The 130626-nt window shown below is 32.3% G+C and overlaps 16 protein-coding genes, 1 long non-coding RNA gene and 1 other non-coding gene across 21 annotated transcripts; 8 read left to right on the forward strand and 10 right to left on the reverse strand.

Annotated features, from left to right (window-relative positions):
* Positions 1 to 624: 624 nt before the first annotated feature.
* On the reverse strand, positions 625 to 1476 carry LOC111242390. Its single transcript, XR_002669417.1, has 3 exons — positions 1397 to 1476; positions 1104 to 1251; positions 625 to 855 (listed from the first exon to the last, which is right to left on the reverse strand). It is a non-coding gene; the product is annotated as an uncharacterized LOC111242390 (long non-coding RNA).
* A 5617-nt stretch (positions 1477 to 7093) lies between these two features.
* On the reverse strand, positions 7094 to 16506 carry LOC106771172 (phospholipase D zeta 1). The gene is made up of 20 exons (XM_014657096.2): positions 16149 to 16506; positions 15205 to 15306; positions 14686 to 14801; positions 14398 to 14539; positions 13893 to 14060; positions 12726 to 12899; positions 12384 to 12626; positions 12201 to 12317; positions 11930 to 12069; positions 11688 to 11837; positions 11286 to 11442; positions 10751 to 11200; positions 10128 to 10238; positions 9565 to 9711; positions 9283 to 9480; positions 8985 to 9086; positions 8775 to 8906; positions 8213 to 8278; positions 7870 to 7931; positions 7094 to 7766 (listed from the first exon to the last, which is right to left on the reverse strand). The coding sequence occupies exons 1-20, from the start codon at positions 16335 to 16337 to the stop codon at positions 7517 to 7519; spliced, it is 3216 nt and encodes a 1071-aa protein (XP_014512582.1). The 5' UTR covers positions 16338 to 16506; the 3' UTR covers positions 7094 to 7516.
* Positions 16507 to 22553: 6047 nt separating this feature from the next.
* Positions 22554 to 26011, reverse strand: LOC106769691. The gene is made up of 8 exons (XM_014655414.2): positions 25710 to 26011; positions 25425 to 25491; positions 25306 to 25345; positions 25003 to 25135; positions 24836 to 24907; positions 23651 to 23731; positions 22918 to 22979; positions 22554 to 22828 (listed from the first exon to the last, which is right to left on the reverse strand). The coding sequence occupies exons 1-8, from the start codon at positions 25959 to 25961 to the stop codon at positions 22762 to 22764; spliced, it is 774 nt and encodes a 257-aa protein (XP_014510900.1). The 5' UTR covers positions 25962 to 26011; the 3' UTR covers positions 22554 to 22761.
* Positions 26012 to 30694: 4683 nt separating this feature from the next.
* Positions 30695 to 31934, forward strand: LOC106771518 (F-box protein PP2-B15). Its single transcript, XM_014657510.2, has 3 exons — positions 30695 to 31143; positions 31251 to 31369; positions 31470 to 31934. Exons 1-3 carry the CDS (start codon positions 30889 to 30891, stop codon positions 31909 to 31911), a joined length of 816 nt encoding a protein of 271 aa, XP_014512996.1. The 5' UTR covers positions 30695 to 30888; the 3' UTR covers positions 31912 to 31934.
* A 13091-nt stretch (positions 31935 to 45025) lies between these two features.
* On the forward strand, positions 45026 to 49017 carry LOC106769787 (glycine-rich domain-containing protein 2). 2 transcript variants are annotated; one of them, XR_002669222.1, is made up of 8 exons: positions 45026 to 45531; positions 45611 to 45728; positions 45815 to 46219; positions 46434 to 46712; positions 47144 to 47664; positions 47753 to 47877; positions 48092 to 48257; positions 48354 to 48491. XR_002669222.1 is itself a non-coding variant. In XM_014655539.2 (8 exons), exons 1-8 carry the CDS (start codon positions 45335 to 45337, stop codon positions 48888 to 48890), a joined length of 2343 nt encoding a protein of 780 aa, XP_014511025.1. In that variant the 5' UTR covers positions 45030 to 45334; the 3' UTR covers positions 48891 to 49017. The 2 variants fall into 2 exon arrangements, 1 of the variants encoding a protein (XP_014511025.1); XM_014655539.2 differs by having other exon boundaries at positions 45030 to 45531; positions 48097 to 48257; positions 48354 to 49017.
* Positions 49018 to 53152: 4135 nt separating this feature from the next.
* LOC106771610 (pectinesterase-like) lies at positions 53153 to 55397 on the forward strand. The gene is made up of 2 exons (XM_014657606.2): positions 53153 to 54078; positions 54397 to 55397. The coding sequence occupies exons 1-2, from the start codon at positions 53184 to 53186 to the stop codon at positions 55095 to 55097; spliced, it is 1596 nt and encodes a 531-aa protein (XP_014513092.2). The 5' UTR covers positions 53153 to 53183; the 3' UTR covers positions 55098 to 55397.
* Positions 55398 to 56030: 633 nt separating this feature from the next.
* Positions 56031 to 57873, forward strand: LOC106770529 (putative pectinesterase/pectinesterase inhibitor 28). The gene is made up of 2 exons (XM_014656333.1): positions 56031 to 57057; positions 57179 to 57873. The coding sequence occupies exons 1-2, from the start codon at positions 56031 to 56033 to the stop codon at positions 57871 to 57873; spliced, it is 1722 nt and encodes a 573-aa protein (XP_014511819.1).
* Positions 57874 to 59010: 1137 nt separating this feature from the next.
* On the forward strand, positions 59011 to 59694 carry LOC106770530. The gene has a single exon (XM_014656334.1). It carries the CDS (start codon positions 59011 to 59013, stop codon positions 59692 to 59694), a length of 684 nt encoding a protein of 227 aa, XP_014511820.1.
* A 4060-nt stretch (positions 59695 to 63754) lies between these two features.
* LOC106770531 lies at positions 63755 to 69215 on the forward strand. The gene is made up of 7 exons (XM_022784818.1): positions 63755 to 64261; positions 64525 to 64769; positions 64890 to 65138; positions 67421 to 67913; positions 68087 to 68168; positions 68263 to 68434; positions 68634 to 69215. Exons 1-7 carry the CDS (start codon positions 63788 to 63790, stop codon positions 68887 to 68889), a joined length of 1971 nt encoding a protein of 656 aa, XP_022640539.1. The 5' UTR covers positions 63755 to 63787; the 3' UTR covers positions 68890 to 69215.
* Positions 69216 to 69679: 464 nt separating this feature from the next.
* On the reverse strand, positions 69680 to 71949 carry LOC106770781 (60S ribosomal protein L18). The gene is made up of 5 exons (XM_014656580.2): positions 71828 to 71949; positions 71650 to 71739; positions 70882 to 71010; positions 70619 to 70801; positions 69680 to 70060 (listed from the first exon to the last, which is right to left on the reverse strand). The coding sequence occupies exons 1-5, from the start codon at positions 71828 to 71830 to the stop codon at positions 69902 to 69904; spliced, it is 564 nt and encodes a 187-aa protein (XP_014512066.1). The 5' UTR covers positions 71831 to 71949; the 3' UTR covers positions 69680 to 69901.
* A 3545-nt stretch (positions 71950 to 75494) lies between these two features.
* On the reverse strand, positions 75495 to 79513 carry LOC106772044. Of its 2 annotated transcripts, XM_014658186.2 has the most exons (5): positions 79318 to 79513; positions 77684 to 78033; positions 77019 to 77353; positions 76573 to 76711; positions 75495 to 75679 (listed from the first exon to the last, which is right to left on the reverse strand). In XM_014658186.2, the coding sequence occupies exons 1-4, from the start codon at positions 79412 to 79414 to the stop codon at positions 76582 to 76584; spliced, it is 912 nt and encodes a 303-aa protein (XP_014513672.1). In that variant the 5' UTR covers positions 79415 to 79513; the 3' UTR covers positions 75495 to 75679; positions 76573 to 76581. The 2 variants fall into 2 exon arrangements, with proteins under 2 accessions (XP_014513672.1, XP_014513670.1); XM_014658184.2 differs by lacking the exon at positions 75495 to 75679 and having other exon boundaries at positions 76469 to 76711; positions 79318 to 79512.
* Positions 79514 to 81924: 2411 nt separating this feature from the next.
* On the reverse strand, positions 81925 to 84197 carry LOC106772045 (dormancy-associated protein homolog 3). Of its 2 annotated transcripts, none has more exons than XM_022785166.1 (3): positions 84012 to 84197; positions 83622 to 83791; positions 81925 to 82436 (listed from the first exon to the last, which is right to left on the reverse strand). In XM_022785166.1, exons 1-3 carry the CDS (start codon positions 84124 to 84126, stop codon positions 82326 to 82328), a joined length of 396 nt encoding a protein of 131 aa, XP_022640887.1. In that variant the 5' UTR covers positions 84127 to 84197; the 3' UTR covers positions 81925 to 82325. The 2 variants fall into 2 exon arrangements, with proteins under 2 accessions (XP_022640887.1, XP_014513673.1); XM_014658187.2 differs by having other exon boundaries at positions 83627 to 83791; positions 84012 to 84185.
* Positions 84198 to 91925: 7728 nt separating this feature from the next.
* On the reverse strand, positions 91926 to 93070 carry LOC106771114 (60S ribosomal protein L22-2). The gene is made up of 3 exons (XM_014657020.2): positions 92913 to 93070; positions 92503 to 92757; positions 91926 to 92307 (listed from the first exon to the last, which is right to left on the reverse strand). The coding sequence occupies exons 2-3, from the start codon at positions 92730 to 92732 to the stop codon at positions 92163 to 92165; spliced, it is 375 nt and encodes a 124-aa protein (XP_014512506.1). The 5' UTR covers positions 92733 to 92757; positions 92913 to 93070; the 3' UTR covers positions 91926 to 92162.
* Positions 93071 to 97688: 4618 nt separating this feature from the next.
* Positions 97689 to 100568, reverse strand: LOC106769953. The gene is made up of 3 exons (XM_014655766.2): positions 100383 to 100568; positions 100138 to 100228; positions 97689 to 98141 (listed from the first exon to the last, which is right to left on the reverse strand). Exons 1-3 carry the CDS (start codon positions 100450 to 100452, stop codon positions 98066 to 98068), a joined length of 237 nt encoding a protein of 78 aa, XP_014511252.1. The 5' UTR covers positions 100453 to 100568; the 3' UTR covers positions 97689 to 98065.
* Positions 100569 to 104823: 4255 nt separating this feature from the next.
* LOC106772146 (E3 ubiquitin-protein ligase RFI2) lies at positions 104824 to 117926 on the reverse strand. The gene is made up of 6 exons (XM_014658340.2): positions 117519 to 117926; positions 109451 to 109620; positions 108788 to 108846; positions 106604 to 106629; positions 106124 to 106508; positions 104824 to 105818 (listed from the first exon to the last, which is right to left on the reverse strand). The coding sequence occupies exons 1-6, from the start codon at positions 117706 to 117708 to the stop codon at positions 105347 to 105349; spliced, it is 1302 nt and encodes a 433-aa protein (XP_014513826.1). The 5' UTR covers positions 117709 to 117926; the 3' UTR covers positions 104824 to 105346.
* Positions 117927 to 120240: 2314 nt separating this feature from the next.
* On the forward strand, positions 120241 to 122128 carry LOC106771147 (translationally-controlled tumor protein homolog). Its single transcript, XM_014657069.2, has 5 exons — positions 120241 to 120427; positions 120983 to 121056; positions 121298 to 121426; positions 121515 to 121672; positions 121765 to 122128. The coding sequence occupies exons 1-5, from the start codon at positions 120400 to 120402 to the stop codon at positions 121880 to 121882; spliced, it is 507 nt and encodes a 168-aa protein (XP_014512555.1). The 5' UTR covers positions 120241 to 120399; the 3' UTR covers positions 121883 to 122128.
* Positions 122129 to 124215: 2087 nt separating this feature from the next.
* Positions 124216 to 127628, reverse strand: LOC106772638 (26S proteasome regulatory subunit 6A homolog). The gene is made up of 10 exons (XM_014659170.2): positions 127388 to 127628; positions 127127 to 127243; positions 126870 to 126977; positions 126483 to 126674; positions 126193 to 126384; positions 125670 to 125788; positions 125453 to 125540; positions 125077 to 125196; positions 124856 to 124996; positions 124216 to 124530 (listed from the first exon to the last, which is right to left on the reverse strand). Exons 1-10 carry the CDS (start codon positions 127502 to 127504, stop codon positions 124453 to 124455), a joined length of 1272 nt encoding a protein of 423 aa, XP_014514656.1. The 5' UTR covers positions 127505 to 127628; the 3' UTR covers positions 124216 to 124452.
* An 822-nt stretch (positions 127629 to 128450) lies between these two features.
* TRNAE-UUC lies at positions 128451 to 128522 on the forward strand. Its single transcript has one exon. It is a non-coding gene; the product is annotated as a tRNA-Glu (tRNA).
* Positions 128523 to 130626: the final 2104 nt, after the last annotated feature.

Here is a 130626-nt window from a genome sequence, read left to right on the forward strand (position 1 = left end):
TGCTCAGACCATAAGGAGCAGCGGAGGCTATAGGAAAATTTTCCAGCCTTCCATGGCTTTCCATTCATCAAAGACTCAACATATTCTTTATCTTCTATAAACACTCCAATCTGGTTGATAAAAATTATTACAATTAGATAAGAAATAGCTGATTAAAGAGACAAAAAGAAGATATCAATTTCACCTCAGAGTCTCTTAAACCAAGCAAACTGCGGTCATTTATATTAGATGATCCAATAAAAGATACACGATCATCAATTATCATCAACTTACTGTGCACATACACCTGCATAGATATGGGAAATATGCATCAAAAAAGAAAAATATGTGCTGTTAAATCATTATTATAAAAGCTAAAAGTTGTGTACTACATCTAGGACATCCAAACTTTTAAAGAACTCTCGAGGGTCCAGAGCAAAATGCTTGATGAGTCCATTGTAAACTTTTGGCAAAATCAAAAGATGTCTCAATATATATTATACCTGACTTGTAGCCACAGGACCATTTTCATAGAGTCTACCATGAGATCGTAAACCATAGAAAGAAATATAATCATGACTCTTAGGACCAAGTATAGTTTCAAGACTGTATATTATCGAGTGCTTTTCTCTAGAAATCGTTCTATACTGCCAATGTGTAAGATAGGGCGGATACAATAATAAAAAGTAAATATTTAAGAAATAACATAATTTTGTATACCTTAGCATGGTTCCGACGTTGGACAAAATGACGAGCAATGTCACGACAGGGAGGTCCCAAAGAGCACAATGGACATCATGCAACGGCATACGGGGATATTTCTTGCGATTCAATTCATCTCTCATGGTGTCTTCCCATGAATTTGGCTCAGATTCCCTATCAACGTACAAAAATTACAGAAAATTATATAACAATAATACTAGAAACTTAATATAGCACCAACCAAATCTTTGATGCCATCACTCAACAGCAACAGCGAAGGCTTAAACATGTCTAAATGCATTACAACGGACCCTAGAATGTTAAGGAACTTGGACTGTTTCTTCGAGAAATTAACATGTTTAAACACTGCTTCAAAAAAATTCTCCACGTTTTTTGAATAACCAAAATTGGAAAAGAAATACCTAGGGTTGTAGTAGTCCTTTCCAGGCCATATTACAGAAGGGCAGTCACCCACTTTATGTTCAGGTGTGTCATACCGACCAAAGCATAAATCTAATCCTCCAATGTAGCAAATCTTGTAATCAATAATTACAAGTTTTTCATGGAGACCTATAAGAAACCAAAGAAACCAATATTAGTCATCGTATATACCCCAAAAAGGTCCACCTAAGATGATATTCAAACTTCCTTTATTAAATAATAGCACATAACATAAACACACGCGAGCAGAGAAATGATCTGGATAGCGCAATACCTTCACATTCTCATGAATTTTTGGCAGCCTTCTCTTACTGTACGAGCTGTTGATTTTCAAAGCTAAAGAAACCTCCTTGTAGAGAAACACGTAAATCTGCAGAATCATTTAATGGCATAAGCATAATTATATTTGTTATAATTCAATCTTGTAAAATATTCAACCTCCAGACTTTGACAAATGCAAACAAAATGGATTACATTGGCGAGAATTGTAAAGATATAGCTCTGGGCATAGCCACCAGCCCGTGATGAAGATCTGCAGCCATTTTTCATTCTCTTGTTATTAAAAATTGAATTAGGAAGCCAAAACAAGTTATATATATGAACAGATATAACCTGCAGAAAACAATTTCTAGATTACAGTTAATATTAAATGAAAAAGAAAAAAAGTTCTAAGTGAACAGATATAACCAAAAAGAGGCATTTCAACATCTGGGAAGGTATTATATATTTTAAATTTGTCCCTAATTTAAGATTGTGTTTAAACATGTAAAATTACAATCCATTAAAGTTAATGAATTTGATAGGTCACAGCACACCCCAAAGAATAAAAAATCTTGGACATTTAAATGTATAAGCATAATATAATGACAGAAAAATTCAATTTTTCTTTTGACCACACCCATCGCTTTCGTCCCCATTACAGAGACAGATTATTGGTTTGTTTCATAATATTTTTTTGAAAATAAATTTAAGCAGACTAAAACAAAGTATTGACATGTGTTCTATTATAAAAAAGAAATTTAAAAAAATGGGTTAATATACTAAGATCCCTACTAAAAAACTGTCTGTGAAAGGAGATCGACAAGTCAAAATCTTTTGTACATAAAAAGTGAGATGAAAACTAGAAAAAAGCAAATGAGCATGTGAGTCTGTGCCTGTTTGTACTGCAACTGAATGGTATAAGAAAGGAGTATTGAGCTAATGTCTCCGGTGTCTGGCTTCGGCAACTCATGGAAAATCCACACCGTTTCGCCGCATCGCCTAAAGGAGTGAGAGGTTGACAATGCTGGAATCAGCGGCTCAGACGACATGGGAAAATGTGGGAGACAGCAGCTACTTCCCAGGATGAGTTCAAAACACGGTACTTTGTTTAATGAAGCAAAGACAACGGCTATGTTGCGGGCTTTGTACTTTCTGTCAGAGGTTTGCCATTTTTTGAAAAGTAATTAATAGGTTTGTTTAAATTGTTGAATCCTCATATAGAAAAGAAAATTAGATAAATTTATTTTACAAAGTCATGCTTACATCTCACTCTCTTTTTGTGTCTTTCACATTCTGTGCTGAATATTGGATATTGTTGAAAAAAAATTTAAGGTTAAATATTATATAAAAATATGAAAGTTTCACGCTTTATAATTTAAAAGATTTATAATGTTATGAATGAAAATTTATGTTAATTTTTTAGCCATAAATCTACTATTTTAATGTTTTGAATAAATATTTATGCCAATTTCTAGGGTGAATTGTGTGTAAGTTTCAATATTATTTTTTTCCTGAAAAGACTCGTAAAATGATATATATGGTTTAAGAAAAAATGGTACAATTTTATATAAAAATTGCTCAAAATGAATATATTTTTACCAATCTTATATTTCTACTTTCTTTTCTTTTACTTTACAGAAGTATAATTAGGTATGTCTATTTTTTTTTAAGTTTTCTTACTCCAAAAGTCATCTTTTTGTTTGGGGTTATGTTGTCGAATTGAAGATGTGAAGGTAAATAGCTTATTCATATTTGTTAATTTAAATGTATATTCTTTATCGATTATAAACAATGTTGGTTGGTAATATTTTAAAGTGTAATATAGTTTCAATATGATATGTTGTTCTGGAATTATGCTATAATAATTTAATTTAATTAGAGATTACATTGAATATAGGTTACATAATTATATGGAGGAAAGAACAATTTTGTTTTTGTTTTGTAATTTATTTTTATTTATATAAATTCTATAAAAAATAAAGTGTTTTATTTAAAGTTACGTGTTAATTTATAAACAGAGATATGAAAATTTATTGTTTGACCCATATTATTTGTTTTTGCAAAAATACAATAGCATCTAATATCATAAAAAGACTATAAAGCTAACCCATTTTTTTTGAATTCTTTTTATAAATAAAAGACGGCATGAAAAAGAGAAGACAATAAACAATTGTACATATTGAATTTAATTTATTTTCTATTTATATATGTGCATTTATGTTCATATATTTATATTCTGTTTTTATATTTACATTTTTTTTATATTGTTTTAAACAGTTATATATATCAATTGTACTCTCTTTATTATGAAACAAGATACACAATTTTCATCCTTTCTTTTCTTCTAACAGTACATCATAGTCTTATGCTGCCAAAATCATCTTTCTTTGATAATGCATCGTCTAGTTTTAAGAATACTTCTTTATAACAAGTCATTCATTTCATGTTGGCACACTTGTCTTTTTGGTAATCTTTATTATGAAACAAGATACACAGTTTTCATCATTTTTTTTCTTCTAACAGTACATCATAGTCTTATGTTGTCAAAATCATCTTTCTTTGATAATGCACCGTCTCGCTTTAAGAATACTTCTTTATAACAAGTCATTCATTTCATGTTGGCACACTTGTCTTTTTGGTGATCTTTTAAGGTTTTTTGAATATTTTTTACTTCATTTTTTTATTTGTATAATTTAAATTTATTATTTTCTTTATTATTGAATTTTTATTATTAATAAGGATTTCTTTGTTAGGACCAATGAATGAATAAAAAAAACATCAGATTCATACTAGAACCACAATGAGTCAAAAGAACTTTTAATCGAAGTCCAAAAATTCTCTAAATAAGAATTGTTGGATCATCACTTCTTCAATGAATAGATATGAATATAATGAAAAAAATTCAAGAAAAGATTGTAAAGACCTAGAAAATGATATTTTAGAGTAGTTTATAAATAGTGAGACTCGATTATGTTAATATTAAATTATTTTAATATAAATAGTTTTGTTATAAAAGAGTTTCACTATTTTAAAACACACCATCTCTCTAGAAACCATTTTCTAGAGTCCTCTGAATTCTCTCTAGGATTTTTTTCTCCTATGTTCATCTATTTGAAGGTTAGAGACCATCTGAGTGATCATAGTGGCGAGATTTTCAAGTCTACCCAATCAGTTTCTCTAAAAGAGTAAGTTAGTTTCTACTCTTTTTTGTTAATTTGTTTCATTTTCTTTGCATGCGAGTCGTAATGCTTTTGCATGTGTCATCTGAGTCTTCTATAAGACTCTTTACGGATTAATGGTTTTAAAAATACACCTTGATCATGTTTCTGTGAGTTATAAGTGCAGATAGAATTCCTTGAGTTGGTGGAGACGTTTTAGCTCTTGTAGAGCAATTGGATTCTCTATAAGGTAAGAGAAGCTAACTATTGATTTTTTTATGTTGCTAATGATTTAATATATTGTGTTGCATGATTGGTTTGATTTGAAATAGATAAATTTGATATGTGAAGTTCTTATGCGAATTATATTGAATATGTATTGTCTGATATTGAAAGGATCCCATGTTGAATGCATTAGTTTTAGGTTACTTGAATTAGTGGGACTGATGTCATAATGAATGGTATGTGATGTTGAATTTTAATGTGATAGAATGATAGAGTTATAATTGATTTCGTTCTTAAAAAAATGGGGTTTTGATAGGTAAAATTCTAAAGGATTGTTTTGGGGAGAAACTGGATGTTTGTGGTCTATTCTTGAACCATTTAAAACTTGTGTAGTCATTTAGTTTACAGAATTGTTTGTGGTGTGTTTAATCTACTGTCATATATATAAATGGGTAAAAAGCTATGAAATTAGTTCAAAAGAGGATCTTGATAGGTGAAATTCTAAAAGGATTTAATGTAGAAGTAAGCATGGTGTTTGTAGCATGTCATTAAGTATTTTAAGACTTGTCTAGCCACAATGTGCATAAAAATATGAATAATAACTTGTAAAATCTTATATCTTGAGGTTTGAAGTGTGATTTTGATCTAGTGCATCTTAATTCTGACCAAATAAGTAAAATGATATTCAATTTTGGATATACACATGTTCTTGAATCATTTATAGTGTCAAGGATACCATTTTGATCATTTAGATGGGTCTTAGGTGCAACCAAATCAGAGATAACTGATTATCCTGAAACAAATTATTGGACACTTTGTTTATAAGTTCTTATATGTTTTCTTTGCTTCGAATTCTTTATTTGGGTGAGTTAGTTTATAAATTTATTATACTTAATTGATTTGAATAAATGGATATTTATGGTTTGTGAACTTCTTTATGTGTATGTTTATGGTTGATGAATATGATTATATGATATGGATGATTGCCATGATTTCATGGACCTCATGATGAGACTTCATGTTGGTATTTCAATGGTTATGGGTTAGCTCCTAGGGTGGAGTTTAGTAATGTGATGTATTGATGTAGAGACTCGGTCTTGGAAGTTATCCTGACACTCCAATAATCATTGATAAGTAAAGAAGGGGTTTTGTGGTAAGGAGTAGTAGGAGGTCCTAGCCTATGGTCTGATGTTCTTTGGTTATAGGTGGTAGATGGACTAACATTGTATAGTAGCTTGGGGTGGGCCAACTGTTCCATCACCACAAGTGAAACAACTTGTCATAGTCTAACATTAGTTCACATATCCAGATGGTCAAGTATAAAGATATAAATCTTATTATGTAATTATTATGTATGTTTTAAACTAAATTGTATAAATATTATTTTGGTACGTTAGCTTACTTTTTCTTCTTTGTGTTTGTTTGTTTTGTTTCTTCTCTTTACAATAATTACCTTAGTAGTGTTTTGTTTCATTATAATAATTTTATAAATTGTTCAAGGCTTTGATGTTAGAAAGTAAATGATTATGCTTAATTTGTATGGTACGAGTTTCCTAAATTATTTTCTCATTATTACATGAAGATTTTGTTTTTTTTTAAAAAAAAAAGTACGAAATATTACACTAAACTTAACATAAAATTACATTGCACACTTAGAGGAAAAAAATATTTATTATAAAAAAAATCTTCATGAAAATCATTTCATGCCTTAAAACTCTCCATATATATATAAAAGGAAAAAGACAATTTTTTAACATATTAAATAATTTATTAATAGTTAATCCTCTCACATTCTCAAAAAGGTTTTAATATATAAAAATTTTAACCTTAGAGAATTTAGTATTAATTTTCTTGGATCTATCTATATCAAGTTTTTTTTTAGTTTGAATCAGTTCAGCGTCTTCTTTTATACTAGAATCTTCTCTCTCATCATTAACATTAATTCAATTATAAATTATTTTTAATTCTTTGCAAAACCAGCTTTCTTAGATATAAAAGGATTAGAAAATGCTATTACTATGGTCTAATTGTTGTAAGCACCGCAAATTATTCACAATGAGTATAATATCCTCTAAGGCATACATAAATTATTCACTAGTCAAGGAATAATATTCACTTGCATACCACCATCTAGATTTTTAGCAAGAAAAGATTAATATACAACACAAATATTATCATGATTAACCACTATTAATTTAGACTATGTCTTACAACACGTTACACCATAAAAGAGGGAATGAGAGTGTTCTTCAATCATACTTATACTTCCCTACTATGTGGATTTCCATCTTAATTCTTGTGCTATGTTTTTTTTTTCTTTTCTTTTTTCTAACAACACAATTATTTTATTGATAATAATCCAAAATAAACAAGCACTTAATCAAATCAACAACCTCAACTTGCAATACTTATTAATAACCTTATGAAAAGAATCATCTTACATTAGAAAACTATCCCAGGCCAATTGAAGAAAAATATATATACAATTTCCTTCACAATGAACGAAGGCTGTATTGTATCCCTTAAAAAAAAAAGAATTAGTACTGCACAACATATGAAGGTTGCATGGCATATTGCCAGCAATCCTTCTGGTGATTGAAAACAACATTGTATCCTTTCTCTTTCAGTTTTCTTTTCCATTGGGTTCAATCTTTAGCTCTGATGAGTCTTTGGATGAAGGATTAACTTCCACATTTCCTTTTAAGCAGCACCCTAGAAGCAATTGGTAGTTCTCTCTTTGCATGGCATACTCAATGATAGACTTGAGGAGCAACATAAAACTCGCTCTCCATAACAGCTGGTCTTAGATCTTCCTCTCTCATGAACTCCAAAGGAAAGGAAACAAGGTGTCCCTTCACAGACTTCAACCTATCTATTGGGTCTATTGTTTTGATTTCTCCATTCTCATGACAGACCAACTTATCAGGGGCTATTCCCATATCTATGGTGTTATGACCAAGTTTTTCTTTCAACTGAACCATGCTTTGCCGAAGTGCAGCTCTGCATATTATTGTAAAGTTTATTACTTAATAAGAGAGGATAAAACAATAGCAAAAGGGGGATAATCACAGACCCTAGAAGAAACGGGGAAAAGTCCACATACCTTGAGTGTATTTCATCGTTGGGAATGCAAGCAAAGACCTCATGGTATATACCAGCATTTTCCTGTCACAAGTGTAGGAGTTTACATTACCATTGGAGAAGAAACTCAAATAACGTGTGTTCATCCAAAAACAAACTCAACTTGTGACTGTATCATGTTTGTTGAAGAATAATGTTTGTCAAGTTGAAAAATGAGCTCAGTTATTAAAATATAGGGGCTTAAAGGAAATCAATTTTTTAACATCTTGATTGGTTACGATAAATTTGATAAATAATTCTCGCGTTAAAGTCTTGAATCACTGTCGAAAAAAGGAAAAACAGAAACCAGTGAGACAAAATCTAACCTTTGCAGTTGCTGACCACAAGTCCTTGTAGGTTGTATCTACCACCGGATCACTGATTTTACTGATCTGTTACGAAAAGAGAATATTACGAGGGCCTCATCAAGTAATGTAAAAAGACAAACATATATATTGTCGTAACATACAAACAGGAAAATGATGGTTATATAGTTAGTATGGTTGCTCATGGAAATTATAGTTGAGAAAACTAGATAAACAGTAAGAAAAACAAGAAGTAAATAAAATGAGCTATTTGCTAATTCTTGGGTTTAATGGAGTCAACTCCAAGTGTGTAGCACATGGTTGTGTGAGCCAATGCAATGGCTTTTCCCTTAATGAAGCTGCTAATGCAACTTCATCATCTCATAGTTTTACACGAGTGTACGAGATGCAACATTTTAGTCATTGCACCGAGCATGTGTATAGTTCATCAAACCAGCAATAAAAAATAAATTAAAAAACATGGTGCCATATTGTTCCCGTTAATCAATGGCAGACAGTGCCTGGCAGAGCCTGTGTTGCTGAGATATAGCATAAAACCCCAAATTTTATCATTTTTACTNACCTCTCCGGTATGAAGACCAAGNTGCTCAGACCATAAGGAGCAGCGGAGGCTATAGGAAAATTTTCCAGCCTTCCATGGCTTTCCATTCATCAAAGACTCAACATATTCTTTATCTTCTATAAGCACTCCAATCTGGTTGATAAAAATTATTACAATTAGATAAGAAATAGCTGATTAAAGAGACAAAAAAAAAGCAGATATCCATTGCACCTCAGAGTCTCTTAAACCAAGCAAACTGCGGTCATTTATATTAGATGATCCAATAAAAGATACACGATCATCAATTATCATCAATTTACTGTGCACATACACCTGCATAGATATGGGAAATATGCATGAAAAAAGAAAAATATGTGCTATTAAATCATTATTATAAAAGCTAAAAGTTGTGTACTACATCTAGGACATCCAAACTTTTAAAGAACTCTCCAGGGCCCAAAGCAAAATGCTTGATGAGACCATTGTAAACTTTTGGCAAAATCAAAAGATGTCTCAATATATATTATACCTGACTTGTAGCCACAGGACCATTTTCATAGAGTCTACCATGAGATCGTAAACCATAGAAAGAAATATAATCATGACTCTTAGGACCAAGTATGGTTTCAAGACTGTATAGTATCGAGTGCTTTTCTCTAGAAATCGTTCTATACTGCCAATGTGTTAAGGCTCTCACAGTAGCAGCACCACCGTCATCTAGACCACCCTGTTAATAGTTCACAACGGAAAACTATTAAAGACTACACCAAAGGAGGATTTCTTTTATAAAAAAATGGCAAGTAAAATTTACCTGGAAGCCAGGTAAGAGGGGAATCACTACTATAACTCTAAAATCTTTCTGTTCTTTGTGGGCTTGCAAGATACGCCTATATAAAGCTTCCAAAATACGGTTCTGTATTGTGTCATCCCCTGATAGACCTGATATGAAAAATTGGTTCTGAATGGAAACAAAATGAGAAAGACAAAAAGGGGGAAATGGGTACACTGTAAGAAACCACTATGATATACGTACACTGTAAGAAACCAATCAAAGCAGAACTTAATACTTATCACAGACCTAATATTGCTATAAGGTATTTTTTTTATGAAGGATTTGCATTCTTGAAGTGCAGTTGGTTAAAATAATCCCCAAATACTACTTTTTTCAATGACTTGGAGATGAAGAATTTGTTTATATCATGACTTTGGATCTTGATCTTATTTGAAAATTATCAACCAACCCAATATAAAAACTGGAAAATTAATACCTGAAAGGCTAATGTATTTAACCCATAATAACCCCAAAAGGCCAAATATCTTAAGATACTCAAAGGAAAAATGTATGAAAATAGGAGTTCCTCAAAATCAACTTACCTCAATGTAGATAAAATGTTTTGCTTTTTCAATAAGGGAACAATATGCCGTGTGAATGCTTTCTTCCGGCTGACTTGTTCCAGCAGACCACTGGCTGACACTTCTGATTACCTGTGAATTTCATATCCATCATCCAAGATTGTGTCAGATAAATCATCATGTAAGATTATACTGACATAAATTGATAGTTCCCAAACTAGGAACCAATATCTAATGGTAGATTCTGTTAATATGACCAATTTTCGGTACAAGTAAATATAATCATATTGCAAATCCAAACAGAAACACCGTCTGAATTCTTCCCAGAATTATTGTAGGAGAAAATTTTTGCAAAGTTTATCTTATACACCCTAGTATTAATCGTACGATTTTCTTATAAAATTTTTATACTTGCAATTGCATGTGGCATATCGTCCACAAAATAATTATGCTTCACACCGATGTAAACTTTTTTCCCTTTTAAAGAGAATTTACCGCCTGTGATAGTTATGATCATATATTGGTATAATTTGCTACTAATAACTACTAGATTCGTACTTTAACAGTCCTAGTAGATTGTTCTAATAATGAGAAACAAATTGTTCTAAGAAAGAGAAACTAATTATTCAAGCATCATTACTAACCTGGCAATGACAGGTGATGCATGGACCAACTTGTCCATACTCCAAAGTAGTGTCATCATTGGTGCCTTCTGGTGCTTCCCACCAATCATCTAGAACATCGACAAAAGATTGTGCTCCCAAGTGTAAAGGAACAACTCCATCTTCAAAACCTTTCGTCTGTGTGTCTGAAACTGGAGTTTCGTCCTCCATCCATGGAGAAATTTCACTAAAATTTGTATAATCTCCATTTGAAGTAACAATTCCATCAGCTTCTTGCGGTAAAAGTAGTGGTATATCTTGCAATGGAGACTCTGAAGAAAATGAATCTTGCTGGACAGTTTCTTTCCTTTTGTCTTCATCTTTCTTTTCTTCAATGTCCATCTCTCTGCTTCTTCCCATGTAATGAGGAAGGACCATGTGATGGTGAGGCATGAGTAGAGGAATTTCATGTTCATTTGGAGCTTTGGTTCTCTGTGATAAGATTCGCCATGTAAGATAAGGCGGATACAATGATAAAAATAAAACATTTAAGAAGAAATAACATAATTTTGTATACCTTAGCATGGTTCCAACGTTGGACAAAATGACGAGCAATGTCACGACAGGGAGGTCCCCAAAGAGCACAATGGACATCATGCCACGGCATACGGGGATATTTCTTGCGATTCAATTCATCTTTCATGGTGTCTTCCCATGAATTTGGCTCAGATTCCCTATCAACGTACAAAAATTACAGAAAATTATATAACAATAATACTAGAAACTTAGTATAGCACCAACCAAATCTTTGATGCCATCACTCAACAGCAACAGCGAAGGCTCAAACATGTCTAAATGCATTACAACGGACCCTAGAGTGTTAAGTAACTTGGAATTTTTCTTCTAGTAACATATTTAAACACTGCTTCACAAAAATTCTCCACGTTTTTTTGAATAATCAAAATTGGAAAAGAAAAACCTTGGGTTGTAGTAGTCCTTTCCGGGCCATATTACAGAAGGGCAGTCACCCACTTTATGTTCAGGTGTGTCATACCGACCAAAGCATAAATCTAATCCTCCAATATAGCAAATCTTGTAATCAATAATTACAAGTTTTTCATGGTGAGACCTATAAGAAACCAATATTAGTCATCATATATACCCCAAAAAGGTCCACCTAAGATGATATTCAAACTTCCTTTATTAAATAACAGTACATACCATAAATACACACGAGCAGCGAAATGATCTGGATAGCGCAATACCTTCACATTCTCATGAATTTTTAGCAGTCTTCTCATACTGTACGAGCTGTTGATTTTCAAAGCTAAAGAAACCTCCTTGTAGAGAAGCACGTAAATCTGCAGAATCATTTAATGGCATAAGCATAATTCTATTTGTTATAATTCAATCTTGTAAAGAATTCAACCTCCAGACTTTGACAAATGCAAACAAAATGGATTACATTGGGGAGAATTGAATGTATGTGTACCTGAACCCCTTGCTTAGCCTTTTCTTCTAGTAAGGAATCTAACCGAGAGGTAGAAAAACTATCAAAAGGTCGCCTCAGATATAGCTCTGGGCATAGCCACCAGCCCGTGATGAAGATCTGCAGCCATTTTTCATTCTCATTAAAAATTGAATTAGGAAGCCAAAACAAGTTATATATATGTACCTCTGACTTTGCATCTTGAATTGAAGTGGCAATAGCTTCAAATGCAGCATGTCCATCAACAAACCATTGGGCTTGACTCCCATCTTCAGTCAAGCCTCTAATGGGAGCAAAGGAACCAAAGCGATGAGGACAACACCAACCTTCAAGTGGTCTCAGACTAGCTTCATTTATTGCAGCAACCCAAGCTTTTACTTTAGGACTACTGGTAGTTCTCAACAATATGCTCCTATTTCCACTAGTAACCTATTAATAATTCCAAACAATTTCTAATAAAATTTTGGGAGCAAAAGCATTTCTAATCTTGAAGATCAAAAAGACTCCCTAAGAGACAATTTTTACTACCTTGAATGAATAACGCAAAGGATTGCGTCCTTTTATAGGATCAGCCAAATATGCTTTGGTCCCTCCAGCTCCATCAGAGGAAGGGAGGATATCAAAAATAATTATATCGAGTAGTTTGTTGCTGAAGGGATCATCCAAGAGGGCCAAAAACCCAGGTTTCAAAACAGCCCATACCTGCAGACAACAATTTCTAGATTACAATTAAGATTAAATGAAAAAGAAAAAAAGTTGTAAGAGGCATAATATAACCATAAAGAGGCATTTCAACATATGGAAGGTATTATATATTTTAAATTTGTCCCTAATTTAAGATTGTGTTTAAACATGTAAAATTACAATCCATTTATGTTAATGAATTTGATAGGTCACAGCACACCCCAAAGAATAAAAAATCTTGGACATTTAAATGTATAAGCATAATATAATGACAGAAAAATTCAATTTTTCTTTTGACCACACCCATCACATTGAAATGTATAAGCATAATATAATTACACAGACAGATTATTGATGCAGAAAAATCCAGGAGTACACTTGTGGAAGGATACATATATGATAAACCTAAAATACTCCTCTAAGGTTGACTAAAAAATCAGATACTATCCGAATAAGAAATACTCAATAGCCTAAATGAATCAAACAGCTTCAAACATGTGCACTAAAGATCTACAGTCCTAATGACATAGAATCCACAAACAAAAAGATGAAAACCCCAACTACCAGGATGAAAACCTCTAGCAAAAATCAAACAAAATCCTAAAAGCGGAAACTACCAACCCAATTTACACCATTTATGTTTCTGGTATGGAAAATGATATGCCTGACTAGCATTGGAGCATTCAGCCATAAAACTTAATAAAGCAAAAGATGTGAACACAGATATTCATAGAGGTTGGAATTAACTATATTTCACAGAAAAATGTAATGTTATATCCAAAGAAGATTGAAAACAAGAAGACAAGTCCTCAAGAGATGAAGGCTTGAAAAATTTATATCAAAAGATCACTAAAATGTTTTGTAGTTAGTGCTAAAACATAAGAGGAAGTACTAAATCCAAATGTTAGATTATTTCAGTCCACAACTGTACCTACATCTTACTTCCCGATAGTATGCAACCATAAAAACTAAACTAGCTATTATCACCAAAAATAAACTTCACAACCAAACCTTCTTCCAGCTGTTATTACAGCAACGAAACCAATTGCAAGGGAAACATGATACGTCCAACTCCTGTGAAATATTTGACAAATGCTTCACCATTACATATCCCTCTTTCAGTTTTGGACCATACTCCTGTATAAAGGATAGCTTGGAGACTTCCAAAAACCTGCAGACCTATAATCCAAAACCATATGTTACAAAAGATAATTTTAGCTTTGGAGAAATCATATTAGGTAGATGGTAAAAGTTCCCTAATTATACATAGAAGTGTAGAAGAAACTGAAGGAAAAACAGATTTATAGTTCATGAATTCTCTCAGAGTAGGCACAGGTCTTGAACTAGACAAGAGGAGATAACAAAAAACAGTTTCATCATGTAAACCAATTTATACATAAACATACATAAAACCTAATGCCATCAATTAACAACATCGCCTAGATTTATCAGATGGTCTGCTAAGCATTATCTAAACAAATCCAACAAATGTCAACTTCGAAGCTTCATTTGTTACCTCTTGAGAATTCACAATATCCAAGTTTTCTAAAAAATGGTTCAAATAACCCTGCATTGCGACTTTGGCTCTATTTGCAATTGACTGCTGCCCTCCTAGTGATGGACGAATTATTGGTAGAGCAGCAACGGATGGAACATATCTTTACAAAAGACCAAATTAATGAGTACGAGAGCGCATTGAAAATAGTAGAGAAACACACTTTTATGATCACAATAAAAATTCTCTTTTGAATTACTTAAACCTTTACCTTTAGGGTATTGGTTAACATTTAGCAAATTAAAATACCTGTTTTTAACACTGTCTTCATGAAGTAAAGGCACAGCTCCATCATCAGGTTCTTCATCTTCATGTTCTATTACCGTTTGATCTGCTATTCCCAAGTTTTGGAGCCATTCTTTCAACTTCACGAGTTGTATTAAGATAGAAATTAGGCTGAATCATACATATCAAATATAATGAAGGAAACACCTCAAGTTCAAGTTCAAGTTCAAGTTCATTAGTATAATTAGAATCACAACATCTAAAATATTGTCTTCTTTGATGTTTGATATAGCTCCGTCCAACAATGACAAAGCTACTCAAGACTAAGGAGAACAATATTTCAAATGCAATGACTTTAATTATATCACTAAGTAGCCTTGAGGGAGGAGAAAAAACTAAACTATTGGCAATATGTATTCTTACTTAATAGCAAATGAATAACATATAAGAATCAGGTATTAGAACGTAAATGTGAATGTGTTGGATTAAGGAGGTGCTAAAGATTAAATGAAAGAAACAACCCTGTAAAATTAAAGAGCAAACCTGTTCTTGCCTGTCATGGAAATCTTCAATAATTGCACGTTTTCGCAGACAGAACTGTAAATAAAGAAGTTGTGATGCCTTCTTCACTAGACGCCAGTTAAACTGCAAAATACAAATGTAACAGTTACCCAGACATTATAGTTTGGATGTTGAATTGGAATTTGGAACTACACTTCACATCATAATTCAATACATAAAAAGCTTATAGTCTACGTCCCAAAGAGATATAAATGATTTAGGTGTAAAGTGTAAATAACTGGCATTCATATTATTTATGAATAAGTGAAATTCGTAGAACGTATACATGTAAAGACACGCTGATTGACAGCTATACGTGTTATAAATCCAGACCGAGTCACAGATGGTAAACATAAATAAATAATATTTTACCACTGAAGGAATTGTGCAAAATACTTAAAAGAATGAATAACACTGTATAAAATATTTTACAATGTCTTTCAACCACAAATCACCATATATACATTAAATTTACTAACATCTGTAATAACCTCCTTAAAAGTTGCCTAGAAAACTCATTTGAATAAGAAAAATAATGAACAAATAATAATTTGCTATTACAGTTCTCTTCAGCATTCTTAACATCTTCCAATTGTAGCACAGTACAAATAGAGTAATTAAAACGGATGCATCCATCCAACTGGATTCAGCAAGTGGCAATAGAAACAGAAACCACCCAATTGAAGATCATTTGGCAAAACAAAACAAAACCAGAGATGTTCATTCGTCTGTCCCACTCAAATTCGCCAAATAACATTGGACAGATGAAAAAATATTTATATTCATGAGATCACAAGTGCCATGATGGCCAATAACTTGGACCACAAGCTTAAAAATTGTGAAAAGAAATCGACAAGTCAAAATCTTTTGTACATAAAAAGTGAGATGAAAACTAGAAAAAATCAAATGAGTATGTGGGTCTGTGCCTGTTTGTACTGCAACTGAATGGTATAAGAAAGGAGTATTGAGCTAATGTCTCCGGTGTCTGGCCTCGACACGGAAACGACGGTGGCCTTGGGCAACTCATCGAAAATCCACACCGTTTCGCCGCATCGCCTGAAAGAATGAGAAGTTGTCAATGCTTCCGACGGTGGAATCAGCGGCTCAGACGACATGGGAAAATGTTGGAGACAGCAGCTACTTCCCAGGTTGAGTTCAAAACACCGTACTTTGTTTAATGAAGCAAAGACAACAGTGTTGCGGGCTTTATACTTTATGTCAGAGGTTTGCCATTTCTTCACTTTCCGTATGGGTAACTAAGGAATATTTCTTCCTATATTAAATTTTGCAAAGTAATAGATAGGTTTGTTTAAATGGTTAAATCTTCAGATAGAAAAGAAAATTAAATAAATTTATTTTACAAAGTTGAATTAATTTACAGAGAAATATTTTTCATCTTTTCCACAGTAAGTATTTATAACACCCTTGAATCTGATGGAGTAAGAAAAGCAACGGAGTAAGCAACAAAATTTGGGAATTTTTTGCTTACTATAAAACATAAAGTTTAAAAATGAAAGGCCAAAACTTTGTATGTTTGAAAGAGTTATTATGATTTAACGTTTTGTCCAATAATGGAGAAGTGAAGAAAATCGGTATATCCTTGTGTTTGTAAGGGAATATCCAAGTTTTGATGCTTGTGAGTGAGTATATGCCAAAATGACAAATGATTGGTATTGTTTAATGATAACAAATGGAAGCTAATATTAGGAATCAACAGCATCTAACTCATTATATATTCCACGATAAAGGAGCCAAGTCAAAATCCAAAAATAGGATTCAAGCTTATTTATAAATTGCGGCGCCCAGTTATTTATAGCACGAAAATAGATTTGGAAATCATATGATATTTTGGTTTGTGTTATCCACTCTAGTAGCTTTGCAACAATCTAGCCACAAAATTAAAATGCAGAAGAAAATATATAAAGAAAAAGTTTTTTTAATAATTTTTTTGATAATTTTTTACAATGATTTATATGTGATTGATCCATTTTAGATATATCTAAAAGTCTGGTAAAAGAATTTATGGTCCAAATAATAATGGGGTTGTTTGGTATGATGGAAAAAGAAAGTAGGTGACGAAGTTGAATAGAAAAAAACAATAGAAGGCAGGGTGGTTAAGATAATGGATTGGACAAAATATTGATATTAGGTGGATCTATCATATTATGAGTCAAAGTCATGATTACATCATCTCACTCTCTTTTTGTGTCTTTCACATTCGGTACTGAATATTGGATATTGTTGAAAATACTTTAAGTTAAATGTTATTTAAAAATATGAAAGTTTCAAGCTTTATGATTTAAAAGATTTATAAATTTATTATTTTAATGTTATGAATAAAAATTTGTTAATTTTTGAGCCATAAATCTACTATTTTAATGTTTTGAATAAAAATTAATGCCAATTTCTAGTGTGAATTGTGTGTAAGTTTCCTCAATATTAAATTTTTCTTGGAAAGACTCGTAAAATGATATATATGGTTTAAGAAACAAATGGTGCAATTTTATATAAAAATTGCTAAAATGGATATATTTTTACCAAATTGCAATAGGTCGTGCTTAAAAATAAGTATTCAAAATAAAGAAGTTGTGTTATGATGCATAACTTTTTTTTTTCTTACTTTTGTTTGAGTTTCTTTTTTCTATAATCTTATATTTCAGTTGACAACTTTCTACTTTCTACTTTCTTTTCTTTTACTTTACAGAAGTATAATTAGGTGCCGATTTCTATTTTTTTTCCAGTTTTCTTACTCCAAAAGTCATCTTTTTGTTTGGGGTTTTGTTCTCGAATTGACATGAAGATGTGAAGGTAAATAGCTTATTCGTATTTGTTAATTTAAATGTATATTCTTTATCGATTATAAACAATGTTGGTAATATTTTAAAGTGTAATATAGTTTAATTATGATATGCATTGATTTTTCTGGAATTACACTATAATAATTTAATTTAATTAGTGATTACATTGAATATAGGTTACACAATTATATGAATGTGATGTACGAATAATTTTCTTTTTCTTTTTATGTAGTCTATTTTTATTTATGTAAATTTTATAGAGAATAAATGTTTTATTTAAAGTTATGTGTTAATTCATAAATATGTTAAGAGATATGAAAATTTATTGTCTGACCAATTTATACATGAACATTATTTTCTTTGCAAAAATACTAGCATTTAACATCATAGGCTATAAAACTAACGGATCTTTATTGAATTTTTTTGTAAATAGAAAACAGCAAGAAAAAGAGAAGGCAAGAAACAATTGCACTTATAATGTATCGTTTAGCTTTAAAAATACTTCTTTATAATAAGTTATTCATTTCATGTTAATACGTGATCTTTTAAGGTTTATTGAATATCTTTTACTTATTTTTTTATTTGTATAATGTAAATATATTGTTTTCTTTATTATTGAATTTTTATTATTCATAAAGATTTCCTTGTTATGAGGAATGAATAAAAAAAATTCACATTCATACTAGAATTATGATGAGTCAAAACAATTTTTATTCGAAGTCCAAAAGTTCTACAAATAAGAATTGTTGGATCATTATTTTAAAACACACGGTCTCTTTAGAAACCATATTTTAGAATTATTTGACTTCTCTCTAAGAGTTCTTCTCTTACGTTCATCTATTTGAAGGTTAGAGACCATCCCAGTGATTAACGACAAGATCTTCAAGTTTACCCAATCAGTTTCTTTAAAATAGTAAGTTATATTCTACTCTTTTTCGCTAATTTGTCTGGTTTTCTTTGCATGCGAGTCGTAATGTTTTTTACATGTGTCGTCTGAGTTTTCTGTAAAACTCTTATGGATTAATGGTTCTAACGATACACCTTAATCATGTTTCTGTGAGTTATAGGTGCAAATAGAGTTCTTTGAGTTGGTGGAATTGTTTTAACTCTTATAGAGTAGTTGGGTTCTCTATAAGGTAAGAGAATCTAACTACTTATTTTTTATGTTGCTAATGATTTAATATATTATGTTGCATGATTGATTTTGATCTGAAATAGATAAATTTGGTATGTGAAGTGCTTATGTGAATTCTATTGAATGTGTGTTGTCTGATATTAAAAGGATCTACACTAATTACATGTTGAATGCATTGGTTTTATGTTGCTTGAATTAGTGGGACTGATATCATAATGAGTGGTATGTGATGATGTTGAATTGTAATGTGATAGAATGATAGAGTTATACTTGGTTTCGTTCTAAAAAAATGGGAGTTTTGATAGGTAAAGTTCTAAAGGAGTTGTTTTTGGAAGAAATTGGATGTTTGTGATGTATTCTTGAACCATTTAAAATTTGTGTAGTCATTTAATTTACAAAAATATGGTTTGTGGTGTGTTTAATTTACAAGGATTAGTTCTTATTGTCATAATTTCCATTCTTGATTGTTGGAGATAAAACAGGAGCAGTATTTGGCAGCATTTCAGATCATCTAGCAAGAAAAAATAGCAGGTCATACCAAAAGTCATTTTATTTTATTGGTTATTTGATAGATTGACTGCTATTGTGCTACTTGTTGTTTTATTGATTTGACAAAAGATTTTATACAGGGAACAAACAATACATTTGTTTTCACAAATATCTCTGGCCACCCTGTCATATATCGCCCAACAGTTATCTACATTATATCCATTATTACCAGAGTCAATTCCATGATTTTCTTTTCTTTTATGCCATAATTTTGTCTGCTACATTAACTGATTAACTTGGCAATGAGATTTTATTTTACACATGATACTTTCATATTCATATGATATCTATGAATCATTAAAAAAATGATGAACTTTCTGGTATTAATAGTTGGTCTGGTAGAATATTGGAAAATTGAAGGAAGAAAATGTTATAACGGTTGTTGGTGGTAGAGTCAAAGGGAGAGAGAGTGGAAAAGATTAACCAGCGTAAAAAAATATATGATATACTATTGTTAGTCGTGTTGACTTTTTTTAACACGGTTAGTTTTGAAAGATTAAAATCAAAATTTCTTTAAAAAAGAAAAGTAAAAAATATATTTATTTTGAAAAAAAAACTAAAATAAAAACTCTTTAAAAATATAAGGACTAAAAATATATTTTAATCCTATTATTATTATAATGAAGACTAAAACCATCATTATAATCTTTACAAAACATATTATACGTCATATGGGTATTTGTGAGCTATGGAATCGGACTACTACTTTATTTAACTTTACTTTTTCAGTAATAAATTATGAAAAAAAAAACACCAAGTCGGTAGGCGTTTTTCTTTTTTTTATTTTTTTAGTTAGAGGAACACGAAACATGTATATTATTAGAAGGCAGCTTTTTGCTGTATTTTCATAAATTTCTTTCTGGACTCCATAAATATTTACATTTTAAATTATAAAATTCAAAATATCAATTTTATATTACAAAATATATAATTCAGATATTTTTTATTTTATATTCTATATGATATGTAATTCAAAATATATTTTTTATATTTTAAATAAACATAATCCACAATGCATTTGTATTGAATTATACAATTACGAATATATTTTTATTTTGTATTTTATAATATACAACCTAAATACAAAAAATTATAAGAATACAAGTAAAAATATATATACATGCAAGAAAGATTATATTAATTGTCACAGACACCTTTCTTTTGGTAATTTTTTGTACCTTTGTACACTTTAAAATTTCAATTTTATCTTTTTTTATTTAATTCTAAAATACATAATTTGAAAATATTTTAGAATATAGAAATCGAAATATAAAATTTGTATATATTTTCTCGTACCCATATTAGTATATATTTTGTCTTATGTCCTTTCCATTTAAGTTATTGAAGTACTTATAATATAGAAATCTTTCTTTTGCCATTTTATAAAATTCACACATCTTTAAAATGCATTTTTTTTTTCTCATCACAACTTTGAATATATTTTTCTTTTTCTTTTGATGTTTAAATAATGTATTATCAATTTTAGTGAATAAAATAAATTTTTTAAGTCTCATTGATTATTTTTACTAATTCTTAATAAAAATATTTAAAATCTTATATTTGATTATTTTTACAAATTCTTAATATTTTTATTCATTCTTATCCTTTTTCGTAAAAAGAAAAGTTTAACTTTGAATTTTAAGTGTTTAATCATGTAAATAATTCATTTATTAGGTAATATAAAAATTTATCTTCTTTTATTCTTTTTTATTCTTAATTTTTGTTCTATTTAAAAAAACTTATGTTTCGCTAAAATAAGTTTTATTATCATTTATTATAATTGTATAAAATTTTTCATTTACTATAATATAATAAATTAATGTTATTATCATTAATCTTGTTTGCATTATCTAACATTGAAAGTTAAAAAAAAATAAAGGATTTATGTCTAAATATGAATTATTATTATTATTAGTTTAATATTTTTTTCTACAATATTTTGTTCAATATAATATTTATTAGTGTATAAAAAAATAGTGAAGATTTGAAATATTTCAAAACTTAAATATTTGTTTTCTTTTTATAATTTTTTAAAATAAATTTTAATTTTATCAATTTTTTTCATTGATGTTTGCAAAATTTATACATGTTTTGGTTATGAAATTTGATTTATGTTAATTATGAAATATTTTATATAATTTTTTCACTTTAATGTAATTATTATTTTGTATTTTGATTTGAATTTTATACTAATATAATGTCTTTTTAAATATTTGACACTAAATATATGAGAATATAGTTTCTTTACATTGAATATTAGATATTTTTACGTGTTTTTCATTCTTTTATAAAAATAATTAATTAGTATTAAAATAATAAGAAAATAAAAATATATACAAAGGTACGGAAAGTATAGCAGTTATTTGACTGGAATAAATATAAGTCAAAAAATGTTATATCTATTGACTATGAATATGGAAACGGACATGTACATTTTACCTTTAAAGATAAGAACAAGATAATTAAACGTGTCAACGCGGTGGCCGATTCCTATTATGGTAAGAAAAACTATCCCATATGTCAAATCAAAGGAAACTTATATTTTTTTTTCTTTTTTTTTTTTACTCTTTAAATGGTTTTTTAAAAATAAAACTATGATAAAGTTATTAAATTCCAAAATGATAACATACAAAAGTAGAGCGTCTAACCCAAATAGTTACATCAATTTAATCAAACAGATTATACATATATCTATTGACCAAGTTTCAAAATTTGATGAAACTTCATCCTAAATTGAGATATACCGGATTTCCCGGGGCTACATTTCACTATCGCCGTAATAAGCTGACCAAAGTGTTATTTCGAAGACCAAATTGGTCAGAAATCAACCTTTTAGAAACCAAATAGTATATTAATCAACTAAAGATGATCTCATTATTTAAAATTTTTACTAATATTCATATAGGCCACAACATCAAGTGAAGAAGTAATTGAATAAAGGAATATGATAAATTCTTTTAACCGTTCCAGCAGCATAGTAACTCACAATATGTTTGTAATACATAGAGACACTTAGTAGCAGTTTCATCGTGAACAATGGACACACTGCAAAAAGTTTTAGTTGAACACCCAATTCCGACATTGACAGTGAACCTTGGAAAGAGCTGCCATATAATCATCAGACCTGTATTAAAGAATGAATATGCACCTTTCATGATCCGAATTTGCACTCTTTTCACTGGCTAAGAAATGTGTACTTATTCAAAACCAAACCTTTGCCCATAAGAAGACTGGCATGCAGCAACTATGTGAACTTTAGCAGCATCTATGTCATTCTACCCATGGAAAAATCATTACCACGAAATTCATAAAGCAAATTAAAACCAACTAAAAAGTACAAATCTTCTGACATAGAACAAGATGGCAGGTTAATACACAATATTCCAGTTTCGTCCACTTTGTTCAAACTTGTAACTGTCTCACCAATTCCAAAAACTAATAACAAAGTGTGTAAACTATAGTTATCCTATCTATTATGAGCTTCTTCGTTTGTGCTGCATTTTATTGTTGGAAATGTTTCGCCATGCAAGGTGCCCAGAAAGAGGAATAAAGCAATTGCAGGGATTCAATCCAAGAATTTTGCACCTTAAAATCTTTTAAACAATCAAATAACAGACAAGAAAATCAGCTTCTTATTAGCAAATTCATTCGTGCAGAGAAGATCTTGTTGAATTCTTGCTAAGTTGGTATCAACCTTATAAATTGGAAAGCGAAAGACTCTGCACAATTATCATTTTAACAACATATATCTGATTTTTCCTTTTTTAAAAATATATATATATATATATATATAGAAAAATCAATTCTGTCAAATCACCATCCCCATAAATATTCCACCTAACAGAGGCTATGTAAACCAACTCGAGTTCCATTGGGATAATGATGTAAATCATTGTACCAAATAATAATTTCTTAATATGTTTAAGATTGGAAGTTGCAAGAATACCTGAGATTCGTAATAAAGCCCAGCATATAATGAAGCATAAAAATACTCACTATCTCTTCCACCAGAGAATGCAGCTACAAGCTAGACAGTTAAATCAATTGCCCTCGTCAGATTGCATTTACTGAGGCATGAGGAATAATGGAGAGCCAATAACAAGACAAATAAAAATATTCTAGTGCCTTTGCAGGGAACTGAAAGTAGAGTTACTGCAAACCTGTTTTTAAGTTTACAATTCTGATTCTGATCAAATAACCAACGAGAAAAATGGTAAGATTACCTTAATCTAACTGTCAAACACACAAAATTTTACCACTAGACAAAAGAGATTATCGAATCGAAAACTCACATTAAAAAAAGTGAAACAAAATTAGGCTATTTGAACTTTTGGTCCTCTACTTCCAATTCTAAAAAAGTTCAAATTGACTTTCTATTTTCAATTGGAATAGCGTTATCTTCTTAGTTTTTGAATTGATTGTCAGTGTGCTGCTGATGTCGTTAACATATCCTTGATGATAAATATCAGCCTCAGAAAGTCCTCTATGCGCTAATAAGTGAATTTTTCATTACACACTATATTATAGTTAATAATAGGCAGAACTGATTACGAACAAAGCAATGCCTGCTTCACATAGGGCATGACAGCATATTGATTCATCTTCAAGGGGACAAGCTCAAGTTAAGCATTCATGCAAACATAAGAAATAGAGAGAAAATTACTAACTACCCTCAGATTTAACATAATTATACTTGATATCCTTCATCTTTTCAACATTACAACAATCTCCCTCTCTTCATATAACAACGATATATTCAGGGGTGATCTATGCTAACAGAAGGGAAATACGGTGCCATATTGTTGTATAAATGAAGCAGGATTGTATAGTTGGGTAAAATGTTAGGGAATGTTACACAATCTGTCCTATGAAATATATCAAAATTCGTGAAAATTAGACCAGATTAACAAGTTGCCAACGTAACCTTAGTTTAAGTATGAGAGGACTCTATTTGGGGCACCAAATTAAGAGACGAATGTGAATGAAAAGAAAAATAGCATGCTTTAGAAATGGTCACGGACCAACAACAACTCTCCTAAAACTAGCTCAAGCTATACGGGGCAGAATTAAGCATGGTTCTATATATAACAGAAATAACTACATACTTATTAAGAATGTAACAACAGCAAACCTTTTCAGGATCCCCACCATCTTTGAACAGGTTATATGCTTCCCGCATGACTGGCCTCGGGTCTATGCCAACCTAAATTCATTTAGAAAGATGATAATTATCTGCATGTTTAAACATTCCATTTCATGTTCACTTCCTAGTGGCTAGAAATAGAAGCAGCTACTTGCCTCAAGAAATCGCTTCCTTGCTTCATCCACTCCATATAGTTGAGCTTCACACAGAAAGCACCATATGGACTCTTCCGTGTCATTTGGATTTTGCGCAACATCAAATCGAAACTGCTCAGCTCCCTCTTCAAATCTACAATAAAAGGGTTCAATTCAGTCTCCATTGGATACACACAGAGCAGCACATTGTAGTTGTGCTTCCTCACGCCACACCTATTCTACTTTGTCAATAAAAAATTCAACAACGATTCTTTCCTAAATTTAGCTAGAGAAAGTGTTATTAGGCATAGTGTAAGTAAGTACCGATTAAGGTAGTAAAGTGACAAGCCCCTTTGCCAAAGATCTGGTAACAATCACAATGTCTCATAACCGAAATATCAAAGTGAATTCATGAATCGTTTTCCAGAAGTGTATAAACCTACACGCCTTTTGACGAGGATCCAACTGAATTGCCTTGTCGAACTCCACAAGAGACCCCGAAACATCACCCTAAACAATAAATTAACTACAAATGTTACATGTACAACAATTCATAATGAACAGAGATAGACACAAAAACTGTTACTGAATAAAATGTTATATGAGTAACAGCAACACATCATAACATAAAAATAAGCAGCAATGATACATGCTCAAAGTGGACAAAATGAAAAAAAAAAAAAAAAAAAAAACGCATCAGGATTTTTCAGTAGAATTGAAGAAGAAACCTGACGGAAAAGAGACATTCCGCGTCGAATTGCGAGAACGGCTTCACGGGCATTGTTATTAGCGCCGGTGAGAGCGTCCCAGATGCCGGAAACCGAGGGAAGGAAGATTCTTCGTGTGAGGTTTAAAGGATGAGTGAGAGAGAAGGGTTGTTTGGAAGACAATAGTATTGGGAATGAGGAAGAGTGGTGAAGAGAAGGAGACACCAATACGGAGGGTTTAAGGTTGTGGGAAATGGACATGAAGGCTGACATGGTTGTGCTTGGAAGCTAAGATCAGGTGTCAAATTTTCTGACCAGAAATGTTATCTCATCTAAATAAATAAATAAATAAATATATATATATATATATATATATATATATATATATATATATATATATATTGTAGAAATAAAACCATATTATTATATGTTAAAAGAATATAAATATAAGTATTAATATGTGAGATGAATTGTAGGAGACACAAAATATAAGGAATCCACTTTAAGAAAATATATCATTTAAGTAAAATTATGTGTGGATTGCTTTGTGGCATTTTTAGTGGTGAAGTATTCCCCTTGCTAAGTATTTTATTAGTGTCAACTATCATAAAATTAATCATGGTTTGTGTTGAATAAGGAACCAGTGAGAGGCTGCTAATGTGAATGTCATCGGCATTATTTGGAATTTTCTAAAACTTTATTATTTTAACTAGAAATTGTTAAAAAAAACTAAACTACAGTAAATTATCAATTAATTTTGACTAAAAAATTGAATTATTTATAATAAAAAATTAATTGTATAATTTTAATTCAATTTTGGAAAACTGAATTTTTAAAATTAAAGTTTAGTTAACTATTCATTAACTTAAAATTAATTTGTTTTATATTTTTTATTGCTTGATAGTTTCTAAAGTTATGATTCAGTTTAGTCATTATTGGTTTGGTTAAACTTTGATCGGGATCGTTTGGTCGACTTTTGGAGAGTTGACTTATCAAATTTGGTTGATTTTCAGTCAGGGTTGGCTTAATTGAATTTTGGTTGGCATTGACTCAACAAAATTCAATCAATTTTCAATCAGGACCATATCAACCATATGTGGTCATCTCGACTGAAATTCGATTGATTTTCAATTCAAACTGACTCCGTCGAATTTGGTCAATTTCGATTAGGATCAACTCAACTAAGTTTCAATTGTGACTACCCTGGCCAAATTCGATTGATTTTCAACCAGGGACAATTTGGCCAAATTTAGCTGATTATATATTAGGACCGACTCAACCGAATTTCAGTCGTGGTCATTGCAATCGAATTCAACTGATTTTTAACTGGGACAACTCGGCCAAATTTTGGCTGAGATCGACTTGATTGAGTTTTATCTCTCAGTTTAATTCAGACGATTCTTGATCAGGGCTAACTCGACCAAGTTTCGGCTATGTCCCCCAACTGAATTTGATCAATTTTTTGCCTCAACTCATTTCAATATTTTGTCCAACCTAGACCGTTTTTGATCTTTGATTTGATCCGATTCATCTCAACTTTTTTACTTTTTTGTTTATGGGAGAATATATGTTTTTAAGTGAGACAATTTTTCCCATCAATTTAGTTGAAAAAAAATTCAAAGTCTTTAAATTATAGTTAATTTTAGTTCAATTTATTAAAAAAAAATAATTTAATTCTTTTGAACTAATTTTCAATGAATTATTTTTTATTTAGTATAATTTTTAAAAATTAAGTATAATTAAATTAATTTTTTCCACTCGTAGTTTTAAACATTATTTTATAAACATTAAATCTTGTGTTTACTTTTGTAGACTATCATATAAACCTTAAAAAAGTTATTTTCCTATGTTGTTATATCATTCTTTTAAAATCGGCCCCTAATTGATCTATGGACAAAATCTCAATGTCATAATTAATGAGTCATATTACTCAATATCTTAACCAAACCAGTGCAGTTTTATCTCTTGTATGAAAATAAAATTAAAATAAAAAGTTTTCTTTGACGGATATTTTTGGTTAACTGACTATTATTAAATATTTTTCTTTCTTATGTATAAATGTTGCATACACTAACTATATATATATTTATAGACAATATTTTTTTGACAACATTTGAATATTGATTACGTGTCAATCTGTGATTGGTCAAAAATTATTCCACAATAATGTTTATGATTATTATTATTGATTGTGGAGTAATTTTTGACCAATCACAGATTGACACGTGATCAATATTCAAATGTTGTCAAAAAAATGTTGTCTAAATATCATAAATATCATTATCCGAAGGCTTAAATACCTATTTAGTACCCAAGTTGGGGGTTGAATTTCCGTTTGATACCCGGTTTTAAAAGTGATTTAATTAGGTCTCCAAGTTATTAATTTTGCTTTCAATAAGTCCCTTCCGTTAAGTAGCTTGTAACGGTCTTAACTTTACGCTTACCTGGCGGTATTTTTCTTCTCTCTCCTCAGTTATTTCTGAGAGTTCTTTCTTTCTCATATTTCTCTTCTCTCTCTTATCATTATAACATCATTATAAGTCCCTCTTTCTCACCTTTTTCTCTCTCTTCTATTTCTCTCACTGATGATTATAACTATCACTCACCATTTTCATCTCTGTTTCATTTCTCTCTCTTTCTTCTACTTCTTCTTTTATTCCTTTCTCACTTTTTTTTACTGCAAAATCAAATGACAAAAACAAAAGAATAATCTCGTAGTCACTGCAACTCACAAAACAAGAGAGAAAGAACGAAAAAAACACCCCTTTTTTTATCATAAGAAGTTGCACGGAGACACCATCATCCTCATGATTTCCGTTCCTCAAGAAGAACCAAGCTTAGATTCCCGTTGCGAACTTCCTCTCTACATGTTCCTCTTAAAAGATGGTTCGTTTTTTTCTTGAAATAAAAACCACTTTTTGGACCTCTAACCAATGTTGCTGCCGCAAAGTGGGCGGAAACAAAGGAGGTGTTGGTCGCCGGAGTGTACATATTGCAATTCTCACTATGCCTCCTAATGTTTGATTTGAGATTAACGCTTAGTAGTTTGTTATTGCAGAAATACAGACTTCATACAAGGAGAGTTTCAGCTGCTATAGCTGCAAATTCTAGTATCTCTGGTGCAGATCTTGGAGGCTTGTGGATGCACAAAGAATCAATGAAGGGTACAAGTTCTTGTTCTCCTCAAGGACCTCTCCAATTCAGTACACAATCTGGGGAAACGACATCCACAACAGAAGGTGACAACATGATAGATGATGATGTTAAAATCGGTACTGATTGTCCATGTCTGAAAACGGTACTGATTGTAGCAGAGTCAAAATAAGTTTATGATGTAACTCTCAGTTTTGTTCTGTATTTTGTGTATTGTAATAATAGTGGTGAAGGATTGTTCAGCTTTTAACTTGGAATACCTTGGTAACTTTATATTTTTGACTTATTTCTCTTATTGTTTTATTTTAAATTCCGCCAAATATTTCTTTTTCAAATAAATACGTAATTCCTTTTTTTCAAACAGACTAGTAAATAAAATGTTATAAAGACTAAATACAATAATAATTTTACAAAAAAAAATTGAACCTAAGCAGCGGAAATTTTACCAAGATTAAAAAAATAGGACTCTAATAAATTAAGACTATATTTCAAGAATTAAAGTTACATATAAAATTATAGAAAAAAATGAAAATCAGTGATTTTGTTCTCTTTTATTTCCCGTTATTTTTCTTCGGCTAAGCAGTGATTAAAGTTACATATAAAATTGATTTTGCAGTAAAAAAAAGTGAGAAAGGAACAAAAGAAGAAGAAGAAGAAAGAGAGAGAAGTGAAAAAGTGAAGAGATGAAAATGGTGAGTGATAGTTATAATCATCAGTGAGAGAAATAGAAGAGAGAGAAAAAGGTGAGAAAGAGGGACTTATAATGATAAGAGAGAGAAGAGAAATAGGAGAGAGAAAGAACTCTCAGAAATAACTGAGGAGAGAGAAGAAAAATACTGCCAACTAAGAGTAAAGTTAACACCGTTACAAGCTACTTAAACTTAACGGAAGGGACTTATTGAAAACAAAATTAATAATTTGAAGACCTAATTAAATCACTTTTAAAACCGGGTATCAAACGGAAATTCAACCCCCAATTTGGATACTAAATAGGTATTTAAGCCTTATCCGAAAGAAAAGGTCTCGTTTGATTTCACTTTTGTGTGAAATGAGCCATTTTGATTTCACTTTTGTGCGTAATGCATCAACTGGGAAGAAAGATGTCAACAAAGCTACTTTTACTAAAGTTATTATACATTAAAATTTACTTACTGTTAATAATTAATGGAGGCTTTAAGAGATTCTAAATTCGTTACGATTTTATTTTTAAAAAACGTTTAAGAAAGTATTTTATCTATTTTATGCTTTAATGATATAAGATTATTTAGTTTGATAGAACAAATATCTGAAAGTTGTGTCAGTTTGGGAAAATTAAAATAATGAGGAAAAATCGAGCAATGTTTCTTATGGTGACAATGATCCAAGAAGACACTAGCTAGTTGTTGGATTAGTTGAGGGTCATTCTCATCCTTCGTATTTGTCCGGCCGTCTGAGTTTTGCACACCGCAAATATAAAAAATAAAAAGTAGCGCGCCAAGGATCAGGTCATAACTATTTCAAGATTCAGAGTTTCTCCGCCGACAAAAAAAAATAATAATTCTTTTACATGTTTAAATTTTTTATATTCATTTGATATGTTTTTTTTTTAAATATTAAAATTTTTATTTTTATCATATTTCATTTGTATGTTATATATTAAATGAATATAAAAGTGTAATATATAAAAAAAAGTTAGTTTGTTAGTAGCTGCTTTCGTTTGGATCGTGCTCGCTTTCGTTATTTAATTTTAGTCCGTGATAGATTTTGACATACATTAAAAAACAAATTAAGAAATTATTTGTGGTGGTGTGGGGAAAGTTATGTGATAAGGTGGATGAGTATAAGTACCATGATTTGGAAAGCCTAGGATGTCTCCGAAAGTCGACAGCTGCACATTTACGAAAGGTCAAAGTGACACCTGCGAAACTGCTCGAGTTTAGAACAGGGAAAGCTCAGCGTCCCATGTTCACGAGAATCAGAACGCTGGCGGCTGTCAGATAAAAAAACAAAGACACGCTCTTTCGCTTTTATATATATTGAATATTTTTTCCTTTCTCCTAAATTCATCATGGATTCGTTGCCGGATGATTGTGTTTCAAAGATCTTGTCGTACACATCTCCACATGACGCATGTAGATTCTCAATGGTGTCTTCAACCCTCCGTTCAGCCGCTGACTCTGACCTCCTATGGCAAACCTTCTGTCCCTCTGATTATCGTCACATTCTCTCAAGGGCTCTTCATCCCCACACCCTTGATTCCTCTTCTTACAAACACCTCTTCTCTTCTCTCTGTCATCCACTTCTCCTAGATGGCGGCAACATGGTATATATATATATACTTATCTAATCAAATAAATTCCTTTCGTGCTTCTTTTCATTTCTACAAATTACTAACTCATATTTTCATGTTCCTCTGTCTACTACATGCAGAGTTTCAAATTAGAGAAGTCTTCAGGCAAAAAATCGTACATCCTATCCGCAAGACAATTGTCGATAACGTGGAGCAGTGACCCCTTGTACTGGTGCTGGAGAACGGTCCCTGAATCAAGGTAATTAATTAATTAATTAAACCCTTTTAAATTTGTAAGATATTGAGGAATTTGAAGACGAATGTTAATTAATTAGAATGGGCGATTAATGATTGTGCAGATTCAAAGAAGTGGCAGAGCTGAGAATGGTGAGCTGGTTAGAAATTCGGGGGGAAATATGGACGCGGATTCTAACAGCGAAGACGTGGTATGCGGTTTATCTGATAATGAAAATATCGCGGCGCGAGTACGGGCTTGATCGGGTGGCGTGTGAGGTGAGTGTTGCAGTGGGGGAGAAAGTGCAGAGTGGGAAGGTTTATCTGTGCGAGAAAGATGAGAAGAAGGACAAGAAGCGAAGGATGTTGAAGGTGGAAGAAGAGGAAGAGATAGGAGTTGCAGGAAAAAGAGAAGATGGGTGGATGGAAATCAAGGTGGGTGAGTTCTTCAGTGGTGAAAATGATGAACACGTTACGATGAGTTTGATGGAGTTAGGTTACCAGTTGAAGGGAGGACTTGTCGTGGAAGGCATCGAAGTTAGACCCAAACATCATCATCATTCTTAATTCTCCAATCCACATTTTCATTCTTTTCACTGTTTTTTACAGTAACCAAAACTAAACACATCCAATGTAACAACTTAATTTCTTTTATTTTCTAATTCATCTGTAAACTTTTGTAATCTTCCATAAATATCCGCGTTCCCTTCTTCAACTCCTTGTTTTACATTTCAAGGTGCTATTTTTTGAAGAAAAAGCTTTCTCCCAAAACTACCAAAACCTTAAACCGTGTGTTTTTCGAATACCAGTGTTCAAATAAACCTTGCCCGCGTTTACTGAAAAAAATATTGTGTGCTTTTCTGACCAATTATTATATTTCAGCTAGGTTTTGAATACCCCTATTGCTCTTCAAAACTCTTATAGCATTGATGATAATAAAGATTCGAACTTAATTCAAAACATGGTATATATGCTTATCAGAGTATTCATCAAACGCCACTGTAACATTTACACCGTTATAGCGTGAGCAACCGGAGGATTACTAAACTTTTTTAAAAAGGTATATGACTTTGAAGCAAATCTATAAAAATAAGGATCAAATAAATAATGTATTAAGTCGTTCTTTGAATCTTCAAAATTTCTATAAATATCATCATCATTAAATTACTTTAATAATAACAATACAACCTAATTTTTATAATATCTAATAACATAATAATAATGAAAACAATTATTTTAATTAATAAATAAATAAAAAAACCCGTGCGTTAATCACGTGTCCGTTTTCAAAGAAAAAGTTTTCCCAAGACTACGAAAACCTTTAAACGTGTGTTTTTTTTTTATCGATCATGATATTTTAATAATTATTTTTAATAACCTTTTTTTATGTCTTTATTTTATTGATTTATTTAAATTTATATATAAAAAATATTTGAAACAGAATAATCATAAATTATTATATATATATATATTATAAAAAATTATTAAAAAATATTATTAAAAAAACTTTTTCTTTTCGAATACCAGCGTCCAAATCAACCGTACCTGCGCTTACTGATAAAAAAAATACTGTTCTTTTCTGACCAATTATCATATTTCAGCTAGGTTTTGAATACCCGTACTACGTTTCAAATATATATATATATATAATTACTTTGTAAAATTTAGAATAACCATAAGCTAATTTTGTTTTAAAAAAATAAATAAATAATGAAATTTGTTAAACAATGTAACTAGAATTAATATATAAAAAATATATAACTAATTTTAAATAACCATTACTAAATCTAAGTTTTCAAATTTAAGTTTCAATTCGAACTTTTTTAAATTGCAAATTAAATGGTTTGTTACGCCAATTTAAAGTTTATAATGTCAACTTTGCTTCATTGATGTCTTAAAAGTTGGATGTTGAATTATTTCAAAACAATAAATAGCTTCAGCTTTCTTTAATTGCATATTCAAAAAATATGTGTTCCTTTATCGATGAACAGTTAATATCCAAAAGCAAACACGATGTGAACTATGTAAAGTATGTAAAGTAATTAAACATGATTATAGAACTTGTTCAAACAAACTTTCTTATAAGTAATTGTAAAAAGTAAAATAAAAAATTAAACTTATTCTAATGAGGTATAATTAATCTATATATTGATTAATTTGCAATGTAACATGTATATAAATTAATTATAGTTTTCTTTAGAAAAACTTTAATTCATTTCATTTTTTTAAGACACTTATTAAAAAATAGTCAGTTTTTTTTTTTTTTTATCATTTTTTAGATCTGTCTCATTCATGATGTCTTTTGAACTTATTGTAGCGTCAAATTGAATTAGGTACAATGTGAAAATCAACACAATACATTATAATTCTGTTGATTTTTTTTTTTTAATTATGCTGTGTAAGTGACGTCTCTTACAATGTTATAATTTAATTTAAATGTGCTGCTGGTCAAAGGTATTTATAACATATTGTCTAATGTGTATCTACGGTGAGTTAAATATTTTTTTATAATAATTACTTAGATATTATGTGATATAATTTGAAAAGGAAAACATCATTCTATTAAATACTTTTGTATAAAATTTTCAAAGTTTTATGATATAATTTTAAAAGCACATTAATAACTAGAATGATAATATAATATTACTGTAGTGCATCATCATTAAATTCATATTTTCGACCGACTAAAATGTAAAGACAACGTTAAAGTGAGGAAAACAAATTCTATAAAATCATAATAACATGTTTATTTTTCTCTAAATGAAATTCGATTTTTTTATGCCTCTGATAATTTTTCTTAAACTTATTTGTCAACAATACATTTTTTATTTTGTTTTTATTGCAAAAGTATTTTGAATAATGAAATAAATGCTTAAATAACACTTTTGAGAAAAAAATTAAAACGAAAACAAAATCGTTATCAACAAAAAAAGTAATTATTAAAATAGGAATAAAAACAAAAAAAAAGATATTATTGAAAAGCAAATTTATATACTTATTAAACAATATACCGTATAAAAAAGGTCACCAGTTCATTTACATCAAAATGGACCACTAGCAACTTGGGCCCAAAACGTGTAAAGCATTCTGTGAGAAATAAAAACAAATGTTTGAAAAATTAGTAGCATTTATTGAAATTTGTTTCTCAATTTATATCTTAGTTGCCATTTTAAAAATAATTTAAAAGCTTGCTTGTATTAATCATATCTTACATATTCCCACAAAGCAATTAGTTTATTATTTATGAAAATCTTTAAATAAAATGGTATAAGATTTTCTGTCATCTAATTATTAAAATTAGTTTCTTCTTAACATAAAAAACAGGTGACCTTTTGGGAAATAAAGAAAGTCATAAACTATTAATATTCTTAAATAATAATGTTACCACTCCCATCATAGTCTTTGTCACACGATGCCTTTACGCGCAAGGAACATCATTTTCATTTTAAATTTAGAAAAATATTTTTGGCAACGGCGTATTTCTTTTAAATAATCATATTAATCATCTAGACATTCTACAAACTGATTTTTATTTTTTTTTTCACTAAAATGGTCACACGGACACCAATTCATTTAGAAGCATTTTTCTATATATAATTAAGGATAATTTGATTCAAAACAAGACATCATTGCAAAATAATAAGTTCTCTAATCAATTCAAATTTTACACATATACGAGTTTTCCATTTTACCTCGAAACCACATTCAATGATTTTACTAAATTATCGCGTTTTTAGTAATATAGTTGAAAACATCATTTTATATGCGGATAAAATTCAAATAAAATGTGCAACTATATTATTCAAAAGCATGATTATAAGATTAAAATTGTTCAATATAGGTATTTTATCGGTTATTTTTCCTATTTCTTTATAAGTTGGATTGCAACTAATATCTCTCCTTGCATTGGCCTTTCTTTATAAAAAAATTACCTTTATAAATTTGAACTTTTTTTATATTATCAAATTTAGGTTTTTTTTTATTCAAAATTTTTAATTAACTCAATGTTAACTGAAATATTTTTAACTTAATTAAGATTAAAACTCTAATCGATATATATTATTTTAATGTTATTTTTATGATAGAAAATGTTTTTTTTTTATATATTATAGTTGATCGAAATTATTTTTCGATTGATTTATTTTATTGTCGTATGACAATTAATAATCTATGGAATTTTAATTTTCATAGCTGAAAAAACCTTTGTTATTTTATTGACAATTCTATGTAGCCATCAACAAACTAAAATGATGTTTATATTATTCAAGTGTCGTGTTAATAATGTAAAAGGTTCACAATCAATATTAAAAATTAGGTATAACTATTGTTATACCTATAAAATTGAGGTGAGGCCAAACGTTTTGCCTCAACTTCTTTTAGGTGCTTAAATGTAAGCATTTTACATTATTAACAAGTATTAAAAAATAAATTTATAAAATTAATTAAGAAGATAACATAGAAAACAACCAAAATTGAAATAAGTATTCAATGGAAAGAGTTTGGTAAGCCGAACCAAAAAATGTATTAATTAATTGATGATGAAACTAGTTAATTTATCAAATGAGATTAATTTACTTTTAATATAGACACACGACGCAATTAAGATGAGGCCAAACGTTTTGTCTTAACTTCTTTTAGGTGCTGATATTGAAGATTTTACATTATTAACACGACACTGAATAAGATAAAGTTTATTGGTGCCTACATAGATTTGTCAATAAAATAATGGCTTAATACCGCTTTTGGTCCCTAGTTTGAGAGGTTTTGTTCAATATGGTCCTACTTTTTTTTTAGTAACAATTGATCCCACTTTTTGAAAAACCTATTCAATTGACTCCTTTTTTGTTACGACGTCAATTTTCTAACGGTGCTGGTTACGACGTCAATAAGTTCTTTCATGCATTCACCTAACCAAATGTTATTTTAACAGTCCTGACATAATGTTATGTTAAAAATCATGTCATTATCGTATACAATAAGGAATATAATAAACAATTTAAACTTGAATATGAGACCACTATGAACAAAAAGGACTCAACTGAACAATTTTTTCAAAAAGTGGGATCAATTGTTATGAAAAAAAAGTAGGACCATATTGAACAAACCCTCCCAAACGAGGAACCAAAAGCAGTATTAATCCTAAAATAATAAAAGTTCTTTTATGAAAATTAAAGATTCCATAGATTATTAATTGTCATACGACAATAAAATAAACATTCGAAAAATAATTTCGATCAACTGTAATATATATAAAAAAAAACATTTTCTATCATTAAAATAATATATATCGATTAACGTTTTAATCTTAATCAAGTTGAAAATATTTCAGTGTTATTAAAAATTTTGAATAGAAAATAACCATAAATTTGATAATATAAAAAAGTTTAAATTTATAAAGGTAATTTTTTTTTTATAAAGAAAGGCCAATGCAAGGAGAGAGATATTAGTTGCAATCCAACTTATAAAGAAATAAGAAAGATAACCGGTAAATACTATAATGCTGGTCCTATGTACGTGTTTCAAAAGAAATTTATACCTAATTTCATGTTCCTACATTTAACAATTTTAATCTTATAATCATACTTTTTAATAATATATTTGCACATTTTATTTGCATTTTATCCATATATAAAATAATGTTTTCGAATCATACATATAGCTATATTACTAAAAACACAATAATTTAGTAAAATCATTATATGTGGTTTCGTGGTAAGAAGGAAAACTTTTATATATATATATATATATATAAGATTTAAATTGATCAGAGAACTTATTATTAGTCTAAGTTTGCACTAACATGTAAATATCTTTTTTCTAAAGGTCTAAAAGAGATAAAATTATAGAAAAGTGTATTTTACCACTAATTATACATCTATTTATAGAATTAAAAAAAATTAGACCTATTAATTTACTTTTTAATAGTTATTACTATTATATTTATCACTCATTAATAATAATTATCGTATTAATAATGTTTTAACTCTATTTAACTATTGTTCTATCTGATTGGTTGCAAAGTTTTTTTCCATATTTCAACAACTCCGTTTATTCGAAATAATCAAAAAGTAATCTTCGATCGATCAGTTCTCACCCTATAGTAGACCTTTCAAATAGGCCTCTCTTATGACTTTGGCAAGTGCACCAAATCGTTCAAGTAATAAAATTGGTAAGACTAGGTATCGTTTTTCCAAGAGACTCGTAATACTAGAAAATTGTGCGATTAACAACTCATCCAGACTCAAGAACAGCTCATCATTCAAGAATATGTGGATAAAGATAAATTCACAAATAATTACAAGGTTGGACTTTGGTCTTGAAGGCACTTAGAAATGGAAAAGACTAGAAATGGAATGAAATGTCAATGTTAAGATTAGATTTCACCAATTCACTCTTCTGTATAACCAATTTCATCTCCTTTCTATCAATTTACTAAAGTCAATCCACTAAAACACTCTAACCCTAATCCTTTGGATGAAAGAGCCAAGGTTTTCCCTATCAAACTCCAATCCCTTGAAAAATCTAACAAGCAAACCCACATTAAGAACTAGGATCTAAGAAAACATGCGAATCATATCCCATCCCTGGCTCAATGACCCACAAAGACTCTTGTTTCAGTTCAAGATTTCATCACCGAGGCTCTTCAATGTAATGAAGGATCTTCCTAACATCAAAATAGATCAAAAACAAGGGGTTAGAGTATTATTTACATAATGTAGCTCAAAATATAGATAAATACTAAAACTAGATAAAAGAGAGGATTTAAGCAAGTTTCAAGCTAGAAAAGAGTTGATTTTGCTACTAAAATGATGCTTAGATAATGGTAAAAATTAACATTATCAGCCCCTATAATAGGCCCTGGCCCTAGCCATGCGGGTTGGGGCCAAAAAAGCCCACAGAACCAAAAAAGCTCTTTATTAGAAAAGTTTCCAGGATTAAAAAGTCCTAAAGCCCTGTGGATCAGGATCAGTCCATGGGCTTTTTTTTTGCAGAAAAAACTAAATATCCAACAATAAATTACATTTTTACAAAGAAAAGGAACACTTAGAAGTTTCAGTCCTATAATAGTATGTCACTTTTGAAAAATCGTATAAAATTCTATATTTCATGTTTCTTTTCCACCGTTAATACTCTAATTAACATTTAAAAGTATATTAACAAAATCTGTCTGATGTCTTTGATGATAATTTTTTATTCAGCGAATGACAAAATCAAATATTTACAATAAATTATGAATAATTAGACTAAACGAATTTAACAACGATCACAGCCAAGTTTGAGTTCCAAATATTGAGATTAATTCCAAAATTCCTTAATACTTGACCAATGTACGTTAAAATTAATTTATTTTCTTGTTCTTTTATTTAAGTTTATAAGTTATTGAGATAATTTTTCATTAACTAATGCTAACAATTAATTTATTAATATAGTAATACTTAGTGCAACAGAGTGTACCAAGCCTACCCTACACCTACGTTAATTGCCACTTCAAACTCCTTAAACTAATTTGGCTTATGCTACTTAATTACGTTCCAACTTTTTGTTAACCAATACAACATTTATCGCATTAGAAATGTAAAATTGTTTGGATAGTTGTTTTTAAATAATTAGAATTATTTGACGCCTCAATTTTTATCTCTTATCCTTTTAGAATACCTATTATTACCGTGACCTAATTAATTAATTGAAAAGATTTTTACTGCATGTTTATTAAGACAACTTCTATGTGTTTTTACTTAAATTCTCATTTTTAGTAAAAATAAAAATATGTTTTTCCTTTTACTTCTGAACCTGTATTGAAAATACAAAATATAAAAATATCATTAAATAACTATACTTTGGTTCAATTTTGAATGATAAACTACAAAATTAAATCAATATTTAAACCATATCACATTAGATAAACTTTAAGAATATCATTGACATTGTTTCAACCCTAGAAAAAAGCTAACATGAATTGCTTTGAAAGAACTTTAATCCATGTAACGATATATGTACAGAAAGTAAGAAAAAAGAGAGAAGCCGCAGACGTTTATATAAATTAAGCCCGATAGCAAAAGAACGAAGGACCATCAACTTGATATATTTTTTTTATATACGAGAGAGAATATATATATATATATATATATATATATATATATATATATATATATATATATATATATATATATATATATATATATAAATTATATTATTTCTAAAATTTAATTTGAAGTTTTGGAGTAGGATTAAAATTTAATTAAAGTTTTAGAGTGATACTAAACTCACTTTAATCCTGATCCTAATCCACTTGAGGGAGTTTTAGGAGTTGGATTTTTTTCTGACTCCCTACTTGAGTGGCTTATTAAAATAGAGCTTTTTTTAATAATGGGTTGTGATTGACTCTGGGATTATGTGTGTTAAATTGACACCTATATCCTATAGTAATGGTTTTGAATCAAATTATAAATTGGTAACTTAAGATTTTATTAACTTTGTTTAGTCTTTAGTTTTTTCTTGGTGTTTGTATATTTGAGTTTAAAATTTTTTATATATTTTTTAGTGAGTTGAAATTTGATAACGAATTTAAAAAAAAAAATTAAAAATAAAATCATAATGAAATTCAGACAATATTTTAGATGAGAGGTAATTAATCCAATGTCATTCTAATGAATTGAAATTTTGATAAGAGTTGCGGATACAAGACCTTAGTATATTATTTGTAGTTGAAATAATAAACTGTATTTTTAGTTAATAAAGTTGAAATTGTAGATGGTTGTTGGAATAAATTAATATTAGAATAAAGTATAAAGTATTAAAATGTTGATATGTTCACTAATGCAGAAACGCTATTTAACGTCGGTTAATTTGAACTTTTAACGTCACTTTCACAACCGATGTCTATACGGATGACGTCTATGGGACGTCGCAATTCTTCCGGACCGACGTCTATATAGACGTCAGTTAACAATATCGACCGACGTCTATATAGACGTCTGCTTATACTCACACCGACGTCTAATTACTCTATATAGACGTCCACCTATGCTTAAACCGACGTCAACATGAATATATAGAAGTTGTAAATGACACTAACCGACGTCTATGTTCCTTATAGATGTCGGACCATGCACTAACCGACGTCTAACAACGACGTTGTGTTTTAGTGCAGTTTTGATCCAGACTTCCGGTAACATTGTGAAACACTCTCCTCTCGCTAGTTTCCCCACAAAAAAAGCTTGCGTCTTTTGAATCTTCTATGACATTCAACCCAAAACTGAACCTGGGTCCATGACTACTTCCCATTATTCAACCGCAAAGGAAAAAAATTACGGTGATACGAGAACTAGACAAGGACCCAAGTTCCATTTTGGGTCGGAAGCCATAGAAAACTCAAAAGATCGCCACTCTTCTTGTGAGGAAACAAGCAAAGGGAGAATGTTACACTATGTTACCCAAAGAAAGGATCAAAACTGCACTAAAACACAACACAAAGAAAACAAATTTTAATCAGTTGAAGGACAAGATAATCGATAAAAAACTAAAGAAAGTTTAAATGGTAAAGCATAAAAAAAAACCACGCACCTGGGATGCAAGAGAGAAAAAGGAGAGGACGAAGACAATGACGTTATGAGAAACCACAATGCAATGCCGCAAGAGATAAAAAGTAAAGGTGCGCAAGCGAGTAAAAGAAGAGGAGAAACAGAGAAAAAGGAGAAGAGATGAAGACACGATCAGAAACTGAATGGTGATAAGAGTTTGTGGTCTATTTAAAATGAAATGGGGCGTCGGTTGTTCCAGAAACCGATGTCTATGAACGTCGGTGTTTCAGGGGATTCGACGTCTATTCTACGTCAAAGAAGCTGAAAAGATTGATGTTTGATTTCCTATCAGGGTAGTTGACGTCGGTGCCCCTCCTAGCCGATGTCTAAAACCCTCGAATTTGGTGAAAATAATCAATTACAAGAACGTAGACGTCGCTTACGTTTAGAACCGACGTCTAAATTGAAGAATTTTTGTCTTCCCGCCTTCCAGACAGGCCTTAGACGTCACCATTTGACTATCTGACGTCTAAGAGCCTAGGAATTAGGTGAACAACATTAATTGTAGCTCAGTCGACGTCGGGTTTTCAGGGGATCCGACGTCTATGCGACGTCTAAAGCTGAACCGGTTGACGTTTGATTTCCCGTCAGTGACTTGAACGTCGGTGCCCTTTTCTAGCCGACGTCGAATTGACTGTCTTATCACATACCTCAGGCAATTGGATGTCAGTTTGCGGTAGGTGCGACGTCTATGATGTCATAGACGTCGCCTAACAGTGAAACTGACGTCTAGTTTTTCAAAATATTTACGATAATGCCACCGTTCAGTAATAGACGTCGGTTTTTCATGAAACCGATGTCTAATGGGTGACGTTAAACAACATTTTTGCACTAATGGTTACTTGGATGTTGAGGAAATTACCTTTGAAAGTGAACCAGATGATGGATCTTTGACTCATGTTAAGGTTGGAAGTATAATTCGATAATAAAGACAAAAAACTTGTAAAGCTCGTGAATAAGTTAGAATGCTGGTTTTACTTTGATTTTAGACTTACGGAGTTAGCATTCTGAGATATAGATAATCGTTTTGAACTTAAAGAAAAACTTATATTAATGCCATGGATTATAAAATAAGTATGGTGTTTGTTTATTGTAACCAATATTTTGAAATGTTTCGTTTGGTTTTTGGACATTTGAAAACTTGGTTTACAAGTCTTCATATTTTTTGTTTTTGTTTTTATTGAAGTAAAAATGACAGTAAAACTAAGTTTTCTCCATAGTTTACTTTTTTTTTTTTTAATACATATGTTTTTACTCAAACAGTAAATAAGGTGAAACCAATATTTTTTAGGAAACTTAAATAAAAATTATAAAGCTCATGCAAATATCTATTTTAATAAATATAGTAATTTTCTCATAGTATTATTATTAGTAATAATTTTATGAGTAAAAAATATTATCAATGAAAAATGGTGATAAGTTAAACAAAAATTTATGATAGAAAATTATGATAATGGATTTAAATTTTTGAGAATTTATTTCTACAATTTTAGAAAGTTTTAAAAATCAAATAGTAATAATAATAATAGCAATAATAAAAAAAAATGAAGACAACCAACTTTCGGTGATGAATATCATGAGTAGTTAACAAACAAGATTTCTTCCGTGATTGAAAAAATAGATTAAAATAATAATAGAAAAAAGACATTTATGGCCTATAATTAGCTAAGTTGAGAGAAATTATGCATATTGAAAGAGAGAATTCAAGTTACAAAGGGAAGTAGAAATGAATTTTTAGAGTAGAGAGTATTGAAGAATTCTAGGAGCAAACTTCCATCAAGAAAATAATTCGAGGATACAAGTAAGGGGAGTTAACCTTTTCAGATTTTTATATTAATGATATAATATTGTTGTATAACTATTCATGTCCTTGAATTTTTGCGTGAATATTGTAAATGAAAAATCTATGTGTTCTTATTTTGAATCTGTGAATAAGAATTTGTGAAAACTAGTTGAGGAACACTTTGGCTGAGAAAAGACCCAGTACTTAAGTTGTCCATTGAGACGTACCTCTCTTTCCTGAAAGTCTACTCAACGAATTTTCAACTTATTTCTTATCGAACAGATTATATATATAATATTGTTAAGTGATTAATAATTTGTGATTCTATTGAGTGAAATCTTGAGCAATGATATTATTGATTTGTATGTATGGTTGTATTATAGATTGGAAAGTTATTCTATGTTGAGTTACGAATATGGATTTGAATCAAATATGTATAGCATGATGAATGGGTTGATGAATATGATCATGACATGATATTGACTAAGAATCTCGTGGAAAGATTTAGTAGTGACATTGTATTAGTGTACACGATGATGTTGAGGGTCTTGTTGTTGGTGGTCATCCTGATACTCTAATAACTCTCCAATCTTAAGTAGAGAATGATGAGTTATGTGGTGAGAGGGGCAGGAGGTTCTAGTTTATGTGCTAGTTTTGGACATAGGTGTAATGGGCTAACCTTGTGGATGACATGTGTATTGTATTTGGCCATGATTGTTGTATGAGGGGTGGAGGCCATCACAAGTACACGACCACCCAAGACTTCCATGAATGTGCAATTTGGATAATAAAGTCCAGTAAAATCATTTGCATCTTACATGAATTTTATTGTGAATGAATTATGTGTAATAATAATGTTATCCCTACTCTTGAATAGTCTTTTGCATGGTAGCTCACCCTTGCTTGTTTGTGTTTGTGCTGAAAAAATTATGTTTGTGTGATGATAGTATAACATGTGTGTTATACGGGAGTAGATGATGGAATGACGTCTGAATCAAGTACAAGTGAAGAGGGAGGCAGAAGAATAGTAGATAAAAGTTCAAACAAAATTTTACGAGTGTTTTATGCGGATTTGAAAGAAATATGTATTTTCAGTATGATCTTCTTTATATTTCCTTTATATTTCATAATGGATGATTATATAAATGTCAAATTACTTATATTATCTATGAAATATTGAATGTGAGAAATTAGGATGTTACAAAAATCGTATTATTTAGTTGCTTAATGAAAGTAGTTAATCTTATTATTTGTCAATGATAATTACATTCGTCATACATAACTATTACAAAATAATAATTAGCCGTCTAAAAAAATTCTTTACTGAAGACAAATATAGTCAAAACATTAATTAATTTCGATTCATGATTACCTTCATTATTTTCACTCATTGTTGTTATCCTCAAAAGCTATCAAGAACCAACATACTCTTTATTCTATAAATCCTAAACTATAAACAAAATTTCTATCAATAATATATGACAACAACAAGAACGAACAATAATATCGTCAATCTAGATGTTTTTCTATTGAATTCAATTTAAAATGTAATTGCAATTTGAAATTTTAATACGAAAAAAAAGTCTTCGTAAGAAAAAAAAATCAAAATTAATTTAAAAAAAGTCATATAAATTGTGTCCATGCCAATTTTTTTTTTTTGTCAAAAATATAATTTCCGATCCGTGTAATAGCCTCAACGCAATTGCCACCAGCGATGACAACTGGGGAATGTAAGATGTGATGTGGCGTGAGAGAGTGGCTAGGTAAAACACTCAAAACATGCATTATACGAAGGACTACACTTTTCAAATTTCAAAACCAACAACGCATGTAAGATGTGATGGAACATAACATCTCGTAGTGGGTAGCTTTAATTGCGATCAAGGTAAAGTATTTGTGCTTAAACCATCTATTACAAGACCTTTCAACTGTACCAATATGCAAGTGACATGATATACCACTTTCTATAGCCACCTTCTCACATGTGCATCGCATTATTATTTTTTGATCTATCAATGGGACCACAAAACTACCGTCACCATAGCAGAACACAGAATTTTATCTCCCCTGTTTCGTTAAGTGGTTTTACAAACACTCATATGATTAGGAAAATCACAATATGTATGCTCTTACAAATCTCATTCTACATTCTATTTTGTAAATTTTCAATAATGATGACAAAGTTGATTTTGAATCCTCAAAGGACTTAAATATAATTTAAAAGAAAATCTACTTTTTTTTTTCTAAAAAAATTGTATTATTGTTTATTTTTTATTCCAAAATTAGAAAAATCATCATGTATTCTAATCTTTATTCCATAACCTTAACCTTGGGAGCAGAGAGTGAGTGAGGGAGAGGATGGTCACACGTGTTCAAACAGGGACACCTCAGAACTCACTCTCACGGTCATTCTTGTCTTCCTCAATCAACTCCATTTCTACTTGCTCTCATTCTCTTTGTTCCAAATTCCGACAGCAAACAAGTCAACAACAACAACATCGTCTTCATCCATTTCACCAGATATTATTTACTCGCATGAAAGACGCAACTATGTTTCCCTCTCCACGCAACTCAATCATGCCTCCCACTCACTAAAAAAACACTATCATACTCCTCCACCAAAACCATGTCGGACAATCTACACGGTTCCGAAATCTCGCCCAGCACCTCCTCCACAAGTCTCGGCGAGTTACCGGAAATCGCCGCGATACGGCTCGGGATCGATCTCGTGTCGGCGGCCAGGCGAAATATCGCCTTCTTGAGGAGCGTGGCCGATTCGGTATGGCTTCACCATACGTCCATTATGGTGGAGGCTATAAGAAGGTAAACTCTATGGAACAAAATCACCTCCCTTGTTTGTTTTGGTTTAGTTAACTCATCTGACGGTGGAGCGGTTTTGCAGGTACCATGATTTCTGGATGCCGTTGATTGCTGATCTCACGGTTCCGGACTCTGCTCCTCCCGTAATTCTTCCTGCGCTTGACATCCAATGGGTTTGGTTCTGTCACACTTTAAACCCCGTGAGTTCGTGTATCGTTTGTTTTCGTGAAAATTAAAGAAAAATAAAGTGAAGTAAATCAGTTTGTAATGTTGTTTACCGTTTTAGGTGAGTTACAGGGAGTACTGCGAGACGAGATTCTCGAAGCTGATAGGGAGGGCGGGAATTTTCGACGAAGAGAACAGAGAGTACGCGTTGATGCGGTGCATGGAGATTTGGAGCAGCAGATACCCGTGGGAGTCGTTTGAGAACGAGGCGAGTTCGGATTCGCAGGATTCGAGTGGCGAGGTTGTTGGGGGGAGTTTGAAGGAGGGTGTATTTAAGGAAGTTGAGAAGCAGAGGTTGTTGTTGTGCTCCATGTTCTTTGAGCCGTACAGGTCTGAGGTTGTGTACTTGATTGCCGCCAGACAGCGATACAGGGCTTTCTTGTTTATGCTGCAGAGGTTCGCGCATGAATTTTCTTCGCGTTTCGTTCCTGCTTCGGACATCCTCTTAATGTGGCTGACCCACCAGGTGTGTCTATTTGTTGCGTTTCGTTCTCCTCTTAAATGCTTTCACACTCAACATCTTAAGTCTTGATTTCTCACTCGCGGATGAAGTAACAACTAGAATGAAATTTATTTCTCTATTTGTTCTTTTGATGACTCTCTCCCTGAGTTAATATTCTCAATTCGTCTTTCTGACTTTTTGCTATGATCTTTCAATTGTTTTGCTTTTAACGGAGTAGAGCTACCCAACAGTGTATTTTGATGATTTGAAAGCATTAGCCGTGGAAAATGATCTGCGGAAGGTGGTAACTTTGTCTGAAACCCCGAAGGAAAAGGATTTTGAAGAAACGAAAAAATTGTGGGATAGGGCATTCAATCAACCTTGTGAGAAAGCAGGTGGGGAGCTGCCTTTCACATTGGAAGGGGTTACCTCAACTAAGTCCCCTGTCTATTGGGAAGAATCAAGCACAGATGTCAATACAAAATACAGATCCATGCTTCCAAGATTTTTGCTTGAGGTCAATTTCTTGCTCTCTTTGTCTGCTTCCATTGTCTTTTTTTCTAGTATGCTTGTCAGAATGCTGTGTACTGGGTTCCTCTTTTTCTTTCAAGTCTGTGGTAAATGACCTGAAGTAGTTTTTGTGCGGTTAATGTTAGGAAACATCATCATCAATTTCCGTGGTAGGAAAAGTGTAATCCTATAGCTGCGTTCTTTTGCTTGGGTTTGCCTAAACAGGAAATTTGCTTTACAGTACCACTCAGATGTTTTGGTTTGTAATATTTTCGTACATGTATGATGAACTTACCGAAGCTTCTATGCAATAGAGTATAGGTGATGGTGTTGCAACCATATATAACAAATATTTCAAACAATCCCTGAAACAGAATATCATGGACAAACGTGAAAGTATTGCACAAGAATGAAGTGCGGCTAATTTTTATCATGCAGGCCTGTGTGTTCGTGAGACTTAAGCAAAGAATAAGAACATTGCAGAAGGATATAAACCGTGATTTCCTACGCCTCCGAATAACAAGGTGTCATAGTGAACTAAAGCTAGACAAAGCCTTCTCCAATTTCACCGATGATTCATGGAAAAAAGCTTGGCACTTTTACTGTGAATTTGGAACTAAGGGAGTTATGCTTGAGTTTCGTCGTCATGGTGGTAAATGTCTGAGAGGAAGTAGTCTGCTGGACACGGTTTCATTCGGCTGGAATGATTTATTGAGAGCAGATTCTTTAACTTTGGAAAAGGAAATTAGTCAACAGGTGAATGTTGTTACATCAATGACTCCACCAGTTCAAGCACCGTACTTGTTGAAATGTGTACCTGATCGAGTCACAGACGATTCTGGGTCAATGATATCTGATGTGATTCTGAAAATGAATAGTTATCGTCCACAGGAAGGGCGATGGTTGTCTCGCACGGTTCTTGATCATGCAGGGAGAGTGTGTTTTGTTGTTAGAATTAGGTGAGGTTCTTCAATTCTTCCAGTAAGATATAGCTGGCATGGTTTATAGCATTTTTTACTAACTAAATGGCATATGTTTGAAGTACAGGGTAGCAGGAGGATTTTGGAGAAGAGGGAGCGAAACTCCTTCAGCTGTTAAATGGGAAGACAGGATTATAGAGATACGTGAGGGCTCTTGGTCTTATGTTGCTGGTCCCATTGGTAGAGCCCCTGGTATGTTTTATGACATGTTACATAAATTTAATGACGGTCAATGTGTTTGTGTTTGTCTTGTCTTATCTTCCTTGCAAAATTGATATTGGTCTGAATAATAAGAAAACCACAATTCTTATTATTCATTCATATTAGTCCGGATTCAAAAGTTGTCTGAAATATTGTCGTGTTTTGTTTCTATCTAGTAATATTTTCTAGTTTTGTTTCTGTCTAGTACAGAGAAGGTGGTGGCTACTGCAACGCCAAAGGAACCTACTGAACAATGTAAAGCTGCATGGAAGTTTTCAACAGGAGATGAGCTGACAATACAATGGGAGTCATCAGAATCAGTGTCAGGTCTCACCTTTTGTTTGCAAAATCAAACCTCTCCAGAGTCATCGGTAGAGTGTCAACTTTCCTAAATGTTGTCATGAAAAAAATGGAATTTTTTGCTTCCTAATTTGGCTAACTCCCAAGTTTGCAATAATTAAATGCAGGTGCAGTTATTGAGAGGGAGGCAAATGCAATATGAAGTAAAGAAAAGAAAGTCAAAGAGAAAAGGTGAAGACATGAGAATAGAGTTAGAGGAGAAAGAGATTGAGGAAGAGGAGGATTATTTTCTAACAGTAGTGCGATTGACAGAAGAAAAGCCAGATGGAAAAGCAACTGCACTTATAAATTGGAGGCTATTGGTTGTTGAAGTATCTCCCGAAGAAGATGCAGTGCTGATGCTTCTCCTTTGCATTTCAATACTGAGAAGTGTATCAGAAATGAAGAAACAAGACGTGGGAGGGTTGTTGGTGAGAAGAAGATTAAAGGAAGCAAGGTTTGGAAGTAGAGATTGGGGTTCTGTGATACTTCATCCATCTTCATGGTCCTCGTCCATTGATTCAACTTATCTTCAACCTTGGCATTGGCATGCTGGTGTTGTGATGAAATCTGATGCAGTAGATCAGCTAAAGAGGTATCCGACGTTAGGTCAGTCACCTGTGGAAGGTACTGACATGTTGTACAGACAAAGCATTTTAAGTTAACCCTGTCTTCAATTCAAATTTTAGCTTGCTTCAAGTTCACATTTTTATTGGAGGATAACAAAATTTATATAAATATTGTAAAACCAATTCATAAAATGATTTGTTTGTGGCTTGTGAGTACCTGCCTCCTTGCTAATCTATATTATTAAAAATCTTTCAATTTTTTAAATTATCATTGCCTAATAATACTGTTTGTACTAATTGACATAAATAAACCACTGAAGAGCTTAATTAAAACTTTTAATACACATATTAAATCGAATAAAGGCTTACATAAGTTTTTAATCTACGACAAATTTGGATTTGAATTTTTATTAAACTTTTCTGGTCACTAAATTTTTTTTATTAAACTAAATTAATTGAGAATGTCACGTGACTTACCCATATTATACTTAAAAGAAATACTGTTGAGGTTTACATTGTAGAATTTAGCAATTAAAAATTACAACAAGTAACGTTTCTGAAAATTATAATAATTATCTTAATTACATGTGTCAAAAAATGATTTATGACATAAAAAAATTTAAATACTGATATTATTGTTAGAAAATAAAAGAATTTACTGACTAATAAAAATTGTTACAAAAATTACTCTTATTTTATAATATTTTATATCATATTGACAATTAAAAATCACCATAAAAATATATCATATTTTATAAAGTCGTCAAAATTATATATATATATATATATATATATATATATATATATATATATATATATATATATATATTTCTAAAATCCAAAAAATATTTATTAATTATTTTTCATTAATTTTATAATCAATAATTTAATTATGTATTTATTTAAAAATATTTTAAATGATAATGCTAGTGTTACTAATTTTACCATATTAAAAAAATTAACAGTTTAATTTATTGTATAATAAGTAGTTATTCCATCAAATGTTATAACATATAGTGATTAATAAAAGTATATTTAGTGAAATATAATAAATCAAAATAACCATACATTATTACCGACAAAATTTTTCTAACAAAATAATACCAAATTATTTTACTATGTCTAAATATATTATAAAATAATATACATTCAGTTTATCAAACTTATAAATATTACAAGGTACATGTATAATTAGTCTACCAAAGTTTTAACATGTTTGTGAAATTCTATGAAAATTATAATTAAGTGAAGATTTGTCTATTCTTTTGTTCTGTAAAATTAAAATCATATCATATTAGTATAATTGAAAATAATACACAAATATAATATCATATTAGTATAGTTTTAGAGAAACTAAATCAAACCAACATTTTTGTTAAAATTTATTCTATTAAGAATATTATAATGTAATTAATTAAAATATTTTCAAGCTTCACATACCAAGTTGTTTAAAAACTTGTTTATATAAATATAATAATAATAATAATTACGATGTAATTTTTTTTTAATATATTTAAATTGCATTTCATTACATAAATATTATATTTTTAAATATTAAGTGCGTTGCACTACATTCAAAATAAATGAAAAATTGATGAACAAGTTCATTAAAAATGGTTTATTTTATCTAGATATCTTATGACAAATTTTGTTCTTATAAACAAGTTAATATAAATTTCATGCTAGACCTTTAAAACATACCATATCATTTAAATAGTTTTAATTTGATTCTTGTAAATTTTAACTTAATATCTAATCTTAATGTTAAATTATCACGTAATTAATAGGCTCTTAAATATACTTGTAAACCTGTCAAATTAATATTTGAGTCCTATTGGACTTCTAAAAAAATTTAATCAAATATAAAAATGTCAACTTCATAGGAATAACATTTTATATTAAAATAAAATATAATTAGATATTATAGATAATTATTTTTTTCCTTTTAATATAATATTAAAAAAATTAATTAATATTTATGTTAATCGAGTTATTTATTATTGGATCTCCTTCCATTCTCATGTTTAATCCTTAAGATAAGTGATTGTGTTAAAGATCCTACAATTAGGACTGAGTAAAAATAATTGATCTATAGTTTTTTATTTCAATTCCATTTGTTGTGCTGCACTACTAAAGTTTTAGAAATATCTACCTTATCAAATTTTTTATTTCAAATAAAAGAAGAAATCGATCGTTTTATAAAACTTGCAATCAAAATGGTTCAATTTCATATTATAATCTAAAGTTATTTTGTTATTAGATAGTGTTAAAATCAGATTTTAGAACTAGTGCAGTGTTAAAATTAGTACAATTTAGTTTAAAATTAGTAGTTTAGTTAAAGTTAGTGCAGTTTACAATTCAGTTAATAGTTCAGTTCAGTTTATACCATAATTTAATATAATTTAATATAATTCAGTTTGATAAAACAAAAAAATAGTTCAATTCAGTTTGTCTACACTATTTTACAATTCAGTTCAGTTTAAATACATGTTCAGTATAATTTTTAGTAGTACAGTGCAATTCAGTTATATTTGTCCACTCCTACTTATAATATTGATCATGAATAATATCAAGTGAAGACAAATATATATTAAATCAATTTTATAGAGTTGAAGGTTTTAAATATGAGTATTTTAATATAATATAAAGTTATCTACAACTAATTCTTATTCTCGTTGTTGAACTTATTGAACAATCCATTTAAATACTATAAATCTCTCTTATTTATAATTGATGTGACAAACTCAATAAATAATAAATTTCGCTACAATATCATATTTTATAAATGAAACATACGTATCAATTTAATGAATTATTAAAAGATCTCTTTATATTATATTTCATTCGTTGATAAGACTTTTGTAAGATCTAAAAAATCTCTAAAAGTAGAAGTAATATTTATAAATGGAACTTGATTATTTTATATGAAAAGGTCAAACTAAAAATAAAAAGAATAAGTTAATTGAGTTTTATATTATAAAAACTACTATCTCTCTAAGAGTTACCTTTTACCTTTCCTTTATACCATAGGAGTCTTAGAATATTACAATCCTAGTGAATCAGAATTTCTAACCAGAGTAAATTTATCTTTTTACTTTGTTTTTAATCATTTTGAAAATTTGTTTGCACAAAAGAAAAGATAAAATTTGGATTATCTATTGTTTTTTTTTTGTGATGTTATCTACTAACATTAAAAATACACACTGATATTAATATTTTTCAAATCTTCTAAATATATTTTAAAACATCAAAATAAGTGTTCATAAGTGTATTATTAAGATACAACACAAGGACAACACCAAAAAAAACTCCATTGACAATCCAATTTCGAAAATATGCTTGTAAGTGACTTTTTTGAGTTCAAGAGATGAATCTCTATCCATATATGATCATTAGGATATATTTATAATTGATATAATTTTTTTTGTATAAATATAATATCATGTGTGAGGTAGAGTCTTAGAAACTTAGATTAAAATTTTAAGTTAAGATATATTATAGGTATGAAATAAATCTCTTATGAATAGTAATGTCAATTGTTTATAAAACTTTTTGTGATATTGTGAATGAAATGATTATGTGATGGAAAAACAAACTGAGGACAAGTATATTAATTTAATTAACTAGTGATACTATACTTTGAAATATTAGTTTGAATTAATAGAACAAACTAATATATTTATTAAATTTTCTATATTATATACCGTCACACTGATGAAAAATTTATAATAACTAAATTTGGTTTGGAGGAAGCTAAAAAAAGATATTTTTGCAATACTTATTTATTTAGTAGACAATGTCATAAATTGTGTAAAGTTGATGATTTGTAGTGATTATCGAATAAAAGATATGCGATTTTACCCATATAATCTATTTAATAATTATTGAGTTCGATTTTACCCATATAATCTATTTAATAATTATTGAGTTCTACGCACGTTGGAATTTAAACATGCCTTCCACTCACTAACTCAACCCTTTCTTCCTTCAGTGAAATCAAAGGTTACTTCTTTCTCACACGTCTTGCCTAATATTCCTCGTCTTTGCTGCCAATCAAGATACAAACAGAACGTGGAAGTTGGTATCCATTTTCTTAATTAGCTTTTAATCAATAATTACTTTCTTTTATTCATGTTTCATTTTTCAAATTTAGAAATATATATTTCTTAATTAATATACACTGTACTCGGATATAACTCTGGTATGCGTATGAGGAGGAAATATATATAAATATATTTACATGAAGAATAATATAGAGACTCAGATTTAAACTAAAATTTAACTTCATAATTATTTTAGAAAAATCAACCAGATTTTGTACCCAGAATTTAATGCAGCTAAATATAAATATACAAAAGCATAAGTCTCCACAGACATCAACACATTGCTATGGCAACAAAAATGAAGACCTGGACCACCTTGTACACCCTTGTTTTCCTCTTCATTCTCTTCGTTTCTTCCTCTCATGTTGCTTTCTCCTTCTCAGATAGCACATGCAACACTACACCCTATCCTGCATTCTGCAAAACCACTCTACCACCTCAATATTTATCCACACATGACCAATGCCGTTTCCTCCTTCACCAATCCTTATCAACAACAAAAACGCTTGCTGCATTGCTCTCTTCTTATCTCTCAAACAGCTACGCCATTCCTAGTTCAACATTGCACGCCCTTCAAGATTGCTTCAACCTTTCACAACTCAACATTGATTTCTTCTCCAATGTCCTCCAAGCCATTGAAAGCACCGTGACTGGTTATCAAGTCTACGACTTGCATACCTTGCTAAGTGCCACTTTAACCAATCAACAAACGTGCTTGAATGGTTTTAACGAGGTAACTCCCTATCCTGCAGTTACCAGTGCCTTGTCAAGTCCACTTTCCGATGCGATCAAACTATATTCCATATCTCTGGCCCTTTTCACCCGTGGTTGGGTTAGCGATGCCATGGAAGGATCAACCACAGTTGAGACTATTGCTAATAGAAAGTTACTCCAAACAAGCGTTGACAATGTGGAGGTGAGGCAAAAGGTGGTGGTGAACCCTGATGGGTCTGGTGATTTCACCACCATAAATGATGCAGTGGCTGCTGCACCTGAAAACAGCGGCACCAACAACGGGTACCATGTAATCTATGTTGTCGCGGGGATTTACAATGAGTACGTCTCTATTCCTAAGAGCAAGCAGAACCTGATGTTGGTTGGAGATGGTATCAACCGCACCGTCCTCACTGGCGATCGCAGCGTGGTCGATGGCTGGACCACTTTCCAATCTGCAACTTTTGGTAAGCTATGTTCGATTGCATATTATGTCACGTATTTTCTGCTTATGCATGCGCATTAATTTCCAGAACTCGGTCTGACAAGGACAGAAATCAAGTTAGTTAGTTACACGCTGTCAAATGCAACATTAATATGAGTGGCTGTGTAACTATCTGTAGTATAGCTACTAAAATTAAAATTGTCATATACACACATACATACATATATATATATATATATATATATATATATATATATATATATATCTATAACGGTTAAAATTTGTGTCAAGTTAGACTACTGTGTCTGCTACAACTGTGTTGTGTTGTGTTGTTGTGCAGCTGTTGTTGGAAAAGGGTTTGTTGCCGTGAACATAACATTTCGTAACACTGCTGGGTCCAGCAAGCATCAAGCTGTGGCTGTGAGAAACGGGGCAGACATGTCTACGTTCTATAATTGCAGTTTTGAGGGTTACCAAGACACACTGTACGTACACTCCCTAAGGCAATTCTACAAACGCTGTGACATTTATGGCACAGTGGATTTTATATTCGGCAATGCAGCAACAGTATTCCAAGATTGTAGCATGTATCCAAGACTCCCTATGCAAAATCAGTTCAATGCAATCACAGCACAAGGCCGAACAGATCCAAACCAAAACACTGGAATCTCCATACAGAACTGCTGCATAATAGGAGCCAGTGAATTGGGTGATGCTACTAGCAATTATAATGGGATACAGACATATTTGGGTAGGCCTTGGAAGGAGTATTCTAGGACTGTTTACATAAAATCTTGCATGGATGGCCTAATTGATCCAAAGGGGTGGACAGAATGGTCAGGGGATTTTGCTTTGAGCACACTGTATTATGCAGAGTTTGCTAACTGGGGACCTGGTTCAAACACCAGCAATAGGGTCACATGGGAAGGCTACCATCTCATAGATGAAAAGGATGCACTTGACTTCACGGTGCAGAAGTTTATTCAAGGTGACAAATGGCTACCCTCCACAGGAGTACCTTTCAACGCTGGGTTACAGTAATTTTTCTTCGGTGCAGCTTACACACTTCAACTTGTTTTTGATTAAATTTATAACCTTTATATTGTGAACGCATATTATGCATGTTAAGAAATTGAAAAAATAAATTAATCAAGTGAGTTCTTAAGGAAAGTTTTGCCTTCTCTTCTTATCACCTTATTATTAATGGAAAAATGTATGAAACGCCCTGTTTGGTTTGAAAGAAGAGATTAAATATATTAATTGTTAAAAAATCTCTCCCATTAGTTCACAATGTGATGATGATATGAGTTAAATATATTTAACAGTATAACATTAGAGAAGAAAAAATCATTTAATAAAAAAGTTAGGATACGTGGAAACATTTTATAATTTCCTTTTATCAGGCTAGCTACATTTTCTTGTTTTTGTTTGCGCGAAGTAATAAATGACACATGGATTAAATTGGTGCCCGCTGATTCATGAAGAAAAGAAAAAGGAAATGGTGAAATGGCGTGAAGAAAGATCTGCAAATGAGACGAAGGATTGAAAACAGGGCTTATGATGCTAAAATTATCAGAATCCAAGGTAAGAACAGAAACCTCAAATTGTTTCTATATATTGTGCGGTTTCTGAGCTTGATCAGTTTTAGAAAAGAAAGGATATTTTACTATTTTGAGCATAACCAAGTTCTGAACCACTATTTGATCTACATACAAAGGATTTTCTATTTTGGCCATACCGATCACAGAGATGCAAACTCCAAAAGGGTTTGAGGGGAGATTGCCGCAGCCTCAGAGGGCCCTTTCTCTTCACTTCTCTGCGCGTCTCTTTCTGTTACACAACACGCGCAGGAACCAAAATAAAAAAACCACCGACAAGGTTTAATAAGGTGTTTGGTTATTAGTAAAGTATGCGTTACGCTTAGTCTTATTGTATTGCACTATTGAAGTGTTGAAAGGGGGCGGTTAATTGAAAATGAGCGAGGAAGATGGACCAAGCAAGAGGAAAATCGCCTTTATTACTTTCTGTACCATCTTCCTTGTGGGTTGTGTCATAGGCATCGCATTTAGCGTTAACGTGGAGACGGAAAGTTCCGACAATGCAGGACAACAGAAGGACCGCGTTATTTCCTCTGTGAAAGCGGTGAAAATCCTTTGTAAACCCACAACGTACCAGAAAGAATGTGAGAATAGCCTGATGAAAGATGCTAGGAACATCACAGACTCCAGAGAACTCATTAAACTTGCATTCAGTGTAGCCATGAAGAAAATAGATAAAGAACTACAAAAAATAGATAACATGCGCAAGAATGAGAGTGACCCCAGAGCCAAGATGGCTCTTGCAACATGCAAGCAACTGCTCGGTCTTTCCACTGGAGAATTCCAAAGGTCAATTGAGAAAATGGGCAAGTTTGATCTCGACAATCTGAACAATATCCTCACTAGTTTGAAAGTTTGGCTTAGCGGTGCAATCACCTACCAAGAGACTTGCCTGGATGGTTTCAAGAACACCACCACCCATGCACGGATTAAGATGAGGAACTTGTTGACCACTTCCATGCACTTGAGCAGCAACGCCCTTGCCATCATCTCAACACTTGCTAGTGCTGTCGAATTGGTCGGGGGTCGCAACCTTGCTGAGGGTGGCGAACATGTTTTTGGTCACGCTGAGGTTATTCCCTCGTGGGTTGTTGATGATGATATTGGTGGTGGTGTTCGTAGACTCCTTCATCAACGTTCTTACAGATTGAAGGCTAATGCGATTGTGGCCAAAGATGGTAGCGAAAAGTTCAAGAGCATCGGCGAGGCATTAAAGAAGGTGCCTAAGAAGAATAAGAAGCCATTCGTGATTTACATTAGGGAGGGTGTTTATCGTGAGTACGTTGAAGTCGCTAAAACCATGACTCGGGTCGTCTTTGTCGGTGATGGTGCCAATAGAACACGAATCACAGGCAAGAGAAACTTCGTGGATGGGATGATTACTTACAGAACCGCCTCAGTTGGTATGCACATCCTTTTTCCTTATATAGGATCTTGCTACGAAAAATAAACAAAATTAAGTCTTTTTTACAAACAATTTGAAGAATATCGGTGCCATGTTAATTAGTTTATGCATGCATGCAGCTATCCATGGAGATTACTTTGTGGCCCTGAATATAGGGTTTGAGAATTCCGCTGGTCCACAGAAACATGAAGCAGTAGCCATAAGGGTCCAAGCAGACAGATCCATTTTCTACAGATGCTCAATAGATGGGTACGAGGGGACGTTGCATGCTCATGCGATGCGTCAATTTTATAGGGAATGCACGGTTTCAGGCACCGTGGATTTTGTGTTTGGTGATGCAGTGGCTGTTTTTCAAAACTGCACTTTCGTGGTGAGAAAGCCATTGAAAAACCAACAATTGATTGTGACTTCTCAAGGTAGAAAGGAGAAGCAGCAACCATCAGGAATAGTGATCCAAGGAAGCTCCATCGTGGCTAAGCGTAAGTCTGATAGCAAGGCTTACCTTGGTCGTCCACTGAAGAATTACTCGAGGACCATCTTCATGAACACTTACATGGAGGACATTATCAAACATGAGGGGTATACGGCAAAGCAAGGACGACGGGGTCCTGCAGCTATGAACACTTGTTTCTATGGTGAGTACAATAACAGTGGTCCTGGTTCAAACAAAACGAAGCGTGTAAAATGGCGTGGGATCAAGAAACTCAATGCAGAATCTGCGAGGCAATTCACACCACTCAAGTTTTTTCATGGAGATCAATGGGTTAGAATTACTAGGATTCCTTACTACCCTGACATCCTCCCCAAGCGCTAAACATTTTTTTAGGAAGGAGCATGCGTGCTAAGATGCATCCCAAAGACTAGACTCGTTTAATTAAGGCTTCTATCTTTCACTTTTAATTCATTAGTTTCAACCTTTTGTATATTCTGTAATGCCAAAATTCTCCAACTGCAGAAATATCATCACTTGTTCATGTAGTACTACATATATTTAATGTAATTAAACCTCTCCTTAGGAGATTTTGTTGTTAACAAAATTGAATATATATACTTCCTATTCTTATTGTCATCACTTGAAATGCCAAATCTTTTTTTAGGTCGATACAACTTCTTACAAAGTCCTACTAACATGATAATAACTTGTCCATGTTATTGTATAGGAAAAAGTCCTTTTAACAACACTTTTTTAACAATTTTTTGACAACGCATACGTGGCAGCTTGTGATTGGTCCATTTTAAATATTTTTTTTAAACGTAAATTCAAATAGACCAATAAAGTAATGACATGTGTCCCGTTGTAAAAAAAATTGTCAAAAAGTGTTGTCAAAATATCATCATCCTATTGTAAAAACAAAACTACTTTACTTGTCTCACTATCAGATAGCCTATGTACCTGCCCATGCACTACAAATGCCCTTTACTTCTCTTTCTTAATACAAGTTTTTACGTATTCACATTTCCATATTGTCTTCACGCTCTCCTCTCTTATGTTATAATCTCCTTTCTTTGTCACTCCCTCTCTACCCTAACAGTGGTATCAGTAGTAAGGTTGCGAACCTGGTTGGGTCAGCTCAAGTTGATCAAGAAGATGGCTGGCGTAATACACAACAACCTCCCTGTATTTGATGGAAAGGGGTTCGACGACAGGTGCATCAAGATGGACGCCCTTCTTGGTTTTCAAGAGGTGGACGAGGTAGTCAAGAAGGGATTCAAGGAACCATCGAAAGGTGATTCTGAAGAAGCAAAGCGACAATACAAAGAAAGCAAAAGATTAGACTGCAAAGCTAGAATGTTGTTGCATCAATGTGTGTCAACCACCATTTTCCAGAAAGTGTCGAAGGCAGGCACGACGAAGGAGATCTAGGACATTCTTCAAGAAGGCTACAACAACACAGGTAAGATCAAGAAGATCAAACTACAGTTGCTTCAACGTCAATACGAACTCTTGGGCATGGAAGAACAAGAATCTGTTGTTGACTATATTGGGACAATCCAAATGGTAGTGAACGCCATGAGAACGTGCGACAAGGTAATGAAAGATAAGAAAATCGTGGAGAAAATCTTGAGAACGCTAATTCCACAGTACGATCATATCATGGTAGTGATTGAAGAATGCAAAGATGTGGAGAAAATGAAGATCGAAGAACTGCAGAACTCGCTGGAAGCTCACGAACAGCATCTTCTTGAAAGAAAGAAAGCAGAAAAGGAAGTGGGTCTTGGTTCTAATCAAGCACTACAAGTGAGAAGCAACTTTAAACCCAGAGGACGAGGTGCTGGAAGAGGTAGAGGCAGATCTCGAGGAGGCAGATCTGGAGGAAGAAACATGGGCACTTCGGATCAAAACGTTGGAGAAGAAGGCTTCGAAAGCAAAAGAGGCGGAAAGCCAACGAGAGGTAGAGGCAGGAAGAACATTGACAAGAGAAATATTCAGTGCTATATGTGTAGCAAGTATGACAATTATTCATTGGAATGCTGGCATAACGAAACCATGAAAAGGAATAAAGAAGACGAAGTCAATCTTCCACAGGACGCAGAAGATTCAGACTTGGATCATGTACTTTTAATGAGTGTTATGGAAAGTGTTAAAGAATTGAAGCAGTGGTGTTCAACACAAAAGGGGTGTTCAAACACTTGAGAGAATGGGATTCACGGCAAGGATAAATGTCAAGAAAGAAAGGACAGATGTCAAGCAATCTGCAAACACGAAAGTGAAGACATCTGCGAAGACAGATGTTACGAGGAAGGTGAACACGTGTTGATGTCCCGCGATCCTAGCCATGCAGAAGAAGAAAATATTTGGTACTTAGATACCAGTTGCTCCAATCACATGACCGGTAGGAAGGATTAGTTGATCGATCTTGACCCGAATGTGAGAAGCAATGCGCGATTCGCTGATAACAGTGTTATAATGGCTGAAGGTGCAGGGAGAATTCTGATCAAACACAAAGACGGGCAACCGGCGTATACGAATAATGTGTTGTATGTACTGAATATGAGGAGTAATTTGCTAAGTTTGGGACAAATGCTGGAAAAGGGTTACACAATTAACATGCACCAAAGGCATATAGAGGTATTTGATGATAGGAAAAGACTCGTGCTTAAGGCTCCACTAGCAAGAAATATAACCTTCAAGGTAAATCTCAGTGCCACAGCTATTCAAAGTTTATCATCTGTAAACACCGAGGAAGAAGTGTGGTTGTGGCACTATCGATACGGACACTTAAACTTCAGAAGTTTAAGCCAACTGAAAAACAAAGAAATGGTGAGAGGTATTCCTGAGATTCTTTCACCGAAGAAGGTATGTGAAGGGTGTGTAATTGGAAAGCAGACCAGAACATGTTTTAAAAGAACAACGCACAAAAGAGCGAAGTAACCTCTTGAAGTGATTTACTCCAATGTGTGTGGACCTTTTGAGCAAGCATTAATTGGAGGTAACAAGTATTTTCTTCTTTTCATTGATGAATTCACCAGAAAAATCTGGGTTTATTTGATAAAAGAAAAGAAGGATCTCTTCTCACACTTTGTCAAATTCTGTATCATGGTGGAGCGGTAATCTGGAATGCGCGTCAAGCTACTCAGAACTGATGGTGGAGGAGAATTCAATTCTCATGAAATGAACAGTTTTTGCAATGACAAGGGTATCATACACGGGGTTGTAGCACCCTACACTCCACAACACAATGGACTGGCTGAAAGGAGAAACAGAATGTTACTGGACATGACTCGCTGCATGATTAAAGGCAAAGATCTTCCAAACTATCTATAGGGGGAAGCTTTTCAACAACAACTTATCTCTTGAACAGAAGTCCAACGAAAGCTTTGAAAAATTGCACACTAGAAGAGGCTTGGTCAGGTACTAAACCAGTAGTTAATCATTTTAAAATCTTTGGTTCAGTGTGTTACAGGCACATTCGAGATGCAAGGAGGAAGAAATCAGATGACAGAAGCGAGACCTTTGTCTTCATCGGTTACCCCCCCACTAGTGCATACATGTTATATAGTCCTAAGAACAAGCAAATTGTAATAAGCAGAGACGTGATCATGGACGTGGAAGCCACATTCAACCGGAGGAAAGCTGATAAAGATCATCAGACAACTAAGATTGGAATTCGTGAGACAATTCCAAGCTAGCTGGGTGACAAGATTGCCATTGAACCAACTGAGACATACGACAATAGAAGACCACAAAAGACAAGATTTCCTTCCTCAAGGTTAGTTGATTATGAAGTTTTCACTGATAATGATGTAGTAGACTTTGGAAACAAGCTCTCGATGAAAAAGGATGGAGAGAAGCGATGATTGAAGAATTGAAGTCTATTGAAAGAAACATAATAACTTGGGAATTGGTCAATCTACCGCAAGATAAACAGGCAATTGAAGTGAAGTGGGTTTTCAAAACAAAGTACAAACCAAAGTACAAACCAAATGGCAAAGTGGCTAAACTCAAGGCGCGACTCGTGGCAAAGGGATTTCTGTAGAAGCCAGGAGTAGACTTCATGGAAGTGTTTGCTCCAGTCGCAAGGTTGGAGACTGCTAGACTGATGGTGGCTATAGCAAGTTTTAAGAGCTTGGAAATTCATCAACTAGACGTTAAATCTGCTTTCTTGAATGGCCCTTTGAAAGAAGAAGTCTACGTTAGGCAACCACCTGGTTTCGAGAAAAAAGGTGAAGAACACAAGGTCTACAGGTTGAACAAAGCCCTATATGGGCTGAGGCAAGCACCACGAGCCTGGAATGATCACATCAATGCATTGCTTCTGAAGCTTGGTTTTGTGAAAAGTTCAGTCGAGTATGGTATGTATGTTGCATAGTAGAGTACATTGACAGTGTGTTTATATATTAATGATCTTCTCGTAGCTGAAGAATCCGAAAACGAAATAGAAGAATTCAAGATGAAAATGAAAGTCGAGTATGATATGACCGACCTAGGAAGACTAAGCTATTTTCTTGGTTTGGAATTCACTGAAGCAGCCAGTGGAGTGTTTATGCATCAAAAGAGGTATATTGGTGAAGTGTTTAAGCGTTTTAACATGATGAATTGCAACAACACAACTGTTCTGGTGACTGTCAATCTAAACCTGACTGAAAATACAGAAGAAAAGAGTGTGGATGCCTCCTTGTATAAACAAATAGTTGGCTCGTAGAGATACATCTGCAACAGCAGACCAAATATTAGCTATGGAGTGAGAATATTGAGTAGATTCATGAGCGAACCTAAGCAGAGCCACCTATTAGCTACCAATCACGTTCTGAGATATCTAAAAGGAACAATCCATCATGACCTCTTTAGGATGATACATTGGAAGTCTAGAGCGACTCAGACTGAAGTGGAGATCAAGTCGACAGAAGAAGCACCTTTAGGTATTTTATAAGATTTGTTGGAGCACCTATATCCTGGTGCTCTAAGAAACAAAGTGTAGTGGCACTTTTCTCGTACGAAACTGAGTACATAGCCTCTGCAGAGACGACATGCCAATGCAATGCTTGTGGTTAGAAGTTCTCCTCAAAAACTTGAAATTTGAATGTAGAAGACCCATACAGTTGATGGTGCATAACAAATTTACAATCAGCTTATCAAAATCCTCTATTACCGTAGAAGCAAATATATTTACACAAAGTTTCACTTTCTAAAATACTTGATAAATCAAGAAAGAGTCAAGCTGCTGCACTGTCCAATAGATATACAGATTGCGAATATTTTAACGAAAGCACTTAGACTTAACATATTTAAAGCACTCAGAGATATGTTGAATGTAAAAATAATTTAGTAGTTTAGTTCTAGGAGATATGTTACTGTAAAAACAAAAACTACTTTAGCTGTTCACTGTCAGACAATCTATCTACCTACTTTATACCTACTTTACCTGTCTCACTGTCAGACGGTCTATCTACCTACTTTATACCTACTTTACAATCTATCTACCGTCTATGCACTATAAATGCCCTTTACTTCTCTTTCTTAAAGTTTTTACGTATTCACATTTCCACACTGTCTTCACGCTCTACCTCTCTTATGCTATAATTTCCTTTCTCTGTCACTCCCTCTCTACCCTAATTGTCCAATTTCAAAATGTTTTAAAAAAAGTGTTTGAAAAATTCAAAAGACACTGAGTGTGGACCTGTCCATTCACACGTAAACAGAAGTAAAATTTATTATTTTACTACTATTATTATAACAGTACTACATGCATTGAATTTGATACACCCGACTTTATCCCAAACTATATTATATCACGAAAGATGAGCCGCCGATTAAAGTTTCAAAGATTATATTAATAACACGTGATACATATATCACTTTTTTTTATCACCGATGTATGTCGCTTTTGTTTATTTATATGTTTTGGTTGCGTTTTGGTCCCTAAAAGCAATTTTAACTTGCAAACGTTATTTCTATTTTGTAATAAATATTTCACTCTTTCATGTAATATTACATAAAATTTCCCTTTTAAACAAGTCAATCAATTTATTTATTTAAACCAATAAATTTATCAAAAAGAAAATTCAAATAGACTCCATCATATGAAAATTGAAATACTTTAATATCATATATGGTACTTATGCCGCATTTTTATTTAAATTGAAATATTTTGATAAAAGAAGAAAGAATATAAATAAAAAAAAAAAGAATTGTTTTCATGATAATGAGGTGGGAAGTATAAATAAGGGAAGGAGGTGAGCATCGGCAGAAGGTAACCAGAACAGATAACAGAGAGATAAAAGAAACAATGGAGAGCATAGTTCACAGAACGGTGGAAGTAAATGGCATAAAAATGCATGTTGCAGAGAAGGGAGAAGGTCCAGTGGTGTTGTTCTTGCATGGCTTCCCCGAACTCTGGTACTCATGGCGCCACCAGATTCTGCATCTCAGTTCCCTCGGTTACCGTGCTGTTGCCCCTGACCTCCGAGGCTACGGTGACTCCGACGCCCCTGCGCCAATCACCGCCTACACGTGTTTCCACCTTCTGGGTGACATCGTTGCGCTCATCGACTCTCTGGGTGTGGACAAAGTGTTCCTTGTGGGCCATGATTGGGGTGCTATCCTCGGTTGGTACCTCTGCCTCTTCCGACCAGACAGAGTCAAGGCCTATGTCTGTCTCAGTGTCCCCTTCCGACCCTTCCTCGGACGAAACCCCCAACAGAAAACCGTCGATATGTTTCGTGCCTTGTACGGAGAAGACTACTACATATGCAGATTTCAGGTGCTTTATCTTCTTTTAAGCTCTTCGGTATCAGCTACCAAGACTGCTTCTAGAATACTTCCAATAAAGTAATATCAGAGATCTATATCTCTGGAACAAGACAAAAATCAAAGTAAAGAACGATAAGTAAGCACCAAAAGTGTATGGTACTGTTTGGTGTCGTTGTGAATCTATGCTACTGCTATTGATGTTAGGAGATTGTATTGGGTTATGTTAAATCTCACAAATTTTAAGCGTATGTGTTGATGTGATGTGTCGCACAGGAACCAGGGAAGATGGAAGCTGAGCTGGGTCGCGTTGACACTGGATATCTGATGAAGAACATACTCACAACGCGCCATTCCGGTCCACCCATTTTCCCGAAAGGGGAATATGGAACTGGATTTAATCCCCATACTCCTGATATCCTGCCCTCTTGGCTCACTCAACAAGATCTTGATTATTTCGTTACCAAATTCAAGAAGTCTGGCTTCACTGGAGGCTTGAACTATTACAGAAATCTCAACCTGTGAGTTCCTATATTCATCTATTTGGATCATATAAGATGCTTAAGAACATGAGATTTGATACAATGAAGCATTAAGCAATATGGTTTGTAAAAGTTATGATTTTGGTGATGGTTTTGCAGAAATTGGGAGCTGACAGCAGCGTGGACTGGAGTAGGAATCGAGAATGTACCGGTTAAGTTCATTATAGGTAGCGTTGACTTGGTGTACAATTCCCAGGGGATGAAGGAGTACATTCACAATGGTGGTTTCAAGAAAGATGTGCCATCTCTGGAAGAAGTGGTGGTGCAGGAAGGTGTTGGCCACTTCAACAACCAAGAAGCAGCACACGATGTGGCCAATCACATTCATCACTTCATCAACAAGTTCTGAGTCACAGTATCTATGTCAAAGCAAACCCATTTTCAATTCTGCAAATCATGTTTCGGTTAGGCGTCCAAACTGTTAATAAAGAGAAGTTATTGGGATGATTTCAATCAAAATTACTTTTTTTCTCAGAGTTATAGTCAGATCTTGAGCAAAAGTACTATCACTTATATCCTCCATAATAAGTCCTATTCTTGAAGGTAGAGAAAAAGATAGTTTTTTTGAGGTATCTTGCACCATTTATTACAGCATCCTTGGTTATAAGAATTCCTCTATAGGTACAGGAAAAAAAAAGAAGAGAGTATTGCATTAGATAATAATGGAGTACAATTTTATTGATGACATAATATAAGTACTTTTTCCAAATTTTAGACATTTTAAAAGAGAACTGATATGTTTACATGCTGAGAAATACATTCAAATGACACAATTTTTTAAGTTTTTTTTCCAAAATTAACCTTTATCTTTTAATAAATATTAAAAAAAGTTGAGACCACAGTTTTATTTGAGTATAAAAGAAAAAAAATCGTGTCAAACATTTCACATTTTGAAATCATTCTCCAGGTGAATGGGTAATAGTTTTTTACACAACAATTATAAATCGTTTTCATATAAAATTTGTTGACTATGACAACATTAGAAAATTGTTGAGGGTATGACTGACATTAGAAAACTGTTGATGGTATGACTGACATTAGAAATTTGTTGAGGTATGACAAACATTAGAAAATTTCTTAAATGCATAAAATAAAAATATTATGTTTATTTAGTTAATGTATTTTTTTTTTTCAACATTTGGACCCCCAAAAGTGGCTTTAGCTATTGGAAAACATACTTTGGTCAAATAATTTGAACTCAAAACTGGCAAATCTCAAAGCCCAAGGTTGACTAGAAAATTAAGGTTTAATAATTCAGAGATTGCTATCTCTGCAGTTTTCGCCAAGTATATCCTTCTACTTTTAATTTGATCCTCTTTATGAAAAATTTAAGTAATGTAGATTAAACTTTTTAAACGGCGTCAAAAATCTTGATTATTAGTTAAATAAACTGTCATTTAAAAACACGTGGCAGTTAATACGTCAACTTAAATTATTTATTTAGGTTTTAAAATCAAAATGCAATTTCCACCATCCTTTTAATCAGTTTTCTCAATTTCCCCGAAAAAAAAAAAGTAATATAAAGAAAGTAAACAAAAGGAGAGTCAGGAAAGGAAAATGAAAAGGGGTTCGCCCCCAGAAAGTAATCTGCAATGGGTGTCGCTGCCACCGTCGGGCCAAACACCGTGGCGCCCTTTCCTTCGACCAGTGCGTCGCTGGCGACACCGTTCATCGCCATAGTCATCGCCGGTCACACCGCCAAGTCCTCCTTTCTCATTCCTCTTCAGTTCCTGTGACATATTCTCACAGCTACTAACGAGATCAACTGCTACCGGTGCCGGAGACACTGCCGGCGACCGCCTACGTCGCCGCTGACGATGGGCTCTCCTATTATTCTATTCTCTGTTTCCGATCGGAATGGTATCTCGCTCTGATAGGTACGCTGATGGTTTTGTGACAAAAAAAATGTAGAGGAATGTTGGGGTTTGCGAGGATTTTTGACTTACAATAAGCAGGTTTAGGTAGAACAAAAAATGATAGAAAAAATTATGGAGTGCGACTGGTGTGATAGTTGCAGGGAAACGCACCACAGTGGCTATCAATGGTTGAAAGAGAAGTTGAGGATTGGGGGAAATGGTTGACGGGTACTCCAAAAAGAGGAATGGTGGTGGTTTGTTCAAGAGAACAAACTTCTAACAATGAAGGGATGAAAGTTGGATTGGAATGGTGGTGGTTTCGTCAAGAGAACAAACTTCGAATAATGAAAGGATGAAAGTTGAAGATAAGGAAGGTGGAAATTGCGTTTTAATTTTAAAACCGAAACAAATACACGAATTAAGCAAGATTTTTGCTTGAATTTTTCATAAAGTTGAAATTGACAAAAAACTGCATAAGAACCTCCTAATCTTTTAAACCGAAAATTAATATGAAAAACAGTGAACTATAGAATTCTTGGGAATGGTGGAAATTTTCAAGGGACCGCTGCAAAATTTGAGACTTTGAGATGGGGAGGGGGTACAGGCAAATGGGTGTGAAAGAGATGAGAATGAGAACTTTAGTTTCGAAGCAAGAAAAAGAGAAGTAAAATATGAACTTGGAGAGCAAATTATAACATTTGAATAAAAGGTTACCTTTTTTCTGGCTTGTCCCCAACGTAACAGGCCTTAAGATTAAATTTTGGATTGTTGAAGGAAAAGAGAGAGAAGAGAGATGGAGAGCATAAAGCACAGTATGGTAGAAGTAAACGGCATCAAGATGCATGTTGCGGAGAAAGGAGAAGGCCCAGTGGTGTTGTTCTTGCATGGCTTCCCTGAACTATGGTACTCCTGGCGCCACCAGATTCTGGCTCTTAGTTCCCGCGGTTATCGTGCTGTGGCGCCTGATCTCCGAGGCTACGGTGACACGGAGGCCCCTGTTCCAGAGAGCAGCTACACGTGTTTTCACCTTGTGGGAGACATCGTTGCGCTCATAGATTCTCTGGGTGTGGAAAAAGTGTTCTTGGTGGGACACGATTGGGGTGCCATCATCGGTTGGTATCTCTGCATGTTCCGGCCAGACAGAATCAACGCCTATGTTTCCCTCAGTGTCCCCTTCCGACCCTTCCTCGGGAGAAATCCTCAACATAAGACCGTAGACTGTTTTCGTGCCTTGTATGGAGATGACTACTACATATGCAGATTTCAGGTAAATCAAATACTTCGTATATTCTTTCTCTGCATACCAAATCTGAGAACACAAAGAATGGTTTATTATTATGAATCATCTGCCATTTTATTTGCAGCAATGAGTGTGGTTTCAAATGAAATAGTTTTAGTTCATGGTATGAACATGATTAATGCTGAAGTCTTTTTTGACAGGAAACAGGCAAGACAGAAGCTGCCATGGCCTGCGTTGACACTGCGTATCTGTTGAACAACATATTTACGTCCCGTAAAACTGGTCTGACAATTGTATCTGTTTTACATTCATCTTGGAGTACAGTTTTAGAGCTTATCACTGTTCTCTTATGTTCTTCTTTGTGCTGGTTTTCAAGACATGTCAGGTCCACCAGTTTTTCCAAAAGCGGGTCATGGAACTGGGTTTAATCCCCATTCTTCACCCACCTTGCCCTCTTGGCTCTCTCAACAAGATCTTCATTATTACGTTACTAAATTTCAGAAGACTGGCTTCACGGGAGGCTTGAGCTACTACAGAAATCTCAACTTGTGAGATCCATTTTTTTGTTTTCTTATGTACATGTGCTTGTGTGCTGAGAAACTAATACTAAGACGTTTTCATTTTAATGATTCTGTTCAATCTCAACGATATGTGCTAAATGTTATTCATTTTGATATTATGATAGTTGGATAAAAATAATAAGAAATTAGCATGTGGCTAATAGTAGCATCTTGAATGGTTTTGCAGAAACTGGGAGCTAACAGCATCGTGGACTGGAATGGGAATCGAGAATGTACCGGTAAAGTTCATTACAGGTGGTGATGATTTGATGTACACTTCACCGGGGACGAAGGAGTACGTTCACAACGGTGGTTTCAAGAAAGATGTGCCGACTTTGGAGGAAGTGGTGGTGCTGGAAGGTGTTGCACACTTCAGCAACCAAGAAGCAGCAAAGAATGTGAGCAATCACATCTATCATTTTCTTAAGAAGTTCGGACCCTGAATTATGGGCATATCAATAACTCTTAGAAAGTGGACTGCTCACTCCAACATTTTATTACAAACTATGTCACAAACTCTATTTTATGGCAACTTTTGCTAGCTCCGTTCCTTAAATGCACTATATATGCTTGTTTGCCAATGTAAAAATATGATATCAACTTTTATTTCATGAGATCATGTTGTGTTTGTTCAATTTCTTGCAAGAACACAAGGGTAAGGAGATTGTTATGAGCAATTAGTGGGCAAAACTCAATATATACTAAACTAGTATAGCCTACACTGAACTGATTCACATATTATAAATAAAGATTGAATTGATCCATGTAATATGTTTTTTACGGCCCTCCTATACTCTTATAATTATTATTAAATTTATGTAGTAACTGCTTTTCTAACATATTATCTTTTTATTATGGTAACTTACCCAAGAAAAAGTTAATAGACTATTAAACTATAAAAAAAAAAAGTGTATTCAAATTTTAAAAATCAGATCTATAATCAATTACAAATAATCAATGTGGGTTCAAAATATACAAGTTCATTTCTATTCAATATAGAAAAAACGTGACCATGTTTTTGTTTCGTCTAGGATAAACAGCCATCAGCTCATCAAGAAACAAGTTTAATTATCTATAATAACTCGAAATATAGCCATAGAGAGATTGGGTGCCACAAATATCTCTGAAAACATTACAGAAGAGTTAAGTATACTTTTCATAAGAAAAAAATAGATGCTAGTCGTTCAAAATTTCGTAGTTTGTATGATAAGGTTTGGGAGAGGCCAAAGTATGTATCACATAATTAACGATTATCCAATATATGACATCAAAACTGAGTTAAAGCTTTCACAAAACACATAATCGGAAAATAAAGGAGCCAAAAATGAAAACTTCGTACTTAAATCATTATCAGAATACAAATAACAAGAAAACTGCCTCAACAGTCTAAAATATAAGAAAAATTTGCATCCCAGAGGTAATAATACCAGCGTAGAATTAAACACTGCTATCACATCACACCCTAAATCCTCGGCTGTTCCTCCTTCCTCTAGCCCTCTCGAACTTCCTACCCTTAGATCGAACATAAGGTTTGGTGTGGCTGTGAGGAACACCAGGAGCAGGACCAAAGTGCTTCACAGCTTCACGAGCATTCTTTGGGCCTCTAAGAAGGACCTGCATATATAATAACACAGTTCGGGTAACTCGGCAAATGCAATGCATACAAAAAACATCAGCAACCAGATAAATTAAAAAGTACGACTTAGATCAATACAACATGTAATTATCAATTTAATCATAAAATATTTAAAGCAAATGACTGAAACAATGTGAAGGTAATTCATTTGCTGCATAGGATTAGGATGGCAGACAAAAAATAATATCATATGAAAAAAATTCAACCACTAGCATACCACTCAATATTCAGAAAAAAGAATAATTCTAGGCACAAATAGGTTAAACTATATGTATCCCATGTTTCTCATCTAATCACTCAGTTTTTATTAATCAATATTAATCTTTGGTTTGATTAGTATGGATCGAAAACAAAAGATATTAAGACGATCCAAATGTATACGAAAAAATAACAACTTCAAGAACAGAAGATTGAAGGAGGAACTATAAATATATGGTAAGGTCTGATATAAAACGAGAAAAAAAGAAGAAGCATTCAAGAGAACAAAAGCAGATATTCAGAAAACGAAAAAAGCAAACAGTAGCCTCTAAGCATACCGTGTTCTCTCCAAGAGGTGCCCTAAGAGCCAACTGATCAAATGTCAAACATTCACCGCCAGCCTTTTCAATTCTTGCACGAGCAGTCTCAGTAAACCTGAGTGCTGTAACTTTCAAGGGTGGAACTTCATAAACACGGATATCATCAGTTACAGTCCCCACCACAACAGCAATCCTATCTTCCTGCATAGATAAATTTTAAAATTAAACCAATGGAAGCAAATGCAATATTAAAAATGAAAAATATTACATAAAAAACGAACCTTTCCCTTGGTATACTTAATCAACCTTGACAAAGAAAGTGGGGGCTTGTTAACCTTGCTCATGAACAATCGCTTGAGTATAACAGCATTGAAATTGCTGCTAGTTCTCCGGTCAAGGAAGCGATAAAGCTGATCATTTTAAAACAAATCAGAACACTTCAAAGTATATATAAAAATACACATTCAAATAAGTATTCTAGATAAAACGGGGAAATTTTGAGAACAGACGGTACAAAAAGTAATAGAAAGATAATAAAAACTGTAAACTTGAATATCAATATTGACAAGTACCAGAGAAATAGACTAGTTCCCTCAGTAATTAAACTGAAAATATTAATCACCTATAATCAGAATTAGCATGGTAAAATGAGATAAAACATCATCGGGAACCTTTCTCGTGTACAAGCTCCATCAATCCATTATTAAGGGAATTCTAGAGCTAAGATTTCAAATTTAAAATTTAGCAAACGAGCTTAAGGTAAAAACGGATCTGCACTGAAGTAAAACATACAAGCATACAACAACAACAAATTAGGTGAAGTTTCACAAGGGTTAAATGAAGCTTTCTTAACTACTAAAAACATCATAACAGAAGAAATCAAACAAAAAATAAAAACGGCACTGCTTATGGGAGAAAGTGGCTCAGAAAAATGTGGAAAATTCTATTCCCGGACCTTGCAATGGTGAAGGTCTCATAATGAGCTGGGATCACATTTATCATCACTGACCACAAAGAAAAAAGCATGAGAGAAGTGAGTTGAAACCGACCTTAACCAAGAGCTTGAGATAGATATCATTGGACTTTGGTGCTGTTCTTTTCGTCTTTTTGCTCTTACCTCCGGCCTTCAGATCGATCCCCTGTGTGTCCAATTCAAATGAATATAGTTAGAGAGAAGAATAACATTGTTACAGATGCAGAACAATGAGACAGAGAAAGACGAAGAACCATTGCTGCTTCGGGTCTCGGAACGAACCTCCTTCACTCTTTGCCGCTACACCTGCGATTTATGATAGCAAGCAAATTAGGGTTTTTTACTTCTATGCTTTCATAATAGGGCTCAGAATATGGGCCAGCTTTGGTTCTGAAACATAGGCCCAACTCTTCACTCACCATATTCGGCCCAAATTTCCGTAACAAAGTAAAAAATATTTTAAATTAATATTTATATGTTTTATTTAGTATCTATTTTTATATTTATTATGTAAAATGTTATTAATTTTTAACCAGAATATGACGAAAAAAAGATAATAAATTATATGACCAAACGAAAATACATGTAACAGAAATTCAATAGATATTGAATTAAAGGTTTTCAAATTTATTAGAGATTCAAAACATGATTAAACTTAAAATGTATTAGAACTTATTTATTATAATTTTTATGAAAAGTTTTCATCCATAAATTTCATGTTTTTCAAGTAATCCGACGAAAACAATATAAGTATAAAATATTATTAAAACTAAAATCTTTTTTTTTAATTGTTCTCCTAGAAATCAGTTATATAAAAAAAATTATATATATATATATATATATATATATATATATATATATAAACTATATTGAATAGTTGGATTGATTCATACAAGTTAGGTTAAAACCCTTTTTTGTCCTCATATTTGTATGGAAATCTCAATTTGGTCACCATATTTTTTTTTGTCTCAATTTAGTCCTATAATTTGTAAAAATGAGGCAATTTAGCCATCTCCGTTAAATAAAGAGTAATGTCGTTTCTTACTGATAAGTTGTAATTTTTTTTTAGCTATGATGGCAATATCTATTCATTTATATGGGTGTTGGTTGTGTAATGAAGTATTCCACATGGCATACACGTGTTATGCTCTTAGCCCTAACACTAAAGATGCCCTAAAACTTAACATTTTAAGGAACCCTAACACTTAACATCCTCACAGATTTCTGGAAGCCGTGGAAGCAGATAAAGCTTTGGAAGAAGTGTTCATTTCAGGTGACCAAATGTCTGGATCTTCTTCTTCGTGCAAATGCTTGGGTGGTTGGGGCTTTGAACAGAGTACTGGTGGTGGGAGNNGGTTGGGAGCAAAACCCANTTGCTATTGTGGTTCGAAAGCAGTGTTTCGCATGGCCAAAACTGCTAAGAACAAGGGCAAACGATTTTGGGGTTGCCCTCACTTCAAGGTAATTTGTGTGATTTCATTTGTTTGAATTTTGATTTCGTTGACGAGGGGGTGTGCTTTCTTCTTGTACAGGGTGGGAGTGGAGAGATGGGTGGATGCATCTTCTTTCAGTGGTGCAATGAAGAAGTCTTTGATGAACGAAATTTGACGATTCCTGATGAAAGGAGTGCAAGTGCGAGAAACGACGAAGTGGGTGGAAGTATGATGAAGATGGAAGAAAGAGATGTTGAAAATATGAAATATGCTTCTTTGGAGAAAAGTGTCGTTATTTTGGAGAAGGGCATGAAGGTGTTAATTGGGATGATGTTTGTTACCTGGGTGTTTAATGTAATTGTGATTTCGATGTTGATGAAAGTAGATTGATTTCTTAGGAGGTTGATGAAAGTAGGTCTCTGAAAGTATGTAATCTAATTTCATATTAACAGCAAGTAATTTCATATTTATAAAAGTTCCCGTGTTTAATTTCATCTTGTAAAATGTCCCTTTTGATTTGTTTTATTTGATATGCAAAATTGAATAGGGAAAAGAGACACAATCTGCCATTCAATCTTTAGGGTGTGACAATTATTGTGATAATGATCTGTGAACAAGCACCGTTGAATTGTATACATTCAATCTGCAGTTAATTTGTATACAATAAAAACCAAAAACTCTTGAAGAAGCACCAATGAATTAAAACGAACATTGACCATTGTCTTAAGCAATAGAGTTAATACACACTGACCACAAACTAAGGCTATTACTGAAAGTGGAGCCTTAAACATAGACATTGTCTTAAGCAATACACCAAAAAGACCAGATAACACTAATAATCAAAAAGATCTGATAGCAACATTGTCTTAATCAATACAACAAAATACAACTGACATTACAATTAAAAGATGTAACCAATATAAGGTCAAATTTCAAAGTTCCAAAATAAAGTGAAATATGACTTCATTCAGCAGCAGCAGGCATGTGTGTTGTTTGACCAATAGGTTGCTCAAGAGGAGGTACTATCACTTGTGGTGTTTGATCAGTAAGTTGCTCAGTAGGTTGCTGAGTAGCTTGCTCAGTAGCTTCTGCAGCAGGAGGTTGGTCAGCTGGAATATTTTTTGTAGTTGGTCGTTGTGGACAACATCTTTTGTTGTGTCCAAGTTGTTTGCAAATAGCACATGATTTTTTGCTCCCACCCTTTCTTAGTTCAGTATCATTCTTCTTCAACTCCCAACTCTCTAACCAAACTTCTTTAACGTCTTTATGACCTAACTCTTTCAGTGATGCTATTATTCCAAAATAGCAGAAGAGGTCTGGATCACAAGACCATTGTGTTATCTCTCCATCAAATTTTAAATTACCATTATCATCACTAACAAAATGTCTTGTATGATGGACCACTACTTTAATACGGTCATCCATGATATACTACTATTCAAACACAACCTTTTAACACCTGTACATTAGGGGCAAAATTATATTATGAAAGGGACGGGATAAAGTACTAACTAAGCAACTGTAACACATGAAGGGACAGGGGATAAAATAACATCCCCACTAAGGAAACACTGGTCCAGCAAAAGGGGACCACTACTTTTAAAGAAGTAAAGGAACAATTTTTTTGACCACGACACTACACACATGGACCACGACACTGTACACATCAACACACAAACAGGAATTTCTGGGACCACTGCTTTTATACATATCACAGAAATCAAAAACATAAACAAACAATAAACGATACTCATCACAAAACAACAAAGCAACAACATAGGAAACATATTCTAACATAAACACACCAACAACATATCATAATCGGGACCACACGAAACCCATTACATATTCGTAGACAAAAAACATAGGGAACTTACCTTCACTGACGTCCAAGCTGAATTCGTTGCATCCACGAGCACATAGAACTTCGACGAAGAAATGGAGAATGCGAACCCTAACTTTGATTTCTGATACCCACGAAATTCCCAATTCTCTTAAATCCCTAATTCCCCCACTTATTATTTTCTCATTATTAAATAAAACCAAATTATAAAATCATTTTCCACGTCACTAGCTTTTTTTTTTACGTATTTAAATACACGTATTTAAATCATTTATAACTCAACCACTTCTCTGTCCACCACGTCATCAGTAGGAAACGACGTTACTCTTTATTTAACGGTGAGGGCTAAATTGTCTCATTTTTACAAATTATAGGACTAAATTGAGACAAAAAAAAATATGTTGACCAAATTGAGATTGTCATACAAATATGAGGACCAAAAGAGGATTTTAACCTACAAATTAAATATCTACACCCCATTTGAACTCCATTGTCTACCAACGATACTAAAGTCTAGACTTTTTATTGATATTTTTTTTTATATATTTTTCAATTCATTGCTCAACTTTCAAAATATACTAATTTTAATATATTAAAAATATATATTTTAAAATATCAATATCAGTGTATTTTAAAAATGGAGTAGAATATTAAAATTCGTGATAATCAGCTCCTATCCTTCTCTGAAGAACAAGACATGAACGTCGCCGAGACTATGGCTCGAAACCATTATCTCTCAACTATCATTCAAAACAATGTGCTTTCGGCTGACACGTCCCATTAGCCTGTGTTCAAAGTTTTCTCAATGCTTTCATCAGCAGCTTCTAATTCTGCCACAAAATTAGAAGTGCTCCAATCAGCCAGAACTTTTTCAAATTTATGTCTAATTTCTTATCATAAAAAGAAGTTTGAAAACAGTAAGCAACAGAATTTTTAACACTACTCAGCTAAATTTTATTGGAGATCTAATCATTTTATAAATCTCATGTATAAACTTTGTGATTGATAATATCACTTCACTATTAGCTAACAGAAATCCAATACTAATTTTGTAGTTTTAATAAATCTTAACCGACATAATATATAAAGACAAATGTGCTATGGTATATATAGTACTCCTCACAAACTTAGCATAAAACTTTTACAATAAATGGAGAACTTCAATTTTTTAACTTATAATCTATCATATTTTCAAGACCAAAAATATTCTTGATTTAATCAGCACCATTTTTGTCCGTTTTCTTCCTCAAATGTAATTATAAATGCCTCTAACATTTCTCCACTACCCCGAGGCTACTGAAATCCTTTGCTGATCTTTTAAACAAGGGCATAATAACTCCCATACCCTGACAGCATTTGCACATCAATAACTCGATAGTATTGACTCATGGTGCATGAAGCAGTGAGCAATCTGAGAGGACAAGGGTTAGAGATGTGGAAGCACCCCCCATTTTTATACAACAATGGTTTTTCTTATATCAATAATTTTTCTACAGAAAAAAAGCCATAAGACCAAACAACTCTTTTTAACAACTATACTTCGGTCTAAAGAAAACTATCTTCAAGGGAAAAATACTACGAAAAAACTATGCAAAAAAGAAGGAAAGAACATGAAAAGCGAGAGTACAAAGTACAGCAAGATTTCATTTTGATAATTATAACAAGAAACTAAAGGATTCAACTACAAATTAGCAGCGTTAATTATGTTCTCAACATCACATACAAGGAGCACTCATCTGGAAATTCTTCTTCTATGTTCTTGAGCATTAGAAGGCAGTTGCTCCACCATCCTGCCCCCAAGCTTTCTGGCAGTTCGCTTTATAGCAGCTAGTTTCTGGCGTTGGCTATGACTTTTCCTTTTGCTGTATGAGTACAATATATAAAAAGAACGTAAGCATCATTCCTAAGAATAATTATGAACGAATCATTTGTCAATGAATGAACATTAAGAAAGTAGGTAAGAAAAATTCAAGATTCTGCTTCAGATGCAACTCTACTTAAATTTGGTATAATGTCAAATGGCAAAATATTAATTTTATCACAACTATCTGCAATTTGACAGAATGCACCGATTAAAGAAAATCATGAAGAATCACTTCTAATAGGAACGGGACCATACAAAAATGCACAGCTACTCAATAATAGGAAATAAAAGGAGTATGTTCGGACCTTACAAACACCAAGCCTGCTGTTAGAACCATCCCTCCAATAGCCCAAGAAACCCTTTCACCGAATGGCATTTCCCTCACCCATTGGTGGAAATCATCCAACATCCTCAAGCTCTCACCTTTCTGGATCAACTCAAACTGTGAAGTCTTCCATGTATCAGCAACAGAACCTAGACTGGATTTATCACCATAGCAAGAAGCCTCTTCTGAGGCAATAAATCCAATATCAGATGAAGTCACTCGAAAACCTGCAGCAACACAGAGATCTGTACCGTTGGAGACCCATTCAGCAGCTCTACCACATACAAAGTCATTTACGCCACAAGGTGCTAGAATCTGGTGTTTCAAATCAATCAAAAAATGGGTATAAGGTGCCAAGTTAAACAATGTGGTGGTATTAAAAAGGATAATATAAACATACCAAACTCTCTATTCCACAAAAATAAAAATAAAAAGCTTATGTCAGAGCTAAAAGCTTAAAAACATTTTGTTGCGAATTTTTAAGGACAAACCAATCATGTGTAAATTTTTGTTTCTTGACAAAAGAACAAATGAATTTTTGACAAAAGACATGTAAATTTTTGTTTCTTAACCAACTGATGCAGACTCTAAACATTTCATAATCTTGTATAAACTATTTTGAAAAAGAGACAGTCATCCACAAACCTGAGTTTTCACATCCATAGAGAAGTAAGCATTTGAGCATGCCTCATAAATTCTCTCACATAAAGAAGCACAAATAAGAGGAGGTCCAGGCTGAGTACCAACACGCGGATCACAAATGGAACATTCCAACAGTTCCCATAAGTGCAAGCACTCTGGGCTAGCTTCCCCAGAAGTAGCTAGCTTCCTTACAGACATCAGAGCAGGATGTGTATGGGTTACATCACAACAAGTCTTTTTTCGAAATATCCGGCAGAGGGTCAAATCTTTAGGACCCTTTTTGGGAACATTACCCTCAGATTTGAAGGGAGGAAAACGACCTCCTTGAGAAACACACACTCCATTGGATTTACCTTCATTCAGAAAAAGATAGAGAACTGAGAATTAAATGCATAGAAGAACACTGCTAATAAGTTTATGTAACAAAGGAGCAGTAACAAGTAAGATAAAATGAGAGTAAGACCTACAAACACAATTTGTTGATTATCTCATTTGAGTAGACACCTTCTTCAATTGCATAAACCAGTTGTTAAACATTTTATCACAAGATGCATTATTAATTGCAAACAGAAAATGCATAAAATGGAATGAAAATTGAATTACAAGGCAGATGGCGATTATGACACAATAGTAATGGCTGTGAATGGTTTGCCCATTATGATCCACAATAAGCTAACACTAAAAAAAGTAGTTCACTACTCATTGTAAACTTACGATCAGGATTTATTACCATGATAAATTTCCAACAACAACATGCTTACTAAAGGATGTGCATAAGCAATGGCAAGCATGCCCAATTGTCCATTTTAGCTTTAGTTGAAAAAAGAAGTGAACAGAAAATAGGATGAAACGATGATCCCGACAAGGCAAGCCAAAGCGCAAAGACTAGACATTGGTAGATTACACTATTTCATGTGTATGTCCATGAGAAAGAAGTAAGAAAGAAAGAGACAAAGTAGGTAAATACATCATATGTGTCGTAAGAACAGGTACATCGATTTATCCCACGTTCGCAACAAAATTAAGGTTTTTGGTTGGCTGAAACAAACTAAATTTTTCTTTATATCAACACGTGATCTAATAAATCAGTTCCATTTATATAGTCCTTTTGAGGAGTACACTTAACCAACACAATGGATGGCCAAAACAAAGAACAACAAATGTGACATTTGGTATTTTGGTTCTGATAGAATGTCCTATCTGAGAAAGACGAAATCACGGAAATGAGACCAAAGATCAGGGACCAACACTGCCAGCGCGGGTCAAGTTACTACTAATCAGAAATGAACCTTGTAAGACCAGCTCAAAAACATCACTATGCGTCTATCGAACATTCCAAAGCAATTCAAGAAGCGAATTCATATAGCAACGCCAGAGTGCGTATCTATCAGAAAGGAACATAATTGAAGAATTACCCGGATCGTAAACGATCACAGTACTAACTATTCAAACTACAAAGCATTTCAAAAAGAATAAAATAACTGCCCTTTCTATTTCGGCGTATCCATGCTTAAGCTTAATATCGAATTTTATCTTAACGCGATGATGATTACAATGAAAAATTGTAAAATCAGTAGAAGATGTCTTTTTATTTATTTTTTCTTTAAGTGAAAAAGTATAAAAGAGAGAAGGTAAACCAGAAGAGTGAGGAAGGAAGCCATGAAAGAGGAGGAGCAAAAGCAAGAAGCTATAATCCATATTCTTGGGTCCGAGCCGGGACTGCTTCCGATCCATACCCGCTAAACCACCATAGATTTCATTGAGTCTCCAACACTAACTACGCTGCAGCCAAACACGGTGCTATTCAATCCAAATGGGAACCTTCCAAATCATTTCTTTTTCTCAAAACATCAAGGCTTAAAAATCTATAAGCCCAAATTCGTTATACTCCTCCAAAGATGGCCCAAATAGGAAAGCCCAATCTCCTCCAGGTAGCTTATTCTATTTGGGCAACTATATGATATACGGTAACGAGCACACAGACTAGCCTGAACAAATAAATAACAACGATTTTTAATTTTTATTTCATTATTTATTTTTATCAATAACATCTTGTAATTGATAGCAAGATATAAAAGAATACTAGTGCAAACACAGTGGACATGTGTTGACTTTTTTTCATCATAATAAAAACTAATAAAATTATTATTAATGTCATTATTATAATTATAAAATTAAATGTAAATAGTTTTTTTTATTGTAAGTATTAATATTTTTTACGTAATTTTTTAATTAATGATGATTAGTTTAAAAAAAATCAAAAGAACTGTTAAATTTAAACAAAATGTTCATTCAAAAGATGATATTAATATCACCTTAAGTATGTTAGATGTTAGCATCAGGCATCGTTGGTATTGTATATTTCCAATGAATTATTCGAAAGATACCTCAAATATATATATATATATATATATATATATATATATATATATATATATATGGCTAACTTGCGTACGTCTGTTTTTCAGTTGGTACATTTTAGTAATGTGTACCGGATTTCAGTATACAAAAATACCCTTATATCATTAATTCTAAGTTTTAAGGTTAAGGATATTTTAATAATTTTTATTCTTAAAATTAAAAAAATAAAAAAAGAAACCCCCCAAATCCTTACCCACCTCTTTCATTCCTCTCAACCTTTTCTCTTTCATCTCCTTTCACTCAGACTTTTACTCTGTCATCCTTGCTCTAGCCCCAATTGAAAAAAATCAGAAACATTTGCCAAAAATGGCCACGGAACAATGTTATGTAGTGTCTCAGAATGTAAAGGAAGGATGCTCATAAGTCTTGGTGCAAGTTGTGTCAGTCGGCTGTAATATATATAGTGAAGATAATGAAATTAAAGAGATTATGAATGATCTTTTTTCGGAAGGTGAATATGTCNATGACTCAACTCTTTACAAAAGTAAATTGTTTAATAATGAGTATTTTTTTAGTTGGAGCTAGTTCAGAGATGATAGAGAAAATGTTAAGAGGAATGAAGTAGGTGAGTAAGGGTTTGGGGTTTCTTTTTTCAGTTTTGAGAATGAAAATTTTTAAAATAAGACAAGTGTTTGATTTTTTTCAATTGGGGCTAGAGTAAAGGATGAGAGAGGTGGGTAAGGGTTTGGAAGGTTTCTTTTTTTATTTTTTTTATTTTGAAAGTGAAAATTATTAAAATATCCTTAACCTTTAAACTTAATTCATGATATATAAGAGTATTTTTGTCTACTGAAATCCGGTACACATTGCTAAAATATACCAACTGAAAAACAGACGTATGTAAGTTAGCAAACCCCATATATATATATATATATATGTGTGTGTATCCGCTGATAAAAAAAGAAAAACAGTGCTCATAGGTATGTAAGTATATTTACTCCACGCAAATTTCTCTTATAATCTATAATTAATAGATTAGGGATTCCTTTTATCTAAGGAAAGTCAAATAAATATACTAGGATGATCTTTTGGTTCCATTCTCCATTGGTCTCGGTATTTTTATTTTATTTTTTCATAACTCAGGCAGAGTATAGCACGAAATTATCTAGTGATACGAGATTATAACGATTTTATTAATTTTATATGACAATCAACTAATGTTATTTTTTTTTTCTATAAATTGTAAAATTACCTTTAAATTCTATGAGAAAATTTGGGATGCAGACTGAAGAGAATGCTTTAGCAAAACAAGTTTTACATTCATGCAATCGCTCCGTTTAAATTTCATTTATTTATAGTGTTTTGGTTAGTTTGTCCGGCTGATAAAAAGCACTGTACTGGTTGCTGATTTGGAATTATAGTTCCCCATTACGTCCCCAAAATTATCATGTTGCGAAGGAAAAAAAGAAATGTACACAGAACGTATGTAACATATTAAATCATTTAATATTATATATATATATATATATATATATATATATATATATATATATGTGTGTGTGTGTGTGTATGTTTGCTTAAAAAAGGAGGCTCCGACAAAAAAGATAGGTAAAATATGTTAACGAATATTCGTGGACCAAGGCCATTATAAAGTGTCGCTTTCCAAGCCCTGCTTCAATACAAGGCCACCTCTCCACAAAACTCATCGTCATCCTTAAAGCCAGACAAATTGGACCCTCTCTCAACTTTTTACTTTTTATGTATCGTCCATGAAGCCAATAACACAACTTCAAGCTCCAAAACAAAATGTTCAGGGATACCTCATTTTTCAGAAAACAGATACAAAATGCGTGGAAAGAATTACCCAGAAACACCTAAGACCGTGAAAGCAAACACTAATAAACAAACAGCTTTATATATACACAGTACACTTAGCAAAAGCACGCCCATAGTTCCGTTTTTACATATTTACAGCTAACCGACCATCCATAACTAGTTTAACACTAAACAGACTAACACTGAGCTGTTAAACCACACAAAGCTACCACTGCGTCATTCCACGATTTCAACCGCTCAACTGATGAACTCACACACACACACACACACACACACACACACACACATATATATATATATATATATATATATATATATATATATATATATATATATATATATATGCACAAAAGGTAAACAAAAATGGATACAGCATGACCAAAAACGGCAGAGGAAAACAAACTATATTTTCATTTTTTTTAGTGATCATGGAGGAGAGCGACGAGGGTCATTTCTCACACATCGAAAGGAGAAGAAGAGCTTGGTCTGTTCTGGCGAGTCTTCTCCAAAGCATCCGATGTCGACCTTCTTCGAAAGCGGAAGGACTCTCTAGCTCCTCCTATATCAGTACCACACATGCATGCATACTAAGTATACATCTTATATTCTTCATTGCATGACAAAACTTCACTATCAATAACAAGTGTGTGTGTGTATCATGCTATATTCTTCAATGCATGATCAAATTTCATACCATCGATAACAACTATATCATGCTATATATTCTTCGTTAAACTGCCCATATTACGATCATCATTACATTGGCGGTTATTGATCAGACCAAATTGCAGACCTTTTCCAGTTTTCTTCATAGATTTTATTCGGACAATAACAAAACGTAGCATTGAGACTTAAACTATACATATGCTTTCACTGTCATACGAATCACTCCACCACCTGTACAGATATTATTACTATGCTGTATGTCCCTTTATGTCATCAAAAGCATCTTCTAAAATAAACTTTCAAACAATAATAGATAAATATCCAGCCGCTTCTGTTTTTAAATAACAAGTGAAATTTCCTGAATCCCCTTATGCTTTAATTCATATAAATATATATATATATATATATATATATATATATATATATATATATATAAGAAGCCTTTTATCATACATGTATAGATGTAACAAGCTGAATTCAAAACCTAAATGCTACAGGTAGTTTTCATTTCCTATGTCCTTTTAAAAATCCAAAAAAAATAACAAGCTTTCTTAATTTCTTAATTTTAATAAAGTAATTATATAACTTCTTATTTTACCTTTTCACCCTCCGTTCACCAATAATATTATTTAAAGATTGAAATATACACTAACATAATTGGTTAAAAAAAATAAAGTAATCTTAAAATTTACTATAAGTGCTTTTGACCTGTAGTACTACTTGTATCCAGATTGAAATATACACTAACATAATTGGTTAAAAAAAATAAAGTAATCTTAAAATTTACTATAAGTGCTTTTGACCTGTAGTACTACTTGGATAAGCACATTGCAGAAGATGCGTGGCAAGGAAACAAAACCGCCATCATGACTAACCCTAGTTAACGTTATCATAGGAAAGAGAAACTCTGTCTGAATAGACAGAATTACCCTTGTAAAAAATTCCAGAGTAACCGCCTCAGTCAAATTCTCACACTGTCACTCCAGTTTCCCAGGAGACAAGACCACCCCAGTTCCTAAACCAAATTCAAGGTCTAATTCGTCATTTCACTGACAATAAAAAAATAGTAAAGTACAACCTTACCTGAAAACGGAGACAGCGGTGGAGTAGAACCGGCGGGTGAAACCGGCGCCGATCCACTCTGACTCTGGTATCCGGGTGGCTTCACGATCATGATACTACGTGTAACTCTCATCGCATCTTCGGGCGAATCCTCACCGTATGACTTCACGCTTCCGCTGTCTGATTCTGATCCACCAAAACCAAAATCATACAACGACAATGCTTTCTCGTTAGCATAAGCAAATTTTTTTTCGTTTTAAATCATTTTAAGATTTGACACATGCAGTAGCGCGTGAGTGTGTGAGAATAATTTCGAAAAGTCATTTCTTGTTGCGATTCACGTTTTCTTTAACAGCTAAAATTAATTAGGGAAGCCGAATGAAGTTCGACGGGCATGCATGCGTACCCTTGGCAGAGTTCGATCGGAAAGCGAAGGTGTTGTGCTTTCGGAGCTTGCCGAGGCCGTTCTCCGGCGGAGGGCCGGCAACAGTGTCATCCCACAAGTGATCGAGTAGCCCCATGAGAGCAGATCAGATGGATCCAGTAAGCAGGTTCCGGGAATAAGCAGCGCTGAGAGGAATATTTAACGACGGCGAAGCGTTAAAGGTCCAACAAGTGATGGGCCCAGCAAGAAATCTGGGTCGTCGATTTTGTGAGGCAGCACGTGGGTGCATATTGCGTGGCTTTTGGATCTAGATTGTGCTAGAGATAAGGTTTTCCCGTACTAGTGGGTCCCACAGTTTGTGGGATTAGGGATGAGTGGGCGACACGTGATGTTGGATGTGTGTATGAAGGAGGATAGTTTGCGTGACATGTCATTTTCCAGAAGGAGTATGTTCCAAAATGCCCATGACTGTTGTCCAAATCCCAAAGATAAGAACTTTATGAGATAGTTTTATTGCAACTTTTCTTAACAAAATTGTAAGAGAATCCTTTTTACCATTACAAATAGAATCTTGTTAACTTGCTAAAACTCTCACAGTACAAATTGAAAAAAAAAATTACACATAACATTTTATTCTGTTGTGTGGAAATATACACATATATAACATGATTAGCGTGGAATAGAGACAACAAATCCATTTCTTTGTTATTTGTTTGTGGCTTTGTCTTTTTTTGTTAGTTTGTTTTGTTTGTGTGCTAATAATCCCTTCTCTTTGTGTGTCCTATTTCTCCATTATTGGGTTTTGAAAATTGACATTTAGCCACTTGCAAAAGAGGGTAAAGACAATTGGCTAACTGTGTTTACTTTTCAAATGTAGGAGAAGAAAGAGTAAAAAGGATATATTTTTTTTTTATAATATTTGAATATTATCATACATGTTATGATTATTCCATGATAGTGTCATTTGGACCAATTATATAATAACACGTGTATGACGATATTCAAATATTATCAAAAAGATATTGTATATGTATCATTACCCAAAGAGAAAATGGAGGAAATTGTGAGTTAAGAAAGGAGGTAAAGTTGGTTGAAGAAGGCATAGGGTTATGGGTAGGTATAGGGTAATGAGCATTGGGAGTGTGAGTTATGGTTGAAGAGTGCAGGTATAGAAAGTTAGAAAGTGCTCCAGGTGTTTCCTGTCATCACCCAAATTTTTTCTTCCTCGCATAATCCAAAATCTACACTCCAAGACGCAACCCCAAAGGACAATTCGTTACAGTTTCTGCACCACTCCTTACTCCTTCTCAAATTTCACTCATTCTTTTCTAATTTATTACTAAATCACATTCTACTTCTTTTTCCTCTTACAAATTCAACCTTAGAATTCTTCATTTTTGTTTACTTCTCATTGCTAACGATAGACCTAAATTAACAACTTTATATAGTTTAACAAAAATTAACTGTGGAGACAAAATAAATGTTACTCCGTTTGAATATATAGATAAATGTTATTGATTATATATAGAAACAAATTCACTCTACACATTAGTATCAACTTTTATCTTATATAATAAAAAATTACAAATTATTTTTTACTGTAGTTAATAAATTTGTAAAAATTATATTCATAAAAAATAATTATAAAATAAATATTTTTTATAATTTGATCATAAACAGTTTATTTGATTATATCTAATTAATTGAGCTTAATAAAACAATAAAATGAATTATACTGTGTTCAAGAAAAGAATCCTATTATTTATAATTATAAAATAATTAAAATATAAAAAAAATAAAAATGGATATTATCTTTTAAAATGAAGTTAAAATTATATAACTCAATTAAGTTAAAAATATTATTCAATTATTTATTTTATTAAATATAAATAAATAATTTTGTATCCACTAAAAAAAATCAATTGAAGTTACCAAGTTATGTCTTCTATGATAGTATAGATATTATTGCTGTTCAACATGGCTGCCTGTACATGTGACCAATAACAGTGTTGATGGATTAAAATGAACTTTCTTATGAAATTAAGAGACTACAATTTTTTTTTAAACTATAAAACTAAAATGAAAAGTAACCTAATTTAAAAAAAAAAAAGTAAAAATATATTGAAGTCGATGCGAGTATTTGAAAAGGATGAATTATAATTATCAAAATACTATTTTATTTCGAAATAATAGAGAGTGCATCTATAAAGTAAGCTATATTAATAATCTCCAACCACCGTGTTCAGGTTGCACTTTACAAACAGTCTATCCTTTTCTCTTTCTCTGAAATCATTTAATTTCAAAAAAATTACAGCATACATTTCATTAATTTTCTCCTTTCATTTCTGAAAATGAAATACTTCTGGTGTTTGGTTTGATTTTGCTGATCTGAAAGTAAGTTCTTAGAGTTTAATTTTACAGTATTTGTGTTGATTTTGATCTAAGTTATCTGTGTTGTTAAGTGTCAATCAACGTCAATCTGAGAGGAGTAAATGTAATTATTATGGGTGAAAAAATTGGCTTCCACCATGCGCACAAGGTATGTCTGCAGGTGGGGGCCTAATTCTCTGTTTTGGCGGCACAAACTGTCAACATAACTGACCTACAAATGTGTAATTTATATGTGCATAGTTATTAAATCAAAGGGTTTGATGAACCCAGAAAGAAAAGAATAAGATTTACTGAGGCATGCATGATGCATGTCAAATTCAGGGTCAAATCCAAAATAGGATTACACATATTTTCCACACTCTCCAAAAACAGCTTATTTATGATATTGAACTTAGAAATCTTGGTTCAAGAGTCCAAAATCTCAGACTCTGAATCGGGTTTGGAAATGAGGGGTTGATTACTTGTGTAGGTCATCATAGATATATCATGTCATATACTCTACTATTAAAGAATGTCCACTTGAAGACTCAATGTCTTAAACTCACACAGCAACTCTCTGTTTGTCTCTCTCTTTACAACCAGTATATAAATGCACTCCTCCACCTTCTTCACCACTCTCAACTCACTCCCACTGTCATCATGCTTCGCTCCTGCAATCTCCATTGGTGGCTAGGTCCTGTTGGAGAAGCAGGGCACGTGCAACTCACTTTCACTACTTCATTTGATTTTGCACGTGCTCCCCTTCTCCAACACGATTTTCCTACCTCTTTCTGTTTTTCTCCAATATTGTCTTACTAGGTTCTTCTCCAACTAAGGTTGTCTTCTTGAGTATAGTTGCATGTATGAGATTTTCATCTTTTTCTCTTTTCTTTTTGTTGCACATGTTTTAGAAACAACATGGTTATCCAGAAACAGAGTTTTGCATGTGATTGTGATTTGTGTTCTGCAGGTTGAGATATAATGTACTTGCCAACTGCACATAGAAGAAGAAGAAGAAGAAGAATGAAAAGGAGTTGTAATTCATACAAACTTCTCAAGTTAACTGCAGCCAAGGATGACATATGCTGCTCTGCACTGACCAGCACAGACTACACTTCCATTTCTTGGGTTCTACTCACAGATCTTCTTCATGGTTATAACTAGGATAGATTCAATTTTGGATATGTAATTTCTTTGTCCTAGTTCAGTAATATGCTATCTCTGGTCAAATTTCAAGTGACTGTTGTCTTCTGGTGCTCACTGATCAATGTAATTACCTCTTGGAACTTAACAAAGCTTTATATATATTTTTTTTTCTTTTCATTGTTCATTGTGCAGAATTCTTAACAAACTCAACACTGTCATGCTTTTCTTTAAAAAAAAATAGATGTAAACAAAATTCAAAACAAATCCCTAACCCCATCAGCAAATGTTTTCTTGCAAACCCATGTTTAATGGTTATCTATTACTACTCTGTACCATTTTTGTGTTTCAAACTCTTTGAGATGATTTTTTTCCCTTTTGTTATCAGTATCACAGTACTAAACAAAAAAAACATAATGAATATCTGGTGAATTTTCATTTGTTGGGAATAGATGTGAATGGTGTGTCCTATAATGACGTTAATATCATTATTAATATATGCTAAACTTATTGTTAAGAGAAATAATGTTAGACTAATTCATATTTTTTAATATCTGAATAGTATTATTATTAGGGTACAGAATTTTAACATGGTTGACCAAGAAAGAATGTGATGTAGAATATGATGTAATGAAGTGATAGTGGTTATGTTAATGGTTAGAGATAGTCGAAAAGGAAAAGACTGAAAGCTGAAAGTTCAGCTTAAGAGGTGGGGGACTTTACTCTTCTTGGTTGGTTGTGCATGCAAGTGAAACAGAGTTCATTACTTAATTCATTTATGTAAGGTTGGAAATGTGGAAAAAACAAGAAGCAGAAGAACCTTAAAACGCAAGCAAATGGGATAATGAATATAGGACCATTTCAACACGCAATGCACAAATATCAGAGTCATCGGAACTAACTCTCTTCTATGATTATGTCACATGGCTGGAGAACGAATGCCATCACACAAGACAAAGTTTGCAGGGAAATTACGTAACTTACACAGAAATTACTTTTGTAAATTAAATTTACAAAAAGTATTTTTTTTCCCCTATTACTTTCATTTTAATTTTAATTGTTGTAAAAAATAAACAAGGTGAAAACTCTGTTTCCCTGCTGTTCCATTGTAAGAAATAAATTTTAGTTTTACCTTTTGGTATTGGTTATGTAAACACGTAAGTTTTATAGCTGAAAATAATGGTAAAAAGTAAAATTGTAAAAAAGTAAAATGATATTTAGATTCATTTATTTTATGTGCCGAATCAGGAGAGGAGAACATAACCATTCATAGTTTCCTTAGATAGATTGAAGATGGGAATGAGAGTTGGATTGATATAATAAATTTTAAAAAATTATAAAACAATATATTTTTAAAATGAATAATTTAATTTAATTAAAAGTTTACTGTTGTTATTACTATTGTTTATTATTTATGTTATTTTGTGTTCATAACAATTTTATTATTATTATTTTGTAATTTTTTTAATTTCATCAATAACTTATTATTATTTTATAATTCTATTATAATTAATTTAATTATTATTATCTTTGTTATATTATAAAATTTATTATATTTATTGGAATGATTTATTATTATAATGGAAATATAAATATTAATAATTTTCTAACAATATTTAATGTTAATATGTATTATATAATAATTTATTATAATAAAAATTAATTATACAAATTATAATATATAAATTAGTATGTTAACATAACTATTATATCCTAAATATTTTAAATATATAAATGATTTTGAGTTTGGTTTTTATTTACAAGAATTAAGCTAATGATAAAAAAATAGTTCAACTTTTCATTTTCAAGTGATGTGTTGTATCTGTCCTTGAAAATGAAATGTAATAAAATTTGTAGATTGTTATTGAAGCCATGGTACTATTTATTGCATATAAAGGACAAGAGGTTGGAAATTAATTTGTATAAATATTTTTAGACTTCAAGTGGTGCAAATGGCCATCTTGATTGTACCAATTTCTTTTCCTTTAGTAGGTGGTGGCTGGTTTAGAATTATACCTCTTTGTGGACAGTATGAGGTTTGTTAGGCTGAAATATGTGGAATTCGTCTGACAATATTAAATTTACAATCATGAAATTTGAAACCAAAAAACCATTTTACAATTAATTTGAGAGAGCATTTAATGTACAATAATACAACCATCTGCATGTATCCCACATAATAAAGTGATAACATAATAGTTTATTATTTACTACCAAGTGCATAAATATAAATAGTTTTAAAGAAATAAATGAGCTAGAAAGGTTAAGATAGAATCAGAAAATTAATGTAAACTGATTGTGGTGCATATATCCAATGTCCTTCCTCCAAAATACATTTCATCTTATGTGATTATATATGTCCATCAATTCAACGACCTCGAAATCATCCGTCTACATTAATTTTATGGTTATTTAAACTGTAAAATCTTGTAAAACAATCAAGATGAGAAAGGTATGTCTTCCCTACTCACTGTAAAAGCAAATCATTACTAATAATTTAATTATCTTTTATATATATCTACTTCATTTTTCTTTTATTCCTTTCAATCAAACAACAACCACAGCTCTCATTTTATCCAGTCATCTAAAAATGGAATTTAACCAATTGTCATCTAAAAAAGAATTTAACAAATTATCACAAGGTTTAGTCTACTCCCTTATCTTTTAAAAACAAATTTAGTAATTTATTTTATGCAAAATTGTATTTCCTTCTTACATTTTTGTTTCACAATTATTAAAAAATTCAATTCCATCTCACTTTATTTTTAAATAGTAAACCATTTCTGGAACAATTCCACCACTTCAGCATCCTCTTCAATACACATCAATTAAATCCATTAACCTCAAACTGCTGAGAGCATGAGAAAAGCTGGAGATAATAAAGAAGATAGAAGCCGTAAATTGAGATGAAACACTCAAAAGATATTGTTTCACAGCAGAGAATTATGTTGACAACTAAGTTTCCCAAAAGAGAAACAAGGACTCCACACCTATGGCAAGCATAATAATAAAGATTGAGAGGTTTAATCTTTTAATTTGTTTCATTATGATGACTAGAATTGATTTTTCTATTTATGGTTTAGGCATATTCATATTTATCATGTTTGGGGTGCCTTAAAATCTTTTTTTACTATACACGTTTTGTTCAAATAACCACCATCAAATATCAAATAACCACCATCAACACAATATTAAATTATTCTGTTAGACAATTAAACGACAAAGTATGGAACACATATAAGTCGATTTAAAAGTTGAACCATTAAATAATTGTAAAACATTTGAAAAAAAACTCTAAGAAACAAAACTTATCTAAAATATATTTAAAGTACATCATGTTCGTACACATCTTAAAAATGAATACATAAATGTTCACAATATAACATAATCTACTAGAACCTTTAGTTTAGGGGTTTAGTATTTTCCAATAAGACAAAAAGTCAAGAGTGAATTGTCAACAACACTCATTGTAGTCACAAATCCAAAACTCTGAACAAACTCCATGCCCCAGGCAAGTGTTCACGTACAAAATGTGAAAAGAAAATTAAATGAAGAAGCATAGAAGAAATCTTCACTCCATGCATTTCACATACATGAGAACACAGAAGAGTTTTATTAAAAGAAAGGGAATTTTAGATATAGAACCCAAGTTTCGGCAGTGCAAAGATTAAACAATTAATTGTAAAAAAAAAAATATAAAAATAGCAATGATTGGTGACCATTATAAATTATATCTCATAATATGCTAACAACCTAGTAATTCTCTATCAACCTATAATAAACTTCAATTAGATACCACAACTCAAGCTCAGTATCATTACTTCTTCGTCCTTACTTAAACAGATATAGGGTAGAACACTTATAAAGCTGACCAACATCATGGATCATAGTGGTTTTAATATAATATAGCCAGAAAGAGTTACAGTAAACTCCTCAAAATGAATGGTTTCAAATTATCCATTCAAGCATCAGTATATTCTTTATGCAAATGCACTCCGGGCTATGAAATTTGTGATATCCTGTTCGAAGGAATGAATTTTCCTTTCTCCGCATCAGAAGAATTTTAATGTAAACAAATCTTCAGATTGGTATGATTGACTTTCACAGTTGAAGACTTGTTTATCAAGAAATAATTATACCTAGACCCCATATACCCTTTTTATATATCATTAATTTTTTAATCCAATCAAGAAGGTTTGGTTCAATTGGTTAAAGATTGTGAGAGAGTTATTGAAAACATCTGATATGGGAGTGTGACTCCTTTGAAGAAAAAGGAATTTTTCACCCCTTCCCCTATCTATTTCTAGTCCTAACACGCACAATGCCAAATTTAAGTCAATAAACAAACCAAATTCTATATTGCTTTTCCAGAAGCAAGTAACCGATGCTCTCTGATAAAACAGTTTTCAATTGCAAGACATAAGAACAAATAATAAGGGACTGGGTGTGGGCTTTGAGATGATCTGAATATTAGTTCAGTAACACATAGCAACTTTATCAAAGGAAAAAAATATATTATGTGAACTCTATTCAGAATCACAAATCTCAAATAAACAAAAATGTTAAATTGCAACTGATGTAAACAGAGCACAAGCCAAAGGATAATCTACCATTCAGAAAAAGGGTAAACAAGGTTCTCAAATGAATAAACCGATATGACTAATCTTCTTCCTCTCCTTCATTCTCAGCAATGTTGAAGTACCTCAGTTCATAAACGCTTCTATCTTTGTTAGAAGCAATCACTCTGAGCCAGTCACGAACGTTGTGCTTCTTCAAATACTTCTTAGTCAAGTACTTGAGGTACCTGGAATCAGTCGAAATGTTAAAAACACCAAATTAAAAAATATACATATATCCGCTCCAAAACAGAGTCCTGAAGTGGACAATAGATGAGCGCAAACTCACATGTAATGTATGTTGTGAACAATATTACAATTGAGTCCAAACCCTAATTCGAGAAAATATAAGAGAGCAAAAAGAAAAAAAACAAAAAAGTTACCGTTTAGAGAAGTTGCTGTCGGAAGTAACAATGATTTTGGTCTTCTCGCGTGCGACGGCGACGGTGTCACCGAGAGCACCGGCCTTGCCAGCAACCTTAATCCTCTCTTGAAGAAACTTCTCGAGAGACGCAATATCCATGATCTTGTCCTCCACTGGCTTCGCACAATCAATGGTGAATGTCACCCCCTTCTTCTTGCCCTTCGAAGCGATTACACCTCCTCGACTCATTCTTTTCACTTTCTATTGCGAAACTCTGAATTCAAAAACGCAAAAACACAAAGAATAATCGCTTATTAGCTTTGGTGGTTCCTTCAAAACTAACTGCTCAAGCGAAATGAATTCTTTCTCGTAAGAAATTGCAGATAGAGGAGAACAGAGAAACAGAGATAGAGAGAGGGAGAGAATTACCTTAAGCTATACCAAAATGCCCAAAAGTGTGAAGAAGTAGTGACGGCGTTGAAGTGAGATCGGTAATTAGGGTTTGGATTTGGCTCTTGTTTTATATACTGGACTAGATGAAATTCACGTATATTGGATAATAGGTTATAGGCCAGGCCATGGTATTTTCTTTTTCTTTTCTTTTGTTGTAGTGTTAGATGTTTTGTTTACATAATTAAAATTTATAAATCTACTACATCTATTACAATACTAAGATAATCAACCGCTGTGAAAATTTCAAAATTATCCTTATTTAGTTTTGAGACAATTGTCCAATTTTTAACTTCTTTTTTTAAACGGAGAATTTTTAGTGATAACAAAATTATTCACAAATACTTATAAATAAAATTCCGGATAAATAATTAGTATATGCAAATATTTATTATAAGTTGATAGTGAATATTTTAATATCGTCGTATTCGATATTATATTACTTGTATTCGTAAATATTTGTCACTAGTAAAACATAAAAAAAAATAATTTATATTTTATTAAGTTAAATTTAATTAAAATTTTATTTTAAAAAATTATATATATAATATTAGCGGATATCGACATATATTTATATTCTTAAAATATCTGTTAACATTATTTAAACGGATATCCACGCGAGTAATGAGTAGATTTTTTTGTTATAGGTCGATTAACGAGTAGACATTATTTGTGTCTGGCCCGACCATTGTCATCCTTTGATATTCCTGTCTCTCCAATCATTCTTTCTCTAAAAATAGTTCATATTCGACTTCTCTTATCTAGCCACCTATAATATAATGAGGTAATTGCCCAACAAAACAATAAATAAGAGTAAGTACGAGAATTAAATGACATTGAGTTTAATTCTCATTTTGGAAAGAGATCTCTCTATTGCAAAAATAGTGTTAGTAAAATATGCAGAACAAAGAAAAATGACAGAAGATGGTATGAGAAACTAAGAAGATCCCGAGAGAGATAGATCATTTATCACTTCCTTCCCTATTATCTTTCTTCTAACAGGTCCCTCTAATATTATTCCTTCAGCCAATGATAATCCTTTAATTTGATATTTGTTATTTTGGGTCGAGAGCTTCTCATGACCCTTAACTCTCCTTCCTTCACGTGTTTCTCTCTCTCACACACACACACTCTCTCTCAGTTAATGACTCTTTTGTCCTGTTTTTCCTTGTTACAATAAGATTAACTTTGTCCTTAAGGTTAAAGTCAACGAAAGCTTGTTGTAATGTTGTAGTATCTTCCTTTTAGCTCGCTCATTCTCGAATCCTTGTCATTCAGCCAATTTCAATTTAACTTGTTGTTGGCCTTTAACAATAACTCTCTCTTGTAAGATCTTAACCTCTTGAATTATTGGTTCCACTTCAACATTGGTATAGGGAAATGGAATATAAGGCTTAGTATGTTATCCTTTGCATGGTTTGAGTTTAAAATCATGAAACACTGGATGTATTTTGGTTGTAGATGGCAGTAAGGGTTTATATGCAACCAAATCATCCTTTCAATGACTAGAAAGGGTCCGAAGTACCTTAAGCTAAGTTTATGATTCTTTCTCAAAGCAATTGAGTGTTGTCTATAAGGTTGTAACTTTATGTTAGTAAAAAGTTAAAGATGGAGTTTTGATGATGTACAGATTTGCACAATACAAGATTTTGAAGATTCATTATTATTGAAAGCTTTTGTAATAATCATAGTTGATGTATTGTTGTTTAGATGTGTAATAGGGTTTGATTCATGTACTCAATATGTGATTATTTTCTATTTAGAATCAAACATAAGTTGTTTTAATCGATTAAACTAAGTTATAATCGATTAAAACAAGGCTGGCACTGCACACCCAAATGGCTCTGGAATAATCGATTAATTCAGGCTTTAATTGATTACCTAATCGATTAAAATCAAGAATAATCGATTAATACTAGCGGTTAGAGGTTTCAGATTTGAAAAACTAGCCGTTGTACTCATTTTAATCGATTAACACTAATATTAATCGATTAAATGTGTTAAAATGGTCAGTTTCGAAGAATGGAAGAGCATTGGCTTGAGTTTATAAATTGGCTCACTGTTTCTACCAGAATCAACTCTTCCCTTGCGCTTTAAACATTTGAAATCATTGAGAACAGTGCGTTGTTGTTGAAGCTAAAGAAACTCTTGTCTGCAAAGCTGTGAAGTGCTACTGCGATGACAGAGAAATAGTTGGTTCATCCTTGGCGCGTCTAAGGATTGGAAAAGTATCATCCTTCGTGAAGTATTTAAAGGAGGTGGTCATCCTTTAGCAAAACTAATTTAAAAAATTCCCAGGTTCAACCAAGGATCAATACAAATATATTGGGATTTGAGAGTATTTGGTCTCCCCCCTCCCCCCATATGCTAGTATATATCACATTCAATGATGTATCGGAGATCATTTCGAGAGACAAGATGTTGAATATTTCAATTATTCAACTCTGGTGCATGTAAGATAGTTAATTTTGTCTACCATAATATTTTAATTTAGATGCCTACTTTGTAACAAGTTAACTTTGTTGTTATAGGTATATGGACACAGTCATTTTAGACCAAGGTCGGTCTTCCGTTTACGGATTTGTTGAACCTCAAACCATTCAATGTTGTGGTAACACAGTTGAAATCAAACAAAATTATTTGCAAACATGGATGGCTGAGTCAAACAGAGACATATACCTTGTGCCATACATTGATGGGTATGCCTTGTTTTATGTAAAAGGTAATTAAAGTTTACTTAATTAGTTTACTAACTGTTTATGATGTTCCAAATAGGGCTCACTAGCAGCTGGTGGTCCTCATTCCCATAAAAAGTACAGTTGTCTTCTCTTGTTCACTGCAAAGGAAGATGAAAAATGACTTGAAAACCATGCTTCAAGGGTAAGTGTTCTGCTAAAAATGACTTTTAAATTCATGTCGGCCTTAATTTTTTATGATTTCATACTTATATTGATATTACTTTCTATTTTAATGTAATAGAGTAATGGATAAATCTCGAGGTCAGCTATATCAAGTGTTGTATCCCAAGGTTTGGTGCATTTATAGTTTTAATTTGTTATTCAATGATCTTAATTCTTGACTATATTTAGTTTGTCATTTTAGTGTAACAGACAGCTAGATTCATGGGAATGTGGGTACTACGTAATGTCTTGGATTAAGACCATCATTCGAGCTGGCATTACAGATAACTGGAATGGGGTAATAATCAGGCTTACTTTGAAAACATCAAAAATCAATTAATTCTTTTGAACATATATCAAACCATAATCAATATTTCTTAATTGTGCAACGCTTCAACAAGTCATCTGCTTTACCCGAAGACACGATAAAGCAACTAAGGCAGGAGTGGGCAACTTATCTTCTACAAAAGTGGAACTAGAGCAAGACTTATTTTTGTTGTTTTCAATTACTTAGGTTTAGTTGAAGTTTATAATTTCATTTTTTTTATCTTTGATTGAATTATATCTATTTATAGCTCAAACAAACAATTATTTATTATAAACAATTCTTCTGAGAATTTTTTCTGAATTTCAGTTGTGGTTATATTCGAAAAATAAAATATTTATTAAAAAAATGCCCAGTAGACGTTGGTTAATGTAAAACTGACGTCTACAAACGTCACTCAATGCACAAAGCGACGTCCAATAAGTAACAGTGGACAAAACGATCCAGCACGTACAAACGTCTCTTTTGTTAACCACTGACATCTATGTTAACGTCTATTGTGGCTACGCTCACGTCGGCTGTGTACACAGCTGACGTCTAATAGACGTCTGTCATTACCTGACTGATGTAAAGTTAACATCATTGGAATAGACGTCGATTCTGTAGGTGACGTCAAAAGTTCAAAATAACCGACGTTAAACAACGTTTTTTCACTAGTGGGTGCTAACCATGCGACACCTAACACGAAACAACTACCAAAACTAGTAGCAAATACATTGTCAGCTTCAATGTATGACCCTGGATTCTCATCTCTAAGTCCTGAATCAGTCATTCAGCTATTAATGAATTACCATTACCAACTAAAACCTGTAAGTTAGGAACTGGTTCCATTGGTAACTTTAGACATTGGACTATTCTCGACTGCAAAAAGTTATATGAACTTCGTCTGTCTAATAACATTTGTACTGTGACCCTATTAATTGATCCCTGAAATTTCATTGTCCCTAGGATTGGAGAGCCATTTAATGTATTATAGAATAAATTATGGTGTTGAAAACCTGTACCCACAACTGTTTCACTTAAATTAGGTGGCTCAAGTTATAACTAAGGTTCTTCGTCTCCTTCTACCACCGCCAAAATTGTTACGGAAAGAAAATCCCCAAAAGCTTCATCTTTTCACGAGGGAAGATATCGGGCTCTCAAACAACTTCAGATGGACTTCAGAAAGTTTATGCTCCCATATACTTCTCTCAGCCTTAGAGTTAATTAAATATTCGCTTCTTAACTTTCGCTGTTAACTTTCTTTTTACTTTGTAGAGATAACATAATTGTCAAATGATTATTTTTTAAAAGTAGACAATATATATATATATATATATATATATAATGATTTTTGTCCCCAACTTTGAAACTTAAATATTGGATATTCTTATATCCATTTATATTGATATTCATTTCTAATCCATTTGGATATTCCTTATTAAAACATGGACAAATTCAATCAATACGGCCAAGTTTTTCCCACCTCGCTATTTACTATTGAATAAGTAGTTGAACTAGTGTTAATAAAGTAATAATGATAAAATAAAATAAAAAAATAATATCAAGACTTAATAATAACAACACTAAAAATATTGCCGAATCTGAAGTTTACAATCTTACGATGCTGTTCCATCTTTCTTTATGCAGCCAAGTGCTCTTATCCTATAAATAAGAGCAAATTTGTGAACTGACAAAATTTGCTAGCAAATGTGTGAAGCAACTAGCACTATAAGCAATCCATTCTACAAAGAAAAAAATACATTCACTCCGCCACAAGCATGTTTAACATTTTAAAGTAGTATTTTATTTTGAGAAAGAATGTGTATAACAATTGCAAATTTTGCAATAATGATTAAAATGAGTAGTACTAGTACTAGGAGTCTCAGGTTAATCTGGTTGCGTTAAGTTCTTTATAAAGTCTTTGTTCATTTCTTATGATCATAATATTCTACCAGTGCAGCTCCGGCTAATGCTCCCAGTGTAAGTGCCTGTGCGTGCAACCTGAGATTAGACAGCTCAGAAACATTAGAAAGAAGCATAAGCTTGAAAGTATGCAAGATGTCGCAAGCAGGTTCAAACTTAAAAAATAAAAATTAAAAAAGTTAAACCGACTCAAATTGTACAGTAAAGTTTGCAACAACGTGGAGCAGTAAGAACCAAACCCAATACATCACATAGATAGAACTATCGCAGTCCAGTTATTCACATTCAAGACGCCTGTTCATCTTTTCAGGTCCCAAGTCCCTCAAATTGAACGATGACAACTCAAACAATAACAAGCGATAATCGTAGAACCATGTAAAATGAGTTAAATGGATGCACAGTGCCACTGGATTTTAATAAAACTAAATTGTCGGGGATATTATCCCCGTCTTCCTCTTAACAATTTCATGTAATATACTTCTCGTCTCAGTCTCCCTTTGCCCTTTTCACGGGAATAAAAACCTTCACAAAATGGATATTGACAAGTTTTTTAAAAAGGAAGGACCTTATAAAAAAAATTAAAGACAGTAGGACAAGATTGAAAACAAGCCAATGGGACCAAATTAAACAAATTAAAGACTGAAAACAGAAACCTGGTGTTAGCATATCCTTGTAGGAAAATACTTAGTCACACGTCCAAGAGTTCTCACACCATTCTCACAAAGACATTTCTTGATATTTAAAAATTTTGACATTTTCATCAACTCCAGTAAAAGATGAATAGCTTTTGTTGTAGACTTTCCTAATATAAATCTCAATCAATTCTCTGCAATCGTGGTCTCGTCTCTTAATACGAGCTATAACTTTTCCAATAATTTCATAGTGCAGCTCATATCCGTTATATTCATCTATAATTTACAGAAATCTAAAAGAAATACCATCTCGGCCAACATATTCTATTATACATGGAAAATGATATTTTGACACCAATTTTTGACACTATTTTGACACTGCATACGTGTCAAAACGTGGTTGGACAATTTCAAATTAAAAAAAGCTGAAACAATGGTATATTTAGAAGAAAAAAATCAAAGATTTTTTTAAAATTTGAAATCGTCCAACCACATTTTGACACGTGTACAGTATTAAAATAGTGTCAAAAAATTGGTGTCAAAATATCATTTTCCATTATACATCATCCTCTTAACGGCCTGAGACCCTCGAACTCAACTTTTGCAATTGTAATTCTTACTCTTAGTTGAAGCCTTTTATGCTGAACTGTATGCCATTACTTAATTGATGAGACAACGAACAAGTGAGAAAAGGATGAAAACAAACTTGATTTCACCTTAGAGACAGTAGAGTAATTGCAAATGGAAAAGCATATGTTTATACCACATGTACTACGAGAAATAGATGCAAATCAATTGGGAAAAGTAATCAATAAACACTACATATTGCTCAAGACAATCAAAACTCCAATGTACCGTTGTTACAACGCCAAGTAAAATAATAGTTAATACTTCGTATAGTTATCCTAAAGACCGAAATAAAATGCCCTGTATTTCGATCTTCCAGCTGATTGACATTATTAACTTCTTGGAGAAATGAAATTGGCATCATATCAAAATGGAAAAAAGAAAAATAGCAGCGATATGAAAAAAATATAGTTTTGAAGCTAAATTTAATCACAAATGATAAAGGAGTTCAATTAGGCTATATTAGGATAGATGAGAAGAAATAGAATGACACCACCGTCCGTTGTAAAAAATATATTCAATCCCATTCTGTTACACAAATAAGTCCCCAATTTACACACTGGTTGAAAATGGTGGAAACAGAATACAATAGGCCTCGATGAAACAAACGATAGTAGCAAAATATCAAAGCAACCATAGCATCCAGTTGACACCAGACCAACTAATACCTTACAGTATAAACACAGAACCACATAAAATCTCATAAAACTTTTCCTCGGCATCAAAACGGATTGCACAAATTCCTTTGCATGACGCATCCAGTTAATTATATAAAATCAACAAGTGTATAAAAAACGAACAGAATTGTAACTAACCTTGCGTGAATGATCTTCACACTGGGTTTCATATTGGGTCGAGACCAATTGTACGCAATAGACCCCGTGATACCGCTGAGCCACAGACACCCTGATCCGAATACCATCCGCAAAACCACAAAGATCAAAATCATTAAAACAGAACATGCATCGATGTCATAATAAACAGAAAAAAAAAAATGACATAGCGATGAAGAAAAAAAGAATCTAACGGAAGGAATAAACAGGGGAACTGAGAAATTTACCAACAGCTCGAAGCTTGTGCTCGACGACCCATTTCCTCAAGGATTCAATTTGACTCTTAGCTTCAGACATTGTGGCGAGAGAGAGAGAGAAAGAGAGAGAGAGAGAGAGAGAGAGAGGGGGGGAAAGAGGGGTTAAGGTTAGGGGAATGAAATTTGAGAACGTAACGAAAAGAATGAAAGGGTATACCGAAAGGTTTTGCCTTATATAGGATACTCAAAATTTATTGAGAGAACAGAAAATAAATAAAAAATTAAAAAGAAAATAAGAAGAAGCGAATATAAACTAAAACTCGTAATTTTGAAACGTGAGACTGCGAATTGGAACGGCCAGAAAAGCGCGTTGAAAGTAGTTTCTGATGCACGTGTCTGTGGTGAAAGGTGGTATATTGTTTTGGCCCATTGTATTTGCAATACCAACCTTTCTGCTTCAAACTTGGAAGAACCAAACCACAACAAAACTCGTTTCTTAAAATTAAACTTTTTATAAGCTCAAGAATAATTAATGATAATGACATCATCCGTCAAACATCAACAAAATTGTTAATCCACTGTAATTAACATCATAAAACAAGTTATGACGTTCTCGGATTAAAATAAAAATAGCTATTCTTCCATCACCTCACCAAGTTCATCATGCACCTCTTAATATTTTTGTAATTTCAACTGTACTCTTAATTTTACCTGTGTTCATATTTTGATTATATAAAAAGCTTGACCTATTCATAATAAAATTGAAAGTTTCCTTTGTTGCTATATCTCACTTGAAACCTTACACTTCCCTAGAGTTTTTCTTTTTTCTCCTTCCAATATATAGGGAGGCTAAAAAAAACTACACACAGTAATAGGAAATGAGGCATTCATAAATCACAGATCAAGCGTGGTTGAAGTGTGTACAAATAAAGTATATACAGTAAAACCGTAGTTCAAAGTGTGCCACCAAACCACACTTCGAAGTGTGATTATACTTTTTAAGATGTACAGTAAAATTACACTTGGAAATACACAACCACTTAACCACAGTTTGAAATGTGGTTATGGTTTTTAAGATGCATAGTGAAACCACACTTGGATGTGCGCCATCACTTAACCACATTTGGAAATGTGATTATGGTTTTTAAGATACATAGTGAAACCACATTTGGAAGTGTGTCACCACTTAGCCACTGTTCCAAGTGGCATACTTCCAAGTGTGGATAGGGTGTTTATAATGCACAGTGAAACCGCAGATTGAAATGCACCACCAATGAACCACAGTTCAAAGTGTAGTTACGGTGTTTAAATATTAAACTAACCTCTCGAAGAGCTTTCTGTAACCACCTTCTTCCTCGTATAATATCCACAGCACCACCAACGCGCAACACAACCACTATACTTTATAACCTCTCAACTCTCAACCCAAAAAACAATGAAAAAGTGAAAAAATGCTACTGTGATGCAAGTGAAAAAACTACAAGAAAGAAAGAGATACATTCATATTAGGGTTTATACAATCAGAATAGAAATTGGTGGTTAGGAGGATGGTTAGTACTTATGATATTATTAAGTCATCATTAGTTCTGTTTTGACTTTAATAAATGATGGACAAATATGTAAATTATGAGGTGCAGAATGAAATAAATAAGATGCACGATGAAATAAGTGAGGTGCAATAAACATCCTTCAATAAAAAATCTATTATTGAGATATCCACAATATATGTAATTATTATATTAAAAATTATTGATTGTTATGAGATATTTTAACATATATATATATATTATAAATCAATAAAGTTTTCAATAAGTTTAAATTGGTTATTTTTTTTATAGGTTAATTATGTTTTTTTTTTAAATAATAATGCAATTTCGGTTTTTGTTTTTATCTTAAATTTTGACAATAAAGAAACTTATAAACTGCAAGCATCTAACATGATTTATCGTTTATTATATTAAAAACAATTAGAACTAAAAATATTGTATCTATACATTTCATTTTTTTTATGTATAAAGATTAGAACTAAAATTTGAGATAAAAACAAAAACCAAATTTTTATTTGAACAAAAATATAATTAACTCTTTTCAACAAAATGTTAAGAAAGAAAAAAAAAGTACGTGGTTTATTATTTTCAAGTAGATTGATAAAACGAAATTTGAATCTAATAAATTTGATTACATTAAACGTTGAATTATTCATTAATACAAAAATAACCTTTTTAAATTAATTAAAAGAAAATTTCTATATCGAATCTAAAAGTAATATAAAAATTTCCTTTAAAGTCACAATCGATGTAATAAAAATTACCAAAAAATGCTCTCTTACAAAAAATTGTATTACATTCATTCAGACAAAACCAAAATCAAATCAAAGCAAGAGGCAGGAATTCTGAGCTTCGCCATGTCCATTTAATTTCCATCCCCAAATCAGAATCAACCCTAATCAACATCCAAGTGATGAATCCAAATGAAAAAAAATAACAAATCATGATAATTAAAAATATTTATTATATATCTGATTTGTTTGATAATTAAATAAAAAACTTAAATGTTTGAGTGGGATTCTTTTTGTCATTTTAATTTTTTTTTAATCATATTAATTATGTCAAAAATCATAAAAAATATAAAACCTTCAAAAGTTTTAAAAATATACTTATCCTTCATTTGTTTTGTGTCCAGCTTGTAAACTATGACATTTTTTCAGAATAATTCAAAATACAAAAAAAATAAATAAATATAAAATGTCCAAAATAAAAAATATCAATCTTTTTTAAATATATGTACATGCGATAACTATGCTAAAGATACTATTTTTCGATAGGTTATAAGTGTTAATTGTTAGAAGTGGACTTTAAGTTGCGCTAACTTAAATACACTGATTTCTAATTAACGTGAGACTTTCAACACACCCTAAACAACATACCTAATAACAACAACAAATATCGTTAGATAGACTCAAATAATTACTCTGGTACCATGTTAGAAAATGAAATTTTAAACCTAACTCTAATTCCTTCCCTATATCTAATCGATTTCCGAATTCAAAATCCTAATTCATAGACCAGATCTTATTTTATAATTTTTCCACAACTTTTAAACATAAATAATGGTAACGAACTCTCAAATTCTGATTTTCAAATTCTTTTATTTCTCAAAGAATAAAAATTACGTAACCTAGAGTTTAGATTTTTTTTACTGAAAAAGTACATGTTTGTTATTTGTAATTATATAGGTTTGAATTTATCTGCAACTCTAAATAGATTTTGTAGTTACCATAGATAAGTTGATTGGGTACTGCAAATAGATGAGAAATTATCTCTTCATATTCCGAATTCCCATTTTTTAAGATCTAACTGTGTATTCAAGAAACATAAGAATAAAAGTAATAGCACATCATTATTTTCAGAAATCTAACTTAATTTCATGAAGAAACATACCTTATAAAAAATGTCCTCAACTTCTCTCAAGCAAATGTGACCAAGAAGATTGCCAACATATAAATTATGCGACTTGAGAAAAAGTTGTTAACATATTAAAGTCGAATAAATATAATGCATGACACGGTCTTGTATGTTTATTAGTTTTACCTTTAAACATTTCACATTATATCTCAATATATTTATTAATTTGGTTCATTTCATTATTTTCAATCTGAGTCGAGGCTTCTTTAACTTCCTCATATTAATAATAAATTTATTCATCAGTATTAATATTGTTTTTGAAATCATTTATGGTTACATAACAAAAAAAAAAGTTCATAATCAATTTATCAAGGAATGTAATCTGTTATCAATTATAATTGTTCTAAAATTAATCACGATCGTAAAATGCATTTTAATTTTTTTTCAACATAATAATATTACATTGTAACAAATGTATTATATGTGCAACGTCATACTTTCTATGCAAACTTTTATTCATGTATAAAGCGACATGTTTCTTATTTCTCTTCTCTTTTTCTTCACACATGAATGAGTCAAAACTATTACAATTATCTCCAATTATTTTTTTCTTTTCTTTTTAAATATACTGTGGAAACTTAAATAACTTCATGAGCTATATGCAACTCATACCAAAACTTAACACCATGATAAAACCCAAGTGGATGTGAAGATCAATGGATTAAACTGTTTTTCTCAACATCAGTATATACTTTGCTATGACCATATATATATATATATATATAATTTCTGGCTTTTGGTAAAATAATAGTACTTGAAATAAAACGTTTAGCTGGTTATAATTGGACACGATGAAAACATAATATAATTGAAATAAAACGTGCATAGTAAAGGCAACTGAATTTTTCTTTTTAAAAAAAAATCTTTCGAAGGACTTTGGAAAATTTTGGGATTGCAAAGAGTTATAAAAAAAAAAAAGTTGCAGAAGCTAAGTAATATTTTATTATAGTGGCCACCTCAGTTTGGTTGTGAGATACTGTGATGTTTTATAAGATAACTAGTTGTACTGTTGTTTAAAAGCAGCCTTCGAATTTCCATTATTCCTAGGTATGGGAGTTTTCATGAGTTTCATACCTTTTGGCTCAATTCTTGCACAACAGTTTACAAATCACTCTTGCCAATGGGTAGAAGTAAAATTACTTGTATTCTCAATACACAGCATTTGCATGAGCATCGTTCTGAAACATAAATAGTTGACTCACTACAAATCCAACGACAGCTGCCTTCATCCATTTGTTTCATCACCTGAAATAACAACGCCCCGGTTTTTCTTCCAAATCCTGATTCCCCCAACTAGATATAACGTTTATTGTATGCCCACGGAGGCAAATAAACTAAGAGGAAGCAAATGTCCATCACACCGGTGGCTGTTGGAAAAATCAATTCCAAGGCCAGCCAGAGTATATAGTCTGTCATGACAGGACAGACCCAAAGGCTGAAGTGCCAAAGCAATATATAACATTTCTCAAAGCATACATAATTTTCCATAATATTGGTAGTTTGCTGCACAGTGAGCAGGATACAAGGGTATTACCGATTTTGTGAAGGCATTCTATCTGTTCCGTGCCTTAAACGGAAGCTACTGGACCTGGCACTGGGGTCTGACCTGCTGCTGGACTGGTGGTATGCTCTCCAACCTGCATCTCTATCAACATGGCTCAATGACAATGAAGGCAAGTGGTCTCTTTCCCAAGCGTGGAAGTGATTTGGTACATGGTTTTCTTCTTGAAAATTGCGCCCTGATGAACTTGATGGGATAAGAAAAAAGCCACCACTTTGGTCTGGCGATGTGGCTATTGGTGCTAATTGAGCTGATCCACTGTGACTGCTGGATCGTCGGGAGCCAGTAGTGATAGGTGTCCGTATTGTGGTTGAATTAGGAGGTTGCTGTGGTTGATAGTATGCCTGAAGAGCCTGAACTCTATCCCGAGCCCGGGCATTGCTACCAGGATAAGGAGGGATCATTGAGGAAGCAACTGAGCTCCCCGCTCTGGCAGCAGAACTGCAGAAATTAATGTGCATTGAATGTTATACAACTGCAGAAGTTAATGCATTGGAAGTTCTAACCCGAAAAAGTGATGGGAAATCAAACTTATGACCTGTGCAAAATTTCACTAGCCAGTGACGATTCTGATATCCATAATTTTTTATCTTCTATAGCCAAAAATAATTTGTTTATTTAATGTTATAAGGGAAGAATATATATTATGGTTTAGCTCACAAATCAAACTAAATTTGAACAAATATTACATTCATGCAAATAAATGTAATTTCCTATTGGGAGGCAACTTTAAAGTGTAGTGGCACCTGTGACCGACAAGGAAGGGATGCATGAAAGATCCTGATCTTGGTACATCCGAACCACCCCTGACTGGCCTTTGACTACCAGGGGATCCTGATGGCTGATCAGCGGCAACTAGACGAGTACTTGCTGTGGAGAAAGGAGGGGAGTGGTGTTCCCAGCTGTGATAGTGAAGATCCACGGCAGGAAATGAGTATGAAGTTGGTATGTCACTGGGCACAGATGAACCATTCCAATGGTTGAAGTTTGAAGCCTCTGATACAGTTCCACCTGAGTTGGAGGAGGACGGATGTATAGGTCCAAAGTAAGCAATATACGGGCAAGGATGACTGGCAGATGACACAGCTGTATGTTCAGCAAATATAGCATGTTGTCCCAATACATCATGATCTGCATCTCATAATTCCAGTAAATTAAGAGTTTAGTGTCATGCAGACATCATTTTAAAAAATGGAGACGGTGATGAGCTACAAAAGGGATCTTACATGCAGATGATGAAAACTCCCCTTCCCTGGAAAAATAAGGAATATAAATTAGTCCAATAAGCATGCTACTATTTTCCATTTGAGTGTGGGGGAATAGTCTCTTAAAAAATGTCCAAAAATTTGACATTGAAAGATAAAACAATTATTCATCAACAAAGAAAAAAAAAATGTTTTTAAAAATGCACAGTTAACGCATCCCCATCCCCAACCCGCATGTCAAACAGACAATACTCAACTTGGGTTGCATTCAATATTGTACAGAACATATAGCACTATTCTATTCGCCCTTTAACATGGCAAGGAAAGTAAACCTCGCGGGTGAATCCATTTACTGATCTAATTAAAGCACATTTATTAAGATAGGAATACTATTTCATGATTCGACAAGTTAGAGGTATGATGAAACAACAACCTAGACACAAAGATTAAATGCATTAACAAGTATGCAACAGGCCTTCATTTTGGCTGCAACTCCAATCTCAAGAAACATACTGAAATATTGCCTGATATAAGCCCAAAATAAAAAAACAACTGGGCCTTCTGTTGGGAATTCAAAAGAGTGCTCAAACACACTTGATTAGCCAATGACATTACTAAAGAAGAAAGGAAGGGGGTTGCTTCAAAATTCCTTGTTCCCAAATATTATTAGGGTGGAAGCAAGGCTGCCAAAGCATGGAACAAGCTGAAAGAACTGGACTACAAAGTGAGGTATACGTCAAACTATAACTTTTATTGATAAAGAGAATCAATCTCTGTCGTCGTATCAATGATACAGAATAGATATGTTGTACAAAAAATTTCCTAACCTTACCAGATATTCTAGATATCTATCTGAACTCTCCCTCTAATTTTATTTCTCACAACTCCCAACTGACTCTAGTCATCTCCGACTCTCCATTTTATTACCGAAAAGAAGCATCTATTCTATTGTTAAGAGAAACTGGTTCTCATTCCCTATTAATCATGTTATTCCTCCTAACATAGATCCCAAAACGGCCCATCTTGTATTCATCCTTGCTTTAAATTAAAATGCAATTCTTAGCCCACCAAAATTTAAGGGTATATAAAATCTAATTTTAAAAGAACTGTTTCTGAAAGCACACAGGAGCCTCCTCGTTTTTCTGGGAGGCATTACACTAAACCCCCCAAAACCAGACAGATACATTATGATTTTGATGAATCCCATTGTCTGGTATAGCTGGCTACTACACCGACAGTCATATTCTGTATTTAAACAATTGGAAATAAAGAAGTTCCATGTAAACAAATAACTAAGCGAGCAACTAAGTTTGTGTTTGGGTCTTCATCCATTATCCACATTTCATGCCAAATTCCCAATAAACTCAAACTACTATTTGTCGCTTCAATTTTAACTCCAAATGCACAAACAAACACATATTAAGTAACAATCTTTAAATTTTTACTGACACCATAACCTTCAAAATTGTGATGCTACCCAAGATTTCCACTAGTCTTTGCAACATTTTTTTCTATTTTGCCAAAATAGTGGTTAAATACAGCAAGGACTTCAGGGTTCAGATTTATAAATAAAATCAGTAGCTTTAACCACATTAGACTTCAATGAACCTAATTAGGTTCCATATTAAAATAAAAGCATTTTACTTCAGTGTATTGCTTCCCATGGCAGTAAACCTTTATAATAATTGTTAAGATGATATATGTTAAACGACCAATATAATAAATAAAAGTCAGATATGGTTGTTGCACACTGTAACAACGCAAAAGAGTGCTTCGAAACCAGTCTTTACAAGAATCCCAGTACATCTTTCTTTTAAATGCACAAAACACAGTTTATGTATACCATTATATAAAGGGGATACACCTTTCTGTAACTACTTTTGGTGTCACTATTTTATCCTTTAACAAATAAAAAAAATTCTTACTTAATATGTAACTGCACAACCTCACGATCTCTCTCTTCAAATGTAAATACATAAGTTCTCCACTTAAAAATAACAACCACATACGTTTTTTCTAAACCATTCTTACAAAATTATAAATATTCTTAAAATTGTATTCTCTTAATGTGATAAAAATGTGGATACAAAGGAGTGATAGTGCATGGTTTCTGGTAGAACAATATAAAGAACAAAATAATACAGCAAATGTCTAGTCCAAGCCCATGAAACAAATTAGATATTAGCTTCTATGCATTAAGCTTACTCGAAAGATGATGGAAGTCGTGCCAGGTTGCCAAAAGGGCACCAATGAACTCCAAAAGACTGCGAACACATACAGTTGAAAAGGCAGTCAAAATGATGAGCAAGATGTTATCCACCCATATAAAAAAAACAACTAAATTGAAAAAAAATTTAATCCCAGCCACTAAAAGTCAAAGTCCAACTACTCACTAATACATTGGAAAATGAATTTCATCTAGAATTATTAACTCATACATGGCCAATGGAGGGAAACAATAACAGCATATGTTTGCGGTCCATTAAGAGTTGCAGATTGAAAAAAAGTTGAGTAGTAAAGGCATTAGGCAGAGGAAGCTCACATTCATATAAGGTCAAAGGAGATAGTGAAATAATATTAACTAGCTTCCCTTTTTACTTAAATGTAGACAGCTACGCTTTTGCTTTTGATCTATAATTTCAAACAATTTGATGTAGCATATAGTTGAATGCCCTCCAAATCCCAATAAAACATTCTTGAGAATAACTTCTTGATAAAACAAAGCAAAGGATGAAATTTCTATCTCTCTCTTGCGAGCTCACACACACACACATAAAAGCCTAATCAATAGAGGAGTATTTATGCAGGCCTATACTCAGGTGCAAGCATAAAATATAAACACAAACAAAAAGTTAACAGCACTCTTACCATCTCAGAGTAACTAAGATCATAAAGGTCCTCGTCATGTGTCCACTCATCCATACTAAACTCTGGATATGACCGGCTACCATTAGCATAAAGCCATTGACCTTTCTCAATCTTCCGACAATTAGGGCACTGCATTGCTCCTTTTACATTGAATGCCGAACCAATGCAATCTAAATAATTTAAATCAATAATAAGCATAAGAATATTACTACAGCATTTATTTTTGTCAATAAGAAATCAGTGCATGCAGAATTCAAGACATCAATATTGACTCAATATTCCACTACTGAAGTATTATTGATCAGTGTAAGAAAAACTCATGACATCACTATTTCTTCTATATATATTCCACTACTGAATTATTCTTGATCAGTGTAAGAAAAACAAAACAAGATACATAAGTGCTTCTTCTGCCCCTTGTAAAGTGATCAACAAAGGCGAAGGAGGGACACAACATACCATCTTCACCCTAAAAAAAAATCATTCTCCACGGATAAGGTGAAGTCAGAAAGTGACATTAAATTGCACTTTCATTTCAAAATAAATTTACATGTTTACGCCTCATCTACCATTCCAAAAAAGGATATGAAATTCCAAGACAGTAAAACCAAACACCATACATATTGACCCAACTTTACATATAAAAAGAATATTTGATTTAAGAAACCTGGGATCTTCATGTCAGGATCTGAATTTAAGACCACTGTATCAGCAATTAAATCCAATCAAGGATTCCAGATTTGTAAATAAGACTCGGAAGCTTCAATGGAAACAACTATCTCAAATGGTCCCAGATTGTTCACACCTATCTCAAAGGCAAGTGACACGGCAGTCATCTACTTGAGCAGAGACCAGATAAGAAAGACCAAAAGTAGAATGTGTAAGAAAATGAGGATTCCACAATCTTGCAAAGAACCAGTGGAATGAGACCATTGACAATTTGCAGTGTACTTATTGTAAAAGATCAAGGCACTAAAAGAAAGAATGTTGGAAACTGCATGGAAAAAGCAACGATCGGGGGAACAGTGATGACTGCACAGAGGTCAATTGATTTTATCTTCTCAAGAAAAAAATCTAACGTGATTACTTTTATAACCCTTTTTCATTCAATGATTAAAAAAATTAAGGATTACAAGAACAAGGTTCAGATCAGACAATGGAATGAATTATTATTTCAATCAACTGTCTCCTTAATCATAAGGAAATATCCACGATTCTTCATGCATAACCACAAGCAAAATGGGAAGGCCAAGAGGAAAATGAGCAATTTCTCCGCCAAAGAAAGCTTTCTAATCCCGTTAGGGACAGGCTATTGATAGGTTTATGGGGAAGGTCTATATAAGAAGGAATAAGATAGACAGTTATAAATGTCTAGGGGTTCAGATGTTGTAAACAGACTATTATATATAGTCTGTCAGGATTGTTTTTCAGCAGCTTTTTAGAGTTGTTTAGACAAAGGGAAAGGGAGAAACAGGTCCTCTCAAAAGACCTGGTTTTGTGTGTTTGTTTTGCTTTCTCGTATAGACCAAACTGTCTGGTCTTTCTGCAAGATCATCCAAGAACCTGTCTTGAATTTCTTCAGTGGCAATCAATTCTGGGTACCTATCAGCTATTTTCACAGTTTCATACATGATAAATAAACCTCTCCAATAAGTCACAGAGAGTTCTTCAACAGCTTTAATACTTCAAAACCGTAAATAGTTATTCCTACAGTATTTTGGGTCTACAACCTTTGTTAATATTCACAGCAAATAGAGGCAAACTTGATCCTCAGGCTGTCATGCGTGTTTCTCCTTAGTTAACTTTTCACTCAAAAAGGTTACATCTAAGACCCCTAATCCAAAAAACTGGTACATATTTGCTGATATGCCCTTTAAATGAAAATAAGTTTTTCTCTTCAACATTTCTTTTCAAAAGAAGATTCATAGATGATGAATAATGTGAGCTTTCTGAACAACCAAAAGGGTCAGCAAGTACTGCCGAGATGAAAGGTCCCCCATCCCCCAGCTTCAATAAACTCTGCTCCTACATCAGAGCTTGAGCCCAAAATAAAGTGTCCTAAATCAGCCAGTCAAAAAGAAGATTCCAATGATGAACATGGGCTTCCTGAAAGGATCAGCAAGAACTGCAAGCCATAAGGTCCCCCAGCTTCAGTAAACTTTGCTTCTAATTTAGAGATTGAACCCAACATAAAGTCTCCTAAATCAGCCTGTGAGCCCCAAAATGAGTTACTCAACTCTGCCATTGTATATGAATGTCAAAGTAACTCGTAATTTCTCAAGATTCTCTGAAGTGACTGAAAAGAAGAGTCAACCTAAAATAACACATGTTCAAGAATCCAACCAAGTCTTGAAATTGAGATAGTTGAAGGAACTGTACAAATAAATGAAGTCCCACAGATGACCTAGATCTTCTCATTGATTTATAAAAGGTCCTTGAAACTGAACCCCATTACCCTCTATCTAACTGTGCTATAAAAAAGGATGAGAATTAGAAAAGACCGATACAGGATATTGTTGAGAAACCAAAATGGAAGAATATTGTTGACTGCAAAAGGATTTTCACATTAAAGTACAAGGCAGATGGATCTCTGCAAACATACAAAGGTTGGACACCAAAGGTTACTCAGAAACTTATGGGACTATACGAAGTATATTACCCTTGGCACACATTTTAGTTGGTAAATTCAGTAGTGTCAAGAAAGTATTTCTGTATGAGGACCTAATAAAGAAATCTGAATAATCCAACAAGATATGAAAAAAGAAAAGAAATAACAGGGTGCACAACCTGCAGCATGCCCTTTACAAATTACAGATCCTACACATTGGTTAGACAGGTTAGCAAAGATCATGAAAGGAGTTTGGTACAAATAAAGCCTAGGAGATCACATCCCTTTATCAAAGAATCAATGAGAAAGGGGGCCAAACATCCTTATAATGATGACATCACAGCAGCTGGGAATGATGAAAAGAAAAAGAAGATTTGATGCAGAGACTGATCCAGGATTTCTAGATGAAAGAACTGAGAAATTTGAAGTGGCACGCTCCAGCAAAGAGATCTTCGTATATTTACAAAATGAAACGGATTTATGGATGGAAACAAGATAAATTGGATGCAAGCAAGCCCCTACTCCATTGATCTCAAGCATAAGCTATAGGAAGCTAAAGTAAAACCTGCAGTAGACAAAAGAATGAACCAAAGATGGCTGGAAGACTGATCTTGTTTAAACATGGCCAAGGCATATAGCATATTCAGTTAGTCTCATTAGTCAATTCATGCTCAATGCAAGAGAACCTAACCTTCAATCTGCAGCATACAGAGTTTTAAGCACTTCACAAGGGAACCCCAAAAATAGTCTTATTCAAGAATAGTGAAAAAGTGATGTTAGGATCCAATTGCAAAGTATGGGAGTTCCATCCCATATTTGAAGTAAGGATTCTAGTATGGACTGTCGGGTTCATTGGCTCTTGAACTACAATAGCTAGATTTTGTGGTATGATTCACCAAAGGTTCTTATCAATTAGTACAAGGGCGTCGAAAATGTTTTTCAACAGCAAACAAGCTAAATAGGTATTGCACTACTCACCAGGGTAGTTAAAGGGAAAGTGCATAACAAACCGACATGATCATAATGGAGTGTGATGGGATGTTAGAACCCGGTTGGTATAGGACTTGAGTCCCACAATCAACGTAAAGGATTTTAAAGTTGGGTTAGCTAGACCTTGTTGAGCTTTCCAACTACAACAACTAACTTTTTATGGTGTGGTTCTCCCACGGTTATTATCACTCCAATGCAGACTATACAGGTTCACTAGTGGATAGAAGATCAGTGTTCACATATTGTACTTTCCTACAAGGAAATTTAGTTAAATGAAAAGGTAAGAACACAACACAGAAGCTAGATCATCTACAGAATAAAAATTCAAATATATTATTCTAGGAGTTTTTTTGCATCTATGGATAAGAGTTATCCTAGATGACTTGGAACTTGGAAGCCAAGTAAGTATGTCTCATTAAGCTCCATTATAACCAGAAGTTGGCGATTAATAAAACTTAGTCCTACAAGCATGATAGGAGTATAGGACAAAGCATGATGAAATAGATAATCGTTTTACACGTCATCATGGGAAAGCTATAAGAAAACTCTGTGTTTCATACAGAGAGCAAATAGCTCATGTCCAGCACAGGGGCTGAAAGGCTCCAGTTCCAATGATCCAATTACCAAGCTAAGAATGGGAAGACTTCTATTAATAAAACTGGGGGAGAGGGGGTGAAGCTGAAAATGTGGATATTGTAAATTAGATGAAAATCATTTCAGTGTATCAGGTTTGAAATCCCTTGAATCAAAGGAATCTGTAAAGGAGTCTGTCCAGGAAGCTAGACCTGATTATTGGGATATAATTTCTGATTATTGGGGTGATTTATTTCCTTACATATAGCCTTGCACTATGCTAGCAATACCTGTGATATTATTTTGAAATATCAATGACATCATTCTATTCTCTTTTCAAATTGCAATTTTCCAGTTATTGAAAGTCAATACTAACATTATACACAGAGCAATAAAAGCTCTTAGCACTACAGTAAACAATGAATAATGCAATATACTATTTCAAAGATGACACAATTCATAAAAACAATGTGTGAATAGAACCGCAAATTGTATGCAGGAAAGTAAGCTCATAATGAAAATATTAGTACAAACTTAATCAGCCCCATAATTATCCAAAGTTGAAGTATAACCAACAACATTAAACACTTTAACCATGAGCTAGTGTTGAATTTTTTTTCACATTACTCGTTCTTTTATAGAAGTATTAAATGCAGGACACTCATAAAAGAAGCATTTCAAGATAGGGAGTGAACATCAGCACAAGGTAAAGTAATCAGCTAGTGCTTTCTCCACCCTTCAAAACCGAAAAGCTTTCTTACGGTTGATGAAGATAAAACATATTCATGGACCTGACATGTGATGCTTTACAATTAAAACCAAATGGTCACACTTTAACTTGCTTACATAATCAAATAAATCAATATGGAACGGTCCATAATAAAGATGAAAAATATTAAAAGCTAGCAAAAAATAACAAAAATAAATAAAACTAGTAATAACATTCTCAGGGGATTTTCACAGTAACCTCGTCTGAGGTTAGCATTCATTTAAACCAGTCTTTATTTCAAAATTACACCTAATTCCTCTGCACCACACTTACTTCTAATTTTCAAGTTACAATCTGCATGGTCCAAAACATTAAAAAAAAAAATCTCAGGAGTATGTCATTTTCTAAGAAGCAGGTGTCAATTTGCAAAGGGATACAAGTGTAATTTTTCAATCAAGAAGTGTGTAAGTGTAATTAGCACTAAACTCGGGGATTTCATGTACATATCAGTGTATCAGGTTTGAAATTACTTTCAAAGTGTACATGTCAGGATTGAATTTGTTTGATCATAGAATGGCAGAGTCCTTCTCTTGTTTTGTGACAATGAGAACAAATTTGACAGTGCCAAGTTGTGAATTCTAATTTTAACGTCTAAGAAATACTTAAACAGAAAGCACCTCAGATATTCACCGACAATGACAAGAAAAGTGATTTTTTTATAAAGCCTTTAACAAAATCCATTGCTGACCTGACCTTGTTGCATTAAACTCAGAGAAAGCTGCCAACAGAGTAAACAGTGTACATTGAAATGACCACTGCTAATTCATTCCCGATCATAACACTCTCCTAAATAAGCATCATACAAGGACCAATTGAAAATATTTCCTCTAGCGAAGAGGATTGTGGTTGTAAGTTTAACAAGCGTACTTCATTAATATTGTTCACAAAACTGTTGGGGTGCTATATCCAATACGATTTGGACATTATCATAAAATAATTTGATGATTCATATACACATGTGGAGCCTATTCCCTTAAGATCCCCTCTATTAAATTTCAACAAAATGGGATGTTTAGTATAATTGTCAGACTTCTTTTTGACATAGCACCTGAACAATAAAACAAGGGTTATCCATAATCTCTATTTTGTTAATTTTATATTTGCATAACAGAATCTTTATTCCTAGTTTCAGAGAGGGAAGGTTTAAATCGTGTAGAACATTATTTTGGATGTTCAAGAAAAAAGTTAATATACCTTTTGGGAATCTAGCCTCACTGGGCTCCACAGAAAACTAAAGAAACCACACACTCTGAAGTTCCTCACTACAGTGAAGACCGACTAACAGCAATCAATACATACTGCTAAACATGAAAGACTGCCTATATTACGCAGAAATTCCACCAAATTTAAGGAAAATTAGTCAATACGACACATTTTCTTTGTTAACCAATTCGGCCAGACAATAACAAAGAAATCACACTGATAGGTTTCTGAACAAGAAACCCAATCAAGAACTCCCTCACAGTCTCTCACACCCAGAAAACAGAAAGAAATATATGGTGAATTGTGTATTATTAACAGAAAGAATAGTGTGTGTTAATACAAGATCCAGAGGCATAACCCTCTTCACAGCCTGTTAGCAAACAATGTACTCACAAACTGCCTTCTAACTATCCAATCAATCTATTTATACAATTCCTCTACCTTCTATCCTAATCCCATTTCCCATTATACCCTTATATCCCAAATACCCTATATCCTAACATTACACTGCAGAACAACCTTGTCCTCAAGGTTGGAATGGGGAAGCTTGGTCTCATGGCTCCTCTTCCTCATCAGGTTACCATATGAAGGAAACCTACTGGCTTTGCCCTTTAATTCAAGTCAGGGGGCTTGGGTGGTGGCAAATTTTCATCTTCTTCTTCGGCCAATATCAACATTTGTAATCCCTTCTCTGGGCATTGATGGCTTGGACTAAACGGCCCTCCGCACCTAAAACACCTTCTCTCCTCCCTTCTCTTCACGAATTCCGAGTAAGGTAAGTTTCGAATATTTCTCTCCTTACCATCAAGACTGGGTTTGCTTCCCTAGGTTGCCTCTCTCTTTACTGACCCCACGCTCTCTTTACTACCCTCGTCGCATCCCCCCAAGAACTCTGATTCTTGGTCGACTGTCCGCCTCCGATCTTCGAGTGGAAGCACAGCTTCTCTACGTCATTAGGTCTTGCGGATCATGGGGTCTCACTTGGTCGCCCACCTCTTCCTGGAGACCCGCCATGAAGTATCAAATTCTCCTTATATATTCCACCTTTTATTTTCATAATAAACCTCTTAGACTCAACATAGCAGCGGCTTTTATTGTTTCAGAAATTGTAGTGAAATTTCAACTTCTATCTAAAGTTACTACTATATCACAACTAAGGACGACAAGGTTTGTTCGTCCTATAGTACCTCCCGCTGACACTTTTGGCCAGTTAATCACATGCGCAATGATGAGGATTTTCTTAAGGTTACTCAAAAAATCTTTTGGTGACTTCCTTTAAAAGTAGTGAATTCTAACTATCATAGTTATAATCCAATCCACCAATAAGCAGTGTTAGCCAAAATATATCTGAAATTGTTGTTAAGCAACTCCCGATTACCAGCTATAAATATTGAAACTGATCTAAATTTTCAAAATATCATCATAAAATTTAACTTGCTACCGCAGTTGGCCCAATCAGCACCATCATTAAATGACAAATGTAATGAATAAAAATTGAAAAATCTGCTTAAATTTAAGAGTTTCCAAAAATAAAAAACCATGGGTATATAAACCATAACTTCCACCCGTGGTTGGGGCACATTCCATAAATGCACTTCAATTCATCATTCAAATTAAACTATCAATCAAAACTGAATTCATAAATCAAAAAAATTCCTTGGTTTTAGAACCTCAACACCATGAATATGAAAGTCCCTATAGTTATATATTATTATTATTATTATTATTATTATTATTATTATTGTATGTTTATATATATGCATTGACAAACTGTAAACACAAGGAAAACCAAATTTCCAAATTCTAGATCTAAATTGTTGCAATTAACATCGATTGAGACATAACCTATGAATGCAGTGTATAGTTCAAGGAATAAGTAGGTAATCTCATTTACAGGCAGGCTGAGGAAGAGAAATTGGAGTTACCGAGATGAAATTGATGACCACATTGAAGCTTAGCCCAGGATCTATCCCCATTATCGGCAACAGGCTCCAGACAAATGGAACAATAAACTGAGGCGAAAGACTTCCCACATCCATCATCTCCTTCATCATCGACCTTGTTACTATTGGTATTATTATTATTATCTTCCTCTTCCTCGTTACCAAGACCCATTACAAAAACCCTAAAATCAGAAGAGGGAGAAGAAAAGAACGACAGCGTTTGATTCAATTTTTGTTGTCCGAGTTAGGACAGGATGAGAAAAGTAAGGAAGAGCTGTAATCTGAGATCTGAAGTCTTTGGTTTGGTCTGCGACTTGGGACAGAAGAAGATTGAATGAATTTCTTTCCGATTTTTTACTTCCATTCAATCCATTGGGGATCGTTGGATTGTTCTTCTGACTCTGATCACTCTTGTCCAATCAACTTCATCGACGGTTACCATTCATCCACTATGTCTTCATCTTCCTTTGACATCAAATATTTTTTAATAATTTTTTATTTTATTAACTCTAAATACTTTCTTAATTCCTGTCTTGCTGTATCTACTGTCCTTTCTCGTCCCATTATGATTAAAAATATATGTCAATGTATGATTATCATCTGACAATCTACAGAAAATAAAATATTTTTATTTTGTAAAATTATCACTATGACCAACCAGGTTTCCTAGTTTATACACATATAATAAAAAATTTCATTAGACTCCAAGTTATTATTGTTAACATGTGATATTTTATCATTTTTAGTTTTCTTATAATAAAAAGTATAGATATAGTGATCAAAATATGATATTTAAAGGTATAAAATACATATGATACAGTAAAAATAAAATAATAAACTTTAATTTAATAAAATATTTATTTGACATATATAATATTTCTTTGTGTTATTCGAAATAGAGAGGAGTGATGAAAACATAATATTATTGTTTAAAGTCAAAATAACTATTTAGAATTTAGAATGTGGTTGTGGATTGTTATGAAAAAAATAAACTTTATATGTGGTGAAGAGGAATAAAAAAGTGGAAAAAGTTTATACATTGTAATATTTATGAACATATTTGTGGAAGAATAATATATTCATCTAAGTATATACATCTTTAACTTTATTTTTCCCATTTTACTGTTATATATATGAAAAGAGTACTTTTGGTGATTTCAAAATCTCTTAAATTAAATTATAAATAAATAAAATACCAACAAATGAGTCATAATTATTAAGGGGAACTTTTTTTTTTTTTCTCTTTCAAGTCATAATTTTTCCATGGAGAATTTTTATTTATAAAAAAAAATAGCTACTGCTGGTAGTCAACATTTTGGTCTGACCTTTACTCTTTATTTCAACCCCACTTCCCATTGCACACATCATGTCATGCAAATTAGAAAAGAATATATCTTTTGGATATTCCTCTCACAAACATTATAAAATAGTTATTTATCAAGTAATGATAATCTATTGGTCTAAGTTATTATATGCATACAACACATACATAAAATTATATTCTCGTATCTCTTATTATATATATATATATATATATATATATATATATATATATATATATATTATTACATGTTCATTAATTTAACATAAATATCCACATAATCATTTTTACTTAAAATTTTGAGTATGGATTACTTTAACTGTTAATGTGAAATTTCATAAAATCTGAACTGGCAGACAAAATTTAATCAAATCAATAATATATTTTTATATTTTAAAAACATACACTTAAATAGTTCAGTTAATACAATTTTTTTAGATATAATTTATGTGAATATATCGCTCTATATATATTTCAACGATAAGTTTTGAAAATATATTTTTCATCTAAATATAATAACTAACCATATAAAAAATGGAATTAAAATGAAAGCTAGATGACAATTATCTGTTTCAGTATGTATCAATATATGATCAATATAGTCAAATGCTAAAAATTATGAAAATATTAACTAAACTTGATTAAAAGATTAAAAAGAAAGTAAGAGATAAATAATTTGAATCAGCATCCAAGTTGAAATACAAAAGATAACTTATTCTAAAATGTTCATAGAAATTTTTCGTGAATTAAAAGATAAAATTGTCAGATTAGTTTAAATAAAGAGATTAAATATATTAAATAATAGAGATAAGGAAGGAAGCATGGAAACAATGAGAGAAATTTTTTTTGACAAGAGGGAGGAGAGAGTTAAAAGATTATATTAGTTAATAATTAATAAAAGTAAAACGCACAAACAATCTATTTTAAATTGTGAGTTTTTTTTTTAAAAAAAAAAGAATAAAAGAAAAATAAATATAAAATTATAAAATTTTCCATGTATATTTTATTTATTTCAAAACTCAAATATCTAAATGTTTGTTTCTTTTTACAATCTTATTATCTAAATTTCATCACAATCTTTCCATTACATACTCAAGTGGTTAAAAACATCAAATATAGTTTTTTAATTTGCATGGGAACATCAACAAAACATTAATTATCACATGAAAAAGATATTCATTAGATTAAAATAAAATATATTTATTATATTAAAATAAGGATAAGTAGAATGTGCTAAAAACCAAAAGATAAGAAATAATCTTAACTTCAAATTTTAATTCCCTGATTTTATGAAGATTTCTAAAAATATTATAGCAGTATATTTACCTTGTATTCAGCAGTATAATGGGATCATACTATAAGGATTTGTTGGTGAGAAAAATCAGGAACTATTTTCTGTAATCTAAAAGAAATATCAGCAACCTCTCACCAATTTATTCTATAAAAGCTCACCGCCTCTGCTTCTTTTCCTGAACCTTCAATTTTTTTCTGTTCTGCTTCCTATATTTTCAGAATCAGAGACAAACAACAACAACTATAACCATGCTTGTCTACCAGGATCTTCTTACAGGTATAATTTTTTTTCCTCAATTTCAGAACTTGTTATTTCTTTTCCTTTGGCACCCTATTGGGTTTCTTTTTTTGTGTGCTTTTGTGATATTGTAGGATTGTTTTTTAGATTATTCGTGTGATCCACTTTGATTGTAATTCTTTTTCTTCTTTAGAGTAAAAATTCTTTGAAGGAAGGTATGCTAGTTGTAGAGGGAAGATTTTTTCTTTTTTGAGATTTATATCTTGTTTTTGCTACAATAGCGGTTTGAATAATTGAGTTTTTGTGTTGCTGGTTTGGACCCTTTTAAAATACTATCCATAACCTTAGCTTTGAATTTTTTATTGTTCTAAATGACAATTGTTGTAATTGTGATACAAGTGTAAATTATGTTTGTTGAATCCATCCCTAGATCCTAATGATGACGGGCATGTTGGCCTAAAGATGGTTTTGATTTTAAATGTGTTTGCGAGTTAGGGATTAAGAGTTTTAGTTTCTTTTATTCAGGATTTGTTGATTTGATCATAATTTTCAATGGCTTTAATTTGTAAACTTCCTTTGTTGATGAATTTTCAGGTGACGAGCTTCTTTCTGACTCATTCCCGTACAAGGAAATTGAGAATGGAATGCTGTGGGAAGTGGAAGGAAAGGTTTGTTGGGAATGACCTGTATAATTTGGAATATCTGTTCTTTTGCATGGCAGATTGCTAGGAACACTCTCTAATCCACTTTTTCTTATTGTTTAAAATTTGTTGAAAGTTATAAAATCAGATAAGAGTATTCAAATGAGTTACAGAACTCACCGAATTGTATAATTTTCAAAAACATTAAACCGAGTGAATGCATTTAAAAGAGTGTGTTCTTATGTGAATAATGTGTGCTTTTCTGCAGTGGGTTGTTCAAGGAGCAGTGAATGTAGATATTGGTGCTAACCCTTCTGCAGAAGGAGGAGAGGAGGATGAGGGTGTTGATGATCAAGCTGTCAAAGTGGTTGATATTGTTGACACTTTCAGGCTTCAGGTAAAATGATGAATTTCTTTTTTTCTGGTGGTAACCATGTGTTGATTTCTTCTGCAGAACAAATAGTTAATTTATTTTTGTTTTTCAGGAGCAACCAGCTTTTGACAAAAAGCAATTCGTGACTTACATGAAGAGATACATAAAGTTGCTGACACCCAAATTAGAGACAGAGAAGCAAGAATTGTTTAAGAAACACATTGAGGGAGCAACTAAGTTCCTTCTCTCAAAGCTGAAAGACCTCCAATTGTATGTGCTTTATCTTCCTTGGTTTTATACCTTATTACATGGTCCTTTTTTCTTTATGCATAAATGGTTTCTTACTATGATCAATGTGGCAGTTTTGTGGGTGAGAGTATGCATGATGATGGAAGCCTTGTCTTTGCTTACTACAAAGACGGAGCCACTGATCCAACCTTTGTCTACTTTGCCTACGGTTTGAAGGAAATCAAGTGCTGAATACATGCAATACAGTATATCAGCTTAAAACAAGAAATACTGTGTTTTATTTTAGTTTTGTGTTTTTCTGGTTTTGGTTATGCTAAAGAGTTTGATCTGTATCCGTTGTTTATGAGAGGAACATGTGTTTTGGTTATGACTCATTGTTCTATTTGTCCAATTAACTGTGCTCTTAATAGGTTTATTTTCTAGACTTGATGTAAAACGATTTGATACTGGTGCAGAGAAACTGGTTCAACTCATGAATCTGTGATGTCAAATTATACATTTTAGAAAAGTTAATAACCATTTTTGAAAGTCACGTTTCATCAAAAAGAAAATTGCTCTTAATGATGTCATGTGTTATGGAAATCACTGCACCCTTATATATATATATATATATATATATATATATATATATATGTTCCATGAGTCAAAGAATCGTCTAAAGAACCATCAAAATTTGCAGAAGTCAGACAACAGACAACATTAATAAAATTAGGGTCATAAGAGAATCAATACAATATCACTTTGATTTGCACAATAAACAAAATATATTAAATTAAAGTATATGACATTTTCTGTTCTATTAAACTTATTATTGTTAATTAATATTATTTTTTTGTGAATTCTTATGAACCAATGAAGATGTCTTATTGGTACATAATTTTTTTTGTTAAAGTGACTTGTATATTAATTTTAAATGTTTTATTTTTACAAAATAAATCAATTTTAATTTATATAATTTTTTGTTTTCATGCATCAAAATTCGAAACAAGTGTTTTAATTTTTTATGAGATAGGTGGGTTTTAGTTATGGTGCTTGCCAATTTTCTTACTTTAATAGCTTTAGAATATGATATTGTTATTTTTTATTCAAACATTAATCAATTGATTTTATATATTTTAATAAAAAAAAGTTAGAAGTTTTACATGTTAACTTTATATCGTGAGCTTCTTTCTAGTTGTCCTAGATTTCGTTAATTAATAAATCTATTAAGGTAAACTTGTCGTGGTGTTATTCTTAGTTAAATATCTTTTATTGATTACTATTTTCCATCAACAGAACTCAAACTTAAGATCTTACTTAAAAAGATAGAATCTAATGAGACTTGAATAAACTATTGTTCATACTTTTTAACTTGTTTATAACAATTCCTAATTTCAAATAAAAATAATAAACAGTAACGGATATTTTATAAAAAAAAAAAATGTAGTTAAATATAAAGTTATTTCGGAACTCTCGTCAAATTTTAAAGTTCATACTCACCTAATTGAAAGAATCTAAACCCAATATAAAACATATTCGTAAATTAAGGTGAACATACAAATTTAATCAAGTAATTAAGGTGAGTTACATAAAACCTTAATTAAGTATTTAAAGCATTATTAAGTATTTATAGGAATAGAAAATATTATTATTTTAATAAAAATCAGTTTTTGTGTCAAATATATTTTCAGTAATAAATAAGAAAGAATTATTCGCAACAATCAATAAAAATATTAAATATTTTTAAGTTGAAGTATAAATAATCAAATTCAAAGTTTAAGAATTAATTAGAACAAAATTAAAGCTTAAAATATCTATTTGTAAAAGGAAAATATTAAGTGCTCCTTTTTTTTTTCTCTAAGTAATTAACTTTATCCAACTTTACATGTTAAAGAGATTATTTTTGAAATACAACTACTAAAAGAAAAATTAAAAGGATTTATACTACAAATTGTTTGCATTTTATTTGTATTTACAAATGTTCGAGCCATATGATATTTTGATTGATTATGAAAAATTCGATTTTTCCTTTAATTTAAAAGTTTTATATTTTGCTTTTAAAAAGTAATAACTGTAATAAATATTTTTATGATAATAACTAATTTGATTATTATCATTATTATTATTAAACTCAAGTTGCCGGAAAAAAAAAGCTTTAAAAAATATAGTAGAATGAAAGTTTTAAGTGTACATTATAAAAACTAAAAGTTTAATAATCAATTAAAATTTTAAATGCATAGACAGGATAAAATTCAAAGACCAATTAAGACATAATTAAACGGTCTTTCCCATTATATAAAAACAAAATAGATTAAAATCTTCTAGCCCTTGGTGCTCATTCCCTTACTTCTATAGTCGGATGACTGGTTTTATATAGAAGTTGAAGTTTATTTTCAAAATAATTTTGAAAATACACCGTCTCTTATAAGAGAGAAATCCAATTGCTCGATAAGCTTAAAAACAACTTGAACGGTTGATGCATAAAATGTGAGGTCCACAGGTTGAAATAAAATTTTGATTATATCCAGTTTCACAAGTCTTGTTTGTTTACCATGTCGAATATCATATTAGCCTGATGAACAAGATTTTAGACATTGCAAACAGATCAAATTTCTATTACTAACAACAAATTGACGATCAGGTTGTATTTTTAAAAGATACCATGATTATAGCATGCTATAGGTTTATATCATACGGCTACAAATTGACAAAAGAATAAGAGAAAGATAATAAATGTCAAACATCCACATAGGTTTTCCATTGGCTCTTGATATCTCAATAGATCGCTGTAAACTGAAAAATAGCTTGTTCCACAATCCCGCCTATGCATAATAATTCAGGCTTGCTTTCTTCTTTGCTTGGACTTGAATAATACCTTCATTAAAGTCTTCGTGGTTCACCTGCGTTTGAAACCAAGAACATTCATTCCAACACCAGGTAAAATATACAAAAACGAACTATAATATCGTCAGAAGCTTTGGCACTAAATTAAACCAGAAAGGCAAAAAATATAAAGGGATTGACAATAATTATGTTAAGGGATATCTGAATCGCTCCAACTAGAAGTGTGCTTAGGGTTCATAGGATTATGTCGGTGTTTATAAGAAAGGATCATTAACAACAATGCCAACCATTACTCTCGCCCAGACAAATAACGGTGCTAATTTCCTTTCAAACATTGATGTTTATGTTAATTAAGTTTAGCCTATCTGGAAGAAGATTTACCTCAGTTGCATCGCGGCGTAGAGCCAACATGCCAGCCTCAACACAGACAGCTTTCAGTTGTGCTCCATTGAAATCATCCGTGGACCGTGCGAGTTCTTCAAAGTTCACATCTGGATGAACATTCATCTTCCTTGAATGGATCTAAAATATCAAAGTAAGAGCATTCAGTAAGTGTTTTGTTCCAAATACATGTCAGCAGATAAAGTCTGAAGACACCAAACCTGGAGAATACGGGCTCTTGCTTCTTCACTTGGGTGTGGAAACTCAATTTTACGATCCAAACGACCAGAACGCATAAGGGCAGGGTCCAGAATATCTGCACGATTTGTTGCTGCTATCACCTGCAATTTAAATCAATATAAGAAAATGGAACTTCAACTCATTGCCTAACATAACAAAAAATCCAGAAAATTAGATGCCAACTACTAAATATTTTCACGGTTTAAATTGCTATAAATGGAAGTTATGGAATTAAGAAACCAGCCCCAAAACATTGGTTTTATAAATTACATGCACTTTTACTCTTTGCCGGAAGACAACAAGCATAGTTTCATGACATCAACAGAAAATAAAAAATAACAAGAATTAAAGGTAAACCTTAATCCTGTCATCACTGCTAAAACCATCAAGCTGATTAAGTAATTCTAACATTGTCCGTTGTACCTCCCTGTCTCCACTTACTTCACTGCAATCAGCCACAAGATATATATATAAAGGTTGCTGAGCCACTACACTTTAACTAGAGTAACACACTCTCAAGACAGAGAGGGAGTAGTCAGTGAAAATGTAGATCTAAATTATTGCAGGTTAATACCTATCAAAACGCTTTGTACCAATTGCATCAATTTCATCTATAAATATAATGCATGGAGACTTCTCCTTTGCTAGTTGAAAGGCATCACGAACAAGTTTTGCTCCATCTCCTATGAACATCTGTATAAAACTCCTTGTTAGATCATTCTAACAGAAAACTCATCAATACGCACTAATACAAACAACAAAGGTATCAGTGTTCAAGTGAAATAGAGGAAAAAAATCTTGTCTACACAGATGTGTCGGATGAAACAGGTGCTATTTAATGAAGGTTAAGATAGTATTCCAAATATTAAAACATAAGAAGAAATCCAGACATACATAATAGGAAGAATTTTTCCAAAAGAAACTGACCAATAAGATCAATGGAATAATGTACTGATTATTCACTTATATTAGAAGAGGATCAGAAGAAGTTACAGACACGTAAAAATGGAACATTCAGTTCGTATAAACAGAATTGTTCATGCTTAAAGATATATAATGGGGAAGAATGAAAAATAAATAGAAATAGATTGCCATACCTGGACCAGTTGAGGACCTGCCAATTTCAGAAAAGTGGCATTTGTCTGTGCTGCACAGGCTCGGGCCATCAATGTTTTCCCAGTTCCTGGAGGTCCATATAAAAGCACTCCCTTGGGAGGACGAACTCCTAACTTTTGAAACCGCTCCTTGTGGGTCATGGGCAAAACAATGGCCTCGACTAATTCTTGAATCTGTGGAGAAAGACCAATTTATTGAATAACTCAGATATTGCATTACCTAACACCAAAAAAATAGAATTCCATAAATTAAGGTAATAATCAACGTTCACCTGCTTTTCTAATCCACCAATGTCATTGTAATCTTCTGTGGGCTTTTCATCGACTTCCATTGCCTTAACTCTAGAATCATACTCAGAAGGCAGGGTATCCAAGATTAAGTAACTATCCTTGTTAACACCAACAAGATCACCGGGTTTTAATTTGTCAGGGTCAACAAGCCCAACAACAGGAAGAAAGATTGTCTGCCATCAAAAGAAAGCATTATTAAGCTCGACATTACAGAAAGTGTACAAATAGCTTTTCTCACAAAAACCACGAGATAAAAATAGCCATAACAAAACCAACTATCTAAAACTTTGAAATAGTAAGAGCAGACTTGAAATTTGAATAAGAATAATGTCCTTCGCCAACAATATGAAAATAATCATCCATTTCACCTGTCGAGTAGAAGTCTTCAGCACAACACACTTCCCCTTCCTTTGCGAATCAAGATCAATATTAGCACCATCTTCTTCAGCCTCATCTTCTGGGTTCATTTCCAATATCTAAATGCAAAACAATTACAACATAATAACCCAATAAGAATGCGAACAAATGAACAACAACTTCTTTCATCCGATACCACAATATTCAGAATTCGAACTCCAGAAACCCCCAATAAAACATCTAAAATAGATAAACTAATAACATATACCTCAACAATGTTACCCACGAGGTAGGGCAACTGCTTATTGAGCTTAATTTTTTCTTGGTTCTCCTTGATCTTATCCTTGTAAGATTCCAATTCCAAATTGGTCCTCTGCAACTCTTCCTTCAGTCACGGGAAAAATTTCAATCAAACACCAGAAACCCTAACGCTAAGAAGATGAAATCGAACAAAGCAAACTAATAGCGGAATCGATAGGGTTAGGGTTACAGAAATAGAGAAAGCGAAACAGAAAGAAGAAAGTTGTACCTTGAGAATGCGAATCTCGTTGTCGAGAAGACGTGAAGCTCTAACGACGTCGTCTGTAGTCATATTAGCCAACTGATCATCTTCGAAGGTCGCGTCCTCTACCATCGCGCTCGCCATTTCAATTACTTCTTTCAAGCGATTCAACACTAACACTCACAATTTGGGGAAAGATTAAAGAGAGAACCAAGGAGAACTGCGATACTTAAAGTGTTTCCAAGGAAGACGAAGCCGTGCTTTTATTGCTCTGTAAAGGAATTTTTATAGGGTTATGAATTAACATAAGTAATTATAGAATTCAAAAATATAAACTTGGATTTAAAGTATATATAAATTATATTAATAAGGTATATTAATTATAAAATTGAAATGTCCTGAAAATTCAGCTATATATTTTACATATTTCGTACTATGTAAAATAAAATGAAAACATTATTCATAAATAATTGTGATAGTATATATATGTATATATATATCCGAATCATACTGTAGAAAATCAAAATGATTCATTAAAAACATTTCTAAATAGACAAAAGCAAAGTTTTTATTTTTAGTATTCTACGTACAACTCTTATAAATATTTTTGTAATACACTAAAAAGAGGAAAAATATAATTATTAAATTAATATAATAAAAAATATAAATGTTGGTAAAGAAATAATACTATTTGAGAATTTCTATGGTTAAAGTATGCAAAAATCTACTCTAAATTTTATAATATAGATTTGCATCAAATCATACTTATTTACACTTCAATGCAAGTATTATTTTTATTTTTTATAAGGTAATTTTTTTTAATCTATGTAACTAAAAATTTTAAATTTAAAATCCTGTTATGCAACACCAACATATTCTCATAAAATAAATCCAATAAACCTTTCTTAATTATGATATTTGTATTGAAAAGTCCTACAATAATTATTTATAAACAAATATATTATTTTAATGTGAGTTTCTTGAGTCACTTAAAATTAAAGATAGTTGAGCAATTTTGTTAATTTTATGCAACTTAGGTATATATTAAAGGAAAAGTTAAAATAGTAATGGCATTAACTTATATCAAAATTCCATTGTCGTCCAGCGGTTAGGATATCTGGCTTTCACCCAGGAGACCCGGGTTCGATTCCCGGCAATGGAATTCATTTTATAATAATATTTTAAAATTTATATATAGGTTTTTGTGATGCTCATTTTAATTACTTCAATGCATAAATGTTGGATAAAATTGGAAACACACATTTAAATTTATAAATGTAACACATGAAAATTAAATTTAAATAATTTGTAGATTATGGATTTTTGTTTCAAATTTCCACAATTTTTGAACTATAAAATTTTGCTTTAAGTTTCTGAAAAATATTTTTTTAACTCTTCCGATTATAAATATTTTTAGTTTTCTTTTTACATCACATCAACTTGTTTGTTTTATGATGATATATCCTGTCACTGTAAATAATACATACAAGAGACTTAGTGCATGTAATTTATCATCAATCATCATTTGACATATATTTTAACTTAAGAAACTTATACGAAGTAAAATTAAAATTGACGCATGTAAGAATTTGCATAAATGTATAAAAAAAAAAGTTTTCATAACAATGACATGATAAGAGTTTCTAAGAGGAAAAAGATGAATTGATGATAGTTTTGACACAGTACAAATAAACAAAAGAGGAACTAAAAGGCACTCACGACATTAATATCTGCTCATTGTCCCATTCCTTTAGGGTATCAACATTATTGGTCTATTCCCATTTCTTGGTCAAGCCAAAGAATTTAGGAACAGTATTCCAACAATGGTTTTTTCAGAGCTACACATGTTTGAGAATATTGATGGAAAAAGACAATTTACTTACTTTGTCATTCATCTCAAACATTTTAGTCCTTGTTTATGCACCAACTTTAGCTGCATTTTACAAATATTTAGTATCTATGTTTTTAGTCCTATATGAGTCATAGTATACATGTCTCTGTTCTGTTTGAAATGTACAAACTTGTTTTTACTCTTACCATATCTAAATTATCTAAATTCAATTTTAAAACATAAAGTATATGAAAACTGATAATATACGAATAAGGTATGTTTGAGATTCTGTTGTTCTCAAATACGTTGTCAAATGTGGGTCTGATATACAGGAAACCACTACTCTTAGAAGATGATTGAAGATGTCAAAGTAGAAAATATTACCTTACTTAATGTATTTATTTTCAAAAGTATTGATAGAAAAAATTTCTCGGTCTTAAATCAATTTAAATCAACAATTGAAGAAAATGCACAAACAAATGTACTCGTATCATTATCCTCGGATATACCAACAAAAAGAAAAAAAAATGTTTTAAAGTCCAAAATTTTGTTAATGAAAACATGACATGGGACTAAAAAAAGAAGACAAAAAAAAATCATATTGTCAACTAAATAATTAAATATGTTTTTAGTTTTTTTTTTAAATTTAAATTAGTTTATCTTTGAAATTTTTGACTAATTTATTTCATTATTTTTGAATTGTTTGAATTTAGTTTTTTAATCTAAATATTATGAAATTTATTTGATGTTTCAAATGTGTTTTTTAGTTAATATTGAAGTAAAAATATGTCAAACAATATAAACAACTCAAATATTATATGAAAAAAGTTTGAAACTTCAAATAAAATAACAAATTTAATTCAAAGGATTAAATCCATACATTTATAAAATTAGCAAACTGAACTAAGCTAAAATTTTGAAAATAAATCATTTTCAATTTTCACTAAAATTTAAGAGATAAAAATATATTTAATCCAAAGAAAAATAAATATAAATTTTCCTATCATCTAACCCCACCTTACATTCTTTAAAAAAGTAACAATTGAAAAAAAAAAGATTGTGGTCTTTTTAGAGCAAAGTGATTTATGGTATGGGGCTAAAGAGTAGTGATGAACCAGAAATTTCACGGTTTGAGGGTATTTTAGAAATATATATATATATATATATATATATATATATATATATATATATATATATATATATATATATATGAGTTTTTCTCGTTTCTTTTCTTCGATAAGAATAGGGATTTGAAATGATACAAATTCCTCTTCATTCTGTTGTGCTCAGCGAAGGAACTGCCTAAGCATACTTTTTCGGATCCAAACTTCTTTGTTCTTTCTAAGTATTCTTCTTGCATAGAATAACGCAACTGTTGTTGCAAAAACCGGGATTTTAGTAGCAGGCGGCATCCCCGCTTAGTTTTGAGTAGGTG

This window comes from Vigna radiata, chromosome 8, assembly GCF_000741045.1.
Source record: "Vigna radiata var. radiata cultivar VC1973A chromosome 8, Vradiata_ver6, whole genome shotgun sequence".
In the NCBI taxonomy this organism is placed as follows: Eukaryota; Viridiplantae; Streptophyta; class Magnoliopsida; order Fabales; family Fabaceae; genus Vigna; species Vigna radiata.

Bases quoted from the DNA above. Each gene is read 5' to 3' on its own strand.
- LOC106769691 (XM_014655414.2), bottom strand. From the start codon at position 25,961: ATGTCAGCCTTCATGTCCATTTCCCACAACCTTAAACCCTCCGTATTG. The intron at 25,492-25,709 runs GTTTCTTCTTCA...TTTATTGTTTAG, and splicing joins GAATGTCTCTTTTCCGTCAG to GGTGATGTTTCGGGGTCTCT. The intron at 22,980-23,650 runs GTATTCTTGCAA...TTCCATGGGTAG, and splicing joins GGCTTTATTACGAATCTCAG to AATGACATAGATGCTGCTAA.
- LOC106770781 (XM_014656580.2), bottom strand. The intron at 70,802-70,881 runs GTTCGTTTTTTA...TTATCTATGCAG, and splicing joins TTAAGTATACCAAGGGAAAG to GAAGATAGGATTGCTGTTGT. The intron at 70,061-70,618 runs GTATGCTTAGAG...TTATATATGCAG, and splicing joins CACCTCTTGGAGAGAACACG to GTCCTTCTTAGAGGCCCAAA.
- LOC106770531 (XM_022784818.1), top strand. From the start codon at position 63,788: ATGGAGAGCATAGTTCACAGAACGGTGGAAGTAAATGGCATAAAAATG. The intron at 64,262-64,524 runs GTGCTTTATCTT...TGTGTCGCACAG, and splicing joins ACTACATATGCAGATTTCAG to GAACCAGGGAAGATGGAAGC. The intron at 67,914-68,086 runs GTAAATCAAATA...CTTTTTTGACAG, and splicing joins ACTACATATGCAGATTTCAG to GAAACAGGCAAGACAGAAGC.
- LOC106771610 (XM_014657606.2), top strand. From the start codon at position 53,184: ATGGCAACAAAAATGAAGACCTGGACCACCTTGTACACCCTTGTTTTC. The intron at 54,079-54,396 runs GTAAGCTATGTT...GTTGTTGTGCAG, and splicing joins TTTCCAATCTGCAACTTTTG to CTGTTGTTGGAAAAGGGTTT.
- LOC106770530 (XM_014656334.1), top strand. From the start codon at position 59,011: ATGGAAGAACAAGAATCTGTTGTTGACTATATTGGGACAATCCAAATG.
- LOC106770529 (XM_014656333.1), top strand. From the start codon at position 56,031: ATGAGCGAGGAAGATGGACCAAGCAAGAGGAAAATCGCCTTTATTACT. The intron at 57,058-57,178 runs GTATGCACATCC...GCATGCATGCAG, and splicing joins TTACAGAACCGCCTCAGTTG to CTATCCATGGAGATTACTTT.
- LOC106769787 (XM_014655539.2), top strand. From the start codon at position 45,335: ATGTCGGACAATCTACACGGTTCCGAAATCTCGCCCAGCACCTCCTCC. The intron at 47,665-47,752 runs GTGAGGTTCTTC...TTTGAAGTACAG, and splicing joins TGTTTTGTTGTTAGAATTAG to GGTAGCAGGAGGATTTTGGA. The intron at 47,878-48,096 runs GTATGTTTTATG...TGTCTAGTACAG, and splicing joins TCCCATTGGTAGAGCCCCTG to AGAAGGTGGTGGCTACTGCA.
- LOC106771114 (XM_014657020.2), bottom strand. From the start codon at position 92,732: ATGAGTCGAGGAGGTGTAATCGCTTCGAAGGGCAAGAAGAAGGGGGTG. The intron at 92,308-92,502 runs GTAACTTTTTTG...GACTGATTCCAG, and splicing joins GACAGCAACTTCTCTAAACG to GTACCTCAAGTACTTGACTA.
- LOC106772045 (XM_022785166.1), bottom strand. From the start codon at position 84,126: ATGGGGCTACTCGATCACTTGTGGGATGACACTGTTGCCGGCCCTCCG. The intron at 83,792-84,011 runs GTACGCATGCAT...TTGGTGGATCAG, and splicing joins CCGATCGAACTCTGCCAAGG to AATCAGACAGCGGAAGCGTG. The intron at 82,437-83,621 runs GTTGTACTTTAC...GTACTGATATAG, and splicing joins TGTCTCCGTTTTCAGGTAAG to GAGGAGCTAGAGAGTCCTTC.
- LOC106769953 (XM_014655766.2), bottom strand. From the start codon at position 100,452: ATGTCTGAAGCTAAGAGTCAAATTGAATCCTTGAGGAAATGGGTCGTC. The intron at 100,229-100,382 runs GTAAATTTCTCA...TATTCGGATCAG, and splicing joins GCACAAGCTTCGAGCTGTTG to GGTGTCTGTGGCTCAGCGGT. The intron at 98,142-100,137 runs GTTAGTTACAAT...GTCTAATCTCAG, and splicing joins GTGAAGATCATTCACGCAAG to GTTGCACGCACAGGCACTTA.
- LOC106771518 (XM_014657510.2), top strand. From the start codon at position 30,889: ATGGATTCGTTGCCGGATGATTGTGTTTCAAAGATCTTGTCGTACACA. The intron at 31,144-31,250 runs GTATATATATAT...TACTACATGCAG, and splicing joins TCCTAGATGGCGGCAACATG to AGTTTCAAATTAGAGAAGTC. The intron at 31,370-31,469 runs GTAATTAATTAA...ATGATTGTGCAG, and splicing joins AGAACGGTCCCTGAATCAAG to ATTCAAAGAAGTGGCAGAGC.
- LOC106772146 (XM_014658340.2), bottom strand. From the start codon at position 117,708: ATGGGTCTTGGTAACGAGGAAGAGGAAGATAATAATAATAATACCAAT. The intron at 109,621-117,518 runs GTAACTCCAATT...TAAATTATTTAG, and splicing joins TGGTCATCAATTTCATCTCG to ATTGCATTGGTTCGGCATTC. The intron at 106,509-106,603 runs GTAAGATCCCTT...TATGAGATGCAG, and splicing joins GGAGTTTTCATCATCTGCAT to ATCATGATGTATTGGGACAA.
- LOC106772044 (XM_014658186.2), bottom strand. From the start codon at position 79,414: ATGGATCGGAAGCAGTCCCGGCTCGGACCCAAGAATATGGATTATAGC. The intron at 77,354-77,683 runs GTTTGTGGATGA...TTGAAACACCAG, and splicing joins CTATGGATGTGAAAACTCAG to ATTCTAGCACCTTGTGGCGT. The intron at 76,712-77,018 runs GTCCGAACATAC...GTACTCATACAG, and splicing joins GCAGGCTTGGTGTTTGTAAG to CAAAAGGAAAAGTCATAGCC.
- LOC106772638 (XM_014659170.2), bottom strand. From the start codon at position 127,504: ATGGCGAGCGCGATGGTAGAGGACGCGACCTTCGAAGATGATCAGTTG. The intron at 126,978-127,126 runs GTATATGTTATT...TTTTGCATTTAG, and splicing joins TCGTGGGTAACATTGTTGAG to ATATTGGAAATGAACCCAGA. The intron at 126,385-126,482 runs GTGAACGTTGAT...CTTTCTCCACAG, and splicing joins TTGGTGGATTAGAAAAGCAG to ATTCAAGAATTAGTCGAGGC.
- LOC106771147 (XM_014657069.2), top strand. From the start codon at position 120,400: ATGCTTGTCTACCAGGATCTTCTTACAG. The intron at 121,057-121,297 runs GTTTGTTGGGAA...GCTTTTCTGCAG, and splicing joins TGTGGGAAGTGGAAGGAAAG to TGGGTTGTTCAAGGAGCAGT. The intron at 121,427-121,514 runs GTAAAATGATGA...TTTGTTTTTCAG, and splicing joins TTGACACTTTCAGGCTTCAG to GAGCAACCAGCTTTTGACAA.